The sequence below is a fragment of the Nipponia nippon genome, unplaced genomic scaffold (genome assembly GCF_047370975.1).
Source record: "Nipponia nippon isolate SJK-2023a ecotype South Korea unplaced genomic scaffold, ASM4737097v1 scaffold_2, whole genome shotgun sequence".
Taxonomy (NCBI): domain Eukaryota; kingdom Metazoa; phylum Chordata; class Aves; order Pelecaniformes; family Threskiornithidae; genus Nipponia; species Nipponia nippon.
This window is the reverse complement of record NW_028262336.1, coordinates 23,129,977-23,274,155: the sequence shown is the minus strand read 5'-3', so window position 1 is coordinate 23,274,155 and position 144,179 is coordinate 23,129,977. Positions and strand designations below refer to the sequence as shown.

The 144,179-nt window shown below is 40.0% G+C and overlaps 1 protein-coding gene across 4 annotated transcripts; it reads right to left on the bottom strand.

Moving 5' to 3' along the window:
- Positions 1-31,211: 31,211 nt before the first annotated feature.
- USP25 (ubiquitin specific peptidase 25) lies at positions 31,212-125,838 on the bottom strand. 4 transcript variants are annotated; one of them, XM_087756336.1, is made up of 26 exons: positions 125,684-125,838; positions 103,207-103,284; positions 101,969-102,113; positions 92,412-92,535; positions 86,198-86,360; positions 72,042-72,128; positions 67,120-67,257; positions 66,171-66,247; positions 65,562-65,635; positions 63,907-64,055; positions 59,989-60,116; positions 59,107-59,202; positions 58,650-58,811; positions 56,653-56,861; positions 55,865-55,935; positions 51,935-52,163; positions 50,346-50,543; positions 48,725-48,864; positions 45,859-45,972; positions 43,879-43,974; positions 40,692-40,870; positions 39,800-39,878; positions 37,884-37,963; positions 33,136-33,259; positions 32,257-32,452; positions 31,212-31,811 (listed from the first exon to the last, which is right to left on the bottom strand). In XM_087756336.1, exons 1-26 carry the CDS (start codon positions 125,726-125,728, stop codon positions 31,639-31,641), a joined length of 3,354 nt encoding a protein of 1,117 aa, XP_087612462.1. In that variant the 5' UTR covers positions 125,729-125,838; the 3' UTR covers positions 31,212-31,638. The 4 variants fall into 4 exon arrangements, with proteins under 4 accessions (XP_087612462.1, XP_087612463.1, XP_087612465.1 ...); XM_087756337.1 differs by lacking the exon at positions 125,684-125,838 and adding an exon at positions 105,628-105,646; XM_087756339.1 differs by lacking the exons at positions 43,879-43,974; positions 45,859-45,972.
- Between the last annotated feature and the right edge of the window lie 18,341 nt (positions 125,839-144,179).

Here is a 144,179-nt window from a genome sequence, read left to right as displayed (position 1 = left end):
ATGGGAGTGTTTTATAAGTAGTAAGTGATAAGAAGGAAGAAAAATGATGGCCAAGGGTCATATTACTAGACAGAAGCTCAAGAGACTCAGAGACTGGGCTTCATCAGTCTCTATAAGTGTGATGCAACCAACTTGCTTACACAGGGGTATTGTGAAGAAAAGAATCTCACAGTCTGCCAGATAAAAATTCTACAGAAGCAAAGGACATACGAGCGAACACACAAGGAAAAGAGAAGATTATCAGGAGGTAATGCATTTTTTGTCTATACAGAACACAATAAAATTCCTGCTACCGATTACGGTTTTGATATGAAAGTTGTTCCCACTACAGTGCCAAAATGCATATTTAATGGCAAAGAGATTAATACAAAGACTTTTGAGGCCTAACCAGCATTTCATTCAAAGTCATGCCTTTTATTTCCAAGGGTGGGATTTTTTGGGTTTGTTTTTTTTTTCCTTTGTAACAGTAAGTTTTGGGCAAGGTATAGATAAACGTTCTAAACCAGATCAGCTTCATGAAATAGCGCTATACTTATACTTTAAATACAAGTGACAAAAAACTTTCAAAAAAAGAACAGCAACTCATACTCAAATATGAAAAGTTTCTTTCAAGTTAAAACAATGACACCCAAAGCTGGAAGCCAAACCACAGGTCTTTATATACCAACTGCTAAAATAAGATGAGGGTTATATCCTAGAGTGGTCCTCTACCAATAGGACTCCCAAGCTTAACAAGAATTTTTCCAACAATTCACCGACCATGCTATGGATTTAAACTACACATAAAATCTAGGGAAAACAGAGAAGAGATGCCTTAAACTCTGCCTTGAAAGTCAGTGAGATTCTTCCCACCTCTGCCCAAGATGTCTTAGGTTATTTTTGTTAAATCAACCAGGAGCAGATTTCCCAATATCCAGAACTTAAAATCCTCAGCCTGTATCTTCAAAATTGTTGAATATCCATTTGGTGAGTGAAATACAGAGCAGACAACCACAGGCAGCCTACTGTCACGGGGACACTTAAGGCCTGATTGCTCAGCACCTGAAACTGTGAACTTTTAAACACCTAAACTCCTTGTGTTCAGGTCATGAAAATTTGATCCTTAATTTTTTTTTTTTTGCACTTCACTTTAGTCTGTCTGCAAAACAAACACTACTACTTTGTTTTCTGAAAGAAAGTCTTGTGTAATCAGATTATAAGGGGCTCCAGTTTTGTCTCTTTTCACACATATAGAAACTGAGACAGCAGAACCATAATTCTGACTGGAGTTTTTAAGCACAACTACAGTAAAAATAACCATCCAGTCCTTTCTATATATTACTCTTTCTTAACAGACAGTTACTAGATAGGAAGGAAATTATGTAAAGCATATAATAAAACAGAATGTTTTGACAGTAGAAGTTGATAAATTGTTTCAATCTCAGCACAAAAGATGAACAATTCGAAACTGGTTACAGAATATATGCTATAGACAAAGATGTTCTCCGTACATTTAACTGCCTTTCAGAGGGGAACAAAAGGCTTTCTAAATACGGCTATATATTATTTCAGAAGAAACGTGTGTTAATGACAAACGTTATACCACTTGGCAATTATGACTTGGTGACAAAAAGCCACTCATCAATGACTGTCTACGCTGTTGAGACTAGAAAAAACACAACCTCTGAGCTTGCACAGTGTTACTTGGCCAAAGGGTATACACGAGCAAATACAGACCTCCAGTCTGGTAACACATTTTGGGCTAGTCTGAAATGCTGTGAGGCTTTCAAAGCATTGACTTTACAAGCTGGTTTAGACCATTTTTGTAGCTCTAAATCAAACACTCAAGGTCAATAGGTTCAATTATGAAATCAGTGTGAACTTCAGTATAGATCACAGGACAGAGACTATAATTAGCTATAAGGACATTCAAGGTAAGCATAAAATGGTCCTAACAGCAAATCCATGGTCAACATAAAGCTGACAATGCTTACAGTTTGAAGTGGACAGACTTGCCTATTATTTCTATATAATGCTATTACGTACATATTTGCCACTCTTTCCTGATGTATTATATTTACACATGTGCTATTTTATTTAGAGCATCTGTTTCCTCCTCAAGAGGAGTTAGGAAAGGGAGCTTCTACAGAAATGCAGTTCTAGTTGTAGAACTTGACTAAAGGAAAATTATCCAACCTTTCTAAGCTTTTTTTAAAAACAAAAAAGAAAATCATATGTCAAAAATCATAGTCATATCTTACTTCAAGTATGCAACTACGAAAAAAAATATCATCAGGTGCACCTGTGATTACTGGTTATTTTCTTTTTTTTTTTATTCCTTAAAGCTGTATCTCCTTCTCACAAGTTCACACATGATTCCCATAAAAGCAGTAGATTCATTTTTACTTCATAGTTATAATTCTTTCTTTTGCTCTCCAACAGTAACTTTACTCAAGGAAAAATCATTCAAGATACCCCTTTCAAAACATATTTCCATGACTGAATTTGCATGTTCTGTAATATTCAGAAGTAGAGATCAGCCAAAAATGAATCCTTAATAAGTACACGTAATTCCAAGCAGTGAAACCATCATCAAATCTGGAATTACAAGCAGGCTCTAGAAGAAAGCAGTCTTTCCCAGGTTTTTCTGAACACTCGGATGCACCAGTTTGCAGACCATTCTGATCATCTCGCAGAGGTTCAGCGCCGTCTGGCTCACGAGTGTTATCCAGTGGGACCTTAAGGCATTTTCAATGGGGTTGAAAGTACACGGGAAGCAAACAGATCAGAGAGCACTGTACAGAGAATGTTAAGAGGGTAAATTGCATTCATGTCACAAAGCATTTTCACTTTTTCAAAGAATTTAAGCTGTAGGCATTTTGCTGTCACTAAAATACAAGTTTTTTTCCTGAACTTCAGATCTGAAGAACACAATGTTAAAAAAGCACATTAAAAAACAGTGTCAGCAGCCACTACGATTTTTTTCAAATCTGAGGGAAAGAGGTAGGAGCATCTATTACAGACCACATAAACCATATGAAAAAAACCCATATCACCAAATAGGGAGTTTATTCAATAAAATTCACAGGTACATGCCAAGATAAGTCTTATTTAAATTGCGAGGAGCTGCAGAAGCAAGGCTAGGTTTGATAAATTAAAGCTGGATCTTACTGCTGTGCAGCTTGCGCTAGTCCCTCCTTTCCCCCTTGCCCCTTCAGTCCCTGGACAACAGAATGAACTCATTTTATTTACAGTATAAATTGTCCTCCTACTGAGAAGGACAACATCGCACCTCTCAGCAGAGCAAGTTCAGTACATTATTTATAGTCCAATTTTAATTATTTAATTTTTCATAACCCACTGAGAAAAAAATTAACTAAAAAGACAAGCAACTTAATTGTCCCAATTTTTCCGTTTGCACACTCAGGAGGGAAATTCCCTGGGGTTTACCATCTCAGGAACAAAAAGCTAACGCTACCCCCAAATGGAAAAGCCTGCGTGGAGGCTATCTTAAGAGTATCATGTTGTATTCCTACAAGACACAGACTGCTTCTCAATGCCTTCTGAATTGTTAAGAAAAAAATAAAACTCACTTCACCCAGGTAGCTCTAAAATACATGCACACGCTTTTTAGAGAGAGGACAATCTGTTGTTACAGAGGCAGAGTTCTGAAATCAGCTCTCTTGCAGAGAGCCACCTTTTACGTAACTAAATCAAACCCTCAGTCGATCGTCCACAAAAAGAAACTAAGATCCATTTTCCAATCTCTAGAAGTAGCATTTTCATTTTCTTCCATTTTTGTTTTTATAATAGGCCACAGTGTCTTTTTCTGTGGAAAAGAGGAGTAATACTAACCCTATTTTACTCATAATACAAAAGCTCCAAAATACATCTATTGAAGCTTGCACCAAAACGGTTGTCTTAATCTTTGTGAAACAGTAATTTAAAATAATATGAACTAAAAACTGCTGAGCAACATTTAGGGAGGGAGGAAATGCCAGAGAAGCTTCTAGTAAATGATGCAAGAATCAAACAGTTAACCAGTTTGCCTACGTTTAAACCAGAACAACCTTCCCTTCGTTATATGTCTCTGCTTCAGTTATAGCCCTAGTTTTAAAACTAAATGGAGTATTTTAAATGACACTAAACCACACCTGATTTATGAAACACTGTTTAAACTACATCATCTTGAACAGGCAGGCATTAAAAGATCTAATGGTGACCAGTTCATGTCATTTACATTTTCCCCTCTGAGGGGAACAAAGATTTACAGGACTTCATTTGATGACTAACTTTGAATACAGAAACAAAGCGGCTTAATTACCTTATCCTGAATGAATGAAAAGCAAAAACCTTTCAACACAACAATGCTGGTTGCAAAGGCTTGCAGCATATACAGCAATTACAATTACTAACGACTAATTATCTACTAATTAGACATAAGTAGTATTGCACCCTAACCAATGGCTGTATTGGGATACCACAACATCTCTTATTCTAAATGGTAATTACTGCAAAACATAACATAAGGCTAGATCTACAAACAACATATGAAATTCAGGTCTGTTTGTGAGGGTACAAGGCTTTCTCACCAGAGTTAGGCACTTCAGTACATCATTCAAGACAACACCTTACTGAGGAGGCAAAATTTGAATATTGGCCTGTAACTATTTAGAGCTAGGTAATAGGAAATGCTGAGAATGAAGGAAAAAAAACCCCAAAAAACAGCTCTCCAGTCCTATGCCTCACCTGGACATTAGACATTTTAATCAGAATTTCAAGGAAGTGCCTATATGCACTGTGGATCCAAAGCTGAAAAAAAAATTACATCCACACTTTCTCCTGTCTGAGTCTTTTCCTGTGGCTTGAGACTTTTTGGCTAATTGGTTCTTAAGATAGCTAGTCTCTTATCACATGCTTTTTCATTCTAATGAGTTTGGAAATTTTCATAAACTTTTCGCTAACAACAAGTAACACTTGGAGGAGAGGAGGTTGTGTTTCACAGTAAAGAGAAAGGTGGTTTTGAAAATGCAAGGGAAGTTGTCAGAAGCTTTGGCACGGGTTTACTGTGAAATCAGACATATATCTCAAAATATTTCGTTCTATTACTTATCAGGCATAAATTGAATTCTTCATAGGAACTTAATATTTCTCTATCCGAAAAAAGCACACTGAAGGCAAACATTAGGAAAAGGGCTCAGGCACCTCTGCAGCCTTCCTTCCTACACCATAACACAGCATGGGAATGCTGGCATCACGGAGGTATGGGATGGGAGGAGACACCGTCCAGCCAGGAAGCCTGGAGACAGGAGGCAAAAAAGAAGCATAAGGAAGAACGGCAAATAAGCTTGTTGAATCTTGTATAAAAATTGGAGTACTTGATTAGAAAATGCCAAGTGAAATAATTATTCTAATCGTTGTTGTCCTGAGTGGTTCATATTGTAGGGAACAAAAACCAAAAAAATTTTCTGGTTTCAAAGAAAACTTTTTTGATTTCCATGGCATGAAATCCTGAGCTTTGGTCTATTCTTCTCATAGCAGGAGAGTTATTCTCAGACGAGAGTTCTTCCCAAAGTCTTAGCTGGAGCTACTCAGCCTTCTGAACTCTTCCCTTATCTAGTCTCCCTCATATGAATTGTGAAGAGATCTCTCACCCATATTAACAAATTAATTTTTACTTTGATAGAGTTTTATTTATACTTTCATGGGGTTTTGAAGTAATTCCTTATTTCTTCTACAGAAGGGCAAATCACTTTAAAAATATCCATTTCTTGGCCAAAATTACATTAAAGCACAACCTACTCAACTGTTTCTCACTTAAGTAATGGAAAAATTTACAAGAAAAGGCAGGAGAGAGTGAGATGAAGAAAAATGAGATAAAAGAAAGATGTGAAGAACAGCTTAAAGAAGGGAAACCTACAGTTTTCTAGGGGCACAAGAAAAGAGAGAGAGAGAGTGTGTGTGTGAGTGTGTAAACAGCAGAAACTATACAAGGAAAAGGGAACACAAGAGAGAAAGGAGTAGGCTTGGTTTGCTTTTAAAATACACATTGATTTTTTTTTCCTGGAATGATACTGTAGGCTCACCAGTAACTCTTTCTGATAGGTTTACATGCTGCTCTTTTTTTTTTTTTTTTATTTCAGAACGCAAAACTGTTAAAATGCCAAAGTAGTCCCAATTCAGTCTGATATGCCAAGACCTTGTCAGTAGTCAGTACAGAGAATTTCTCTGTACCATATAAAAATAAATATTTATGTCTTTTTGTACCAAATCTGGTTTATGTAATGCTATAGTTTAACTATTAACATGACTCTGATAGGATTAATGCAACAGCAAGTTTCCTAACTTACAAAATATCCTATATTTTACACTGGGGTTACACAAAAACCCTCTTTTAAAACAGATACTGACAGAGACTAATAGTAGGTGCTGTAACTTAATCTCAGAAGCCCGATGATGTCAAACCTCTTGAGCATCATATACAGTTTATGGTACAGTATTATCACAATCCTTCAATGGAATTACAGTTTTGTAACTAATTTCTCCCTATCAGTTACACTACACAGAAACTGTGAAGTCCAAATACAAAGAGACCATAGGTGTGAGTGATTGCACTTGAGTCTTTTCCCCCAACCATATTTCTGAGCCTGAGAGTGACAAATGGCGCAGCAGTTATAAATGGGCAATAAGGTCAGTGGAACTAAAAGCTGAGAGTTCAAAGAAAACTCACAATTCTTAAGAGTTCAGGAAAAGGCCAGAGACTGATGTTGCAATGCTTAATGATAAATGGCCAGGGTTGTTATACTCCAATTAGAGAGGACAGTTGATTGGCAAATAACCGTGGCAGTGTGAATGCTACAGCCTCAGACCATGCGAATCACCTTACTAGTCTGTAAGTGTTATAGTTTTCCCATATCAGTCTAAAATTTTTCCTTGACAGAAACCTAACAGCCACAAATAAAATAGCCACAAATAAAATAGCCACAAATAAAATAGCCACAAATAAAATAGCCACAAGAGGTTCTGGCAATAAGGAAATTAATCATATGAATTAATAACAAATCAGTCACATCTACACTAGTCCACATGATGACACCAAAGTCTGAGAGGAGAAGGACTTTGTCGTCATGTCTATGAACAAGATTTATCATAGCAGACTGAAGGCCAAATCTACTGACAATTTAGGTACCTAAAGTGGGAAAAATTCAGGAACTAGAATTTAGGCACGGAAGTTCAAAAGGCTGACCCAGGAACAAATCTGCACAGACACCTGTGCAACTCAGACAAGTGGAAGCTGACAGCAACTTTCTTTTGTGGAAAGGGTATAATGTTTAGACCATTTTCTCAGGCACTGAAAAAATCATTTTCTAGACCCCCCTGCTCCTCTCATGGTCCAGGTGAACACCCTGCACACCACAAGCACTTTCCATCCTGCACTAGTATACAATCAGGAGATGAAAACTGATGGTTCTGGAAGGAGTGCTGGCAGGAGGGAACTTGAGGACCTGGCCTTTTGCCATTCCCATGCAGGAAGGAAAGATAAGATGGTTCCTCATTTCAACTCCAATATTACTTCGACTTTTTAGGCAACAATTTAACGTACAAATAGTCACCATGGCAAGGCCTGGAACAAATCTCCTTCCTGCTAGATAAGATCCAGATTCTAGATAAGTTAAGTTGGAGAGATCTCCAGACATCTCTAGAAAATATTTCCTGACAGACTTTCCAAGGTCGCATTTCCAGGGTTTGTTCTGAGCTGGAGGCACCAGATTCCCAGAATCTTCTTATGTCATGATCTTATATGGTTGAATTTGCAGGACCGGGGTCTAAAATTGGATCTCAAAAGTGATAATGTACTGTAATATACAGTAAGATTTGCATTAGGAATTAAATTACATGTATTTTCTAAATCCTCCTCTCCAAAATACACAAACTTAATCTTTGCTTATTGCTTTTTATTGCACCTCTGCAATAACAACCAAAAAATATAGTTCTATGTCACTTATTTTTACATAAAAGTTCGAAGAGTAATGAACTGAAAATAGATATATATTTGCCAGAAGATTCTTAGAGACAGAACACAAGGAAATTTTACATGGAACAGCTATTCACACTACCCGAAAATATTCTCCAGAGAGGTATATCAGTGCCTACAATGAAATTACATAAAAGCAAAATAATTGGCCATCCTCACTTTCATATGATAGACTTACATGATGGATTCAATATCCTAGTAATGTTAAAATGATTCACCTATAAAATGAATGACAAGGCCACAACACGTGAGGGAATTTGCTTAAAGACTAGAGTTGCAACGGAAATAAGAAACACTGTTCACAACATCCAGAACATTGCTTAATGTTATTTTAAATATCACTATTCCATTTCCCCTATCAAATCACTCCTTACCATGGGACTCTCCCCTTGTTCTCAGAACTTTACTAAAAAAATAGTATAAATATTCTTAAGAAAAACATTCCTAAGGCAGGAAATGGGGAAATTAATTCCCCATCTTACTCATATATACAGACTGAACACAGAGCCTTTATGTGCTCATATAACATTTGCTATATGAGCATTCACTCCCTCATTACAAATACTAAATGGGTAGCTATTCAGTTTTTCACTGAAAAGTCACTACCCTTGGTTCATAAAGTTCCTGAACTACAAATTGCTGGAGGTTAGGAAAATATTCTTGGGAAGTATCAGTGTACGCTGATACCTTACACATTCATCCTTAAGCATCCACTACTGACAATTGTCAGAGATGTAACGCTAGGCTACATGGAGTTGTGTTACGGCCCCCCAGGGCCACACTAATAATACTGGGACTGGTCACAGTCCTGGTGTCACAAACACTACACATGCAGTTAACACTGCGTCCTTTATTCTCACATGTCAGAGAATTGTAGTTATTATATCAGTTTTTCCCAATAACAGACATGCTCATCTAAGTGTAAGGGACATGCTTTCATCTAGCTGTACGTTTTGACATCTAACAGTATTTAGAGGTAACTTTTCCAAATGAGCCTTCCCTAGCAAGCAAGCAAGCCTGAGTGGTCTATAAATTCTCTGCAACTTAAAATGCAATTATTGTATTTAATTTTGTTTCAGTCACTGGCTCCCCTTCTGGAGCATGCCTGAACACTCACCTGGGCACTGCACGAGCAAATCTTGTTTAGTCTGATTCTCCCACTGCTTCGCAGCCAGCAGCACGGGCAGGACAGACAGGGAGGCAAGGAGCAAGCGGCAGCAGTTTGCCGAGAGGCCTGGGGTGGGCAGTGAGGGAATAAAGCGAGGAGGAGAAAATGAAGAAAGAGAAGAGAACAAGGCTGAAGTTACATGGATGTCTCCAAACAGATTGATCTAGGACAGGACAGTTGTTCCCATTCGTGAAGAGAATGAAAAACACTGAAATAAGAATCAGTTCACAGAAAGCCACTATTGCACAGTCATCCGTTCCTCAGCTAACCATTTTGTAGCTCATTTAGTGGAGACTACACTTATTTTGTAGATGAGTGTATTTTTAATATACTGTACCCGGGGTATCATTTAACTTGTCCGTAATTCATTGCCTCCTTTTGCACTTCCCTCCTTTCCAGTTCCCTGCCTTGTTATCTACATACCTCCCACAGCACAGCTGGGATCTCACAGCCAGCCTAACGTGCTACACAGCCCTCACTCACTCCTTGCAGGTGATCTGAGCAATGCACGGCATTTAGCAAGTATTCTGCAAGCGGTAGAAGGTAAGGGAGAGGCATGTGGTCATACGCCCATTTGACCCTGTCAATAATACCCACATGGGATTATTACAGACTGCCCTACAAACTAACAGAGAAATGCTACGGAAGATCAAGATTTAAACAACAACAACAAAAGTCACATCAGGACAGAAACCGAGGGCTTTCAAAGTTTGTCATTCATTCATAATTATGGACCCAGATTCACTTCAGGGCTAGCTCTCAGGGCACGCCTCCTAGCCATCTGCGATACAGAAAGGCACGTCTGATTTGGTTGAAGTGGGATTTTACATGGCAGAGAAACCTTGGTGATCAAGTTGTTCCAAAAACGAATGCCTCCCAGCGATTCAGAAAGGGTGTTTCAACCTTGGTCTCCAAGATCCCAAAGCTGTAACTTGATCACCAGCTATTTTGGAAAAAGTACCTCCTGCTGGAGCTATTCCACTTTGTATAAACAGAGCGAGAGACCCTGCCTGGACAGCTGGTGGCTGGGCACACCCTCCGGTCATCCAGGAGAGACAGCAATCTCAGCCTGAACCTTGGCTTCCTGGTAAGAGCTTTCATAATGATGTTACTTGCTATTTGGCAGCAGAACCTTTCTCTTTCTTTCTTCTTCTCTTCCACCCACCCAAAGGGTGGTCAGGAAGATTTCTTATTAATCAGAATTCGATCAGATTTCTTTAACTAGCAAATTCACAGTCAGCTCCATTCATACAAGGCAGACATGGGGCAAATGAAAAGCTGTGCAGGCATCCTGATAACGCCTACCTAGAAGCAGTCTGTCGAAATGAAAACCAGAATTCAGCTTTAGGGAGGTCTGGTTTCTCCCTGACAATTTCAACCTCTGAGACAAAATTAGCAATTTTGAGAGCAAAGATCAACCTCTTTTCCAAGTCTAGATATCAGAAGCTGGCAATTGTTGCAAATCAAACACTGAACTTTGAAGTCCCGCACTTTCATTTACTACAGCAAAAGTCCTTATCACTCATACTTAAACCACAGAGACTTTTCTCCAAAGTGCAGATTGCACTGAAGCTCTCTTGCAAAAGACTCTGAACTTTATCTTCCATTTTGAGAATACTGCTCGGAAAAAAGAAAAAAAAAAAAAATACAATTTGGCACTTCAAAAGAGACATTTGACTTGTCCTTGTCTCAAATGATTGCTCCTTACAGCCCTTGAGCAACAGCAGCTTTGGGATTATTTCAAAGAGAAATGCCTTAACACCGTGTTCATTTGGTATCAGAGAAAGCAGTTAGTCTGAGCTACTCTAATTCCCATTATTATCATCATCTTTGAGATGTACTACTGCTTAGCGAAACATACAGCTTAATTTTCTCACTCTTGTTTTTAAGTTGTGGTACCTAACGTTGCTGATACTTAAGACGCAGAAAAGGTGTTTCAATACATTTCTTTTCATCAAACCTGAAGAAAGTAATAGCTGCAGCCATTTGGGGTAGTAATAGCTGAAAAACATCATTAAGTTCTTAAAGCTTGTGTTAACATGTGGTCTGTTATTCTTAAGAAAACAATCATTATCTTTCATCTCAATGAAATATGTGTGTGTACACACATACATATGGATGTGAATGTACACAGACACAGAACGTGAAGTGACAGCATGTCTAAACGAACACACTTTGGTGTATATATACTTTTGCTCTAAAATAATTTGCCACATTTGAAAGAAAATATAACCAACAAAAAAAAAAAAAGACCCCAAACCTAAACCCAGAATTACCAATATTTTTCTGCATTTCATTTAAAACACTTCATTATCCAGACTGCTTTCTATTAGGTTCACGAATGTGCTCCATCTGATTTAAAACCTTATAGCAAGGTTACCAAGAGGAAGAGAATCAGGTCAGCACGTTAAACTAGATTTTTCTTTTACATCAGCTCACAGGCAAATCTTCAGATTTTCCATGTTATTTACAAGGACGTTTAGAAGGTCTTGTTCTTTCTACCTCAGCGATTTATTCTTCCCATATGCAGATGTGGTAATTCTTTAGAAGCTGGTTAATTATATGTTCTAGCAATGACAGTATGAGCTTAACAGAATAACTTTGATTTACCAACCTTATAAAAAGTCTGTCTTTACCTTTCAGAATCTGATTTTACTACGAGATGTGCTAAATTAGAATAATAATTCTTAAAATAAATTAGCTAAAAAAGTCAGCGTCTGACACCCCAAGATACAGCTGCAAATACAGTAAATGCTTTTACATAAATATTTGACAATTTGTTAAAAAATATTTACAAAAATAATTTGTAATATCAGAAGTAACAAAAGTTCAGCTAATATTAGAAAGGACTTGGTGATAAGAGATGCTTTTAAACAAACACCTACTACTTTTGTCAAATAGACTTTGTGTAGCTGCAGTACACTCCCACACAAAGTGGGATGAAGGATGAGGAAAAACAAAATCTTCATTCAGGTAGATTTTTTTTTAAACTAGTATGTATTCTGCATTCAAAAGAGGACTAGTTTTTTTTCTAAACACTGCTAAACTTAGCCTCAGCTATGAGGATTCAGTATTAGGGTGCAGATGTCAAATTTTGGAGGTGCTTCTATTCAGGTATTTTACACTTGGACTATGTGGACTCTATTCATAACCTTGATTTGACACAAATCACAGAACATCTGGAACCACATGTGTTTTTCTGACTTGCTTCATGCTGTATTTAAGTATTTTAGGGGTCACCAGTCACCTTGGCTGTTCACCGTCAGAGTTGCAGCCTGGCGGCCAGAGCTCTGTCAAGTTCTTTCTCCTGATCAGGAAAGAGCCGAACAGCTTCTGCCTTATCTTTCTGCTCGCAGAAGCCTGCGCTCAGGTACCCGCCTGTTCTTTCTTAGAAGACTGCGTGTAGATCACACAACTCGCCAAGGCACCGAGCCTGCAAACCCACACGTGCTTAAGATGGCACACGTGAGTAGCCTCAAGGAATTCATTCACATCATATAGGTAAATAATGGGACCAGTACACAGTACGTGATATAACACGTTATTACTGCTAGAAAAATCATCAGAACGCACCTCCTGTATCCTGTCTGCCCTTTCCGGTATTCTTCCCCACATCCTCTCTGCTGAAAAAGACTTTGATTCTCTGGGACTATTAAATGTTCGATGTAGTGCTATTCGGTGTGAACCAGATGATTCCCCTCTTGCAGAAAGTTGTAGGTTGTTTGTAAGAAAGTTTTCAATAATTTTTTGTTTTTATATCAAAAATAACTGATAGATCTGGAGTAGTTACCCAGACTTACCCAGTTTATTCTTAGAGGCAATAGTGTTAGGGCTTTAGGTAGTGCATTCAACAGGAGAATTAATTGCTTACAGAAGCTTTTAGAAGAGAAGAATCCCTGTAGAAAGGGTCTGAGTAATATCAGATTTACACGAGATGAAGAGCAAGTGGCAAATGCACCAATGTGTTCTGAAAGATAACGAGGTAAAATCAGAGCCAGCTTCTTCACGAGGCTGTTTCCTAAGAGCGTGCTGTTTCTGTGTGTACGCATTCAACTGGGCCCAGTGAAAAATTCAAAACCTAATCTAAACTATAACAGTGTATGCAATTAAGGAACGTATCCTATAGCAAAGATGCTGATATTTGTTTCCTTAAATGTCAATTAGAAAGTTATAATTTTTTGACATTGGAAAACATCACACCAGTAGTCAGTCATACATATAGTCAGTTTTTATGTATCAGCTTTATCATCAGACTGTTAGTAACCAGAATGCAAGTACTAGGATCCTGCAAAATAATGACAACCAACAAATCCTGCCACTCCTGCTGCTACCCGAACATGCTCAGCAGCTCGCACGACTGTACGCTGACCGTAAAACCAAACGGGAACAGATTCTTCCCTAGGCTGCTTTTGTTTACATTTAGGGAAAAAACTGTTCTTTAGTTACTTGAAGTTACACAGCTCAATAAAAAATATTTAATATTCTTCCTGTAGAACTTGATAGTACATTTATATCAAAGACACCGTTAGCTTGGCTGGAATATCCCTTAGGAAAAGTCTTACCTTATGTGGAGGAGACAAACCCAAGTTTGCAGCTTGAGATTTTTTTTTTCCTTTAAGGATGGATTTCTCTCTTTTCAGTTCAGTACCTGTGTGCTCTCTTCTGACCTAATTTTGTCTGTGATAAATGCCAGAGTTTCAGTGGAGTCACTTGAGCTCCTGTAAGAAAAGAACTGAAGTAAAAAATGAATGCACTCAACATTCCTGCTCTGACAGATCGCTTGTCAGGACACTAAAAGCCTTGCAAGGTTGTAGGTGAGGTAAAGCCTCAGAACTGCCATTCTTTAGACAAAATTGCATTTCAGTTTTCTGCTAATTATTCTGTACTAACATAACGAAGTTAAAGCTCATTCAGACTAAACAGGTCTACAATTTGTACAGGCCTGATACAGGCTGTTTTATAGGATTCATTCCCAGGGGTATTGCATGGCTAGAGGACATTCAAATTAAATTGCAGCCTTGGTTTAGACAGGAGAAAGCCAACAAACGCCTTCTACTGAGAGGCACTGCAAAGCACAGCTGGCCAAAGAAGTTTCTCAGTTTAACTACTTTCTATTCTTTCCCCACCCAAGCACCTTACAGGGAAGGTTTTTCACTTGCTGACAGAGGGTCAGCAAACAGCATGAAAGACTGAACACAGCTGCGTCTGCTCTTGCAGAAGCGGGCAGAAAATGACCACAGAAGGTGCCGGGTGGCCTCCCATCCTAACCCTTCTGGATGGATCCCGAGGTGCGGTGGAGGACCCTCCACCAAAGCCCACGGCACAGAATGAGGCAGGCAGGAAAGCTCAGATGCGCCAGGTAACAGAAACAAGAAAGGCTGTACTGGGCAGGGCCAAGTGCTCTTCCAGACCTGTATCCTGCCGCTGATGCTATCCAGTAACGTAAAATCCTAGGGGAAACACCAAGGCAAGCACATAGTGATTTTTCCTCCCAGCTTCTGACACCCTGCAGCCTTGGGGCTCACTTGAACCAGCAGGTGTTTTTTTCCAGGGCTACCAGCAACATAAGGGCTCGTTGCTCAACCATGCTAAAGCCTTCTCGGATTTATAGGAGTCGTTTAGCTCTACCTCAACAAGAGAGGAGTCTCTCACAGAGCAAACACTTCAGCTGGAGGGGAAAACTGAAGAAAATAGAACAGGTAATCTCATAGCCACACAACACATTTAAAGAAGAAGAGTTGCTTTCTAGAAACCGTCCCAAAGTATGCGACACCTTATAAAAATGTTGGTGGGGGGCCAACAATTAAACAATATGTGGCTACATGATATATGATGTTAAGTCTTTAGATAATCTAATAAAAATATTATTAAAAGATTTTTTTTACAGTAGAAACTGCACTAAATTGTGCCATTTTAATACCACGATCAGGTTCACTGATCCACTGCAAACACTCCAAAGTAGTTTTAACTTACCAGAAAACATGCAACTACATGACTATTCTTCTGAGGTCTCAGTTTGCTGAACAGGCAAACATCGTGTTACTTAGGCGCAAGAAAGGAATGCTCAGTGCCATCTCCTATTAGCAAATAAAAACCCCATAAGATATCTTACCTGAAGCACACAGGAACAAAAGTTGGCTGCTTACGCTGTTAACAAACACTCGTTTCATATGAGATGAGCAAGAAAATGCTTTCATCAGAAGAGCAAGTTATCCTCCATTAGAACAGCTTCATTCTTCCTAGAGTGTTCCCTCAATCCTCTGAAAATACAAAAATAAATTAAAAGATAACCTTTTTTAAGGAATAGGATTATCAGATTTTTGAAGTAATAGTAAAACGCAGTATTGTAGACACGTTAAGGGTACAGTGCTTCCCAAGCCTATATGATAAAATTCCTCAATGTCTTAAAAGATTGACTGAGGCTCTGAAAAGTCAATATTTAATAATACACGTCAAGTCTGACTTTCAGATGCCCAAGTGATCATTTATTAAAAAAAAAAAATAAATCAATATTTAAAACAGTACAGCTACAGCTCTTTTTCACTTCATTATTGCTACAATGATGGGTAAATTCACATGACTACCGCAAAGCAGCGCATACGCATTGCTTCGGTATCATCAAAATTTGCACACCTACATAACAGGAACACATTTGTGAAAGTATTTATAGTTCACATTTTTGTTTTTGAAGGAAAAGTCGATAGCTTTCATATATCCTATTGCTTAAACATTTCTTCATCTCCTAGAAAGTATTTGGATTTTCAAAGAAGGAAATTAAGTGTCGTCCTCCCAATACTAAGGTGTTTACCGTAGTAGTGTCTCTTCTGAAAGCTCACCCCAAATTAAAAATAAAATGTAAAAGGTGTAGACATAGATGTACTAATCATTAGTATTCTCTCTTGCACCATGCTTCTCCATTTTTTTTTCCACAGTACTTAAATACCTAAGCCAAACAAAAGCACCCCGATCATGTAGAACTTCATGGGATACAATCAGCTTTAAAAAAAAAAACCAAAACAAAAAACCCCACAACAACAACAACAAAAAATCCACCAAAGCCAGCATGACTTGGGCACCCCAGATTCTTTTGCAGCAATAAGACTCCACTGCTTCATTCGCTTCTGATGTCAGAATAACAGTATTTATTTTCTAATGTTATTTTCTTAAAATAAATTACACTATTACTTATACAATACGCAGCCAGTATCAGAACACCAGTGATGGAAAACACAGCAGCCATATACTCAAAGCTTCCTGTTGCTGCTGTTACATGTTTTCCTAGTTCTGGCACTCCTTTTATAAACACTTTTTAACTTGTACTTGAATTGTTCTGGCCCTTAAAACTTTTTCTCAAATTGCTGAATAGGATTTTAGAAAAAGCAGTTGGGACTGCAGTAGAGAAAGGAAAAGAAAATCACGTTTTATGTATGTCTAATGCTGCGCTCTGCCTTCCATGATTACAGAGATAACAGGATTTCTAAAGCTGGGATTCGAAACTGCACGTTTCCTCCACTTCAAAATCAAGAAGGGCATTTACCTCTGAGAACTGGAGGAGGAAATTACAGGAGTACATTCAGCACCAGCTTGTAAAGCAAAATATCGACAGAGAGGTGGTTGTTTTTGTTTTAAAAGGAGTACCAGAAGCACTTCGTACCAGAAACTAAGAGGTCTAAAGACAGCTAAGCCTCATCTTCCTTATATGTCAGCACCACAACAGGAGTCCTGGTAAGGCAACGGGCTCAGGGCGCTATCTAGCAATTTCACAGCCCAGCGCCAAAGATTTTTGCAAGGAAGCATCAACTGCGTGAAAACAACTCCTGTGAACCTGCCTGGTTTCTGCGGCACCATCAGTAAGGCAGCAGTGACTCTAGGTTCAGTTTTCTTTCTTCCAAACTTTTCAGGGATCACAGAGATGGAGTTGTCTCAGTGCATTTATGCCACCTACTCCCAAGAGGAGTTTGCACAGCGGGTTGGATCTACTACGACTGAGAGGATGGGAAAGCAGCTAATTCTGACACGAGCGATGACAGCAAACCTTTTTTTCCCCCCCCTCCTTCAGGAGGAAAGAAGTACAACTAAATAAGGACTAAAAGCTGGATCCTAGGACCGGTTGCCACTAGATGGTCATTTCAACAAGGTTGTTTTGCATTGGTATCCAAGTTGCTGCTGCTGTTTATGCAAACAGTGATGCATGGTAGCCATGCAAAAAGCCACGCACAAAACACTTCGGATCTCTGGAATCTTACAGTTCACTCAGGACACAAAGGCTTTAACAGAGAGAAAAAGGTACAAACTAGAAGCTGAAAATGACAGTTTAAGTCCCACTTTTACCTTTAGTATTTACTCCCAAAAAATAGCTTGGCTGAAATTCCATTTAGCACAGAAATAGCTAATCACTGAATAATTCCCTGTGGTGCACGAACTCCAAATAGTTTTAACATCGGCATAATAAAACTGAATTTTAATTGACTTCGACATTACAGTTATTCTAAAATAAGTGTTATTCTGCTTTCACCTATATCATAAATAACATTTTCTTTCATATTACCTATAAAGCGACAGTGTTATTCAAGAGAAGAAACACAGATTAGACTTGGAGTGCAAATATATCAGATATTGAGGGTTAACTAACATTCTGAAAAGTGTGTTCCACTTAGCACTCCAAAACCTGTCTACTTGCATTGGACCTATTATCTCTACAGATTTTTCACAGTTTCTTTACACTTTTTATATGCTTCATTACTTTTGACAGTTATTTTTAAAATTTTTCAAAAACCAAACCAAAACCTTTAAATCATTTTTAAGGTTGCATATTTACAGAGGTCTGAGTAGCTTTGAACAAAAATATTGATTATCAGCTTTCAAGAGGGAACCACCAAGCCCTTGCAAACAAATCTGCTCGCATGGCAACATGCAGCCATCCAGAACTTGTTAAAATGTGAGTCTGAAGGTTTTTTGTCTTTTTCTGAACATACAGTATATTCCATTTTCTCCTTTGTGGAGGAAGAATCAGAATACACACACAAACACACGCATATATATACACACACACACACTTGTGCCAATCCCAGACTACAGCCAGCAACTGTTCTGTCTAATCTATAGGAGGAACAGATGAAGACTGGCTTGATGGTACATAATCAAGACTTGTTTTTAACATATTTTAGGCTTTCCTGAGTGGGAAAGAGGGAGCATTCAACCAGCTTCTCTAGAAGCTCGTGGTTCTAGAAGTAAGATTCAACAGCCAGATCAGAAATGTAGTCCTCAAACACATGGCCTAACCTTATTTTTCTTTTATTTCCGCTCAGCTTCCTTTCCATACACTGGGGAGGACATATCTTTCTCCACTCTGTCTTTTAAAATTAAAAGATGTTCAAGAGAGATATTCACTCTTACTATTAATGATTTTAGTGCACTACCAGCAGAACTCTTCTCCCAGATGGGGTTTCAAGAATATACCCTAACGCAAACCAGAAGGTGATGATGAGACTACACATCTCCAAGTTTTGTGTTCCCCCATCTGCCTCAAGTGAGTGTCAGGTCCAACTGCCGAAGGGCTGCATTTGCTCAGGGATACCTGCTCATAAACCACGACAGACGATACTTCGTTCTCCAAAACTGAAAGCACGTTTCCAAGAAGTGTATAATCAATCTTTCAGAGGAGGAATAGGGCAGGAACCTATTTTTCATACTTTTATAGCCCTTCATTACAACATATCACATTAAGATTTTTTCCGAGTGTGCGTCATTTCAGACCGTACAGGTTACAACTATGTATTCCCAGTGAACGTTTCCATTACAGCATAACCTTTGCTGAATGAACCACACAGGAGACTTACAAGCCTTGATACATGAAGAGGGGATAGTGCTGCACTATGTTAGTTTAATACACTGGACAGTGAATCAGTTCAGAAGTCTCCCAGTGTAGTCTAGAAAGAGCTTAACAACCGCAAACACAGACTATAATGACAAAAAGCAATTTACTGCACTTCCATTCTGCAACAAGGCACGTATATAGCTGGTAACAGTGTAAGGGCAGGTAAAGTACTGCTTGTTCGGAGTTTATAAGAACTGCTCTTTCTATTTTACTTCTCCCACTGCTGTAGGTACTCTATTAAGAAAAATGCTGTGTCTCAGTCTGACATTCCATAGCTACAGGTTGCTCACTCCATGCTGAACCCAGCAAACTTGCTTAAAAAGAACAAAGATCCATGTGATAAAAGAACTCAGTGTTATTACTGCGCGCACTAACTCCATCCCTGACTTTTGGCAAACCTCTCTGAATATTTTGCAATGAGCATGGCATGCAACTGAAGAAAGTGACTGCTACTTCTCAGCAAAGCATTTGGAAGTGGAACTACGGAAAAAGCTCAGCACCAGAAGCATGACATATTTCCTTCTCTTCAGTGCCAGGATTTTGATAGAGCAGGCTGGCAGCTGAGGACTGCTGTCAGCCCTCGAGCTTTCCATTTGCAAAGTGACAGAAGTCCATCGTCACCAGGCTGACAGCCGTATGACGTGCTGCCAGCAACCCGCAGTGTGACACAGCCAGGACGGTAAGGCTGAGCTCTGCCTAGCAGGTAGAGCAACAACTTCGGTCAAGAAAATGAAGGAAAAGAGCAAGCACAGAGCAGCTGCTGTGTTAATGAAATCCATCAAATCGCAGCTCTTTAGCACGGACACTGCAACTGGCCTAATGCTGGCCTCACTTCTCCAGCTCTCACAGAGTGCTATAACTTACCAGCAGTGGAAAAGTATTTATTACGGCAAGAAAGAAAAATGCAATTGATCTTGAGAGTTGAGGTTTTTAAACTTCTTGTTGATGTATGAAAACTGAATATCTGGGAGATTTTGTGCTGTAAATTTGGGTTCTATTTCATAGGGCAAGTTTGAGCAAATAAACATGTATCTTCTTTCCTGCCCATACGACTTCATATACTGCTAGGCTGTTAAGGCAAGAGAAAATTTCAGAAGTCCTAAACCACATGGGATGAGGACAAATACTTGCAGGAAAGCTCTTGTAGATATGCTACAGCAGACCCAAATTCCATCCATCTTCATGATTTTGACCATGAGTATGTCTAAACATCTCAGGTTCACTCCGGCATCTTCATATAGTGCAATTTTGGCCTTACATACATAGGACTGAGTGGCACAGAGGAGCAAACATTGAGCACTACTTAAATTCATCAAGGATGAAAAAGTCTCCAATAGTCCTGGTCCAAAAATTGTAAAAGACTAAATCGTACCTTCCAATATGTCCAGGAAATATTATGCTGCTTTGTAGCTTTTGTCCCCACCACAACTTTGGCCAGTCATTTTCGGTGCTCTGTAACATGCACCTCAGGGTTTTGTGTAGAAGGAACTCCTTACTGTCTGTGGGATGGAGAAATGTTGTAATATGTGTCATGGGAAAGGCAAACACAAAGGCAAGATGGAGACAAAGGACAGAAAAACTCTCACTGGGAAGAGTCTTCTCTCACTGGGAAGAGTCTTCTTCATTCAGCCTCCTGGTAAAACCCCAGCTAGTTTCACTAGCAGCAAGCGATGCAGGAGGTAAGGCAGAAAGCTACTTGGGCACGCACCCAGCCCGACGTCACACGCCGAGCGCCTGCACTCGTGCGCCCGCTGCCAGAGCACCACCTGCCTCGCCTGCGCCCCGGTCGTGGCCGAGCAGGGCCGCAGGCGTCCTCCTGCCCTCCCAGCACCAAGGAGCGACCCGACCCTTGCCTGCCCTCCGCTTGTCAGCCCTGCAAGCGGAACCAACAGCTAGCTGAAAATTAGCTCGGTACATGCTGACATACCGCTCTGGAGGGCCTATTTAAAAGGTTAATAACTTTTAAAATCCAATTAGAGAGTCTAATTACCTAAAGTAATCTTTGGTCTGCCTACTAAATCTCAAACTAGGTGAACGCAATAAAGATTAATTCCTTCTTCGTTTCTGCTTAAGCACCAAATAGGATGCCGGAGACCTCCGCTCACCTCTGTTTTCTGGTAGGCGCTGCACTGACGCCTTCTTTGGAGCAAGTTCAAGTACAGCAGAAAAGCTCAAGCCACAGACATTGCGCACCCGTATCAACAACTGAGGTATCGTGATGCTGATCAAGCAGGTAGGGACACTGCCATACATGCTAGAATAGAGACAAAACTGGCATTTTTGGAGCAGCTAGCGTGGGACATCATTGGGACAAAATTATCTGGTTTGCTAGGAACAGTAGCAGTTAAAACACGGTACCAAAAATTATAGACAGCAATTTTATTTCTTCACTCAAGTATTTCTGTGGACTTTTTCCTTTGTGCCTTAGACCAAGTCAGATCATCTTGTTTTCACTATTGCTTCCTCACATGTACGCATTTCCAAACAGGCACGAAACCTGTTACTTAGTTACTAATCCACTAACTAGTTAGCAAGGAACTGGCTCTAGGCATCCCCTGAAATACTCTTCCATCATTTCATAGACTACTCTTTCTTTTCCCTGATAGGCATCGATAGCAGCCATTAAAAATAACTGACATAACTGTTTTCCTAGAAATTTAAAAAACAAAACAAAACAAACAAAACCTCCAAAAGCTCATGAAAGCTTCCAGCACATGGCTATCCTGAGTCCGTCATTAGCACACAACCTCAAGGTAGAAAGATTAAGTTCACAATACATCAGATTATTTTTAAACATCTAATAAACCCTCCTTGATCCTCTTGCTCGCAGGCACCCCGGGGTCTCAGAAAGCCCCACCAGTTTCCTGGGAACGCTTACTGGGAACTGGTACGTCCTGCCAAAGCCATGGGATTGGGACCAATCAAAAAGTGAATTTCAGGGCAAAAGGACCAGTCACTAAAAACGTCATACTACCAATCGCTGGTCATTTTAAAGATCAGAAAGCTGTTTAGTATGAACGGCAACACTAACTACAGCCATAGAACAAACTACTGAAAGAAGCTGCCTACCCTAACAAAATAGCTCATCACTTCAGACCTTCTGTGGTAAAACCTACACCACGTTTCCAGTCCAAGGAAAGAAAGGAATTGTTCTGGTTCACATGAGGACCATGAGTGTAAAATTATTTTCCCCTGCTGCAGCCAGAGGCAGGTGTGAAGCATCATGAGAAAAAAAAATAACCTGTAATGTGCCCTTCTGCCCAGGCAGAGCAAAGCACAGCCTAAGTGCTGAAACATCAAACGTACTGCAGAACGCCCCTAGCTTTTTAATGACTCAAATAACTTCGGCATCTGCTCCAGAATGAAGCATCGAGGAGGTCTGCATAGGGGGTTTAGGAAATAAAACCCTTTTCTAAAAAGCAAACAAACAAAAAAACCCTTTTTTTTAAAAAAACAAAACAAAACAAAACAAAACACCTTTTTGAAGGTTTCCCTTTACGCATCCCACTCAAAGCGAGAAGTGAGCGGCTGCCACCGGCACGCTCCTCTGCCCCGCCGAGGCTCAGAGAAAAGAGGAACACAGAAGCCAAGGGCAGCCTCTGCCTCCCGGCCCCATCCCGGCCCCATCCCGGCCCCATCCCGGCCCCATCCCGGCCCCATCCCGGCCCCATCCCGGCCCCATCCCGGCCGGGGCGGTGCTGTGGCGGCCGGCAGGCGGCCCCCCGCCCCGCAGCCCGGCCCCGCCGCCCCGAGGCCCCGGCCCCTGGCCGCCTCCGTGTCCGGCTCCGGCAGCTGCAGCCGCCCCCCGGGGCACGGCTCCAGGGCAGCCCCGCGCCTTGCGGTGGCAAGAGCGAGTTTGTCACCCTGTCCTAAGGAGTTAAGCTCCTGGGAAGCTCGCCTCAAAGCGTCGGGAATGGCATCTCCTGCCCGCCCGCCCGCGGCTGGAAACCTTTTGCCCAAGGGCAGAGCGCATGCAGAGGCCTTACAGAACCCGCCCCAAGCACAAGCAGCCCCCTCCAGCTCTTGGTCTGCAGTGTCTCCTCACCCTAAGCCAGACTTTGATACTTTCGGTAAATCTATATAGACAGAAGAAATTTAAAGTATTTCAGAATCCTTTTCCCCCGGAGATTAAAACCCCGCAGCCTTCCCAGATAAGCAGCTGTCTCCATCGCCACAGAAAGCGTTCGTCTTTTTAACGGAGCGCGGCAGTGATACACTTCGGGCCTTCGTGAACCCTGTTCCCTCAGACCATACGTCATCGGAGACTCTGAAGTGCTCACTTACACCATTAGGCTCTCTGGAAAACATAAAAAGTATGACGAGCGTAAAAGCAAACCAAACCCAGTCCAGGCAAAACCCACAGGCAGTGTAAAATCTGCAATATCAAAGCATGGTCAATAATACATATGTTTTATACGCTTAAAGAAGAAAGGCTGTCCAAATTAATGCATTCATTTAAAATGATTTCCTATGTAGGTCAGCTGAAAAGCTCAAGAGGAAAGTTAATAAAAAAAAAAAATACGTATAGACTGTCACTGAGCACTCCAGTGAAAACTTGCAGATTCCTAGTTTAGGGAGATGGGACATAGAAGATAAGAAATAGAAACTTTAAAAATATTGTAATACAGTAGGTAAGACCTTGGTCAAAATTGAACAAATTGGAAACTTCAAGTATGTTAACCGTATTCCTCACTGTTAGGCTGTCGCCATCTGAGGTTTTTCAGAAGACAAAGGTTTCGGTTTCAGCACATCTGCGTTCATTTGCAGTCTGTCTGATGCCTTTTGAACCCGAGTGTTTTTCTTTCTCTGCTGTAGGAGGCCTACTACTAATGCTGAAACTTGTAACTCGGGGACTTGACACGAGAAGTAGCTTCCCATACAGCAACCTGATGATCTCCTTCACGACCCTTCTGCACATGCTGTTGGGACATTTGCTATTACATGAAAACTATTTCACAGCAGCACACTGCGCTGGTGTCAAAGTCTAGTGCCAAGTCTAACTGCACCAAGCGGCCCAGGGAGCTCCGGCGTGACCTACGGGGAGAGACCGCAGCCCACCAGAGGAGCTACCCCATTACAGTCTTGTGGCTCTGAACACTGCCCAAAATGGCTGCCAGACCAAACCGTTTATGTTTCATTCCAAAGAAGTTTTTGCAGAATTATGACATACAGGTTTCTCGTTACTGGGAACTCCTTTCCAGGGAAAACATTACTAGTGAAGGGAGGGGGAAGAGTCAGGTCCTGCAAAGATCTCTTCATGAGCGAGCTGAAATATAAGCAATAACTGATGAAATCTGAGAATTCTGTAAAATTTGAAGGAAGGATATACATTGCCATGAGTCAGTCAGTCAATTATAGTGTAGCCGAGATTACTCAGTGAGCTGGATTCAGTTGAGCACAGGTTTAAGATAGGATCCTCTGCTTCACAATTTAGGAAGCAAGAACATCACTTATCCAACAGGTCTAGTACCTTAGAAAGGAGAGGCTTGGAAGGGACTTAAAAATAAGTAAAAATGAGCTTGCAGGTGTGACACTCAACAGGAGAGTAGCAAAGCAGGCAGTCGGCCAACGAAGCAGGCTGCTGGTGGACAGGCTTGCCAGCTCTGCGCCCGCTCCGCCAACCCACGAGCCTGGAGTCGCAGTCCTGTTGGTGACCAGGGGAAGGAGAGGAACGGCCGGTGCAGGGACAGTGACTCCGATGGAAAAGAGGGGGCCTCTCTCAACTGTTGCCATCCTTCCCACTTCCAGGAACGGCACGCCTGGCTCCCTAGGGCCCCTGTCCAAAATGCACCCATTTCTCTTTCACAGCAGAAGGGAGCCCTGTACTCTGCCTGTCATGGCCAAATCCAGCTTTGCCTACGTTGCTGAGAAGCACTGAGTCTCCTCTGGGCAAAGAGTCAGGGGTCGAGCAAATGCAAGATGAGGGAACACAGCAGCCTTCACTCTCCTGCTCTGCAGAAATCCTGAAGGAGTATCTCTGTCCGTTCATACCTCTGAGTGTTTCTCCAGTTGATAACACCTCTCCTTTATTTTCTGATCTTGCCTGGGATTAAACCCCACAATACTTTCACTCTGGAAAGAGGTGTTAGACTACGGTACTTAGAAGCCCTCAACATTTACTTATAGTCCAGCACTTCCCTTTAGATATTCTTTGTACAGCACCCTTTTATAGAAGGCTTGTCAATAGCATTTGTAACACTTAGCACACGACTTAAAACCGAATTATTCAATCTTAATCGCAGAAATAATGTATGAAACAGATTAGTTTAAAACTAGCTGTATTATGAGCCTCTCTTAGCCAGAGCTAACCATTATTTGGTAGTTACCTCAGGCCTCTTGTAACCCTTTTTGCCAAACAACTGATTTTGCCCTAAAAAAAAAAAAGAGGAACATTATAGTCTGCCCTGAGTCCACTATTTAGATTCAGAAGTGTTTTGACTAGTGGTGAGGGGGACTTAGCCAGTTAATAGGACAGAGATAACTGAGGATAAGTGCAAAGTTTCACAGCTTCACTGAACTTCTGATAGAAAATAGCCATCTGAACTCATCAGACTTTCTTGCTTATCACCAAGAATTGACATTACGCATTTACAACACAAACCTCCTTAAAGCAAACATGTAGAAAGCAAAATACCCATAAAATTACTACAGAGCAGATAACAATCCATCAGAAATGCTTTTGAGTCAGTTTTTTCAGCTGTTTGCCTCCTCCAAGAACAAAGATATGAGAACAAACATGCCGTCCATGCAGGTGCCCTCCCTAAGGGATTATGGCCAGTTTTAACACTTGCCAGATTTTACCTAGTGACTTCTATTTTCTTAGAAAAGATACTCAGCTTTCCTAATCTTGTGGGGCACTGTGTCAAGGGAGAAATTATTTTACTTTTTTACTAATTAGAAAACATCATTATGGCTCTTCTCTGTCAACTACAACCAGCAGGTAATTAACTTTCCATTTCAGTTAAACAATTTCACAGAGCACAAAGCACTACAAAATCCAAGAAGGCCAGATAACACAGAGATGTCACCATCTTCAAGTGGAAAAAGACAAGAATGATGGCAAACAAAATCAGTACTGTTTTACTTGCCCAGTACAAGGCATGTGAATAAGAGGATTAAACTGGACCAAGAAAAAGGGGAAGGGGAGTCAATTCTTAACACGCAGCAAGTATAAATCTCTGTATGCAACGTATATTGAGGACTCCATCCTACAGATAGATACTGAAGTGAGAAATTGTCTGTTCAAGCACCTTGCAACAACCACAGAACTGAAATCACCATCAGCTGAGAGTGGAACAAGCGTCTGTGCCAAACACAATGAGAGGTCTTCATCTCACGTTTGAAGGTATTGGAGGTAACAAATTTTCCTTCAGACATTCAAATGGAAATTGTAGGTATTCCAAAACAGAACGTACTTTTTCAAAACAGACTGTCAGCATGGAAGGGAGGAGATAAGAAGTCTTTTGAGCATCCAAACTCAACTTGGACTTCTCAGAACAATATTATATCCCTCAAGGAATGGGGGTTTTATTTGATTTTGTGGGAAGGGGTATTTTGGTTGCTTTGTTGGTTTTTTTTGTTTGTATGTTTTTTAAAGAATCTGCTTCATGAGATGCAAAACTTAAAAGAATCTTTCCAAACAAAACAGCTTCATAAACAGATTACAAGAATGTATTACCTTGAGCTATTAAGCTACAAGATTTTCAGTTCCATAGATCAAGGTTTCTCTGAAAAGCCTAACTCTCCAACCTCTTCCCTAAGAAAGCATAAGTTTTGTTTTTTTTTTCCAAACAGCATTACTTAACACTGACTTTTTTTGCTTAAAACTTACTTGAAAAAATGGTTTTTTCCTAATCCATATAAAAGTTTACTATGTTTATGTAGTAATTGCCTCCACCTTATGATTCTGTATTATCTATAATAAAAAAGCAACCCCTCTCCAAACTCCCACAGATTTTCCAAGCCCTTAGTCCGCAGTTCAATTAAAAGTTTCACTGTTACAGATTAAGGTCACAGACAAAACACAAGTTTTGTTTCTTGAAGGAAATCTACAGGAATTATTGCTCTCTCTGTGTTGCCTTCATGTCCGTGAAACACAAATGGGTTCAGAGAACTTTAACAAGGATAAAGAAGAAGATACAGTCCCAAAAAGTGATAGGAAATAGCTGGATACAGAACACAGATGTGGGCAGGGACTGCACAGATACCAACTTAAACCAGCACAGCAAGACATAGCTGCTTTTTGCCAAAATTTATTTGACTGCAGTTTTAATAATCCAAGACAAAGCATGAGGATCGAGGTAAACTGAAGTGAAGATTATTCAACATCAGGACCAGCCTCTACAGCCTTCATAAACCTGGAGAGATAGTGCTGAGATACAGTACACACTTCTGAAGTGCTTAGTTCAGAGAGTGCTCGGTTAAGTCAGTCTCCAACAAATTACTCTTTTTTTTTTTTTTTTTTTAATGTGCCAAGAGACCATACAGAAAAAAAATCTTCAGCTTGAACTAACTCTCCATACCTTTCCTACTTCAGGCTCTCAAACGCTGAGTTGCCCGACAGCACGTGTGTATACGGTGTTGTTTGGCCCACAGATCCTGCACAGGCATACACGCCAGAGCGGTTCCAAGAAAAGCACTCAGGAGCCTGTAGAGGTGAACACTGAAGCCCACGCTAATCAGATGGAAGCAGAACAACCCTGAGTCCGTATCGCAAGCTCTAGCCAGTAGCAAAGGCACGGTGATTAGACCAGCTGATGGTGAAGCAAAAGCTAAACAAACTAGAAAGCCTAGAAAGTGGATACTCAAGTGACTTAAACAGGGAACAACAGGGCAAGGGGGAAATAATAAAACGAGTGAATGAAAGAACCATGGAGCCCAAACCTTTATTTGAGAGGTACTTCAATTAAGATATGAAGGGAGAGACGAAGGATGACCATATCCTTAACAATCACAATGAATCTACCCAGTGAACGCCATTCTGAAAATAAGCCTTTCTCACTATACATTTCCCAGCCTCTGAGAAGGGGATTTGGGCCGATTCTAACCACCAGAAAGCAAGTCAAGCTGTTCTTTCAAAGTGCTGCCTCAAGAAGCAGTTTCTGAGAAGTGCGAGTCTCTTCCTGCTACTTACAGCGAAGATCTGAAATTCATGGCGAAGAAAAATTTGTAGCCAAGTCCCAAGATTTTAAGGGCATGACAATAAACTTGGAGCACACGTGTGTACAATAGCGATGGCCGGAGCTATAAGAAACACAGGTGTCTGCAAAAGTTTTGTGGCTTCACTCCCATAAGGATCAAAACTGAAATAGAAGAGCTGAACCAAGCAGGAATGTTCTGCTGATGGAAACTCAACTAGGGGAATACCAGTACTGTTAGTTTGCGTACAAAGAAAGATGTTCCTTAGGAATTAAGAGTGTTTTCAGTTAATAGCTTATCCATCAAGCCTGTGCTTTCAAAAGCTCTTCGAGGACACAATAAGCAAAGAAAAACTGGATATCAATCACATGAAAAATAATTCTGTTTCACTTGAAAGAATCACTCCCCTTTTGAATTCTACCTACTGCATTTAGCTAAAAGACCTCTTCGGATAAGAGCTTTTCTGTATCTGTATTAATATCCTCTCCAGAAGCAACCACTTTCCTCTCAACGCCATGACTGATACCCATTTTTCTTGCATCCTTCTAGACACAAAACCTGAATATATTTTTTTAAAAATTAATGTACGTATTTATGTTGGAAAATGCTGCATAGACAAGGTGATTTATTATACACTTAGAGCAGTGCATCTTTCCATCAGCATTCTTAACTTGTATTTATATAAGGCCTCCCATAGACATTTGGACTCACTGGATTTTGAGAAAAGGAAATGGCACAAAATGAAGAATATAAACAACCACCATTGTCTCTCTTTATGGACCTTTACGTTTGTTGGACAGTATCAGACTGTGTCCTGTGTGCTACTGTTTATGTCGGGTACTTAACACAGACTGCAGTGCCTTCAGGGTCCTCCACGGTATGAAGCAACATCTGGAAAAAAAAAACCCTTGCATTTAATGCATGGTGCAGGTGATTTAGTAAATGAATTTGGGTTAAATTCCCTTAATCTTTTTGTGTACTATAAACTGAAAAAAGCCTGATAAAAATCTCACAATTCCCATATTGAACAGAAATATCTACTTACATAATTCAGTCACAGATTATTAGGTAGCCAGGTGAACTGTATGCTTTACTACCTTACACAGTTACTTGTATAGGTTTTGTGCTAGGCACCGTGAATCCAAGCTATCAGCTATCTTATTGCACTGAAAAAAGCAAGGTTTTTAAGACAAAATAATACCTTAATGATTTAACTGAAGGTTTAAATTTGTATAAGATATTTAAAAGATATTAAAATAGTAAAATACGTATATATTTATTTCTGCTCTACTAGAGAGACCTTCTCAAGTCAACTCAAAAATTAAAGTCATTGCAAATGCATACGTATTTATCTTCAGTACTACAAACTACAATGAATTATTTTCACATTTTAAGAAACTGAAAAAAAATTAAACAAAAAGAACAAATAATTTCATCCTTGCTTGCTTCCTTTTAATTTAAGTATCTTAGATATTTTCCCAAGTGAAATGCTATTGTTCTGTTTTACCTTCAAAAGAGCGCCTTTTCCCCTGTGTTTGTCATGGAAGATTACAGAGATGATGATGTTAACTGGCTCCTGCAGGGTTAGAGGGGAACTTTCCTTAAAAGTTTTCAAACATTCGAATTCAAAACCTGTTAGCAAAGAAATAAAATTGCTCTTTTGCTTTCAGTTGTTTTTACCATCATTGAAAAAGGCAAACGAGACGTCTAATCTGTTCAAAACCTTGTCTAAAAAAAACCCCACAGTGCTAAGTAAGCATATTCTTGAGTTTCAGATCAAAGTGCAACAGATGCAAAATGTGAAATCTTTTAAAATGCATCTTCACCCTTTTCATAATATGCATATTTTTCCTTGAAAGGTGATAGTTCACACATCAATAGTTTCAGACTAAAAAAAGGCTCCTGAGTAGTACTGCACTTGTAAGAGTTCAATATTCTTTTTCTAAAAAATGTTGATAAAATAAATGGATGGTTTTACAAAGTATGAAGCACTCCAGAATTGAAAACAGAAGAGGAAGTCATCCCTAAAAAGATTTTGAATTGAAGGCCACACTCTATTCACTTTATATTGTGAGCTGGTACGTGGTCTGAACTTAATTGCTCCTTCCACTCTCTGTGTTCTTTTATTAGTAGATATTCAAATAAACACCACTTGAAAGCCTGTAATGGAAAGTTGAGTGCCGCTCCAATAAAAACATACAAACAAATATTCACATATTTTACTGTTCTAAACAAAAAGTTCTCTATAAAGAGTAGGAATCAAAATAGTGTCAGGTAACAGGATTACCTAAGGACGCATTAAATTTCTTTTTCCACAAAATAATGATGTTTCTTCATTAAAACCAGACAGTATTTCAGTTCTACAAAATAAGCCCTATAGATATTTTCTTTCAACAGAAATTTAATTAGGACAGATAAAAGATTTCTGAGATATTTTGTTGCAACAATAGCAACCCATTTCAAGTAAGGAATTGACGTAAGGTTTTATTTCTGGTCACTTACATGACTAAAATACCAATTTAAAAAAATGGATTAATTCTTAACCTTCACAAATTCCACTTTTTTTTTTTTAAAAAAAAACCTTTATTTTCTCTACTTAAATCAATTTCTAGAAATTTTGCTCAGAGGATGTAATATATCTCTACTGAAAATACTTTCAATTTTTTTTTTTTTCTATTTTTTTTCTAAGAATAGAAGGAAGGTGCCATTATTGTTTTGCTTCAGAAGCCAGTCCCTACTATCAGAAAAGACTTGGCATGGCCACACACACAAAAGTGTTCAGGTGCAGTATCATACAGATCAGTAAAGAACATACAAAAAAGCCATAGTGTATAATACTGTGACAGTTTTTCCAATATATTCACATACAGTAATCTCCGACTACCTGTAACTAAACTGGCCTTAAATCCTGAAGAACCTTGTCTATAAAATTGAGTAACCCATCAATATACTGTACCTCTTCTAAAAATACCCGTATTTTACACTAATATACAAGGTATCTGCTTGCAAACACAGAAGTAGCCATAAATAAAACTTTATTCTTTCATTTCATTTACAAGCTACCAAGTACCATGTATTTACACAGCACTGGACACTTAAAGTAGTTGCAGTCACAAAATGATCCAGACAGCTGTTGATAAAGTAAAGGATCTTAAGATAAAAGCAAAGTAATACTGTAACAGATAAGTGGCAAAAAAGCAGTTTTGCCATAATGATCAGACTTGCATGTTGCATCAATTCTGGTTGAAACGACTGAGCGCCATGCGATTCTCAGCTTTAATTGTTTGCAGTCTGGCTAAAGTTTGTACAGTCATTTCTCTTTTGCAGTTATTAAAATAAAAAAGTTAAAAACTATAGCAGCAACAAGCAAACCCTGTGACAGGAAGGCAAGGTTTAAGAACTAAAAAAGTTTATACAATGTGCTTAGGAAGGCTGCAGAATTTATCTTCCATCGGCTGGAGTTCGACTGAGTGACAACATGATTCGGGCGTATCTTTCACACAGTTCATGTGTGGAGTAGGAGGGTAACTTTGGCGGGTCATTGAAACCTTTAATCTCTGTAGAACAATCTAGCAGTTTTGGCAGGAAATCTGTCAGCTTTTCTTGCAAGTTAGCTGCAAATAGAACAAGAAAAACAAACATAAGCATTTACGTCTGCATATGGAATTCTCCTTTTTCTGCCCAACATTGACTTTTTTTTATTGGTAGGTGGGAAGAGGAGGAATTTCACTTGGAATAATCCACTTTCTTCAGGTCTGCCAGCAATAACTGGGACACACCAACTGCTAGTAAGATGTTAGTATAAATGCCCCGTCAGATGGTCCAACAACACAAGCGTTTTTCCATTCAAAAAGCATGTTTCCTTTAAGGCCTTATACCCCAGTGCAATATATGGGAAAACTGTTTATTTAAACGTGTATGGGATTATTCAAAAGTCAGGGTAGCTCAAAATACACTACCAAGGCACAAAAGATATAGGATCAATTCAAGACATTGAAGACATCACGTTTACAAAAAGGGTGCACAAGGGCCTTTTACCTTAATGAATAAATGACTTACGTTCCATTTCTTGTCCAAGATAAGAACACCAACGGTTTCTCATATCTTCCACAGCAACAATATCTTTTTCTTCCATTTCATCCACCAGTAGTAATGGCAAACACGGGACAATAAGCTCATTCATGATGATCAGGCCATTATTTACTTCCTGATCATCTCCTGATTCAAACAGTGCTGCAGCATGTTCATTTAGTTTCTTCATAAACCACCACAAAAAAGGAAAGCCTTTAAGTATACAGCATTTCACATTCTGCCACACATCAGTTTGTTTGTTTTAAAGCACAGTCTTCCTACAAAGCTACCTGGTAATTCGCATTAATCACAGTTGCGCTTTAACGTTTACAGCAATGATGCATTTACTCTATTAAACCACTTGATCTTGTGCTATTCCTCAAGCCGCTTCATTTGACACTTGCCAACTCAACCTTTGCAGCTGTTCTTTCTAAGACTGAGGTCCTATCACCTGCTTTTGTTTTCTCACTATTGCCAAAAGTGACATAATCAAGGAAAAAAACCCCTTGTTTCCTGCTGATGCCTTTTCCAATATTTGTCTCCCTGTCAAACTGTGGCAACGGGGTGAGTCTGCTCACCCACACTGTCAACTGTTGATGCTACCTAGCCCAGACATGATGGCAGTGAGCACGCTATTTACAATCATAAAGACGATGATTGATTATTCCAAAAAAATGGGAATAACGTTTTCCTTCTTACTTTTGCTTTTCTTCCTTACACAAGTCTAAGTATTAACTTGTTAACGACAGGGGGTTTTGATTAGTTTTGGTTTTGTTTTACATGATGGCAACACTTTTCTACTAATTAATTTTGTTAAAGCTATGCAGCAAATTCCACTTTTTGAAACATACTTCACCCTTCACTTACTAGCAAACATTCTCGTCTGTAGTGAGATATCAGCTCTTCATCATGCCCTCTGTATGGCCCTTTGGACAAGAGTTCTTTGTTATTCTGGTAAGCATAGATAAGGTAGAGCAAGGCTTCCATATAGCTGAAGTAAAGAAACAAAAATATTAGATGCAACATCCAGGTACCACCTGTTTAAAGCTAACTACTGTGCTCTTCAGAGGATAGGTAACTTCACTTGCTTGTCTGACTGTAAATCCACCCCTCCCAACAATCTCTTCATAATGTTTTTTTTACCACACAATTTCATCTTTCACACACATTTGAACAATTTATTTTATTATCGGGTTAGGTCACTTGCACATGAAGGCTGATCCAAAGCTCACTGAAACCAATGGATATCATTTCACTCCCTTCAAAAATAGCTTTGGATTAGCCTTGAATATGCACGGAAACTTAGTTTTTTCTGCGTGCATTAACGTTGCATTAGGTTTGATCTTCTGTTGCCACATGTATCTTGATAGCATTCTACACCTTAGCAAATAAGAGTTAAAGCTGTCACCTTATTTCTAGGAAATAAACTGTGAATTTTTGGCCTCACTAACTATAAATTCTTCCAAACTATTGAAGTATAAAGCGACGGAAGAAGCCACAACAGCACTTCAAAAGCTAAGTGCTGCTGGACTGTTGATATTTCTGTCTTTAATCTAAATGCAGAAGATAAATACAAGCCTAATTGGTAAAGGACAAGTACCAGGCCATGTAAGAACCTAACAGTTAATGATCAGAGATACCTTCATGCACAGATTAACAATCTCCCTCACACTGCTGCATACCATTTCCAGCAAACACCTTAAATTGTTACTTCTCTGACTTACAGAAAGCCAGTTATGACAGACAGCCACTGAAAGCAGTTCTAGCTACCCTAAAACCAAGCAGTTAAAAATCTCATTTTTATTCAAACTAAAAAAATCTAGGAAGAGAAATTTCCTAACGGAGTGGTTAGAGGAACAGTACATTGTGCACTCACTCCCTCCTAGTGAGACCAGGAGGTCATAATTAAGGTTTAAACTGCCCAAACCAAACCACCAAACTATTAAAAATGGCTAAAAATCAGTAGACAAACTCAAGACTTACAGTAATGCCTCCCAATAAGGCAAGATAAAAAGGGAAAAGGCTACCTGAAATAGCAATGGTTCCTTAAAGCTTTACCTTCTAATATCCTTGTTTAGAAGAACAAGATGAAGCCCAACATCATAATTTCACGATCTACTGTGAAGTTATTTCTTCCACCATGAGATCTGCTCATAGTTCCTTGAAAGTCTAAATATTGTTTAAGTAATTAATATATTACAAGTACAGTCGCTGTTCTCCACCTTTTTGTCCTCAAAATACAAAGCTATGCTTTCATTAAAAGAAGAAATCCTATTACCCTCTCCTCAAGTCCATTTCTCCTGCCCATGAAAACTCTTCACGCCACTGATCACCAACACAACTGACCAGACAGCAGAAAACTTAATGTAGGAGGAAAAGCAAGATGATAATTGTAAGGAACTAGAATTGCAGGATATAAAGCCAGAGGAGCAGGACCTTCTCTTCCTTTCCGTTCTTGGTTCAGTTATTTGTGAAACTGCAGGTTGAAACTACAGTGTCAACAACTCAGCTGATCCAAATTAAAAACTTGCTGCTGGTAGCAACCTTATTTCCCAGTCCCTCTCCTCCTGCTCCTTCCCCAGTTGTGTGACCTTTCCCTGAAACAACCGTAGTGCCATCTAACAGCAAGGTAAGTTATTTTAAATCATCATTACTGTACATCCAAGCTCTGAGTCCTTATATATCTTGAGAGTGAGGAATACAATTACAGGGTAAATTAGCAAACAGATTCTGCCTTTTCACACTTGAAGTGCATATAACATCCAGCCTATGAAGCCTAAGCCTAAAATCACTGAAGCTGCTCACAAAATTATGTTGCTCACTGGGTCTAGGCTTTGGAAAAGATGGAGAAAGCACAGGCTGGCTAAATTTTAGCACTGCTTTGAAAAAGGCATTTCAGTCAAAACTGAAATCTGTATTGGCTTTCTGAGAAACTTAAAAGGCAACTGCTAAGGTCTATGGTTTGTTCACTTTTCAGTTACTACCACAAGAGTGAGCTGCAGGTAAAACTCCTGCCAAGGTTCGCTGGCTGGCTGCGTTCATCTCGCATATAGCAGGTTCCTACTCTATCGTACAGTCAGAGAAGATACACCTGAAAGACGCTTTAATTCTCCACCTGCAGTGAAAACAGGGCCTTTTCAACCACCGTAAGGGATCACGAGTGAACACTGAAAGCAGGCATGACTTCCCAGTGCTCAGCATAAGGTGATTTTCAGTAGTACTAAGAAACTGTTGTTTCCCTTGTGCCTTCAAATGCAGTCTTGCATATTCTGCACTCCAGCATCAGGGCCTACAGAAGTAAGCTACATAGAGGACCGAAAGATACAGCAAACTACTGCTTTAATGTTGATTTTGTGTTTGTTCAACACAGCACAGTTATTTAAGGAAATCAGACTACCTGGATAAAGGCCAATTTTTGGCTCCATCTGGAGACTGAGTGCTGCTAGGTACGAAATAGTATTATTAAACTAAGAAAAGTTGGTCAACTGAGGGAGATGGGTTTCTGAAAAAAACCAAAACAGTCCTGCTGATCAAGGTCGTATTTCAATTATGGAAGTCTATGTTTTCATAAATATTTTTGAAGTTACATTTTTATGATTTCAGGGTTAAGAAGGGAATTGGAAGAGTTCATCAATTTAGTCTCCTTTTCAGAATACGGATGGTAGTACTGCCCTCTAGAGTGTACAAGATGTGATCCTCAGTAAAGATCTCAGTCCTTTGGGAACCTGTAGCTGAAACATAGGTGCCTAATTGCAATAGATGCCTTTAGAGCATGTCAATGGATACCCAGATCCTTGCCCATCCTCTAAGCATGCTTAACCCTAGTCTTACTGTCTTTGTATTAAATAACTCTTGAAGCATTTATGAAATTGCATTTGTTGCCAAAGGGAATGAATGCTACACTTGTTTGGACATTAGATGAGTCTGATAATATCGTGTTTTTTTACTTGTGACCAATATCAGAGTCTAAGACTGGTCATTATAGGCTTGTTTTCAAAATTACAAAGATGTTTGGTAATAAATGCCTCACCCTAATTTTGCAAATTAATGTAAACAATGGAAAACTATACCAAAAATGCTGTTCAGCACAGAGCAGAAACCTGTGCTTCCCTCCTTCCCCCTGGCGGGAATCAGAATATATTATGGTAAGAAGTAGATTAGTGCAAACACTGGTATTTTTACAGTCGAAGGTGCCATCCTGGAGTCCCAGTGCCAAGGAACTTGAAGATATTCAGTTCCTGCCCGCATGCTTAGAGCATGCATGAAGTCCGGGGATAACAAGGAGGGTTCCTATATACCACACCGATGCCTGTGACATTTTTGCCTCCTTAAGGGATCAAGCAATACCAGAGTGTTTATTTTATTTTTCAAATAAGCCTGGCAATCTTCTGACGAACCTTTGTACATAAGCTGTTCAAGACTGACAAAATAGCATATTGCAATTTAGGTTATTAATGAATGTACTATTTATTACACACTAGCAACCAGAAGACAAAGCAGGACTATGGGGTCATTGTTTTAGCCACTATACAAAGATGCAGCTTGTCACAAAGACAAGGCAGTGTCTTTTCCAATCAATTTTCTTGTTTTGTTTGGGGCCTTTCTTGTTTGGGAGCATACAAGACAAGAAAGAGAAATATGAAGCAATTTACCACACAACATACATACAAGAAATTCTGGTTCTCACTATAATTCCCCTACCTACTGTGTTATACAGGAAAATTAGGGATTGACTGCAGAATTGTTTTCACAGTCAAAAATTTTTATCATGTGCTAGCTCAATTTTCCCACAACAGATGTCAGTCACTGGATATTTTGCAGCTAATCATTTTGTGCCTTTGGCTGGGCATGGGAGGAAAAGGCAGTTTTGAACAATTCTGTTTCAAAGACTCTTCTGCAGAATGCTTTGAGGCCATTTATACTGTAATCGCTATCCCTGTTGTGTGTAGCAGATCAGAGTATAAGTTTTAGCTGTAGTGCATTAAGTACATAAATGGCACCAATTTTACATAGCCACAATTCCTGACTTGGTTGGAAAAGGGAATGAATCACCATTGTCTCATGGAGCTAAGAAGAATCAGCTACAACTATGATAGTTATGCATGATAGTTTTCCTCAAATGTGTTCTTTTTTCCTGACCTTTAAAGCCCATCACAGGTGGAATTTTGGCTCAGACAAATGCAGAAGGCAAAATTGCTTCTGTGGGAAGACCCAATAAAAAGATGGATAAGATGGGGACTTGACTAATTGTGATCGCTGATGAAAGCAGATAAATGTATGCGCACATGTGGTGCCAGAGAAGAAAGATTTTTATGTCTGATGTATACCCAGAGCACTTGGATTAGGAGAGAGGGAGGAATACAGGTGCACGTGGAAGGTGCTCTGAAAAGAGTACATGGCTTGATAAGGCAAGAAGAAATGGAGATTAAGAATAGGAAGCTGTGGGAAACTTTGAGGTAAATGCAAGACTAAAGAGATTAATGGACTGAATAAATGCTTAAATAAAATGAAGAACACATTAAACAACTCTTAATTTTAAAAATAGCTTTACTTATCAACATTACATTTTGCCTTCAAATTGCTCTACCACATTTGAGTTCTATACTACCACTTACCTCTTTTTTTGGAAAAACTCCAATCCTACCATGAGAAACATGGTTGTTTCCCTGAAATTTCTATAGTCTTGATGCCATCTCTGCATATAAGAAAGGGTATATAGAATTTCATCCACAAACATGAAATACAATTTTTTTTTTAACCACACACTTAGTGCTGAACACTCACAGTAAGTGCTAAGGACTCCTAGTCAGCTTGCATGTGGGAGAAGTCTACCTGCATCCCCCCCTCCCTCAATAAAAAGATAATTCTTAAATACCTAAAATATTTCTAAATTAGATTATTTTTACAGAATGCATTACCATTTGAAAGGAACACAAAGCATCTTTGGAGAAACACAGTCAGAATTATATGAGATCCCCTTTTTCTTCTCAAGAAGAGTTGAGAGGCTAACAGCCTTTTTTTCTTCCCTATATTACACTCAGTTATTTACTCAGAAAGTGTTAGAAAGCTTTTTCATAAGCTTAATATTAAGCTTAACTTTCAATATAAGAATGACAGAGAAAAAGCCTGAAAACATTACATGGGAAGTGACAAAAAAACCCAAATGCAATTCAGACTGTGGAGATATTTATACCAGAGCAAAACATTTATCTTACTGCATCGCCATTTATACAAAGTGACTAGTGGTACAGTTTACAGGTAAATAAGTGAGAAAGGCGATTTTACTGCAGTTGGTTAGTAGCCAACTTTCAATTGCTTAATAAATATAAAATAGGGGACAGCATACCATAACACATAGCCACTTACAGATTCAATACAAAGAGCATGAGAAAGGGTCCATGAAGTGCCAACTCGCTACACAGGACAAATACTGATCAAATCTTTGGAGAAACCAACAACTATCTGCCTCAGGAGCTAAAAGAGTGGCACGCATCCGTAGGGGAATAGAAGACACCCCACTCCCTCACTCTTAAAGCTAAGCCCAGAATTGTTTATTCTACCTGTGCAATGCCATTCAGAAAATAAGATATTGAGCCTTGCACAGCCTAAAAAAAATGCAACAGAAATCCCACTATGAGAGTTGTTTCCCCTCACAGGCCAGGGACAGGACACTTATGTAGTAGGCATCTACTCTAGGTCCTACACATGGTAATGAGAACGGACAAGTAAATGTTTTTCATTTGGTTTGTTGAGGGGAAGATTACTCCCGTACTCCTCCTGGACAAGCTGTTTGGACCTACAGGCATAACAATGAGGTTTAAGTGGTACACTGGAATCCGCCTAGGACATAAATATCCCCTGTTAAGAGGCCGTAATGAACAGTATTACGCAGAGTTGAAACTGATGTTGTAAAACCAGCTACAAACTTAGCTTTAAATATGAGATGAATTATTTTGGCAAATATTAGTCATGATTATTTAATGTCTGAGATTTGCTCTTCTTTCCAAGTTTTTCTAAACAGTGCAGGAGGAAAAAGTAAATGCAAACTGGTTATGTATGGTCTCAGCAAACAAAAGAATCTGGTGCTCCTAAGAAAATGGGAACGGCTGCAGAGACAGCTGGAGGAAGAGCACAAATGCGACTGCGCCTGTGACCCAGTTCTCAAGATGTGTAATGCTGGGCTTGGACCACTCTCACTCCTTCACTGCTAGCTGTTTCTGACTAGAGAAAGCCAGTTGGCTCATATGGTGATAAATTATGAAATACTGTTAGTGACGTCAAGACACGTTAAGGAGTAAGGACAGACTAAAACTTGACATGTATTTATGGCTCAAGTCATTGGAATAACTACTATGTGGAAAAACTAGCTTTAGATCACCTGGTAAGAGCAGCATTCCTACAAATAAATGGTCTTTCAATAACCAGCTTTAAATTCTTAGTGGAAGACAAGAAGAAATTTGTGAAGATAAAATTGAGCTTACTGATAACTATTTCATGTTACAGTTTAATTTAAAGCATAAAAAATACTGACCTCGTATTCCTCCATGTTTACTTCATCTGGCTTTATCATTTCAAGTTTAGCTTGAGCAACCTTCATTATGTTACGGCACCTTACAAAAAGCAACAAGAAATCATGGAAGATTACTGGAAATTCGCAAAGAATATTATCCATACAAAGACAGCAGTCTCAAACAGTATAAGCTACAGCCTTATGCAAAACAATATGAAAACACTGTGGAAAATGTGCTTTTTATTATGCATGGTATAATCAGCAGCAGAGGGCATTCTTTAGAAGTACATGTGATGGAGGTCTGTGCTATTTAAGAATTACTTCTTGTTTTATTTTGCAAAATTGCCACATTGCTCAGTCTTTCTTTTTAATTTAAAGTTCAGATGGCTTGAAACTCCTTGATATTTACTTTGCAAAGGTAACATTAGAGGATTATTCACTATGCAGAAATCAGACTAATGTTCTCTACCTTTCAATTCATTTCTTTAAAGTAAGTAAGTATATGGAATTTCGAGTAGAAAAGAGACCTTGTCTTACATCCAAGTAAATTACCCATATAGCCTGCAAGGCTTTGCTGTCTACTGCTGGCTTTCAGGACAGTGAAGAATGCAAACCACACAGCCTTACACAGTGTTTTTAAAGAAGGTACAGAAATCTATGTGCAAAATTATGAGCAACACTTGAGTATTTCTCCTTATTTCATAAGGGTAGAAACGCAACTTATTTACTCTTTTTCGAGAGATTTTTATAAAGATTATATTTTTTACAAAATATACTTGCAAGCCAAAAGATAACACCAAACAAACATGCTAGCCTTCCCTCTATTACGTGCACTATCTGAAGACGAAGGGGCGTCGCCACCCATCAGAGAACATTCGTAAGCACAAGAAATGAGACATGCAGATCTTATTACCTTTCATCAAAGCTAAGATTGTGATCTCCGAACTGTTCCAGTAATGTTCTCTCAATTATCTTCTTTGGTGCCTGGTTTTGGATGAAGTAAACAATTGCATGACGCAAACGGTAATCACATTCAGGGGGTGGATCTTCCTGGGCTAATTTTAGCAGACGCGTGTATTCCAATTTAATTGCCTAAATAATTTTAAAAATATACATTATTCTTTCTGGCTTTTAACTCTTAAACATCACAGACACTAACAGGATACTTCACGTCCCATGGCTTTTTGCCTACAAAAATAATTTTTTAAGGATTCTATACTCCACCCTTCTAACAAGTCTGAACTATGTTTAAAAAAAAAAAAAAACAACAACAACAAAACCACCAAAAAAACCAGACAAATGGTAATAGTTGTTCCTGTCTCTCCCCAGCTAAGCCTGCCAAAACCCCAGGTAGACCTTTATTTCAAAAGCAGTCCCAATCCTGTGCTACGTCTCCCTGAGAGAAGGTTTATCCAATGCCTAGAGAGGACTCTTTAAGCATTTACAGTCCAAAGCAGTATAAGATTTCAGACACTTGACTTAAAAGAATCTTCTAAAGTCTCATAAGGTAAAAAAGGTACCCTTAATACATGGTTAAAATGCAAATACATGAATTAAAAATTCTACAGGAAGTTTAACAAACATGTATGATTTTGGAAACACTAAGTGAGAATGAAAAATGTCTTTCAACAAAAATCAAAATTGCAGGATTTCTGAAGAAAATAATAGTTCAATATGAATAGTATTAATCCCCTGTAGGGCAGGATGGAGTCCTCACTGAATATTTTAGAGGTCATCAGAAGCATTAACTTTTCCAGCTTTGCCAGCACATTAGATTTTAATGAACATCATCTGTTATGTTCATTAGATTTTATTCTCTGAAACTATACAGCATGAAGAAGAGGAACAACAAGAAAAATAATTAGAAAAATGGTGACAAATGTTAATATGTTCCATAATTTATCTCTCAAAACAGGGAGGTGATCAGATGGTTTGCTAACAATAAATGTCAACTCAAAACAAATAACACAGTAGTTTCACACATTAGCAAAGTTTCAATACAACATATGCACAAAATAGAGCTCCAAAGCAGCAGAAATGTGTTCAATATTTCATATTCCGTTATGTTGAAATACCTGGCAGTAGCAGGTAACTTCCTGATGTTTAACTATCACAAATTTGGGCTCCCATTCTCTACTTATACACATTTTGCTTCAGGACTAAACACGTGGGTAGGATACTATTCATACAGGCTTAAACACAGAGCATGTGGAGAGCTTTAAAACTTAAGAGAACGTTCTGCATCAATATTTTTAAATACTAACCATATGCATTATCATTAAAAAGGAAGTTTGGGAGAACCGATTATAAATATCAAAAGCCCCAGAGTTTCTATTATCTTACATCAGAAGAAGTTCTACCATTACAAAACCCACATGGATAACTACACAATTAAACCCTGTTTATTGGGGTAGGCCAGAAACAAAAAGCAATTGCTGTCAGACATTTAATTTTTCAGATAATTACTTAGAAAGTAGGAAAAAATGCAACGCACAACCTATTTTTTTTTATATATGTATTTAAACAAAATAAAATGGTATACGACAGATTCAGAAATCCTATGTACAATGAAAAAATAACACTATTTCTTTACACAGACTACAGGAAAAAGGGACACTAGAAAAAAAGTATTATGTGCTTTCATTTTGTCACTAAGAATGTTATATAAAGATCTTAAGGCAAACATTCTGCAAGGAACTATCTATTAAGTTTAAAGAAGGAAGACTGCAAAAGGTCATTGATCAAGAAATACCTTAATGTGTTTGTATTAGTCACGTCTCAAGCCTGAGATCTAAAGGGGGAGTGAAACCTTGGCAGTAACAATGACCCACATCAAATGGGTTTTACCTGGGTTACACTAAACCAAACACATCATAGGAAAAAAAACCCCACAATTTTCTGTAAACCCTCGTTTTATTAAAAAAAAAAACCAAAACACACATGAAGAAACCCAGAGTATAACAGTATTAAAAAACATCGTAGAAACTTTTACAATAAGTTTATGGAGTAACATGAGATTTCATCTGATAACAAAACCCATTTCATTAAACAGCAGCTATGGCAGGTGCCTCTCCATTCCCTGAGGGCAGGCATGGTTAACAGAGACAGCCCTGCAAACAAGTGTTGGGATCACAACACTTCTCTAACTATCCATTGCAAACCCACCCCCCCCCGCCAACCAGACAAACAAGCAAACCCATGAGATTTCAATTTCCTTACCAAGGGGTTAGAGAATTTTTTTTGGGGGGGTGGGGGTGGTGTGTGTGTTTGTTTTTTGTTTGTTTGGGGTTTATTATTTCTTTTGGTTTTTACAATCTCTTCTAGTACAACTACGCCATAACAATTAAGAGGAAAACAGACTGCTACTCAGTGACAAGCAAGAAACTTCTTCCCCCCTACAAATCACATTTGAGAGGATTTTACATCATGTCAAAGTAATTGCTTTTCTAATACCATGAACATTCAAAAGATCATGAGCTAAAAATTCTCAGAAGTTTGTGTATTTAAGAAGACTAACACATTTTTAAATCTGGTATCATTGTGAAGAGTAACAGCCACAAAAAATCCTAATGTCTAATTCCCAGTAATAAAACACTGCATAAATAAATAGTATTGACACCCATGCAGTTACGCAAAAGGCAGTAATTTAGATTTACTAAAAATCTTTTAAGAAGTACAAAACAAGAACATCTCTTTGAAATAAACAACAAATGACTAAACACTGATGTCCCTGGGTGAAAAAAAAAAACCTTATGTCCCAAACAGTCTAGCGAAGGCATGGGTTTTGTTACTAACAGGGGGAAAAAAAATACATATTCTTATTGATTACACATCTAGGCTTCATGTTACTTACTCCTATTATTAGAAAGGTAAAATGCAGAAAGGTATATAAACTACTAATATCAAGGCAGCGTTACTGCTGAATCAACAGGGAAACAGCTGTCTGCTTTTCAAGGCAGAAATATCTAAATGGAGGACTGATATCATAGAAGAGTATGTATAAACACTGGAACAGTCTTAATATGCATCAAAGGGTGAAGGGAGAAGGCATATCTAACAAGAAAAGTCAGAGGAGAAAAAGTTGAAAATGTTAGTTGTACCTTAAAGAACCCTGCTTCTGGCCCACACCTGTCATAAACATTCCTGGCTTTACCTATAGCCATGATAATACCTTGCATGTTCGGGGTCAGCATGACCTGCCACAAGGGATTTAAGGTAAAAGTTTTGAATGATTAATATTTTAATGACCAAATTCAATATGCTCTTAGTCTCATGCAAGATAAAAAGCAACTTAACGCATGCATACATTGAAATGGCACATTTCAATACAGATCTGGTGTGCTTATTCTGCGAATCAGTCATGGTATGTGTATATATTTTTACTGTAACAACATATGATTAAAGGAAGCTTACAAAAAAAATTGAAGAACTGTGTCAAATACAATTTAAAAGTTATATGGTCAAAACTTCCCAGGAAAGGAACATGCATTGTTCAGCATTAGTATCCATCAGAAACTGCATACTGAATGAGTGCTATCCATGACCACCAAAGGATTAAAAAAAAAAAAAAAAAAAAAAGAGATGTTTCAAGTAGAAAAATCACCCAATCACACTTTATATATACTATACTAAAAACATAGTAAACTACAGTGCCTGTATTTTATGCGTATTTCAACATCAAAATAAGGGATACATTGCTGCAAATGCAATTGGTCCCTGAAGCATTTGCAGACAAATTCTTAAAAACCAAACCCAAAACATTTAACAAACACAAAGCCAAACATAAAACACACATCTCGCAGCTATTCACATCAGTTATATACAAACAATTTGATACAGCTAGGTTACTCACTTTGTTATCTGTGAGCAAAGAAAAAACACTCCCTCTCTCCCTGCCCAAAGTACAGCTGGCACAGAAACTGGCACAGCAACAAAAGATGAAGAACCCTAAGCTCTCCGGAAGAGTTTCCCACGCATAAGAACAACAAAAAAGTGAATATACTTAAAAAAGGAACAGGGAAATCAGGAAGAAAGTTATCATCCTCTAGAAAGACAATGGCATGGGGACAATAGCAGAAAAGAAAAAGAAAAAACCCCAAAAAAGCAGGTCATTAGGTGAGGCTAAATCCTCGTGTCTTTAAAGGTGGAGACTACACATCTGTGAGGAGCCAAACTCATTGTGACAATATCAATTAAATCATTTTATTCCCCATCCCATACTCCCAGTTACAACTGATCACAATTACAGGGCAGAATGACCTGAAATACCCATATTTGCCTAGGGAAGCAAAAGCTCCCATAGCCCAACACCACCACGTGCTCAGACACCCGAGAACACGGGCTGCACCAACGCTGTCCCCAACCACAACAAACTTGGAGTAAGCAGTGTCAAGGCAGGACTGTTTGATGACCTGGCAGCGTTGCTTTCTGCTGCTAAAAATAGGGCAGCAGAAAATAACGTCTCTCAGGATAAGATGGGCCTCTCACCTGTTCCTCAAGTAGTACCAGGTACATGCACCACCCTGGGTCTGAATTGGGAAAAAATTCCCTTTTTTTTTTTTTTTTTTCCCCTTAAGCTTTGGAAGAGGCCGGTCTACCAGCTAGATCAGTTTCAGGTTATTTCCATGGATAATCTAATCCTTGAAGTCTGAAAAGCTTAACCTTGGCAAATAAGAGATCGGACTTGAACATTAGCTTTACTGGACTGACAAGAAAGCACAAACATTAAGAACGTCACTCACTAGCCTGTCACTTTTTAAATAATGTAATAGTCCGCAGTCTATCACCAGCATTTCAAAGGCTATCTGGCCTAACACAAACATTCAACTTCCACAGCTAAAAAGACGAATATACCTCCAGTGTAAAAGGTACCATGCAAAGCGTGCCCAATTAGAATAGCTAGTGCTTTCCTTTCATATTTCATTACAAATTAAGACATTGTTAAGGTTACAAATCGCTAAGCATTTAGTTTTGCAGAAATCTGTTAGGTGTCATGATGTGCAAACATGCCAAAAATTCTCATCAGGCAGCACAAGAAAGCACCGAGGAGGAGCGGTGCACACAATTGCAATCAAATGTACCTCATCGTCATAACCCCCCTCCTCTGACTCAATCACAAAAGTCCCTACATCAGGAATCGCCACCTCTACCACTCGCTGGTTAGGAGCTGGTTGAGCTGGGGCATTATCAGAGCTCTGCAGAAGAAAATCATTATCAGTATGTGTGGGGGGAAATAATCATCAAAAGAAAAAAAAAGATAAAATTAGAGACACGCAAACTGACAGGCTGATCAAGTAAAATTATGTGCACTGCTGAAGTTCTGAAAAAAATTATAAATATCACTTATAATATCTAATTACTTACAGTTTCTTAATTGTTTAAGCAGTACATTTTAAAATTAAGCCATGATTATTAAAAACATTTCATTTGTCCTTTATTCACTAATTACATCTCTACAGGTTAGTATCCAGTATTGCAACTCTAACATCCATTACAAATTTAAGGCAGTTGTTAAAGGATGAGTCTGTGAACCACCACTTCTTTTCATATATTTAGTAATTTTTTTGTGGAATGTAACTGAAGTATCTGATGAATTCATACTAATGGATGGCAACAAGCCAAAGGCTAACATTTCCTGATGCTCTGGGAAAAAAAAATACAAAAAAGCCTCTAGCAATTAAGATATATTTGAAAAAAATATTTAAAGGTGCATTACATTCAACAGATTTACTTTTTTAGAAAAGTAATTCGACAAAATCAGGGGAAGAGTACGTCAGTCGCTGAAATTCTTGCTGTGTTAAAGTAAGTTTTAAACAACAACAGAGGCAAAGCTCAGCTCCTACGGTCTGTCATTGTATAATAGCCAGTTTACAACATTTGCAGAACTTAAACCTTGACTCTAATCTAAGCAGTCACAGAGTGCCATACTACTTATTCTGCAACTATTACAATAGTCTCATTTTTTAACAAAGATTCCAGAAACACGTATAGGATCTATCTACACCCAGCACCGTATAAATATAGAGGAAGACTGTGCAGAGGGTAGGGAAAAAAAAAAGACAAAAGGGGAGAAAATGGACATAAATGATCATGTGGTGACTAACCTACAGTCCTGTTTGTTACATGTTCTGATGTTGGCTTTCCTTCTTTTAAAATGGACAAACAAAAAGTGGAGGAAAGGAACATATGCCTGCATGTCAGAATGCATATGGAAGCAGAATAATGAAAAAGCATGCTGATACACTGAGAAGGAAGCACAATTCTGCCTAAGTTAAATTTGGGTATACAGAGAGCAGCTTTTAAACATTAAGAGAGTACCTTCAGATTAGCTAGAAATTGGCTTTAGATTCTAACAGCTGAAATACATTTGTTTCTAAATAAAAGAGCTTGCATGGTTTGGGGGTTTGTTGTTTTTATTTTTAAAGAGCCATCCACCTTGTTGCAGAATAATGCAGAGGAAATATTGGAAAAGACAACCGGCATCTGCCTCATTAAGCCTATCATGTTGTTCCCCATGTGGTTCCTCAACCACATCTTGTAAAGTCCTAAGGCTGATCACTGTGTAAAATGTCATTAGCCTAAAGTAAAACACTTGATCCATGGAATCAAGTCCAAGATTTTTCCACATCCCACCGGCATGGAATCCCACAGACCCTAGAATGAGGACAGCATCAAGCAAGACATTTTATCATGGGTCTGGTAGCTTCATAGCTACCCCTTCAGCTGGGGGTAACTCATATTAAACAGGCTCCCCCTAAGCTGTTCTGTATTCTGAGAACTCAAGGAAGTCAGATATGCAGTAGCCTAAAGCATTAGCGGTAGAGCATCTTTTCGTCAAGGGTTAGATTAGTTTCCCTGTTGGCTTTGATTGCAGTTTAGCAGAGAAAGCCTGCTTCTCTGCCCTCCTGACACCACAGGAGAGAGGGATGGAAAACACGTCGGGTGTAAGAATCAACGATTTCTCACGTCATTTTCAGAGGCTCACACTTTCCTCTTGGCCCCAAAGATATCTGGGGCTAGGGTGCTTTTGTTTAATGAGGATTCATACCTGAACTTAGGAAGCACGCTTGAAATTTTGCGCAGATCTAAATTGTTCGTATCTCTAGTGGTTATTAGGGGTGCCTAAGGAAGCTATTCTATACATTTCGTATGTTTTATCCTTACGGATACAGTTCCGAGACAGATGCATGTATTGCTTTAAAGGCACTTGCTTTTGTGACAAATACATTGGTCATTTATCTATATACTTACAGGGAAGCAAAAAAAATTTTCTGGAAGGAAAAAAGCCTGTTAAATATTAGTTTCATTAATAACTCATGAAGTAGTCAATTTGCAATTCCTCTTAGTATTTGTAGTATGAAGTGAAAACAGAATCACCCAACACTAATTCTTATAACCATTTTAAGATAATATATGCATCTGATGAACCACAAAAAAAATAATTTTCACCAAGTTGTGAATTTGCATTAAAGCTACAGAATACTGTTGAAAAACCCCTTATTTTTGAACGTTACTTTAATTTCCATAGGTCTTTCAAGGGAACTAAATTATAATCTTATATTTCTCAGATAAAAACCTGAATGTTTAAATCAGTATTTTTCAAGTCTTTTACATGGAATGTCAATGTTTACTCCTCAAAAATAAATGGAGCCATGTACCATTTTGAAGAGATGGTGGGCACAAACATGATTGTCATTTGAAAAATATGCTGTACGTTCCACAAGTACTTTAATTGCATAGAGGACATCTATCTTAGTATTTTTCTTCTACTACACCCGTTACTGCAGTACACACTTTCTGGATGGACTTCAGTGTTGGACAGTCCCTGAAGAAATAGTAATTTTCAGTTCAAAGTTTCCACACACACACCCTTTTATCAGCTATTGTATCGTTTCCACTTGCAAAATAAAAGCAAAAGAAGTATTTCAAGCTTCAAAATATCCTCACCGTATCCATTATAGCTTCTGGACCTCTATCTTCTTGTTCAGCTAAAGCTTTATTGATTGCTTGTACAGAATCTTCTTTTAAGTGCTTTGAAAGATCAGTTCTTGATGGCTGTTCTAAATATTCTGGTTCTCCTGCTTGAACTTAGTGACAGAAATAAAATAACAGTTTTGTGTGTTAACATAAGCATGAATTCTGAATCGATTACTTTTATTTGGATCACTGTCTCATAGATAAGGTAACCTACACAGAAAATGCAGGGTAGGTCACACCACTCACAAGCACAAGTTTACACCAGTCTGTGTCTCAGGTCATTTTGAACACTTTCATATAAATGGACCCATGATTTCATAACAGGGACAACAGACCTGTCCTGTCTATAGACCCATTAAGGCTCTCGAGTGAGGGGTGTTCATCAGTCCTACAGGGGACGACTGAGAACAAAGATGAGATTCTGCTGGGACTTTCTGCGGCATACAGACCCAATATATAGAATGACCTACAGCCGCTTGAGTGCCAGATGTATTTTTACTTTGCAAAATAATCAACACATTATATTGTTCTACCTTAAGGGAAATCTCAAAGTCTTCCCACTTGAGGGCAATAAAATTGATTAGCATAGTGTCTTATATTCCTTACATGATGAAAGCAAATTTTAGCAGATAAAACATTCATTTAGTATGTTCCATAACTAACAAAAGAACTAAAACCAGTCTCAAAAGTATATGTGGAGTCAAAACATAGAAGATAAAGTCACTCTCTACAGGGTTTGCAAAATGTCATTAAATCACTGCACTTTTTATGTTCAGTTTGTAGTCATACAGTTCTGAGAATATACACTCAGTCTTAATGACTCAAATATAACAATGAGAACATCTGGACAGCAGTCTCACTACACAAATCCATCATGTCATCTTTCGCATAATGTGCATACAGCCTTCTGCAATGGAGCAAAAAGGTGGATGTAACCTAAAACCTTACAGGTTTTTCTGTGTCAAAGCAGGCGTATGTTTTTTAGTCAGATTGCCAGTGGTCTTTATTAACTAGGTTCCTAACAGCATCAGCCTCACTGTTGCTGTTCACAGCCTTTTCCAGTTTTAACACCCTCATTTTTACATAATAATTTCTTAGAGTGGGCCTTACTATCGTTAACTCTATTCAATACATCACACCAAATAAATTATTCTTCTCTTCACATCTAAATTTTGTCCTAATTTAAAATAAGAAGGTAGGTCGTCTACTCAATCACTCAGAATTGAAGACTATACATCACTTATGGATTAATAAATTCTCAAAGCAGACTGGTGAGACCTGTTAATAATTACCTACCTTAAAAGGCCAAAGTTCCTATGGGAAAAAGAATTAATTTAGTAAAAGCTAAGCACAACTGGGAGGGAAAAGGCGGAAGAACTAACAAATAATGTTTTTTCTTTAAATAAAAAATAAAATGCAGAAAAACCCCGACAGACTAAACTTCAAGTGCAGTTACCTTGGCCAAGTAAATAGTTATAATTTAAGATTACACAAATTAACTTTTTTGCCTTTCTTAAGCTGCAAAACAATATATACAAAACCCAGTGATTTTTGGTTCTACTGCTTTTACAAACAGGCACAAGAAGCTAACCTGGAGCAGGTGAGGGTGCTGGTGCCCTGGGTATCTGAGATAACAACTTCTCCTGCTGTGCTTTCTGAGCAAGTTCTGCATCCCATTCTTCGAGTTCTTTTTCAAAACGTTTATTGTCTTCCTTGACGTAATCCCTTAGATCAGAAGGCAGCGTGTCCATTCCAACAAGGATCTGTCCCGTTTCTTTGTTAAACTCCTCTGCAGTAACATGAAATATAAATTTCAGAGAAAGAAAGAATAGGGGAAAAGAAAGTATGTTCAACAAGTTTCCTCAAGTGAATTACTGGAAACATACAGTACACCACCAAAACCCCACAAGTATATTACTTTTAACTGGTTTTATTATCTGTCAGGCACTCGTCTGCTACTGAGATGCATGGCTACTGCTCTTGTGATCTTTGAGTTCTACATTCTTGGGCACCATCAGGTCATTGCCATTTTGAAAGATGAGCCTTTTGGGCCATGAGCACCCTAAGATTGTGAACATTCAGAAAAAAAAAGTCACAGAAAAACCCACCATAGCTTGATTACATTACTGCCACATGGAGTTGGACACAACTCAACTTCCCAGCAGAAAAGGAGAAGGAGAATGGGCCTACGGGGATTTGGGAAGTCAACTGATAAGAACACCAGCTACATGAAGTAACCTTCCTTTTTGCTTCGAGAATGGTCTCTGCAAGAGTATCCCAGATGCTGGGGGATCAGTCAGCGGTAACTGTCCCCCAGCAAGCAGGCCTCAGACTTAGAGTGGCACAGCCACCCTACAAGGGCCCATAAACCCTGCGGCTGCAAGTCCACTACTAATCTGGCAATCGAGAAATGTCAAGGTTAATATCGGTTCTCATTTAAAAACTAAACAAATGCACAGTCTAGCTTTCCACCCTATGAAAAGACAGGAACATGAAAATTATCCACCACCTGTTATTGAATCTCTGGCCATTTTCACAGTCAGCTCCCTAGCCACCACTATCAGGCCCCACAAAACTCATGCTAAGGGATCTTTGCCCTCCTCCAAACACTTCCATACATGCCTTATAGTTACATACTAATACATGACCCAAAAAAAGATTTCCCAATCCATGTATTAGTTTGGTTTAATGTGTCGTTGGTAGGGCTAAGTTATTCACATTTCAATATACTGCATAAAGCTTCAAGTTTCCATGCTCCAGTAAAGTTCAGAGTTCTGAAGCTTATGAAAGAGCAGCTACACGAGGATTTTAATGTCAGGAAGGTAAATTTCTGTATTTTCATATTTCTGTTCTAATCTTCAGCGAGATGACATCTCCAAAATTCTGAACATGTGATCACCTGGCTAAAATGTTTAAAAACTAGCTTAGTTTACAAATAAACTTAATTTATTTTGCTCTCTTAATAATGCTGAAACACTGGCATTATCTTTATTAATCTAAAAGTTGACGAGCAATTGTTCCACCCACAAAAACAATCTGACTGTCAGTTACGAGCATAAATAGAGCTTTCAATAATTATTAAAACCATTTCAAAAATCTGGAAATCTATCTGAAAGAAGCTCGCTTTATCAATGTATTCAGCTATTCTATATCATGCAGAAAACATATCCATAATATTACCTTGTATCAAGTATTGTTCCTTATCATTGATATACATTAAACAATATGCACTGGCATTCCTGTAACCACCGAAAGAGTCCCGTTCCAACTCTTCCCAAGTTGACTTTGTCACAGAAATATCATTGTATTTCATCCATCTGTTCTGGTGATGGTCATAAATATATGCCCAGTAGTGTCCTGCATTAGCTTGACCTTCATGAACTAGCACAGCATGCAACCTATAAGGAACCTTAAAAAAAAAAAAAAAAACAACAAACAAAAAACAGAAACTACAAAATGTCAAACTCTCCTTGCCAGCATTTAGTTCCTACTGCCTACTAGCAATAATAGCTACATTAAATAAAATTCAACAAAAAAGTTACACAGGATCAAAACACGACAAAGAGGAAAAATAAAAAGGTAAAACTAGCAACCCATTAAGCAAAAGGACTTTGAACTATTTTACTTACCACTACTAGTAAAGAGATGTTAAAAACATTAGTGAGTCTATAGCATAAATGTCTACTGTGCTGCCTTTACTGCCAGGCATCCTCTTTTCTTAATTCCTTAATATTCCTGCTTTCCTTGTATTGACAAATACCATTAAATATGTCAGCCTTGAACGTCTACGGTTTGCTCCAGTTCTCACCTGGTAAACTTGTCCTGAAGTTTGGAAAGGCATATGCAAATTCAAGGTAATAAACTCTGTGCTTTCTACGTGCCAGTAAGAGAGTTTATTTAAAGGAATATCTGGGACTTGAATACTTCCATTACCCAGAGGTAAAATTCTTACAGTAGAATGGGAATACAACTGTTTGCCGCTATTTTAAACTTATCAGTAAAAACATTGCTAAGAGAAGGATGGAACACATGAAGAGGTCCTCTCCTCCTCCTGAGGCAGAGAAGGAAGATACCAGTTTCTAGAATCAATGCAAAAAGCATCCCAGGTTACATGTGTTCATCGACAAGGAAGAAGAACAGGAAACTTAGTTTCTACATAAGTAGTTGGAAAGCTGAAGGAGAAAGCAGAATGAACGAGTGCTTCCTTCCTCACAAGTCTTTTAAAAGCATCTTAGTGATCGGTTCATTTTAACCTGCTGAAACAGCACATGCAACACAAAAGGGAAAACTGATCTTCCCTGCTATGCACAGTATGCCTGAATGACAGCAGCTTGGCTAGGATGAAAAAAAATGAAGCCATCTTTTACTGGTGTCACAGTCTGGACTGAAGATAAATTGTCTATTTAAACATAAGGTGTACTAAATATTTGTTGCAAGTATCATTTGAGCACCACAATAGTTAGTAACCATAAATACATATGAAACTATTACTTGAGGAACTCCTTGAAGTTATTTTTAACCTGGTCATTCTCTTCCAGGCTATATGCAAGTACTGGCGATTTTGCAACCCCCCCTTGAACTGTAAAGCTGGCTGACTGCACAGCAGCTGGAATCCAACAGACTGTCATCCCAGAGACCAAACCGCACTGTAAATCTCCCAAACACAAGAAGTATACACAGAAGAAATCCTAGCAAGTCCTTAAATCTGAATGCTCTGGGGTTTTTAACATCTGTTATCAAAACAGTGTGAAAGCCTTCCTAAAATTATTGCAAGCCCATGCATACGCACATGAAAAGATATGCAGATCCTGATTAAAAAAAAAGTGAAGTCTCTTTAGACTTCGACAATAAAATTTCCTCACCTTAAAATAGGGCATTAAAACCCCAGGTGAGTTTAAATCATTTTACTTAAAACCATGCTAACTGGGTCAGCTTGAGGGCGCCTACCCTTTGCGCCAGCTCTGCAGGACCGGCTGTGGGTCGTCCATGCTGAGCTTCCAGGACGGTTCCCCAGAGGTCTGTGGCTGGGGACAGGCAAGTTCAATGCCAACAAGCATCTCTTGCGATAAGCCATTATATCCACAGCAATTAACGGTACAGGGCAACACAACAAGTAAATAGTTGGCATTAAGCTTCTTAGCTTACACGTGCTACTCATGGAACAGAAATGGAGCTTTACCACTCTTGTCACATGTAGCTACAGAACAGATCTATCAAAGCTGGTATGTCAAAGATGAATTCCCACAGGAAAAACTGGTGTGTCTCATTTCCTCACAGCAAGTTCACAGAAGGAAGGAAATACTCCCATAAGCAGCTGATAAAAATCTATTCATTCGGGACATGACAAAATAAGAATTTCGGGAATATATTTCATATGACAATTTGACAAGGGTTTTATGGACAACTGTAGTTTCCTTAGAATCAAAAGGGGACACAAGGAGAAGATTAAGAGCTTCTTAAATAGTTCATACAAACACTAGGAAGTATCCTGCAAATACAATACATTTTCCTTAAAAAGTCTAGTTTTATGTGCCTGGACCTTATCGACTCACAAGAGAAAAGCTTTCAGCCCTGCCACTGTATCATTCAGGGGAAAAGATCGATACTGTGAATCTGCTCCCAGAGAATGGGGCAATACTCAGCTATCCACTCGCCCAGATGCAGAGCCAGGCAGGGGGAAAGTCGACAGCTATATGCACCTGCCTCCTTCCTACTGTGCCATAACACCCACAGGACAAAACCAGCTGAGCTGCAGAAGGGCAGCCTTTGCTTCCAGCCTGTGATTTCAGATGCGTTCAGTACCTACTTGCTCCCTTTCAATCACTTAACACACACCACTACTTTCAGGCATGGCACAGGAACTCCCTCTACAAATCTATATACCGTTTTCATCCTCCTCCATTTCTGGAATTCTGTTTCAAAACAAAACCAAAAAAATCTAGTCTACATTACATAAATCTGCACTAGGACAAAGCGTTTTACTAAGTAATCTCCTTTTTCCATTGTAATGATTGCTGACTAATATATTTGCCACCCAGAGGTATTTCCTCTTATAACACCTAAGCCAACACAGGTAGGCTATTTGGATGCGAGATCACCAAATTACTTAATTTTACTGTTAGATGACATGTAGCCTGTAGCCTTCCTGTTAGAACACAAGCATTAAAGAAAAAAAAAAAAAAAATGCTTGCCAGTAGCAAGCTTAAAGAAAGCCATCTAGGCAAGTCTGTCTGAAATCCTTAACATCAGAGCTCAGCTGCCAGGAACTCTTACAAGCCATGTACAAAATGAAAACGTACCTCAAGGAAAACTGTAAGCTGAACAGATCTTACTTGGAAGGAAAATAGTTCTTTTTACTAACAGAAAGTAACAGAGGAAGAAATCCTTAACCTTAAAACCTGTCAAAGTGAGCAAACACGAGCATGTGAACATAAGAAATACCAGAGGAGCCACGACTCCGTAGTAAAGCATTCTAAAAATGCTGTTCAGATTACACAGCATGAGAATCTCCCTAAAAGGCAACTTAGTCTAATAGTCAAGTGTGACTGGTACTAAATCTAGACAGAGTTTTAAAAAAAAACAAAAAACCAAAACAACACCGCCACCCCTCCACTAGCATTATTAACTGCAAATTAAAATCAGGAGCCTTGAATTCCCAACTATTAGCATGGAAGTCGCAATACACAATGGCAATAAGCATCAAGTATAAAAATAATAGTTTTTCGCGTCTAATGCTTCACCATCTTAAAGCCATAAGATAACCTAGCAATATGGTCAAATTGGGGTGATAAAATTTTGTTGTGTTATACAAAAGCTGAAGTTCTGCATTCAAGTCAAAAAAGTGGATCAGATACAGAACATATTTGGGCTTTTCATCACAAAGTTGCTTAAACTTAAGTATGTCACCTGTAAAATATTGTAATGCTGTCTTTCATCTGACTGTGCATAATAGAAAGGTTTGCAAAACCCATTAAGATTTTTCCAATGAAATTTCTCGAACCACTATATATAATTGTTGTATACTTGCTCTATTTTCAAGTATCTAAGAACTTTTATTAAAGTGAAAAAAAGTATCTATTTTGAATTATCTCATGCAGCAGTTGTACTTACTTGGACCATTGTTTTGTCAGAGTACATCAGTTCAATTGTCCGATGTATTCTAGATATACTTTCTTGTAAATCTAAAAGAAAAATAAAGAAAGAAGGTCTCTTCCATGAGGCTGCATAATTACACATGGCTACATCTTTCTTTCATCTCATTAAAAGCCAAACAAGGGTATGTTTCACATTTGGTGCATCTGTTTATCTACCTACATGCCAAACACTAAACCTTCTCGGATGATAAAGTGGAGAGAGTGATTCATTATACACTGCTGCTTGTTTCCTAGAGCTCAGCCAAGCCCACCCCTGCTGGAACAACTACTTCCCTTGTTTCCCACAGAGCAACAGAATAGACCATAAGCTCCACCGACTCCAAAAAGCCTCTGCTCAGAAATTTGCTGCATTTTCCTTTATGGAAGGGGTCACTTTACCATAAACTCCCCTGCAGAGCACCAAGTCACAGCATGGGCCCAGCCACTGTCACACTGACAGCTGAGACACGTCTGCAGAGATGTTATTCGGCATGGATCCCACCTCTGTTTCACTCTACTCCCCTCAACGCTACACACAGAAACCGGTGTGGAAACACCTGTGTACGCTTCACTCAATGCCCAGTTTGCATCTTCAGTTTACATACCTCCAGTCTATACGATCTCTGACTTCCCTTCCTATGTGCTAGAGATAAGTTTGGAAGTATGAAACAAGCAACTCGGCACACACAGGGACATTAAGGCCATTTCCCCCAGTTCCACAAATCCTTTCCAATGGTAAATGCATTCTCCAGCTTGTGGCATTACCTCTAGTGTCGTTCTCTACTTCAGTCCTCCAGCGATGTAAACAGCCTTCTAGGACAGACAGCTCTTCCTCAGTGATGTGCCTTGGTGCCGGATGCATTGGCAGATCAGGAGGAATTCGTGATTGCGTGAATGGTTTATGTATTACTGATCTTTGTACAGGAGATGTGCTTGGAACATCTGAAGATGAAGGCCCCTGTTGCTCTATTGTGCTGCATTCATTCAGAACATGAAATACAAAAATTGAATCATCATGTATACAAACTAAAAGCTACATCATAAAAATAAGCTTTTCATCTGAAAACAAATTTTAAAGGTAATAATTTCCTACAGTGCAATCCTACAGCATCAATATGGAATTACTACATAACTTCTGAAAACTTTGTGGTGTATTACATTTTAGCACAATAACAATTCTGGTTGCCATTACCAACGATAAAGGAATTGGATTGGTCAAGCCACAGTTTGCTTTACTTGAAATGCTACTCAACACATTCAGATAACGTCATACAAGTAATCACTGTGGTTTGAAACGTTTACTGCCAAACTGCAGAGAGAAAAATTGCAGCAGCTTGTCTTATGGCCCATTGACCATAAAATCCAGTAAATACAAGTTCTGTGTTCAATAATTTCTTCATGTCTTATGTCTAGCAGACTTTCTTTTTCCAGTCGCCTACCTACAACTTAACTGAACAACAACAGTTAAAGGACCTCTGATATTTATGGCACACTGGAAAATTTAGCACCAAGCCATCTAAACTTGTTCCAAATAAGTCTTGCAACTCAAACAGCAAAGTTGCCAACTTATGAGAATTCTACAAGAGCAGCAAAATATTAAAAATGAAAATCTGTTACAGATTTTTCTCCTCCCATGAAGACCACCTATATATAATCCTGCACATAAAGGAATCTGAAGTTCTAGCCAGCCACTGTTTTTTTAACTTTGTGTGGCATCATGATACAACCTGAGGAACTTGGATTCTTCAGAAGTTTAGAAAGTTCTGAGAACATTAAGAGCTGACAATGTCATTCCACATAACATGCTGTTGTGTTTTTACAGATTGACAGAAAAGTCATAATACTTACATTTTTACAGAACAAACTTCCTACACAGGACTTTGTTCAAAGTATACTACTTCTGATATTGCATTTCAAGCAAACAGTAGTATCTTAAAAGTTTGCCTTCTCTTATCAATCATGATGATTTCTATTGGCTTTATATCAGCAAGATGTCTGAAATCTTTTGAAGGACTTTTAGACTCATTTACTTAACTTCTCTGAAGTTAACCATCTTGACTGGACCAGAACCTAGAACCCTACTTTCCAATTGCAATATAAAAAGCTCTGTTATAAGCTGTTAGTGTCTACCTAGCCAAACCTTATCCTAAGTTATACCCTACTTTATTAACTGTTACTAATAGTTACTACTAGCTTCAATAATGAGAACATCAGGGAGGTCCAATAATGTTGTTACTTTGGCTAGTCTATATTTAAAAAGTCAGACTGTTAGGTTCCTGACAATCTCAGTCAGAAATGTAAGCAGCAAAGCAGCAAAGGAACTTAACTCCCAGGCAAAAATTAACAGATAAAGCAGACACAAGAAACCTTGAAGCTCCACAGAACATACATGCTGCCCAAATTCAGATTCTTAAAACACACTTGGGAAGCAGTGGCCTCATCAGATACTGTGTCTATTTGGAGTTGTAAGTGGAATTCTGCTTGGTTTGAAAATGGTTAATTCTCCACCTAAAGACATTTCTAGAAGTGCATGAGAGAAACCCAGATTATTAACATTTTGGTTTATTTATTTAAGTCTGTCATGCTGAAAAATAGTTCCAGGAAGAGAGTAGAAACCTTATGCTATACCCCTCCGGAGATGCCTAGTTGTATTAACCCAGTGAACGAAGAAGCTAAACTTCCTCCCCTCTCTCTCAGCAGGTGGGTTTGCACTGAGGGCATGACCGGCCTCTCACCTTGGGAGAGCAGGAGGCAGCTCTTACCTGGGCGATGTCTGAGCTGGCAGCGTGCCGCTGGCAGGGGCACTAGCACCCAGGTCATCGACGGGAGATGTGCATACCGGCTTGCTGGAGGCAAACTCCAAGGCATACTGCAGGACATCTACCAAGGGGAATCGTTTAGGACCAGAACCATAGCTTAAATATCTGTTAACCATAAAACATATTAATGCCATGACTCACATATACAAAAAAAAAAAAAAAAAAGAAGGATTTTTTTCTGGCTGACTGCAATTAAGTAAAGCAAGCCTTTCCTACCACGTTTCATGCTCTAGAACTACCGTGCTTATACACAGTTTCCAAGGAAAACGGTAAAAGAAAAGAGATATAGCAGGGAAATTTAGAGCAAATAACTACATGCAAAGTGCATAGTTGAAAGGAGTTATTCTATGTAGCCCATAATATTACTTGCATTTACACTGGGAACAGTTATCTATAGTACCGTTCTAATCTCTGCTGTAAAACTGTGAGGTACTCTTTGAGTCTCTTGATTTCATCCCGTTTAATTCTTGTTATTTCTCTGTTTTTGTGCATATACCTGTAAAACATGAAAGTCAGAGATGTCAGCCCACAGCACTCCAACACTGAAACCGAGGTCTGTACCCATCAGCCATGCTGCTTAATACTAGGAAAAACTAATCCTCTTTAGAGCCTTGTTTTACCTACAATACATTAAGCAGTAAAACAGAACTGAAGAAAATGGTAACCCCATTAAGCCCCCCCTTCCACAGCTTTCAGAAGATGCTTTATACCCAGTGTCAAAAGCTCTGTTCGTACCACGGATGCGTCTTGTAAATGAATAGGAACACATACTAGAAAGCTTCTAAATTAAGTGGTTTAAGTAGCAACCACACAGCAATACTCCTGTTTCGTTGTTTAGGCTCACAAACAACATTCAGCATCTAACTGAAAGCCAGGTATTTCACCTCTACATGTAAGAAGCATGCACTGATGTTCAGAATCATCTTCAATCCATGCAGCCTATGTGGAATACCATGAAATATATGACTACTCATCTGCATTCCCAAATGGATTCATAAACAGTGTGATTTTTCAGAGTATTTTGCTTGTGTACACAACTACCTAGCAATAAATTAAAGACTGAAGTGTAAGCAGGTTTTGGCACAGAGTAGCAGTAGGTCTTAAATTGTTATCTATGTGTATTTTCTGAAATACATGAAACCTATGAAAATTATAACTTGTCCAGCTAGAAGAGAAATTTACTGTGATTTAAACGAGTGTAAGGCGCACCAGGAACCTTACCAAACTCGTGAGGTTTAATTCATATTCATACTAGGACTTTGTTGATAATATTATACTGTACCTGTCCAGATACAAAATTGGAGGAAATTCTAATTTGTTGTGTATCTTCTCTGGTCTCCCCAAAGCCTGATTAAACTCAAATCTTGATAGCTCAAAAGTTAAGACAGGAGGAAGCTCAGTGAACCAGTGCTGAACAAAAGAAAAACAGAAAACCCCACAATGAATGCCTTCCAATAGCAGAACTTTAGAAATAATGTTACAATACCTGCAGACTGACACAGCTATGGGAGAGACTGGTTTTAGAGGGTGGATCAGCATAAGCTTTCCGAAGTTCCCATCTTTCGCCTTCACTGCGAACACAGACCATTCGTCACCCATGCTGCATCAGAGCTTTGCAACTCCTCTATCGCTATCTGCGTCAAAGCAGAGCAGGCAGGAAGGCGTCTTCCTTTCACACTTCTCTCGCTCGTACTAACAGCGGCCTACGCTTGAACCTACCTGCCTTGCCAACTGGCCTGTTCTCCTTTAACTCTCGAAGGCCACTGAAAGAGTTGTTTAGACTGTATCAAGTGCTCTTCCCGCTAGTTGCCTCAGACCCAAGTTTCTGACCCTTTCATTCACCTGATATCACTCAAAGTCTCTAATGACCTCCTCTGAAGCAGCACCAGCGAGTACTTTGGGCTGCGTCAGACAAGCTTTCTCAGCGCTGTAAAACTGATACTTTTCCTTGAAATCTCCTCCGTACTAACAGCCTCTCCTGAAGTTTCTGCTCATGTCTCTGATCACTGCTAATCCGTCTATGGACCAACCCATGTTATCATCACCTTATCTTAGCTTGCTTTGTGTATTCAGTAGTGGTCTATCCTTAGTCCTCATTTTTTTTTTCCTTACATACTTCACTTCTCAACTACATGACAAATTCAGCTCCAATTCCAGCATCAGAGTCCCTTTTTGTCTCCCCACTCTGCAACATAAAAAACACAGTCTATCCATTTAATATGTATTGGGTGTCTAACCATCAACTCAAGCTTCCCTGATTGCAGCGGACACTGTTGTCACACATTTCTGATGTCAATGCCCACAGCCTGGACGTGGCATTTGACTCGGGGCTCGCTTCAAGTTCTCCTACCCAGCCAAATGTCTTGAAAAGGTCTTTTCACACAATACCTCCAGGACAGCCTTGTCTTCCTGTGCTCACGGCTAAAATTTGGGTCTAGGTTCTCATCACTCCACATCTCAGTGCCATGTTTCCTCTCTTCTCGCCTTGCCCGGCCTTAGCACACGTAGCCTTGTCACACTAACATTTCCAGGATGTTGCTGAATCTTCCCAGTTCATTGCCTTCAGCATCACTCCTCACATCTGTTTACATGCAAAATAAGCTGCCTTCCCTTTTCTTGCCTATGTCAGCCTCCACTAACCACCTTTTCAGTTTTAAAGGAGACAATCATGACTTCTCTCTTGCAGCAACTTCACACAGCAGTAGACTTCAATGCTAAAGTCAGCAAAGCCACACCACAACTCTTCCCCCTAAAAACCTTTTATTGCAAGGCCTCCAAACCACTTAATGATGGCTAGGCTGCTGATGTGCTGAAGTTCATCAGCCATGATGCTGACAAACGTTATTTTCCCCACACTTCTAACTCCAGGTACGTGCATTGACCTCCATCTTCTCTTGAATTTGGATTTAAGTTCCTTGGGACAGGGAATGTTTCTTTTTTCTGTTTGTATGTTAGCTTGGTTGCTGACTCCATGGCTGAGGCTTTTAGGCATCGTGATAACAATAATTAATAATAATAAACAAGCTAAATACCCCATTAGAAGCAATAGTGGGAACAAGGAAGAAAAAAATCAGAATGTTATTTTCAGGATAAAACGGATCTTTCAACACATGCAACTATCACATTAATATTATTCTCTTTAAGCTTTGATATCTACCAGCTCAGACGAATGCCACTTGAAGTCTTTGTTCAGCAGAGACAGATTTCGTTAAAACTACAAGAAATTCAGCTTCCTTCAGTGCTTCCAAACCTTACAATGCACTGTGATAACTTTGACGCATGATGTTTAAGCAACTACTAACAGCAGCAACCACTATAAATAAGTTACTTCAGTTCAGGGAAATATAACCAATTTACTTGGGCACGGTAATAAGCCAGTGATGTTTTTCTAGTTAGGACTTAACACGTTACCTTTCTCGTTTTGCCACTGTTGTCAATCTGTCATATGACTCCTTCATTTCCATCTCCACATCCTAAGAGGCCAAGCTGATTAAAACCCTGACAGTTTCACAGAACTCAAAGCTTAACACTCTAGCGCCGTACATGACTATCCTTCTGTTCCCCATAGCTTCCTGACATCACAGGTTAAAAAAACCCCCAAAAACAAAACAAAAAAAACCCTCAAGTCTGACAAGTCAAGCATTTATAACTGAACTGACATTTTATGCATGAATGCACATGGGTTTTAACTGCAAGACAACCTTCAGTTCATAAGATGAACAATAGTGCTCTTGTAGCAGGTACGTACAAGATTTTACTTTGCATAAAGAAATTGAACTTTGGGTTGCACAAAGATACTTATGAGATTTTTTTTTTTTCTTCCAGTTATATTTCAGGAAACATGCTCGTTGTAGGAAGTCATTTCTACAAATAAAAAAACTTGAAACATCCTGTGAAAGAACACATCCAGTAAGATGCGTAAATACATTTGATAATGCTTGTTAACATCTGATTTGGTTGATCAATATTTGATCAACAATAGCTGACTAGAAAAAGGGACTGCAAAAGGGATGCTATAAAACTTTTGTTGATAGCACAAAATCAGAAATACAACTTCAGACTGGACAATTTCAGTGTGAATCACTAGGCTTAGTAATTAAACCCTGTGTGTATGTCGATATGATTAAAGGGAGCAAAATTTCATTACTGCAAAAGATTGACATCAAGGAAGAAACTATACCTGAACATTTTACTTAAGTAGAAGAAACCTCCTAAGATTTCACATGTTTAAAATAACTGTGATAAAACACGAACATCTGTGTAAAGAGAAAGTAGCTCAGCCTTTACAGGCAACGGGGATTCCCATATTTCCACATCAATAACCCACAGGTTAGTACAGAGAGCTCTGCCAGAGAAAAATGCTGGGCATATACATGCATGCCAGCAATAAGAGGGGACGTTTCAGAGCACGCCCTCTTGGTTCTACAGCCACCATTGGTCCAACTACCTCTTTTCCCTAACCTCTCCCTTCTGCACAAGAAATCTCATTCATCACTTCATCCCAACACCATACACTGCATACCCCACTTTTTAGTGGAGCTCCATCTGAATCCCTCCACCCATGCCTCCAGCATGCTCTGACATTTGTCAGCCTCCTGCTCTAGCAAGAGCTCTCCTGGGAGGAGCAGCAGCCCACGGAGCAAGCATTGGCTGTCCACCACCACAAGCAAAGAGGAGGAGAATTGCCCACCGTAGGGGGCAAAGAGGAGGATGCTGGGAAATGTCAGTAAAAAGGGGAGAGGGGAAGAAGGCTAGGGTGCTGAGGAACGACAACAGAGAGGCACAGAGGAATAGCAACAATGCTCTAAAGCAATGGTCAAACGCACAGCTTGCACATGCTGTTTACAGCATAGCACAGGGCTGCAAGTCAGTCAGAGCAGTGGTCAGCTACCATAGGACATCAAACCCATGACCTCCCTGGAGATCAAATATCAGCAACAGGTGGGAACCAACCTGTGCCAAATCTCTGTAAGCACCTAATTGTGCCAGCTTTTAATAAGTATGAACTTCGTATCTTATGAAAAATACGAAAAGGTGATACTCCGGATACTCCAAAAGAGATACCAACCCCAAACTAACAAGCCAATTATGCCAGACATCAGAACCTGCACAGCATAAAAACCAACCATGAACCCTAATGAAAAATAAAGAGCACTACAACACCACCCCCGAGAGAAGCCCACAGGAGCACTTAACTCACCTCCTGACCAGACTTTGCAGAATTTTCTGAATGCAGAGATTCAATTTCCCCTTCAATCATTGCAGCTTCTAGGCACTCATGCAGATCTTTAAAGCCATTAACTTGGAGTGGATACTGGCCAAACATTTCTGTGTTTTCAAATTTTTTACCTTCACATAAGAAATTAAACAGGTAAGGTTTTAGGAACAAACATTTATCTTTTAAAAAAACCTAGCAATCCTAGGTCATCTGACCTACACTACTGCACAATACCCACATTTTCTTATTGAACAATTCAATTGTATGTATGAAAACAAGTTAATCAAAAAAGTCACTTGAATGTAATACTGAAAATTACGGCATTTTCCTCTTCAGCCCATTTTTTATATTGCTTTTGCAACTATTAGTAATAAGCAAAACTCAAAATGGCTTGGCACCACAGATGTATGGGAGGTTTTATACATATTAATCAAAGTCCTCCTCCTGCAAATAACAGCTTAGTAATACAATCCTACATTGTATCAGCAAAGTCAGTGGAATTGCTGGTATGAAACAGCCCTTTGTATAAGTACATTTTGCAAAAATAAACCACAAAAGAGAACATTCATGATTTCTGTCCTGAAAACAAAATCATAATTTGGTAACAGTGTATAAGGATGTAAGCTCAAACATGAGGAGAAATATGGGTGAGAAGCGATTTCAATCTACAATTTCAATTTATTTCATCCTAAAGTCAGTAACAAGTCTTACATCCACCCGTTTCTTTTCATTGGTTTGGTTTTTACATCTCCTGAGTTAAGATGAGAATGTGAGGGATGAAAGTACCCGAATGCAAAGGAGCAAGCATGCTAGCTAGTAGCAAGGAATCTGCAGAATGATTTTGAAATCTGACAACAAATCATTAGATACATTTCCAGACCGAGGAACAACCTGGAAGCCATTTTAAAGATAATAGCTGCTTCATTAAAATGCATCTCAGGAGTCATTCACTCTCGGGATGGGAGATGGAATCACCAACATTAAAAATACTTTCACAACTGCTGGCCTCCTGGAAATAGAGCGCTCTGCAATTCTGCAGAATTACTAACTATATGCAGATAAGATAAAGGGAAGCTTGTGGTACAGTCTCTTCCTCCTCAGTACTCTCTCCAACACTGCCCTTGAGCAGGTTTCTACTGACTTGTTTTCAACGAACTGTACTTTTAAGAGCGTAGAGTTACCCATACCAGAAATTCTGCAGAAGAAAATGCACAATTGATTAAAATTAATTGAAATTTTAAATTGCATTAAATGAAGCAGAGAGAGCGTGAGAGACTAGCTCAATGAAATACAGTAAGCTGCCTTCCATATACCATTAGTAAGTGGCAAAAGTGCCCTGATGATAATTTCTTGCAAGCATTTTTGCTCAACATCTCACCCTAACTTCTACTGCACTTAAGTACATACGCTCGACTCCTGAAAGTTACCAGAACAGTCTTTCTGGGCCACTGCAGCTCACTACATTTACCTTCAGTCTCATTCTCAGGAAAACCCTTTTGTCACAGACCGAATGCATATTTTCCAAGTGTACTTCTGCAGAAGTAGCTAAAATGCCACAACTGCATCGTTCACCTGTGTACTTAGACAAGCACTGAACAGAAACGAGCACAGAAGTCCAAGTAAATTCACATGCATACCTTCAAGTACACCTACTGCTAGAAATCGTCCGTAGAACAACTCCACCATTGGGTTCTTTGGTTTCTCTCCATCCCTGAAAACAGAAAGCGTGTTAGTGCAAAAAAAAAAAGAAAAAATCAAACACAAAGCTACAAACTTCTATAAAACTATGAGCAGAATATTCTGAATTCAATATGGAAATGCTGCCTATTTTACTCAGTTACTGTTCATTAAGTTTTGTACTTGCCTCTAATGACAATAACAATGATTCACATATTTGCGATGATAAGTATATTCTGAAAAATAAGTTTCAGAAGTGCTTCATTCTAGGAAAATTTATGTAAATCAGATTCTATTCGTGAGTGATTAAACTGTATGAAACCCTTGTAAAAAACTATTTCCTGCAACACTCTAGAAACAATTATGTATTCAAAAGACATTATGTCTTTTATATACGATGAGTATTTACTTCTGAGAAGTATGATGAACATTTTGATGAGAAAAAGCAAACCAAACAACCAAAAATCCACTTCTCACTGTATGGCTGAAAAAGATCCAACTCGGTTGGATACAGAGCTGAGGGGGGAAAAAAAAAAAAAAAAAACCAACAAAAAAAACCACAAACTTACCTCTCTTCTTCAGCTTTAATTTGGAAGGCATCTTCTAGCCAATCTAATAATTTGTGTGTAAATTCACTAACATCTTGCTGTTGAAAAATATAAAATGAACAGTATGTCTTCACATATGTAACAGAACACAATGAAGTGTCACCTTACAAGATCAGTACAGCAGTACTTCCCCCCCCAAGAGCTCCAAAAATCACACTATGTTTAAGACTATGCCATGATTTCTTTTTTTATGGGTGGCTCTTAGAGCACAGTAAGGCTCTGGTGTTCCTCAGCCATTACACTGTCCTGTGATCCTTATTACTTGGGCTCAGCTTTCATACCATGCTAGTCCAAAGGCATCTTATGAATTCCATTGTTCAAACCCTTTGGTATCTAACAAGTGACTAATACTACTCTCATCAAGCACTAAATTCAGCATGTTGTAATTAAACACCTTATCCACATAACCTCATGTGGGAAAAATAAAGCACCTGAAGAAACAAAGCATTTCTCAGACAAGCAAAATATACCCACTGTGATTTAGGCAAGTATCCTGAATATGAATGTTAGGACCCTCCAAACCAATATCTACACAGACAAATAGTATACTGGGGCTGTAGCAGCCCTGGATGTACTGTTAGATCAGAAGAATAAAGCTCTTTCAAAAACCACAGACTTAGAAGCTAAGCTAAACCCTAAAAGCAAGAATGGGGAGCTATTAGCTAGTTTCTAAAATAATAGGAAGAAAGGGTACTGAATAAAATAGTCATGCTGTCCAGAACTATTTTTTTTTTAAATAAAAGTGACTAGAGATCACATAATATTAGAGAAAAACCTCAAAGACTGTGATAATTAGAAGTTTCTTTTCTGTGGATATTTTGAATTTTTGTTGTCCATTTTAAGTATTTCCTATTGCCAGATGACCATATGAAAACATGCATAAGCTTGAATAAAAATACACAGAAATCACCTGTTGGGAATCATTTGATTTAAAAGCATCTTTAAGGATTTCAACCGCTCTTGATGGGTCAACATATTTTCTCTTCGAACCAACTAGGAGTGCAAACAGGTACCTCAATTCACGCATGAAAGGCAGATTCCTATGTTCCTGTATTTGAAGAAGAATTAAAAATATTTAACAAAGTGGTAACAAAAATCTGTTTTACAGAAGTATTAAACATATTCAACAAGGTGGTAAACTTCTGTTTTACAGAAGTGTTACCCAATGAACTAAGTGTATATCCAGCCAATCATCATAATAATATATAAGCTTACTTGTAGTACTACCAAGGTAGTGTTGCATGCCTTTTACTTGTCAGTTTTTACAAAATAATGTAGTTCTCTGGGAAGAGTTACATTTCAGAAACTGAAAGCTCCCTAAAACCACATCTAGATGCACCTGTTTGACTTGAAATGGGGCTGAACGGACAAGTGGACAAGCTGCATTGCATTTAAGACAGAATTGTTGTTCCCGAGACTTAAAAAGCCTTAAGTAATGCACTGCAACAACATGCACTGGTTTTATCGAAATTAGTATTCCTCTATACCTCTAGCAGAATTTCTTGTGAGCCTACACACTGCCTAGTACCTTTTTAAGCATATATTTTACTGAAGACTAAATTTATAAAGTGTACACAAGTCATTATTACTTCTCTTGACAGAATTAAGAGAAATAGCCTGCTCTCCTTTCTACCTATTTTTTTTACGTATAGTTCATGGGGAATATGGAGTTCTTTTTCTGGTTTCCAGGAGAGAAGCAGAAGAAATACTTTCTGCCTGTATAATGAAAAGCGAGGAAACTGAAACACAAATCCATCATACCATAGATTAAACCACAGGTTACAAATGCTGTGGAGATTGGATGTCACTCATACTCCTGAGTGGATAGCTGACAAATACTTGTGAAATTAAAACCCATGTAATATCCACTTGTGTTTAGAACAAAGCATCATTCGAAGGCAGCACAGATGTCAGATGCTGGTCAAACTGGAACTACTTGATGACAAACTATTTCACATGCTCATCAAACAGCAGACTTGTTTAGGCACTCCTATGTCAATCCAGTATGTATAAAGCTTTTTGTACATAAAGTCTCTTATTTCAGCTTTAAAAACTGTGTGTGGTGAACTGGAGTATGTTCTGCATAATACCTAAAAAAGACTTCTAGTCACACAAATTCCCAAGTTTTACTTGCTCTTCTAGTAAACCTTGCAAAACACCAGCCACTTATAAACGACATTCACAAAAAAGGCTGAAGACTTCATCAAGTGCCATCCTAATTCAGCATTACATCATCATAATTTAAGAATAAAATCAGTTTCCCATTTACATATTTAAAGGACAACAAGAAGGAAACAAATTGCAGAAGTGATTTTTCTTCTTACTATTTTCATAAAGTGATCTATTAAAAAATGAACAGAATTTGAAGTTTAGATACAGATATGTTCTACCAACATGCTTCAATACCAGTGATAATTCATATGCATAATACAGATGATTGACCACGGAACAGATCTCACCTTCCTTTTGTTAAATCTGAAGTACATAGGCAGTGAGTACTATTGCATTACTTATCCAAATTTATACTACTAATCTGGCTGAGTTTTAAGCATATTTGTAGCTTTAGATTGAACAACTAGCTACTGATGTCAGTAGGATTACTCAGAACACATATCTCTGTAAAGCCTATAAAAGTTCTCTCAAACTAGAAAAATCCTTGTTTTTTTTTTTTTTTAAGAAAGCTCAATTTAATGCATTAGGGATGATCCTTGACCAGATTATGTGGGCATTACCACAAGAAATAGTGATTCTCATTAAACAAAGCCCAAAATCTTCAAAAGGATGTGAGCCAGTCCCCAAGACAAGGTATACAGTTCCACAAAGGACTTGCACATTAAAACAAAAGAGCTAAAGTAATCACAGCATAGCATACAGCTCTCAATTTTAAAGCATACTGTAGGGGTGACAACACAAAGAGATTAAAATCAATTTTAAAATAAAAACTGTCCGGAAAGTTCATAACCTAAAACATTCTCTATTTTATCATCTATCCTGGCTGCATAAATAATTTCTTAATACACTGATGCTGGAAAAATCTATGATTAAGAAATGCTTCTAAAGCAATCTATGTGTTTAATACATAGCAAACATTCATTATTGTCAATCAGTATACCAGGACACTGGCATAACAATAATGTTGAAACAGGGGGAAGGATGGGCTAACCTGCAGCACAGTAACCCACTTCTGATAACAAAACGTTTCCTGAAGATATCGTTGAGGCCAAACATGGAGCTGGCCTCACTGCGTACAGTAAAAAATACCTGTTCATGACAGCAAGAGGCAAGAGAACTGGGAGAGCAAAGAGGCTACAGTAACTACAGAGAACCACCTTTGTTCTACAGAGGCAAGGCGAGGAACACGCCAAGGAAGAAAAATTAATTTCAAATGAAAAAGAACAAAACCAGATGGGAGATTTTAAGCATATGCCCAAGTTTACAATCCAGAAAAACAAAGTCCAATTAGCTAAAGCAAACAGGGTGGGTTGTTTTTTGTTTTGGGATTTTTTGTTTTGAAGTCAAAATTTATACCAATGACTTCTGGATTAAAAATTTTACATGCCAAATTATTAATAGCATTTGGATTCAATATATTAATAGGAAAGAACAAAAACGCCCCACTATGCAAGATCCCCTGATGTACAATCGCATGCTTTAATTCTAAATAAGAGATAGTCATGACCCTAGCATTAAACTCTACTTTCCACCAACTGCAAGTAAACCAAAGTCTTGAAAATCTGGCATTATTAAAACTTGGTCCTTATTAGCAAGGAAATTTGATCCTAGGGAATGTCAGTCACATACAGTACTTAATACTAGGTTAAAAATAAAAACCAAAACAAAACTAACTTGAGATAGTTTTAAAACAAGTAAGCAGATGGAAGTAAATTCCAGGGCTTTTTTTTTGTGAACTGGTAGCTTATATTAAAACTTTAAAACAATTTGCCTCCACTTGCCTTCACCTTATAAAGAAATAAAAGCACCGTATTTGGGGGCACGCATGCTTATTTCTTCTATTTGTCTAAGTTCCAAATAGCGAAGCGATCTCTTTTCCTAAATTCTCCCAAAAACATATTTCAACACTAAGCCAATCCTTTTTCAGCTGTAGATAAGACAGACGAGTACATCAATTAATAATGTTGTTTCATTCTGGAATTTAAGTTAACAAAGGAGAGGATACAAACTATTGCCAGAGATTCTTACTAGCAGGCTTGCAGAAGGCAAGGTTTCTGCACAAATCCAGATATTTGCCTGGCGTCACACCATTTCACACAGCCTTAATATTGTCTGTCATGGTCAGTATTTCTAAGAAATAGCACTTTGGAATTGCTAAAGGCATTCGGCTGCTAGTGTCAATGCTTGGGCAAGATGATTTTCAAAGACAACAGCTTTCTATTATCTATTTCATACCACCTCCTAGATGCCAACTGCTTTTTACATCCTGAAAAATGAAGGTAAAGAAGTCTGAGTACTGGAGGATATTTCTAAAACAAATTATATGATGAATAATGAAATACCAGGCAGAAAGTCAATCTAAAAAAAAAAAAAAATCAAAAAATAAATATTTCAGCACAACTCTTTAGTAAAGCATGACTTTATCCTGTCTGTCTTACTAAAATACACTGTCCCATCACCCTCTTGTGACATGTTCCCAATACTACCCATGTTGTATTTGCACACCATCTCATGACCTAATGCAAACATTTTTTAAAAACAAAACAAAAAGCAACCACCAAATAAGTGACAACTTGCTCTTTGAATGGGGCAGGGAAGAAATTATACAGTTCTGACTGAACATGCAACTTCCTTTTATGGTACACACCTAGAGGTTTAGAAAATGGACACTATCTTCTCTGTTTTCTTTTGCTTTTTTAATTGCAGCTCTTACTTTTGCTAGTGAACATTCCAGTCAAGCCTGAAGTACCAAACAACTAAGAACAGGCCAACAACACACTCCCTTTTTAAAATCTGAAAGAAAGGGGTAAAAGGCAATAGTCTGATTTCTGGATATGCAAAAATTCACTGCTCTGTAAACCCTTGCTAAAAAGTCAGGGCATCGAGTGCCTTCATGCAGCCACTTCCCATTTCTTCTTTTCTATTTCATAACATAGAAACCAAGGTGCCCCCATGTCTCTCTTCTCAGAGGGCATCCATGAAGGAAGAAAAATTGGCCTGTTTTGTCCCTCAGTCCACGATCGTTCCCCCTCGCTAGTCTGAGGTCACAAGACACCTGAGCCAAGGCTCCCCCTCCCCAATCCCATAAGAGTACCAGAATAAACATGGGAAAATTTATGCTTACAATCACCTCATGAAAAGCCAGAAGAGACAAGCTAATAACCAAAAGCTTAATCTCAGGTCATGAGTTACAAGTAATTAACGTCTCCGAAAAACCAATGAAATGGTCAGGCCAACACTAACAATGCTGCTGGCAAAGTTGCACAGATCAAAAACGTGCAAGTAACCAAAAAGCACACCCATAGCTGCACAACATGAGGGGTCTAGAATAAAATATGTTTGTTAAGACAAGCTCCATTCACATTAGAAATGCTCACCCACTAGCAGCAGCGCTGCTACAGCTGTATCAGCAAAGCCCTTCCACTGAACCTGCTCTAAGCAGCAGTACACCCAGCAAACTCTGCCTCTCTCTACACCCTGCCCTGTACTCTACTCTGAAGCTAACGTATTTTATGTAAGATCCGTAATAGGAAGCTCAGAGAAATGTTAATTGGCACCTATAAAACCCGTGCTAATTTGAGCTAAAGAACAGTGCAAAATTCAATTACAAGCGAGAAATGCCCTTATCAGCCACTAGGGGAAGTTAGCTTCTAATTTTACCTTTTGGTTTCGGGGCAAGTCTTGAGCATTTGCAGGAGGATTGAAATTCAAAACTAGTCTTCGAAACTCCAGTAGGTTAAATAATGACTGAAAAAAAAAATAATTAAACGTTAAAGCATTTCTGTAAACAATACAAAATTCTTCCAAATGTGCCTTAGTGAATTAAATGAAATGTCAAACATAGGAAATGCTAAAATTTCATTTCAGAAGCTGTATTATTTCACTTAACTTTACTAAACATATTTTCAACAGAAGACAATTATTTTTGCAAAGGAAACAGCTTAATCAAAAAAAACTTCTTTACAGTTAATCACAGAAATGGAACAATAATTTTAGATGATAAATTACTTTTTGCAACAAGAATTTCATTAATTGTATAGCTGTCAGTTTTCAGATCAAAACTAAAGCCTGTTTAGCCATGTAAAATTCATCTTGTAGCCCCCCTATCATCTACCTCCTCAGTGCAGAGAGAGTACATCTTTGTACATGCAACTTAAATCCACTTGCAATTACCTGTTTTGCATTCTGCCCACTCCTCCCATTATTATAGGATCTGAATACTGTACCTTAGAGTAAGGAAACTGGGTTACACATTTTTGCGGGTAAGGAACTGATAACATTCTCATTTTACGGACAATAAGACATGGAAACAGGTGTCTACAGGCACACCAGCAACGAACCCCACAGTGTAATACAGAGGCTGGAGCCAAGAAGGTACCAGAACAAGATGATTCCAGGTTGCAAAAATAAAAGTCCAAAGCAGTGGCTGAGAACTGAAGTCCTGAGCACTTGTGTAACTGCATCGTTGCTTTTCTGTACAGGCAGAAAGCACTTTAACTAAAGTTCACTTCATTACCACAAACTAGCATTTTAATGAAGAAAGGGTAGCAGAAAAGGTCTAAAGTATTTTAAACACGTTCATCAGAGAAGCACAGGAAATATTTGCCCTCCCATTCATCCCCTTTAGTTTTACAATCTATAATTAACTGCTCCCTGCCCCCCCTCTCCGCCCCTGCTCACATATTGCTATTTATTTTGGAAAGGCAGAGCTTGCCTAATCCAACAAAAGACTTTGATCCCACAACTTGTCCTACACAGGTGAAGACTTAAGTCACAGACCACAGCAGGTTTAATAGGATTTCAACCCTACAGTGCCAAGAAAGTGAAACCCAAATTGTGAGGAGGCACTGCATTTATTCTAATAATTTAGAACATGTTAGAAGGGAAAAAAAAAAAAAAAAATCATGTTTGTGAAAAGTTGCAACGTTCCCAACTCTCCTTATGAAAGAGCCTGTACCAAGTCTAACCTCCTCCCATACCCCACAGTATACATCTCCAGCAAAATGAAAACGCTAAAGTTGTCTTTCCTAACATTTTTAGGTTTAAAAAAAAAAAAAATAAAAATCAATAACACTGACCAAAAAAGACTTTTCTGACCTTGCTAAATCAACACAGACAATTGAGTAGTCAAGCTTTGTTTTTTGTTTTGCTGTTCAAAATACAGATTCCTCTTTTACCCTTCCTTGCAGAGAATGGAGATTAAAACAGAGTCCTTTGTTTACTTACTCAAAGCATAGAAAATGTTAATATTTAATTCAAGTGTCATTCTAGAAGTTCATACTAATTGAAGTTATGTCTCATGATGTAACAGCATTCCACTGGTGTGCTCTTCATCAAGCAAAGCAGAGCAATGTCTTATGCACAAAATAAACCAGCTGCTGAAATACAATGTCCAAAGACTGACTTCTCTCCATGACTAATCCAAGTGCCATTGAAGTGCCAAGCAGCTGAGCTGGCCAATTTCATAATACACACACACAAATTAAGTACAGAAAACTGTACTAAAGTTTAGAATTTTTGCCTGGCATTCAATCCACAAGTTTTTCAAAAACTATATTTCTTTAACCCAGAACTCTAAACTGTGAACATGCAACTCCATGCTTCACTAAGCTGAACGAACCTATTTCTGCAAGCTGCTGAGAATAATTAAGAGGATTGCCTGATATGGTCTCTTCTTGTTTGGCTTTGTTCTACTCAAAATGTCTTATGCAAGGGATTTAATTATTAAACTTTTCTCCAAAAAGGCTTACACTGCGAGTGGTTGTACTGACATGCAGCAGAACGCTCACAGTTAATCTACTGCCAACACCACTAATGCTAACAGGACAGTGTCATGTTGTAGCTCTTTTATACTGAGCTAAATCAACGTCAGGAAACTTCATTAAAAAAAGATAATTTCCCAGTGTAAGTGTAAACAGGTATACAGTAAGTGTGCCTGAGACCAACCAATTTTTGTGCCTGAAGTACCTCAAGGATGAGCCTATGGTTCTTCCCGAGGTAAGGAGATATAAATGAGCTCACCTAAGCCCTCACTGCAGCAGAGACCTCCCACAGCCAACCGCCCCAGTGCTTCAGAAAGGGGCTAGGCAGAACAATTCCCAGTTTGCTGAACCATCTGTTGACGAGGCTTCCTACACCCAGGGTAGGCAATGCCATAGAGCAGAAGCCGTTCTTCTGCAGCCACCAAGAGAGACACAGCAGAGCCTGTCCCTGGCCCAAGTGCCACCCGATGGCCCCTGGCCAAAGCACTGGCCTTCCACACACATTGCGTGGGACAGCATTTCATCTCTCACCCACTTGGCTTCAGCTACAGAAAGGTGTCAGGAGCCCCAGTGCAAGAAAACAGGCTGGATCTAAAAGGTGGATACTCCTTATCTACTGGCCTTCATCAAATATGCTTAAAATTTACAGACGTAAAGTATGCAAAACTTATGCATGCAAGAAAAATTCTCTGAAAGGTAGGGTTATGGTTTTTTTTGAACAACAAAAAAAATCCAGCACCAGTTTAGGGTGTTCAAACTAACCGTGCTGAATGACAACAGACATACTGTGGCTTTCCCCTGCTATAGGTGGTGATGATGCAGACATATTTTCTGTCATGCCAGAAAGAGCTAGGTAGAGTTGTAGCTTCCAGATTGTAAGATGTTAAGAACATTCACTTGTCTAAGTAATGTCTACCCTCATTATACAGAGTCCAAACACAGTTTCAGAATATAAGCTGCCTTTGTTTCACCTAAAACACCCTGCCTATCCCTTTTTCCCCCCTTGATGTCTAGGATTATCAAATATAAGGACCTTGGCAGAACTTAGGTTGCTTGAGTAAAGAATTAATTCTTAACATTCAAGAACTGTGATGCTACATTAATACTGCAAGAATAGAAATTAGTCAGCATATTAAATCCATAAAAGCTTGGCATGCAACACAGATCATTAAGAGCTGCCAGCAGAGTCCTAAAATAGTAAAGGTACTGACATCAACAATACTTGGAGATTAGGAAAACAGTACTCGCGCGTCTAGATAAAAGATGACCTATCAAGTGCCTGCACAGAGCTTTAGACAGGCTCTCTCTGATGGATTCTTTGCAAGTTCTGTAAGCACAGGGCACTAAACCCAGCTGTCTCAGTAGCAGATGTACAAAAAACTTTTGTTTTCTTTGACTAGCAATTTTGTATTTGTTTCCACTGTTGAGAACAAAAAAAAGCAAAAAATTCTGTGCAAGAAATGGGGAATTTTTAATATTGATCACCTTTCTACACATTTACACGAAAACCGTAATTTCATAATACTATGAAGATTGCCATCTTTCCATTCCATTCGTAAAGATTAAGGTTGGAAGAAAGGACAGACATTCAAATTGATCTGTGAAACGCATACTAAAGCGATTCAGGCTACTAATTCTAAACCAGTCAGCAAAATGCCAAAAACATTCTCATTTGGCAGAAAAATCATCTAGCATGCTTAAGCAGAATGAATACATTTGACTGGTGGTGTAATGACTGCAGAAAACCTAAACTTCTCATAAGGTGATAAGTAAGAAAAAAAAAATTAAGGTTAGCAAACAAAATAGGACCTACCTACTGGCAGACAGCTGGAACACCACCAGCATATTGTGAACTGCGTCATCATTCAGGTTTCTCTTAGAGCAGCCCAAGAAAAAGTTGTGCAATTTCTATTCTTGTGGCAGGCCAGTTTGTAGGTTCCCTTTTACCAAAGTGAAGGGGATTAATACCAGGCAACGATGCCACAACTACCGTAGGGGTACGTAACGATACCTGTGTGTCAGCAGCAAATATTGGCTAGGAATTTGTCCAAGTTAGTGCCAAGGCTTGAGATTTAATAGGAGAAAAATACAAAGACTAACTCGAATTTTGGCAAAGAAAATTTAGGAAGGACTTAATTTGGCTAGTAACCAAAACCACTAAGTATATCTTACTAGTACAGCTTGAAAAGCAGCTCTTCTGCAGGGGGAAAGAAAAGTATGCATTCCTACAGAGCTCCTAAGCGAATTGCTTCAGGTACTAGCGTTTAGCTAAAACATGACTGTTAATAAGTTGAAAGCTTATATATGCATTAATACCTTGCAACACCCATTTGCCTCATTTAGTCATCTGGGGCCTTTTATACATTTCCAATTTTACGTTTATTCAGATTCTAAAGCCACAAAGCAGAGACCATATCTACCTTCATTTTGTATAGCAAGCAGAGAACAATCTTAATGAATACAATTATTATTGTTCTAAAAATAAAAAGCAAAAATAGAGCTCTGCCTATGTCATTAAGTATATTACTTGGAATACTTTGCCTCTGCCAACATGACAAATTAGACTTATGTTCTCACTTCACTTTATAAACAATTTTGGTGGTTTACTGTATACCGAGCTAGTTTTAGTGGCATAGATCAGCCATTATTAGGGTTAACTTTTCATTCAGGCCAATAATCTAAACCAAAGAAAACATAGAACGCTATGGAATGTATGCTCCCACCTGCACACATTACCATATGTTCCTTCCAATAACATCAACAACTTTAAATTTACTAGTTATCAATACCTAAAGAGCTAAGGGTTCAAAATAAAAAGTACTCCTGAATACTGCACTTAGGCTTATTAGTGACTTAACACTCCTGCATGCCTCAGATTGAATATTAGTGTCCAGCAAAGATCCATACTGCAAAAACATAAGCAACTTCACTGGCAACTAAGTCTACTTCTCTCTAACTTTCAAGTCTTTTGGACTCTATACCACTAATTTGGGAGAATCACTTCTCCCTCCTCTTTAAGGCCTTCCCCACTTTTTGTATTTATTGATCTATTTTACCTTTTGGTTCACATTCTTGAACCTACTTTTCTCACAACGAAGTCCACAAAGTGGCTGTTTGTTGCCACGGCACTGGCCACTCTGCTCCTGCGCCACGCTCCTTTCCACCCAGCACCTCCTTGTAACTCATGCTGGGGCTGCCTCCTACTCCACTTGTGCATGTCTTATTCAGGTAAGTGGTAAATCCTGTTTTCAGACTAGAGACTCATGACGGGCATCAAATGTGGTCATCAGGCCTCTATTTGAGCCTATGCATGCATTGCATAGCAGTAGAAGTCAGCAAGCATAAATACAACAAGAATTCTTCCTATAATGCTTAAACTAAAAGGAAACTGACTGCTATACATATATAAAAATAAGTTTAAACACATTTTGCTTACAATGTAGAAAATAATTATTGTAACAAGACTAAAGAGAATTTTAAATACATTTTCTTTTAAGCTCATAGTAGCCCTGTGTATTTTCTGCTACCTTTTAGAGAAAAAAAATAGAAAAAAAACCAACCACCTTAAGAAAATGAGGAAGTCACCCAAAACATATTCCTGATATTGCTTCGTTCCATACACTGAGAATTTGACACAGTCAAAAGCCTTCCTGAAAATTCCTGCATTCTTTAGAGAACTGCATGTAAGGAAGAGGGAAGGGGAGAGAAGAAAACAGCTTCAAAACTGGGACTTGAAGAGGTTCCTGTTCAAACTTAGTTGTGAAAGTATTGGAAGAGGAGTTTTTTGTTTCAGAGAGGGAGAGAGAAAACTCATACAGACAGATATGACACTATCTCATGGCTGAACTTCAGCAGAACACCCCACATGTACAGTGGTAGCGGTCAGAAAAACATTTCGCATTTTCAAAGTCACAGAGAGATTTAATCCCAGATCTTAAAAGCTTTAGAAAGTATCTCAAAAAGGACATTTTTATTTATAAACAGCATTTTATTCATCAGCAGCATTCCAAACTGCTGAAAACCAAGGTATAAAATGCAGTTTAAGCTGTCATGTTTTGCTTTTCCAAAAGGCTGAGGTGTAACATAGGAGAAGATGGAAAACAGCTTTCATACTGTTTGATCCAGAAAGTCAAACTAACTTAAGACATCTAGCAGACTTGGGTTAAGTCAACATTTTAAACAAGCAGCTCACCATGGTATTACCAGCCTGCATTTAGAAAACATTTACTTGTTTATAGCAACAAACTCAGAACATTACTGCAATTCAGAAGACAGATAAGTATGATATGAGATGTGTCCAGAAGAATTCACTTTATACTTGTGTCTTGGCACATACTAAAAAATGGCATTCAACCACTCCTCTATTACATGTTCAAAGCAAGAAAAAAAAAAATAATCTGTTAGGACGTAAAATAACAGCCAACATTTCCTTACATGGTTACAGTTTTCAACTTCTTGCCTAAATGCACAGCAGCATGAAATAAGTTTGTGGTATAACTTCAAACGCCACACCTAAACAATGCAATGGCTTTATGCCCTTCTAAACCTAGGACCTGCACATATGATCACAACCCAACACTTATTCTGTATCCTTTATTTTAATTAAATAAACAACAATTTATGAGTCAAAGCTAAAGCCATCATCTGTTAAAGCTTTCCAACCCTTCAAAACAGAAATTTTGCAATATTATATAAACTAAATATAAGGTAAGAGTTTGAAAAAAATCACACAAGCAACCCGAGGGAACTGGAGACCAGAGAGAACAAAAAGCATGGAAAGGAATATCCTGTCAGCAAATATCATAGGATGACTGCCCTTGGAAGTGACAGGTCGATCTTTACTCAACAGGGGAACAGAGGGAGTGATGGAGGGAGGGAAAGCAAGAAACTACATTTCCAACATCATTATTCCTCTGCCCATGAAGCTCTACAGAACAGTTTATATCATATTCCACCCCCCAGGCTGTTCAACAGAGAAAATAGTGGAAAGAAAATATTCCGTCAATGACCATTTTAATTCAAATGGGGATTGTGCACTGAATGTTCTCCAGCATGCAGCCTTCCATTACACGCCCAGGGAAGCAAGGGAGTCACGTACAATGTACACATACGCAGCTCTTATTATATAATTACTAGGCTTTTTGGTATTAATGCACTACCACATCATCCACCACAAGCCTTTCCATTCAACATGACAAACAGGACGAACAATGCAGAAGTTAGATACTTCTGGTAAGCTGCTTCAAAGATGGTAGGAACAATAGCCGAGCCACCAACTGGGAAGAAAATACTTGCTTGATTCTCACCCATCAAGCTGTCTTGCTTCTTCCCAGAACTAAAAGCTTATGATCAAATGAGATCCTAACCCCAAATATATTGACATCAAGAAAGCAAGAAGGCTGCTCCTAAACACAATGTGAGAGTAAAATGCCAAAAGTGGTGTTAGGGACCCTGAAAATAAAGAGCAGCCATGGAGATTTATGCTTTTAAGACGGTAGCTTGTTAATTCTTTGCTCTGCAAGCTATGTGCTTTCGGGGAAGGAAAAAACCAAAATAAGAAATGTCTCATTTTTGAATGACTAACCAGACTCTGACAGACTCCCAGAGAAAAGAGTGTGGAGATGCCAAACCCCAGCTGTCCTGTTGGGATAACTCATTTGGTAAAGGGAGGAGCTACAATCTGGACAGGCCCTTGGGAAGTCATGAGACCCAGGAAAATGCTGCACCTTGTACTTCAGGAATGGGACTTGGGGAGAGGAGAAATAGAGCGGCATTTACAGTACAATTTGCATGTGATTCCCCACACACTTTCTTCCTTCCATCAGAAATCTGTCTTAGTGCACTGAGTGGACGATATTCACTGAACAACCAACTGCTCGGTATTTCCCAGGACACCTTTTTCAAGGGGCAAGTACTGCCAGGACATTACTTCTCGCACATGACTGAAACCCTACGTGGAACTCCAAAAGATAAAGTTAGTCTTGTGCAATGTCTTAAAGCAAAACACCTGGGAGACAACTTGCAGAGGCAGCAAGCCAACAGACATGATTCCAATAGTGCATTCGTGTTCTGCAAGTTACCTGCCTTCTACGTCCTGCAAACACTTAACTTGTGCTCAGCGTGACACAAAGGAGCCACTTCACAGGCTCAATAAATGTGTTATTTATAAGCCATTTTCAGACTAAACCCTTAAAACCAAGGAAAATTCTGGTTACTTTTTTACAAGGAAGCCACTGAACTCTACTGCAAAAAAGTAAAAACATGCACTAGTACATTGGTGTTTTGTTTCTGAAAAGAACTTGATATCTTAAGTTCTATTTCAAGAGCAGATACATGCAGTTACAATAATGAGAATTAAAAAAAAACCCAACAACATACAAACAGCCTTCTAGAAATATTCTAAAGCCTCAAGATTTAGGTATCCTTCTATAAAAGTTAATCTAACTAAACAGTAGCAAAAGCATGTATGGGTGAACTCCTGTCAAAAATGTATGTTTATTATAAGTTCAAGAGGAGGTGGGAAAATCGTTGAGGGACTTGATGCCATTTCTTGGCAGGTAAGGAAGAAGAAGTGAACATGCTTTAATACAGTTTCATTTTGACATATTTTCTTTGGGACTCCTTTAAATTCAAATTATTATCAACTCAAAAGTCTTCAACAGCAGGACAGATTTTTAGAAGTTACACTTTGGAAAAAAAAAAATTACTGTTCATTCTAATGATGCTGAATGTAACTGTTGAAAGCAAAACTTTGTTTTGGAGCTATCTGAAGAGACACTCCCCTCTTCCCCTACAGAAGATGACGACTTCTACATATGTATTTCTCCAATGCAAAAATAAATACAGATTAAAAGGCAGTATTTCTAGCAATGTTTGAATTTTGTTAGGGTTTGCTGTCATTCGCTGCAAATGTATTTTAAGGAATTTCAGTCTCTTAATGTAAATACAATCAAATAATCAGTGGTTTGTTAAGTCAGCAAATTGGTGGCTATAAAAACCAACATATATTGTGTAAGGAAACCGTCAAAATGTCAAAAGCTTTTTTTCTTCCTTAACAAGCACCCCTTAAACAGAAGCAAAAAGATTTTTCTTTCTTTGCAATTTAGTTTTAGATTATATTACACAATATATCATTGTGACTGACAGTAGTTAACATTTAGATATTGTTGACCTGTGTGATGTGTCAGGTTTCAAGAGACTCCTAAAGAAAGCTTGAAAATACTTCTACATAGTCAATGCAACCCAAGGAGTCAATCTGCCCTGTGGATAAATAAATACGGTATTAGCTAATGCTCTAAATTAACATGCATTAAATTTCCTGGGATGGTTGTTTGAAACATAAGTCTTCCTGGCTGGCAGACAATACTAATAACCTATATTTTCAACCAACTGAAGTTACAAATCTTTCAATGGTTTACTTGAATTACATTCTATAGACCTAAATACAGAAGTTTAATGATCTTTTAGGATCAAACCATGATAATTCCAAATGCCACAGATTTTCACATAATATGGGTGATGACCATAAGAACTAACTAGTCCTCTTTATAATCCGTTTTCAAGGTATAAAGTTGCACACCGGGTATAAATAACATGAGATCATAGGTCCAGCATAGGTTTTTACATTCCCTAGCTTCTGTTCTTATCTCTGTGGTTAATGAATTAAAATTCAGGTTTCCTTGAAAACATTTATTTAAACATTTGCAGTTTCCTATGTATAAATATTTCTTTTACAGAAATGCATATACACATAAAATCAGTCATCTTGCGATTCGGGACTACTATGGAATGTAGAATCTGAGTACACAACAGAGAAGGTAAAACTCCAAGTCATATTAGCTCCACAAAGAGCTTTATGGAATAAAATGTTTCTTTATATTAGCACCAAGATAATGTTTTTCTGCTATTGGAAAAAGAGTTATGCACATGAAGGAATAAGGAAAGGAGGAGAGATGAACAAGGAAAACAAAAAGATCTCAGGAAAACAGAAAATTCAAACACTTCGATAGATTACTAGATGCTGAAAGGGAAGAGGCCTAAGAACATGAAAACTTCGGTGGGAAGGGAGGTGGTAGAACAAATAAAGAAGTCTTTCCATTTTATTATCTACAGCATTACCTAAGTATTACCTGCATGTAAGTAAATCCTGCCCATAAAAAAAACCAAACCCAACACCAAACAAAAAAAAAAAACCTCCACCCAACACCAAGAAGTCAAAAAGAACATGGATAACAGCAACTCAATTTATGTAGTCTACTGGGATTTCAGAGTAATTTCTGGAGTTGTCATTCCATAAAAGCTTTTAACTAAGCAGTGATGAGGTAAGATGGAAGGCCCAGGCACAGACAAATAAGCAAAACAAAAAAAAGAAGGCAGAAGCAAACCACCTGTGCCAGCCTGAAGCAAGGTTATGGCAAATTCATGAAGTCTGTGCTGGTAAGCAAAATTCAGAAGTGATCTAGGACAGAGTGCAAGTGGCAAGATGACCAAGTTTGCTCCGTACAGAGATATGCAATGTAGTAAAAACAAGAGCTGGCAAAGATGAACTGATAGAAGGATCATACAGGACTGAGCAACTACATAATAAGAAAGCTAAATTCAACACTGGTAAGTGTACAGTGAGGTACGCGGTGGAAAGGAACCTTAAAATTTATAGAAAATGATGGGCACCAAGCTAACTAGTATTACTCAAAACTTTAGATTTATGACACATAGTTCCATTAAATTATCAGTTCAATGCATGAAGTAGTTAAAAGTAGAATAAAATAATTAAGAAAGGAAGACAGAATGAAACAGAAAATATTACTATAGAATCATAGGGTAATTCAGCTCAGAAGGGACTGATGGAAGTCTCTTGTCAAACCTCCTGCTCAAAGCAGGTCACCTGTGAGATCAGACCAGGCTGCTCAGGGCTTTTTCCAGGCATGTCTTAAAAGCTTTCAAGGTTCAACAGAGCCTGCACAGCTTCTCTGGGCAACCTCCACTGCCTGCCTGTCCTCATGGGGAAAAAATGCTTCTTATATCCAGGCTGAATCGCCCTTAACTCAACTTACTCCCATTGCCTTTCATCCTCGCAATATGCACTGCTGTGAAAAGCCTGGCTCCATCTTCTCAAAGGTCAGCTAATGCAGACCATCCCATAGCTTCCCAGGTTGACTTTTTGGCCTGTCTGCAGTTAATCAGAAACCTCTTTGATTCTCCATGACCTTTCAAAGACTGATAGAGAGTGGCCTTGCTAAGACTTCCCCCCCATTCTCTCAGCACCACTGGATGCAGCTCAGGGGGTCCTGTGGACTTATATGGGTGAAGTTTCCTCAAGTAATCTCTGACTCAATCCTTAACCACTGGTCAGAGTTCCTCTCCCCCAACTAAGCCCAGTGGTCTGGGAGACCTCATCGGTGAAGACTGAGGCACAGCAAGGCACCGAGTACCTCAGCCTTATTTAAGCCTGCTATCACTAAATCACCTGCTCTATTCAGCAACAGAACAGCATTCTCCTTGATCAGGCTTTTATGACTAGCATAGCATCAAAACCTCTTCTTGTCACCCTAGACATGCCTTGGGGCATCAGCTCTGGGCTAGCTTTCACTTTCCTAACACCATCCCTTCATGCCTGAGCAACATTTCCAAACTCCTCAGTAGCCCATCTCTGCTTCAAGATCCTGCACACTGCCTGTTTGCATTGGAGCTTGGCCATGAGTTCCCTGAGCGGCAGAATGGACTCTTCTTGCAATCAGAGGATGCTGCCAGCTTTCCTGAGCTCCTCTGCCCTTCAGAGCTGCCTCCTATGGGATCCCAGATACCAACTTCCTGAAGAAGCCAAAGGTTGCTCTCCTGAACTCTAGGGTCTGTACCCTGTTATTCCTTCCTCACTCCCATCAAGATTTTGAACTCCACTATTTCATGGTCACTGCAGTCAAGACTACCCACGTTACTACATCTCCAACCATTTCTTCCATTTTAGGGAACAGCAGATCCCCTAGTTGGCCCAAAAGTATTTGTATCAAGAAGTTGTCCTTGATACTCTCCAGAAATCTGGTTTGCTTGTGTCCTGGTGTGTTGGACTTCCAGCATGTGTCAGGATGTTTATTAAAGTTTCCCTTGGGAACCATAGACCATTATCCAGAGACTTCCTTGGCTTTAGAAAAAGCTTCGTCCACATCCTTATCCTGAGGAGGGTGGTCTGTAACAGGGTGGTACCTTTACCAGCTTCTCCTCTGATCCTGACCCACAAACTCTCATCTTAAACTGTTATCTTGTCCCACACAAGTACCACATACATTTGAGCTGCTCCTTCACAAGGAACACCCTTCCTTGTCATCCCTACTTGTCTTTCCTGAAGAGCCTGTATCTGTCCATCGTACCACCTCATAAATTCATAGCCCAATCACACCTTGAGACCTTTCCTGGTCCCCCAACTAAAATGCTACTAGAGCTAGAAAAGATCTGGAGAACAGCAACAAGGGAGACCAGAGGTTAGAACACATTCTGTATAAGCAACAACTCAGCAGTCAGCTTGGAGAGAGGGAAAAAAAGAAAAAGAAAAGAGAAACCACTGATCTGTTGAAAGAGAGTATGACAGCAGTCCATAGAACTGTAATGGCAATCAATTTTTAACTGTATTGTCCACCAGGAGACATGGAGGCCACCAGACAAAGCTAGTGGGAGCCAGGTTCAAAAACCAAACAAAACCAAGGTGGTTTTTCATACAACAGGGAGCACAACTATGGAATTCCTACCCAAAGGACCCTATGGGTGCAAGAAGTTTGCAACATTCAAGGGACACAAGTATACAAAAGAGAGGTCCACTGGGGATTACCAACTGAACAAACTGCAAAGGATCAAGAAAGTCCCTCAAGATGAAAGCAGTTGGAGACTTGGGAGTGTTTTAACAGAGCAGTATCACTTTATACTCCTCTGTAAGCATCCATTTGCAGAAATTGCTAGGCAGAACATTGATCTAAATGGACTCAGCCTGAAGTACAACAGCCATCACTATGAAAGTAACAATATTAGTTTATCTAAAGTGCTTCAGCCTGACAGGAATTTGTTAAAAACTGGTACTAAATATTTTATTTGCTTCCTCTCAAAATATCAGACTATGAAAAGTTACAATATGCTGAATTTGCTTCTTGTAGACTAAAAATAATTTTTCCCTCTGTTGTATTCCAGCTTCACCCACAGTTTTCTGTGGGTTTGGATGCTTATGAATATATCTACAGATTATTTACAGAAACATATACAGATTTAGCAATCACTTCTAAAAAAACATCTCTTAAAAGATGGATTCATAAAGTTTATGTATAATGAATTATTGATATTAGAACATTAGATTTCACTAGACAAGTTGCAGTATCTGTACTCATTTCCCTACTGACCTTATCTTTAAAAAAAAGGTAGCTTTTAATTCAGCTACATATACACAAAAACAGACTAAGAGCACACCTATTGGCTGCATTAGGTAAAACAACCCAAAACAGACACAATTGTATCCATATCAGACCTTCACTTTCCTCCTTCTCAAGTTTCCTTCTCTATCAGTTATTCCTTCTTTTATCCTACTCAGCTATCTATTTCCTCGTAGCTATTCCAGTAAGCACTCCATGATTGAGGGTGTCTCATTTCCTCTACCTACCTCCATTGTCAGCCACCCCCTTTCAGTCATTTGCATGCATTGCTTTTAATATAAAAAGTCTGTTCCTCATCTGTAATCCAGTTTTCACATGTTCTTAGGCATCCACAATTGTTATTGATGTCAGCAGGAGCTGCAGACACCCAGGATATTCAGAGACTCAACTCCTTGTCTTCAACAACTTTTTAATAAGAAACATTTTGAAACTTCACTTAGTTATGCTACGGTACTTTCTACACTTCAGACTTATGGATGAACACGTTAAGAGATGCAATAAATAAGTAATGCTCAAAACCACCTCATGCAGTGCCCCAAACTTCCCAGGAAAACAGATATCTTAAGTTATCCACTTAAAATAAGGTAACTCACCTCACATTAAATACAATGAAGAGTATACACAGCAAATCGAGTAGGGTGCTTACCTGAATGACAGCACTAAACCAGCACGTGTTGCCAACATTCTTTAATCCTACTGGACAGTTGTCTTGCCGCTTTCGATCATAAGGGTTTGGAGAGTCACTCCATACCTCTGGATGTGTCCTCTTTAAACTTGCTTTATTTTCTGCAATACTGGCTTCTAGAACTCTTTGGGAACAGAAGGGAGGGAAAAATGTGAGAAAAAAAAAAGACATAGTACACCACCTTCAGTTACTAATACAGACATCTTAATTACATCATAACTTATTGCTGCTGAACTTGCTTTTAAATTTATATGCAATAATATGTCTTCAAAATTAAGATGCTATTTTACTTTTAGATATGTTACAGTAATTCTATTACCTTTTGGAAAATGGTATCAGTGAGTGATTGAATCCCTGCGAGAGCTCCAGATACAAGAGCCATATCTGCAAGTCATCAATTATTTAAGAACCAGATTCAAATAGGATGGACAAAAAGAAATTTTAGGCAGCACTATTAGTGTAGTGCTTTCATCTACAAATGCGTTTATTGGTATGCAAAGCACAAAGTCACCAATATTTATCTTACTGACGGGAAACCAAAGTTAGCTAGGCAACTTTCAAAAATGGAAGACACTTTTTTAGTTTCCATTTTTGCAACTTATGCAACTGTATTTTTGCTTTACTTAGCAAGTAATTACTTTACGAGCCATGGAAAGACATCTCCCCGCAATTTTTCAAATGCCAGCCAGCGAGTTAATTGTATGTTTCAATGACCACACTCTTTGCAGGAAACTGTTCCTACATGATTTATGCTGAATGTCCATATTTCACAAGACAGTAAGATCTGATGTGTGTTACGCTCTCAAACTCAAGCTTCACTCAACACAGTATTTCTGTATCAGCACATATCCTTAGCCTGGTGACAAAGAACACCTTAAAGGTAATTTGCAGTAGCCACGTATTCTAAATAGAAAGATGGAGATGGATACATTCAGGTCATATAACAACAGCTCTAACTAATAAGCAGAGTTGCCTGGCATGTGCACTATTGACACAGCTACTATCCCCAACCATCTAGTCCAAGTATCCTACAAAAGGCTGAGCTCCTATGGAAGTACTACGTTTGCTAAGCAGAGGATTTCCAGAGCTGCATGACAAGCATCGAAGTAGCCTGTGCAGCCTGAAGGGTTGCCCCCTTTGGTTCTAGACTCACTAAATATCAAAGAAAGGCAGGTCCAGGCTGGTCTGTAAATGGAGTTACTAAAGGACAAAGTTTGAACACCTTAGAAAAAACAAAGCGGGACACACACACACACACACTCCACATGATGTAGACCCTCAGTTTCCTAACTGTACATTTTTGTTTCAAGCTATGCTCTTGTCAAAGTAAGAAAAGGTGTCTTACAAGATATACAAGAACTATTAAACACTATATGAATTTACTATAGGTAACTGCTTTGGGGGACATACTAATTTGTTATTGCTACTTATTTTGAACAAAAAAAAAAAATAGAAGCATTCAGAATTTGGGAGCGCATTTGGTATAAATACCACTTTTGTATCAATACATCTCAGGAAGAACCTAAAACTTGTCATTTCTTAAGGATTAATCAATTTCTGATATTTAGTTTTTGACATAACCTCGTAAGCAGCACATCTTTTTTTCAAAGGACACTGAAAGGACACGTATATAATCCTCTAAGACCTTCTACTCTGACATCTCTTCAAACAATGCATAGGGATGGAACCTGATTCTTCAGTGGTAGAAGACTCTTACACTAGCAATGATAATGTTATCTCCTAAGCAAACCCCAAAATGTAAAGAAACAAATTCATTTCCCTTCTCACTGATACAATCCTTCCAAAGTGTTAAATGACCAGTGTATCTCTGCTTCGAGAGTAAGAGTTATTTATGGGGACATTAAAAATTAATTGAAAACAAATGTCATACATATTTCAAATAATTTCTCATTCAGGTAGAATTACCTAAACTCTTCTTTAAACTAAATTGAAGGGATCTTTAAAACTGACGGGAAAACTGACAGACCAGAATAAATTTAGAATGATGTTGTAACAGGACTACAATACCTACTCCATACCACTTTTGTTTTAGGGAAACAATCAAACTTCCCCGCCAGCTCAAGAATATTTCAAGATATTTCAAGATTCAAGTCCAGAAAAATGTATATTCTCAAACTGAAGTAGTTCCTTGACCCCAAGGGTATTACCACTGATCAACTTAATTACCTACTAAAATTTCTTCCTTGCATTTGTTTTTGTATTTCTTTAGCAGGTGAGGGATTTCCTCATCTCTAGCTCCACGTCAAATCTGTTTCCAACAAAGTATTTGATTCTCAAGGCTTCATGATATTTTTCCTTATTTTACTCATAACATTATCTGTCCTCAGAGAGCACATGCAATAGCTGCACACCCTACGTGCCAAATTCATTTTCAGCCATAATGATAGCTGTGATGCAAACCAAAATAAAAGTGAGCACAGTAAACAGGAACCTAATGATCAGCTCAAAAGCTACATAAATAAATGTATTTACCAGCATAGTCAGTACACATCGTATGCTATAATGTTCACTACATTATATTCATACAGTCCTGATTTGGGAGACTACCTTTACAAAGCATCTTACTTGCACATCGCTCTCAACAAAATGAGCATCTTTCCGGAAAGTTAGCACAAAAATTTAGCAATTACACAGCCGAAACACCCTCTTTTCAACCCTCGGAGACCACAGCAGCAGTCGCTAGCAGCAGAGCCATAAGCTACGTGCAGGGTATGGCATGTCTCTAGCCTCACGGGACCAAAGGCTTCCCCACCTCCAAGTGTTGGAATCTTGTTTGGAGGGAAACTCTGGAGTGAGGGTCAGTTAATGCCAGGCTTGGCATGGGACTTGAACACAGTATTTTATTTCTCTCCATAACAAGCTGGGCACAGCCAAGCAGCTTTGCAGAGCTGCTTGCACGGGGCTAGCTAGACAATGCAATAAGCCCCTGGCAAAGCGACTCCACAGCATGAAAGTTCAACCAAACCATTTTGAGGAAGCCCACTAAAACACGCTGCAGAAAAGCCCGCTCCAGCAGGCTATTCAGCTAAAAGAACAAGGAAAGGTCTTTATACTGTGACTGTCTTACAGCTAGACATCCAGGAATATCCCCAACCCTACATCCCTCCCCAGTTTCACCTTTGATCTATGCACACAATGCTTAACCACGGTGCAGAGCCTTCAGCAGTTTCAATGACAATGTTACAAAAAAAAAAAAAAAAAATGCCTAGGGGTTGTGCAGATCCTTATGCACTTACAGTATGGGCTCTCATTTTAATATGACTACTACCCTAGGCACAACACAGGCCAACTAATTTCTCCTTTCAGTCATATCTTACTAGCTTCCCCAGTGAAGCCCTATCTGGCTAGCCTCATTCTCCTTCAGTCCATGAAAAGTAATATGAACAGGAGAAACTTCTTCATATTAGGACATACACTGATCATGCACATTTCCCTGGGAAATTTAAAGAGGGAATAGTAAAAAAAAAAAAAAAAAAAAAAACCAACAACAAAAAACAAAAAACCCAACTTTAAACATGCCACGTACAAAATGTTCAGCTTGGACACTTGGACATTTCAGCTGCACTCCTCTCAACACCTACATAGTAATCAGATCTGTCCTCATGAAGTAGCACAAGGCAATTACATTCAGGAAGACAAATTCTACGTGCATTACAACATTAATTACACAAGTCAAGAAATTCCATTAATGCTCCCTTGGAAACCTTAACAAAAATCAGTGCAAATTAGGTTCCAAACCACTATGAATACCTTTGAAAAAAAAAAAAAAAATCTTCCACACTAAAGACTATTTAAGTATGCACACATCCTACATTATTAAAAGTGAAAGATTTCCATAGTTTAATTTCCTTATTATTGACTTCCTATTTGATTTCTGCTTCTTATTTAACCTAGAAAAAAGAAAAGTAAATGGCTGCAGCATGACTTGTTTACAACCACAGTGTTCTACTTTTTGTTTTGAGAAGTCCTGCACAGATACTGTGCTTTCTATTGGAATGCCAACATTCTTCTGTGGGGTGTTAACTACAAAGTGATTTTTTTTTTTTTTAATTTAAAAAAAAAAAAAGGCCAAACAAAACAAACCAGTCTGAAGTCCTGTCCTTAAGGAAACTGATGGAACAGTTCAGATCAAGAATTCAAGCATTCTGAACTTCTTGTATGGGTACAACTCTGACATAATTTGCTACCAACCCAGCGTGTATCTTGGTATGCAACTGAGTTGATCTAATACCCCAATGCTGCCAAAACCCCCAAGATTCTCACTCTTCTCTGCATCCATTCACAAGCAAAGTCCCATTTCCCCTTCTTGTGCCGTGATACACTCTGGATCTTTTAGTTAATATTTTTGTATGGCTTTGGGAGATGAATTCATGCAACAAATGTTCCAGAGAATACTACAGCAAGTACAGAAGATGTTTTCGATGTGCAGGCCATATCCCCCTTGGTAGCAACAAGCTCTTAATTTGCTATTGTGCACAATTTTGCCATCAAATACACATCTCTGTTTCATCAGAAGACCAACATTTTTTTTCTCTGTATATAACTGAACAGATTGTCTACATGTCTCTGTACATACAAGAAAAAAAGGCATGCTTTGTTATTTTCTGCAACCAGAAAAAAATACACCATAATTTAAGTAGAACATATTTATAATACTTAGTTATGGGCTAAGCAGATAAGACCAAAAAGGCCTTTTTACTCTGAGAGGTGAAAAAAAAAGTCTACACAAAAAAAAACTATAGAATTGAGACTCCCAAGGAGTGAGCACAGCAGAAGCAGTCAAAGCCTGGGGAAGGAAAAAAAAGGGGAAAAAGATTTCCATATCCAGAAATAGGTCCATCTTTCTGAGTGTCTGCCTAAATCACAACTCTCTAATTATGACATTTGTGTCCTTCAAAAAGGAACATGCAAGAGCTGAACTTCTGAATCAGAGCTGGACAGAACTTCCACTATAATCTTGTATACATGCACATACTGAGCTCTTAGAAAAAAATCAACCCCTTAAAATCTTCTTCAAATTAATGAGAATATAAATCCCTCTCATCCCACTTTTCTCTCCTAAAATATGTTATCTTAAACTCATATAACAAGATGGTTTTTATCACAAATAGGAGCAGTGAGGGAAGGGTATGTTTATTCTCACAATTAGTACATTTATTTTTCAAAAGGAAAAAGAAGATGGCTGTGGATAAAGTAAGTCTCCATATTCTCAGAGTTGGACTTTTCTGATAAGCTATTTAGTCTGTCAAATACAGTGAACTGAGGAAAAGCATTATTGTGGTGAATCTCCTCCATCTAAATAAATTTTTTATAAAATTAATCTTTTACAGGGAGGCAGTACTTAACCTTCTAACACAAGGATCAAATCATTGCCCTGTTCCCCTAGGACAAGGCCAGCCACGGATGAAAAAACCCAACAACCCTCCCACACAACCCTACACCCAGGCTTAGTTCAAGTTCCAAATATTTCATAATAATATCTATATTTACATATAAATACACACTGTACAAAAAGTTATTGTAAAATCTGATCAAAAGTTAACTTACAGACTCTTATCATGCCCAAGTTGAGAAAGTTAAGTTCATAAAACTTTAAACCAAAGAAATTAACTTCACACAAAGCTTACAAATACTATTTGTTAAATAGGTTAATAACATACTTTATCAGCTAAAATACAGCAGCTGCTCTTAGTATACTCAAGTCATAGCATTACTACCCCCTCCCTCAGTCTCAGCCTTAGCCCAGAGGCAAGAAAATGTTATTGTAAAATGAACACTGCAAAAAACAGGACAAATCATTTTTTACCTTCTTAATTATATTTTGTTTTCATTGCTTTTTACCTGGTACAGAAGAGAAACTTTTAGTTTTAGATCCTATTTAAATGCGACCGTATATCCTCTATCTCCATCCACTTCCTCAATATTTAGACAAATACATCAACATAAAACATACTATTAAATCCTAGCCCACACATAATAGACTATTTTCCAGTGTAGAACATACAATACATTAAAGCAACATCCTGAAGCCAGGCATATCAGTAGCACAAGTGAAAGTAAACAAGTTATTCTTTGTTAAATTAAAAGTTAAAAAAAGCAATACAGGCCAATCTCCAACTCTTTAATTTCTGCTTTATATAAGTTGTTCGTTTACCTGCTAATGGCTTGTTCCTCATCTGTTATTCCAGTCTCCCTGAATGCCCTGTTTGATTCCTCCAAACTCAAGGCAATTGCCCTCTGAAGATCATCTTTATCATCTCCAGTGAGATCAATCACATCTGAAAAGCAAAACTATCTTTCTCAAAATTAAAAGTGAAACAGAATGAAAGGCAAGTCTTACTGTAGAGGAGAGAGAGCCCACGTGGATTGCTGAGCACCATTCCAGTCCATCCCTCCTGTGCCCTACGCTCTTCCAACCTCTAACTCTGCTAACGGCTCCCTTCCACCTCCAAGCCAGATAAAAACCTCAGCAGCTTGCTCTTCCTAAGATATGACGGGCAATAGTCTTCCTTCCTCCTAATGATCTTAAGTTTCACAAAGCTATGGGACAAATTGAGGAATCCATGGTTTCTGAAAGCCCTCTTAAAGCAATACACTCGAATGTATTACTTCAGCCACCCTAATCAGTTGGTTCCAGGGAACACATGGTGAAGACAACCCTCTCTTAAAAAGGATACCTTAACCAAGCATAGTTGTTTTTCCCTCCTCATGGAGGAACGCGTGTGGAGTTTTCCCAGTACAGCCCCAAATTCTACAAGTATTTCTGCGCACTGGTGAGCCAAATACTTTCACACAGTTTCATAACATGTGGGAGAGTTCCTTACTTAACTTAATTCTTTTCTATCCTGTCTGTGCATTCCTTTTCTGAACATATTTAAATCCAGTTTCTGTCTACTGGAAGTATCCCATCTCAACAGAAGAATTAAGCAAACAAATACTGAAGTCAAAACAAGGATCCATACTTGGGCATGCGGGGAATGCTGGATAGGCTACTGACTGGGTAATGAAGATGAAAACAACCCTACTTCTGCCTTCCTCTCCAGCTCCCATTATTTAAAGAATCAGATACTAACATCCCCCGTAAACTTCCCCGTTTCTTGAGGGCAGCAACAGCACTCTGCCTCCTGAGTAAGGAGGGATTTCACTATCCACATCACACCACAACACCAATCATTCCCCCGGCGGGCACAGCCATGCTTTCAGAGTGGCCAGGGCCAACGGTCCATCAACTGCACAAGACCTTCAGAAAAGCCAAGGTCATTGGTTATCATGATTTCAAGGACCAAAAAAATCTCATTTTGCAATTCAGCCAGACAGAAAGGGAAAAGTGCAAAAGAGACTTTTATGTGCAATATTAGACAGACGTGCACACAGAGCATTGGCTGGTTTCAGTCTCCCTCCTCCAAGGCCAAAGTTTACCCAAATTTCTATGAAAGGGACTACTCTCCAGCCTGGAGTTTGGACATTAGAAGCTAAAAGACTCTGGGAAAAAGATACAGATTTGAAACTGATGATTGCTCACAAAGAGAGATGAGCAGCTTGTCTGCATTTCTCCTTCCAGAGGCCAGCTCAATTACTCACACCCAAAGAGCTTCTCCATCTAGCTTCTGACTTTTCTCCTGGATGGGCTGACTCACTGTAGAGACAGCTTCCCCTACTTCCCTGGGCTTACTTGTCTGTGACATTTCTCATTGGATTGAAATAAAACACTGAACTTCTGACACAAAAATCATTGCCGTAGCTGTGTATGAACAGAAAATGGGATGACTTGTCCTCACAGAAAGCTGGAACTGAAGAGAAGTTGTAAAAGAAGCTTTTCTGTTAACACCAGCATCTTCAAAAACTAGTTTTCAACTTAGCCCTTTTCCCCCCCAAGTAAAGATGGCTGAATTTCTATTTTATTTAGTGAGCCTTTAAAGGAAGCACTCTTATCTGCAAAGTAAACTGGGCAATTGGGCATGACCTGGAAGTATGGAAAAAAGCTGTGACCAGAAAAGCAGCACTTCCTAATTTTATTCTTATGTCTTTTATAGTCAGCTCAGATCTTCCAGCATATCAGAAGGATACTTCAACTGAGATGCCCGAAATTCTCCTTCAGAAGCACTAAAGCAATTGCAAGAACCACCAGCAGAAGTCTCACCCAGAGGGGTTTCGATATATGAGCTGCCATGTTGAGAACAATGTAATTTGGGCTAAAATAGTACCTCAGCCTGGGTCACACGCAGACATGGCTCTGTTCTACGCCTGAGAGCAGGAGAAAGGCTAGAAAGGTCGACAGCGATGAGAGGATCCCATGACCACACATACTACCTACTACGCTCTAAAACGTGGTGCTTATGTTGTATTTTCCACCCATTTCCAGGTAGCACAAGCACCTCATCTCGGCTGGAGGCGAGCTGTTCTTCTGAAAGTAGTAATAGTGGTCACAGCTGAAGAGAGAGTAAGCCTCAATCCAGCAGCCACACATGCTGGTGGAGAAGTATGGGATTACTCCCATCACTTACTTACAGAGGGGAATATTCCTTTAGGTAGTCTCTAGTCAGGCAAGACTGATGAAATTCTTATACAACAATAAAGAAGAAAGTTAGATTAAGAAGTAAGCTCTTTTATATGGGGAGTATTTTCCAGAAAAGAACTCATAAACTAGCTGAAAATTATGTGGTTAACAAAAGCTCCCACTGTCATTAAAAAAAAAAAAAAACAAAACCCACACAACAAAAAAAAACAACTGTCAAGGTCAACTCCAACTCACACTTTCATTAAATTATTCAACTTCTTTGCACCTCCCTAGCTCCTTAATCTTTATGAATCTATACCACCACCCTATGTGTTCAGAAGTTTATTACCATTCATATTACTAGTGACTACATCACTTTAATATTAAAACCCCAAATCCTTGACTTCCACTTGCTTTCAGAAAGCGGATCAACACAACAGCTTCCTTTGGCATGCAAGGGTTTTGGAGCAGAGACAATACACAATTCTCTTTAGAAATGTTGTTTTCATGTATACATTGCTCCCAATCTGCATGAAAAAAAAACAATATAGTGAAGACCTGCTGCCAGGTACTACCGCCACATGCAAGTGGTGCAATCAATTTATGTCACGGAGGGTTTACCTAGCATAACTTATGGCAGAAAAATACACTTCTGGATATCAGCTGATCCATGGTAACCTACTCCATGCAAGCTTTTAGTTTGTAGCAAATGTAAAACAAAAATGTTTAGGAGATTTAAGCTAATGTATTTTAGCTCATGTTTGCTGTACTTGGAGCATGTCCAAGGTCTTTTTCAGCATCTCAGCTGACACAGCAACTCATTAAGCTGCAACAGCTCACGTATGACTTGAATCTTAAGTCATAGAATTATAAAGAGGAGATCTCAATAGAAGTCATAACAGAAGGGGAACAGTCTGAGGCTAAACTCCTTTTAAAAAAGAAAAAAAAAATATATATATATTTATCAGCTTGCCTGCATAGTTTGCATTCCTGTCAGCTGGTTATAGATTATACAAATGTACATGTACTACCTGAAATTCATGCAGATTTTTGTTTTGTTTTAAGAACTCTTCATGTTTTGTAAATTCTTACACGGTGATTTCTTTTTTCTTTTAGTGAAAAGATGTCCAATTTTCAAGCAGTTGTTCTACAAGTATGATCACTTTGCCTTCTCTCACAATCATTAAAAAATTCAACATAAACCTAGTTTTAAAATACTTATTTCACTTCAATGTTATAGTGTTAATGCAAATCTATGACTGTTTATTTTATAGCAATTAGTAGTGGAATTAATTCATGACACTGATCTACTGAAATTTCCTATCTGACCCACTGATTTCTTTGTTCAAGGTCTGAGTTTGAAGGAAAAAAAAAAAAAAGAAAAAACCTGACTTTACCCAAAGTATTTACCAGACACACATGAGTTTCCTGTGAGAGGGGGAAGGATGCATTTCATAAAAATATTAAGAATAATGCCACTTCTCCAAATTTATAGTTACCTGACTTTAATTTACATATGCCGATTTTGTAATACTCATTTAAGCCACAGAATGCTTTAGTTCTCACCGACTCATCCTCATAAAGGTACTTCTTATTGTATATCACATAGCCTCAGAAAATGCAAACATTTTTAATTAAGCCATGGCTACTAAATAAACAAAAAATTTACTTCTGAAAAAATTCTTTATGAACGAAGAAACTGCTCATCAAAACAGCCTGGCTTAGTGCATTCATGACATTTATTCAACTAAAATTAACATGCAGAATTATTCAACTGTCTTACTAAGAAATGTATTTTTGGTTTACAACGTTGTTATATAATAATGTGTGCTTCTGGTACATAAGATCCAGAGAGTTTGACATCATTTGTAATTCCACAAAGTGATTTTCAGTTGTATATTGAAATTTGTGATAAATATACTAGTGTATATGTAGTAAATGCACACACCAGATCTATCTATCTATCCCCATATGTCTTCTTTCTTTTCTAAAAAAAACTTCTTATCAATCTGTTTACTTAGGAAGGTTCTGTCATCATTTAAATAAATGGTTCTTACTTGGTAATTGCCTAGGTCATTGAAATAATTACTGTGTTATTGACTTGTTACTTATACCAAGAGGAGGCAGAGAATAGGAACTTCAAACCTAAGTAGGCTGGGAAACTCAGCATGAGGGACAGATCTGAAGTAGCAACTGAACCCAGGGACAGGCAATAAACCACCACAGTGATGCAAGTGCTGGCACACGGAGAGGAAAATGAAGGGGCAGGCCTGATGGGTTCAATGGACAGGTGCCAAGTATGGAAATCCAACAGCAAGACTCCAATTTCAACGTGCCAGCGATATAAAAAGAAAAAAAAAGAAAGAAAAATTGAAGTAGAGACTACATCAGTTTTGTTTATTACAAGCAGAGCTAAGCAAGATCCTATATTCTACAGTCTATTCTGTGATGTTAAACGTCATGATGGTCTTGGGTTCCTACATGAAGATTTAAAGGAATTTAATTGGCTGTATATGCCAATTTTGGTTAAAACTGCATGGGGAAAGATTACACAGCATCCCAGCAGCTGCTTAGCCAACCCAAACAGCTCTACTAATGAAGAAGCTAGCAAATATTAGCCACCACTATCGTACAGGAACTTCCTCATCTCAGCTGCATTTACACAGTCCTAGGATGATAACACCTTAAACTGACTATCCTCACACTGATAGGGCTGGGAAGGAAAGAGGAAGTCATGGAACAAAAGCACAGTGAATCTGGAAGATGAAAGGAGGACCTCAACGTACAAGACTCCTGACAGTTTAAAGCAGGGACCCTGGCATACCAAGCTGGAGACACTCCCAGGAACCTGGATGGAGATGACACAAATAATCCCTGAAATAGAAGGAAGTGTCATGAAGACACATAGCAATATCCAAAGTAGGTAAGGTGACAGAAGAAACTAGTGTCAAATTCTACTCACAGAAGCAATAAAATGCACAGCTATAGAATGAGAACTGCCTAGGACTTGTCCCAAGATGGATCTAGGAGCTACAGCTGATTCATGTTCAACCTGCAATTCACATCATCACAGCGTTGAAGAAAATATGAAGTGCTACACTGAGGTATGCTGTTAGAGTACTACATGGACATCTATGGAGATTCATCCATTTTTCTTAAGAAGTCAGCTAAAGTCTTGGTTATTGTTTAGAGTGCTACAGTTCACGAAAAAGGCAGAACAATTAGAGAAGGTCCAGAAGAGAGGGAAAAAAAAAAAAATGACAATAGGTATAGGAAATGCATCCAAAGACTTGGAAAGAATTTGGGCTGTTTAGTTTAGATCTGAGAAAACTCTGAGGGGACATTATGATCCACTGTCTTCAAGCATGCAACACTTCATGTAAGACAAAAGGAATGAAGTGTACTATAATCCCCACAGGGGATAGCACAAAGAATAAAAGACTTAACCTGAAGCAAGAGGGATTTAGGCAAGAAATTAGGAGTCTAAAAGTAAGGACAGTGAAGCACCGAAACAAATTACTCTATAAACTTTTCAGATTTTCTAGAATGGAAGGGTTTTTAAGACAAACGTTATATAAACATCACTTAGGGATGTTTCAGGTGCAGTTAAGTCTACCTCATTGAAAAGGGTTGATTGAATGACTTTTGAAACCTATGCAAAGGCACAAACTCTAGGAACAGGAAGATATAAAAGCGAGGTCCCGAGAGGCAATGAAGTCTACAACCCTCAAGTTGGTGTGTGTGGTATTTTATAGTTACATTGTACTATGTCTTTATAAAAGGGCTTGAAATCTTTTGTCTTGGCTGTGGAATGTGCAATTGCAAAGCCTAATAATTCAGTTCTTGTGAAAAAGAATTCTGAGTTTTCAAAAGAAGGGAGGGAGAGAATTTGTCTTGACAGCTATTTCATTTGAAGACAATACATCTTCTCTTCATTCTGCTGCTTCCTTTAACCCTGGATTCTGCAAGTTTCTCAAATAATGAGAAGGAAACGGATAAATGCTTAGCAATGCAATAGTTCTGTTTTGCAGCCATAGATGAAAATACACTGAATTACTGCAAATGGAAAAAAAAAGTTTCTAGAGAAATCAATAAAGGGAAAATATTGGAAAGTACTACTAAACAACTTCTTTTATTTTGCTTTAAGTGCAGTGCCTAGGATTTATGCTACTAAGCAGAACATTAAAGTGATCTTAGATTAAAAGGAGTTCAGTTGTACATTGCAACCCTAATACTTAAGCACTTCCTGCTCACTAACAGATTGCAGGAAGGAAAACAAAAAAAACCTTTGCAAAGGGATCAGATAAAGCATGCATCACTCTTGATGTGAAAAAGCTACACTTGCAGGTGCTTGCACATACCATTTTGAACAGGCAAAAAGGCAAGCATCATGAATAACACTGTGTAAGTCAGGCTTTGCTTTTAAAGATGGAGTAAGTTTTAAAGATGGAGTAAGTTTTATGCAAAATCATTAATATTTTTGCAGCTGCTGAAATGTTGCCTTTGCTAATAAGAGAAACGAGGTTTCCTTATACCTCCTAACATACAGCATGCAACTCTCAAACAGCTGAATGACCACTGTCACGTTTGGAAGAGCCAGTGCACGATCCAGGCTAACCGCTGACTGTTAAGGTATGACTTCCTATTATATACATTTTTATTTTACCCCTTAACTAAGTAACCATTTCAAAGAAATGTAGTCAGTCAAGCTCACGGAATACAGGTGATATACCTTTATGCAAAGCGTACATTCAAAAGCCTTTGTAAGTGGCTGGAGGTTTTCTGCAGCATAGAAGACACTTGTGATATTTATCTGTAACTCCCTCTCATCCCCAGTTTGGATGACTTGACTTGGTGGGACCGCGAAGCTCAGTGACTCATAACATCGTAAGTTCCAAATGCACAGAGGTAGTTAAGCAGTAAGGAACAGTAAGGGTGAGTTATAATTACCTTCATGTAATTACACCTATGTGGGATAGTACAAGGGAGTCAAATTTGAAAGGCAAGATACTGTCAGCAACTCAGCACAGTTACAGAGAAGTGCTAATAGCATTCTTTGCAGAAAGGAGTGTTGATGGTTGGAGCTATCATAGCCGAATATGTTTTCCATTTATGCCCACCCTAGGTCATCCAGTGTCTTTCACCACACTCCCTTACATGACAGTACTTACCAATGCAGGGCCCTGAACCTTGTCCATTTTAAGTGTACTGCATTTTTTAAATTCATAATCAAAATAATTACAGACAAGCAGATCCCAACAGAAAGAACTGTAAGGTTCTGCAAGAAGCTTTCACTAGACCTCTACAGGTGTGGGGGGGGCAGGGCTCTATGATCAGAGATTGGTTTAGACTTTTGTTCTGCTGTAGGTGTTTAGTTCACGTCCTTTAACATGAAGAAAAGGTGGCCAAGACGCCTTTATCTCTTAACACGTTTTCAGTCTAACTAAAACAAAGGCTGGCAAAGGGGTCTCATCTTTGTTGCCAGCGAGAACCTGACCAGACACTAAAGATGTTAAAAAGAAAAAAAAAGTCCACCTGCTTTTTCCACAGCAGTTGGCACTTCTTGATTACTGACTTGCAGTGCTATATAGCTGTAAGGAATCCAGGTCTGCCTTCAGCCCTCCAGAAAAGAGAAGAGAATCCTGAAATTAAGCTTGGAATGTGCAATTCAAGACTTACTCTTTTTAGCCTGACCATCAGTCATGGGTAATGTAGACTCTGCAGGCTTGACTCTTCCCTCTCACATCCCCTCTCACCTCATATCTTCAATAAGGTTGCATAGCACAGTGACAGCAAAACTAAACACTTTATTAATGGGATTGCTAATAAATCTAATTAAACACAGACTGCAAGAGAATCCAGCTTACTATTCCACTGCCATAGTAGTACTTTCTTCAGTACTGAAGACCACGACAACAGTGGTAAGTTTGTTCACAATAGTCTCTGTTTCCTAAATGTCAGTTTTCTGACATTGAAAATTACATACATGTGGGGCTTTGTGTGTGTTTTGTTTCCAAAGGAGCGAAAAGAAAAAAAAAAAACAAACACAAAAAGAAACAAACCACCCCCCACAACTTAGTGGGGTTACAATGCAACTACCAATAATGCACTCAGGGCATTTTATACAGGGTTGCTAGTAATACCAAGCATTAAAATGCAGTTTTCAGACCTGAGATGCTGAGAATAAACTCATCTCTAATTTATAAAAAAAGTTTTTTAACAAAAAAAAAGTTTACGTCAAGGTGCCAGAGACAAAAAGAGAATTGTACAACTGACAAGGAGATCTAACTAAACTTCTTTACAATTGTGCAGTAGCCACCCCAATATTAGTGAAACAAAGGGGAAAAAATCCTACTGTGGGTGAAGCTAAATAATTCTACTCATTTAATAAAAGCTACATAGATGTACTACATATATGGTCAAAGGATCAAGATATATTTAAAATCTTTGTTTAGAATGTTGGAATGTAAATACAGTTATCAAGAAACTCAGCTTTTACAGAAATCAATCCCACTACAAAACTTCCTTTGACCTTTTCTTTCATGTTATTTCCCATATTTAGTTGCGGAACACATTTAACGTTTAACACATTTAACACATTTCCCCCCACCCCACCCCCCCAAAAAATAACTACCCAAAGCAAAGGAACAGAACCTGCAAGGCTCAGAGCAGTACAGGTTGTGGGACCTCCTGCATCAACTAAATAAAGTTGTTTAAAATTAAGTATATTAAATGTTAATTTCACATATAAAATACCTACTCTTTTACTACAAAATCCACACCTCACCTCTCACTTCTCCCTTTAGGCAAGTCATCCCCGTCAGGGAGAAGCTACTCTTATGCATATTAAGCTTTAGCATATTAAGACAGACATTCACAGACTCTTCTCCAATTTTATTTTACTTTGACAAAGAGTACCCAGCTTTTGCCTTTAATTATTTACTGCATGACCCCAAAATAAATCCTGGGGTGGGGAGGGAAGATTGAAAACCCGGTTATTCACCCTCTGATCAGTACCATACATACATGTAAAGGTAATACTTTAGGATAGCTCAAATAAAAAAAAAAAAAATACACTGAAATAAGGAAAGAAAGAATACATAATAATCTAAAAATTGTTAAGTAAGAATTATCAGCAGATTAACAGTCATCTCACAGGCAAGTTTTTGTTTCCTTGCCTTTAAACTAAACTTACGAAACAAAAAAATACCTACTGGTGTCTGCCTGGCTGCCCACGCTGATGTATCTGTCATTTCCAGGCAGGGCTGTTTGATAGTAAGTTGCCTCCTCTAGCTGGGGAACCTTGGCAGTCTTCGCAGTGAGGAAAGCCACAGCCAACTCCAGATTACCATTGCTGTCCTTTAAGCATCAACAAAACAAGAAGTGAGAGTCTCCTCACCCTTTTTTAATTTTTCTTAACAGCAAAGGACAACAATACAAGCAACTTATAAGATCAATGACACATTGTATTTTCAGGTGAAATATCGATTAAAAAAGAATGTTTCCAAATTTGACATATTCTGCATACTTCACTATTTTTTAACCAAAATAAAGATAAAACATCTTATAAAAGTTTACTTTGGCACAATTCCACTTATTTCAGAAAAAAATTAAAGGTCTTGTAGTGTAGGTCAACCCCTCCACAAGCATAATCAGCCCACTCTTACAGACTTCAACAGCAGTCAGCTGAATTCTTCTGAAAATCTACAATTTAATTTTTAAAGCCAGAAACACTGGCTTTTGAGGGGCAGTTTTGCATATGATTTATGCTGAATGTGAAGCAACAAATATATATATATAATTTAAATTCACTAAATCCTCATTTACCATGTATAAATGGCTAAAAAGCTCTGCTTGAGGGAGACAAGGCATTTTTTTTTTCTTAATATTATTTTATTTATACATAAATTTGGGGAAACAGAATGCAGAGAGACCTGCCATTCTTCACTTGCATCAGAGAGCTCTTCTGTGCTGTGGAAGAATTTCCAATGGTTGAAAAAACAGTGAAATAGCAGCAAATTAGCAACGGGTGGCAAGTTCAAGGGGAGTTCTTCATTCTACATACTAAGCAGGACCTGTCCATAATAGAAAACTTAACTACATCTTGACAAGAAAACAACATTTAACTCATCAGGAGCTGATCAGCTGTAGTAGCACCAAGGTATCTGAAAACACTTTAGCCAAAGGTTAAAGGCAAGTCATACCATTCCTGCCTTTTCATTTTTGAACACCAGATTAATTTTTATGTCAGTACCAAAACAGATCAAGATTCATTCTAAAGTGAACAAGCCATCATTATTAGCTTTTTTCCCTGAAATAAACCTAAAAAGTATTCAAGCTGGGAAGAGATGGGAAGGAAGGGAAGACGAGAGTAAGAAAGGGTGGGGTTTATGGCTTTCACAGGCAGTTAAGATGCACACATTCAGCTACAAGTCAGAAACATCCATCTTACCTTCAGTGCCTGTTGTAGTACCTGGATGTCATTGATACCAGTGATCTCCCTCAGCTGATTTAAAAATGTTTGCTGGTGCTAAAAACAAGAACAGATAATCAAAATAAGATAAGAGCCAAGTAACAGCAAAACCTATTACTTACAAGAGTATGCTTCTCTACAAACATTGAAAGTATCTCCATATAAGCTTTATGCACCACAAAGGGGTAGAGCCTTTGTTATTCAAGTTTGTCTCAGTTTCTGCAACTTGGGCACTTTTAACTCCCAAATGTAATGTTTTTGCGTGGTTGGTTTGGGTGGGTTTTTTTTTTTAAAAAAACAAAAAAATTGATGATGGGTGAGCTTATGCAACATGGGTTTAAAGGAGCCTATATAAAGCCACAATCGGCCCTCCTAAACAAATAACACTCCATAGCTTGGTCTTCAAAGGCAGCAGGGGAAAACAGTTGACTGAACCCCCATCAAAACCAATTTCTTCAACTCCCAATTATTCTCAGTCCCACTATTTCCTTAATATACACAATTCCCAGCCATTCCAGCTTCGAAACTAAGAAATTAATCCTTACTGATCATTTAGATGTTTTAAGAGAAGTAGCATGAAAATATCCACACACAAGAGTTTCTCAAGACTAAAGCAAAACCTTAGGAATCTGCCTTAACCACCTTCCTAGACCAGTTGAATCCAACTCTCCCAAATCACAACATCAGTCAGCATCTATGAGTTTCAAGTAACACTTGGACACAGAAAAGAATAAGAGGTTCTGGGTCTCAAATATTCAATTCATATGAATTTTCAGGTTGTTTTTTTTGGGGGGGGGAGGTTGTTTTGTTTTGTTTTTTGAAATAAAAATCTGGTCCCACTCCTGTTAAGAGCCAACAGATGACTCCCTCTGCTCATGCTCAGATATCACATCACAGAAGCAAAAAGCAGGCACTAGGCTGGAACAATCCTTGAACTCCAGTTAACCATTAAAACCATGAAAACACAGAGGACTGATCATTGTTCCATGCTAACAAATTCCATTCTTCCTTTGGCAGATGGGAAAAGGAGAAAAGCTTGGGGGTATTTGCAAGTGGTTTTTCTTTTTTATTGTTTGCCTACCACATCCTGAACTCAAAACAGTAATTTCATCTATAAAAGACAAGATTTTGTAAAGTATACGGGTTTGTTTGCTAGACAAATTTCCTATCGGTGACAAATAAATGCTCTCATGTTACTCGCCAAATTCAATTAAAAACCCCAACTATAATTGTCTTGCGGCTACTTCTAAAATACTTTTCTTGAAAATGAATTATTTGGAATCAAATATTCAAATACCCTTATTCTCTCCTTATCACAGCTTTGTACAGAAGAGGAAATTAAGAGCTGCGAGAACGCTGAACTCCCCAGTGTGAAATTAACCTGGCAGGCACTACTTCATGCCCTAATAAGTTGAAATACAAGGCGTAGAGTTCAGGATGTTTATGAATTACATACACAATCTTCCCTTCATTTATGATCCTAAGGGACACTGCTAACAATCCAATTTGCCTTTTTTTTTTTTCCTTTTCTTTTTAAAAACCCTGCTACTGGCACAAGAAAAGTGAAGTGATGCAGGAAATCAAACTCCCACTCTCTCCCCATCCCTCACCCCCTCATTTGTTTACTCTGCGCATTTCATAGCGCTGTACAAAGGCAGGACTTGTTTGCCCTATAAAGTTGCTTTCCTGCCCCTGGGTCTGGCAAGAAGTAAAGAAAAGAAATAGAGTATTTGGGAAAAGTAATTACAACAGCATTAAAATTGGCAGGAGCAATTCAAGGGCAGCGCACAGCAGCAAAATGGATTTCTTTCTGTATTTGCTACCAATGTGATGGTTAATAAAATGGAAAATAGTTTCACTATAAATTATAACAAGTTATAACAGATTTCTGTATCTTCCACAATATATACAACACTTGGAAAGGCTGACTGAAGGATATTCACTGTTCACAGAGACCAGGAAAAGACAGAAGAGACATAGTTTACCAACAAACAATCTCTTAGCAGTTCAAAATATTGGCTGTTAATTTATGAGCACAGCTGCAACTTATAAACCTAGACATCTGTAGTTTATACCCAGATTTCAGTATTCCGGTGTAAAGCTGTCATTCGAGGCCCCCCTCCCAAGGACATACACATTTAACAGATCAGAACCAGAGCCAGAGGTCATCCTTTCTCATCAAGAGATTATTTAAGTATCTAAATATACTTTTTAAAAGGCCAAGAGTTGAAGGCACTCAGCTCCAAAATTTCTAACTGGTAAGTAAGTGAACAACACAGGGAATCCATAAGAATCCTAGTTACAAGTGACAGAAATTAAGAGGAAAACTAACAGTTATCCTGAATACCTCAAATGGATCTAAACTGTTTTGGGGCCACAAACACCTGATTTAGACATTACCGGCTTTTCAGGTAAGTGTGGATGAGCTGCCATTAATCTCTAATTGAGTTCTTTCAAATCACACAGAAGTTAAAGAATGTCAGTACACTTCCCTTCCTAGAAAGAGGAGGAAAAAGATAAAAAATAAAGCAGAAAAAACAGAGTACAATTTCAGTTGTTTCAACCTGATCAAAGTATTCTCTTAATACCTGCTAATAGACTAACAGGTCTTCAGAAACAATTCTGAAACTGCATATGGCAGCTAAAGACTCCTTAACGTGGCATTACGCTGGTGGCCTTCCCTTTCATGCATTCACCCCTCTCCCCTCATCCTCTCAAACCCGACACAACCACACCATCTTTACTGTGTACAAATCTTTCTTGCAACTGCATCTTTAACTCTACCATTATTCTCCTTTACTATTGAATTGACAATATGTTATCACTCGTGGAACTGTATTAATAGAGGTAATTATATTTCTTTTCATTACCAATGACAATGCAGGCAGTTACTACCAAACCCTTTCCTCAATCATTTATCAGAGGTCTAGATCAAATTTTATTTTTGTTTTTCTTCTCACTTAAGAAGTTTACAAAACACAATTGTACTCATATTCAGAGAGCCGAGATTACTTCATCCTTGATGTGGCTTTAATTTAGTGCATCTGCACTAGACTGCCAAAGTCAAAACGGGTGAAGCTTATTTGTTTTGAATTCTATTCCTTTAGTACATGCTATTGTGGCATATAGGAGGATTTTATAAAAAGATTTTATTTTACTGTTACCCATGACTGAAGTTTGGAGATAATTTCTCATGCAACTGCTAAACAATCAAGTCTCTTCTGTATCGTAACTGGTATTTACTAGAACTCTTAGGAGAGACTTGTACACACAAAGTGAGCCACCGTCCTTACTCCTATTAATGCCCCGCTTGATTACATCTACCCTAGAAGCTTTACTCTTCTTGGAGCTCGGGCTATCTTGAGTTGAAGTGACTGTAGCATATAGACCCTCAAATGCCCACGAACACTAATGTAGCTATTCTAAACAATAACGATCACAACTCACTCAAAGGCTTACTAAAAAAAAAACCAAACCAAAACAAAAGAGCTCATGCTACACTAAAGCAAAACTAAAAATGAAGAAGGCGGCCTACAAGTATTTACAAATGTCTGAAGCATCTACACTAATACACGTTAATTAAATCAAGTCAGTGACGGAGATTCAGAACACAACTAGCAGTCTTAACATAAACAAGTTGTTTCCTTTTTTCAACACAGCTCTTCCCTGATTCCCTATTTTTTTCCAACCTTGCATTAGTAGAGGTTCACATTCTGAATTATAACTCACTGCACTTCAATTTAATAAGCAACCTCTCTCTTCAAATGCAGGTTCAAAGAGATTATTCCAACAGAACGAGGTGCAACTACTCGTGCAAAGGAACCCACTTCAGTGCTTTCGGAGTTTATGTGCCTGTACCCACTTGTTTGCCATCCTTTCCTCAAACTTACATGACAGATTCCATAGTTTATCTATAGTACAGATCCTCCAGTTTAGTGAGTCAATACTCCATGTGCATCTGCAGTGTACATGCACCACCAAATGTGTTACGTTATACGTGCACACACACATATATTAAAAACCACATATACGCATATAATCCTCATAGCTTGAATTGCATTTGACTCAACTCTAAAAAGGCTCCAGGACTTGGTCTACGACACCAGGCTCTGCTGCTGTAAGTTACAGGGCAACCCAAATCCCTGGCCAGGCGAAGGAGATGGCCTGCTGATGCTCGAGCTGCCCTGAGACCCAGCTGCTCACACCCCTCAGTCCCACCACATCACACAGCAATCGGTTCCCCAGGGCTTTCAGGCATGAGCTATTCCCAGCCTTCCCCCTTCCTCTGACTCCCCGAGGTATGCAGTATGTATCTCCAGGCTTTCAGCTTTTGGAAGATTTGAACTAACAGGAAATTCTCCCATTTTCCTGGATGGAAGCCAAATTTGTATATTAGGAATGCATGTCCTTATTTCCAATTCTTTCCTTTTTCAGCCATCCCTCCCTTCCTCTCAGGAAATGCCCAATTAAGATTATCTGGTTTATAACCTCACACAATGGCATATTCAGTAGCTCTGCCAGCACTAGTGAAGCAGAAAAGGATCTACACTATTATCTGCTTAGGGAGATACTGTACCCAAATTAGTTCCACAACAGTACTGTAAACTCTGATAACTTATCAAAATCGGAGCAAAAGGCTAAATTACACAAATGCTTTTTTGGACAAGGTGAATCTCATAAAGCTGACTAATTCTGAATTATACTGCAGATAATTTTGGGGGAAAAATTAGCCACCTTTTGATCTGTTTATTTTCTCATCTCTGTAGCTTCTGAAGAAGTTCATGTAAGCTTTGGCTTTATTCATGGCAACATCCAAATATTTGTATTTGCAACACAAGCGCTTTCAAACTTCGAAGATAAAACAACCCTCTTCAGTTTCCAAGGACAGAAAAAGTATGTTTAGTAATAAATGAGATGGTCCAACCATTACCAGGAGAAAACAGGGCCTACTGCCTCACTACGCAGTTCATTTGAGTAGTACATAATGAAAATTAACTGTGGGAATCCCTTCCTTCAAGGGATGAATACTTGTATCACAGACAAAAAAAAAAAAAAAAAAAAAAAGGAGAAAATGCAAATGCTGAGAACAGCATCTTGACTCAGTCCCTCCATGCAAAACCTGTTTACTTTCTGGTGCAACAGTGATTTACGAGAGTTATTTGTTGGAGGAAAACACAAATGACATTGCACAAATATTTTATATTAAAGATAGTTCTAATGTAACGTGAGCTGCAGCGGACCTGCTAATGGTACGTCTGCAGACAAGCAGCTAATAAGCCAGTTTCCTTGTATGATGTTGCTGTAACGAGAAGAACACAGAGATTAGAGGAATGTAATCCTCTTATAACACAGCTGTTTCTTCTACAAACAAGTAAACAAAAAATAGTTAATGTACAAAGGACGAGCATACTAGAGACCCTCAATTACTACTGTGAATATCATTTTCTGCCACATTAATCATATCTCCCAGGAACAATTAAAAGGCCCACATACACTACTGAGCATTATGGCTTCCAGCAACACAGACACATTGACCATCTTCTAAATAAGCTGTTGGTCAACTTCCAAATAGGCAAATAAAAACTAACTCCTTCCATGAAGATACTAAGTTGAAACACAGGGAAAACACACCGTCAACTCCAGAAGGCTTTGTTGCATGGCTTTACTCTTACCATCTCTGTCATCAAGATTTTTCTGTGCGTGTGTGCGGAATAAACATACATATATAAATATGTAGATTAAAAAGTGGGGATAGGTATACATATATTTTTTTAAAAGCAGTAGTTCGCTAGTGCAAAGACCAAGTTAAATCTCTTGCACTGGCTTTAAGGTGTTCATTCTTACAGTACCTCCTAAAGCATGGTGGACTTAGGTTCCTGTGCTGGTTTTGGCTGGGGTAGAGTTAATTTTCTTCACAGAAGCTAGTATGGGGCTATGTTTTGGGTTTGTGCTGGAAACAGCCTTGATAATACAGGGATGTTTTCATTACTGCTGAGCAGTGCTTACACAGAACCAAGGCCTTTTCTGCTGCTCACCTCACCCCACCAGGGAGTAGGCTGAGGGTGCACAAGAAGCTGGGAGGGGACACAGCCGGGACAGCTGACCCCAACTGACCAAAGGGATATCCCATGCCGTATGACGTCATGCTCAGCAATAAAAAGCTGGGGGAAGAAGAAGGAAGGGGGCGACATTTGGAATGATGGCGTTTGTCTTCCCAAGTAAGCGTTACATGTGATGGAGCCCTGCTTTCCTGGAGATGGCTGAACACCTGCCTGCCGATGGGAAGCAGTGAATGAATTCCTTGTTTTGCTTTGCTTGTGTGCACTGCTTTTGCTTTCCCTATTAAATTGTCTTTATCACAACCCATGAGTTTTCTCACTTTTACTCTCCCAATCTCTTCCCCCATCCCAACCAGGGGAGAGTGACCGAGCAGCTGGGTGGTGCTTAGTCATTGACTGGGGTTAAACCACGACAGTTCCCTTGCCTGGTTATCTAACTGGGTTTCCTTTTGTTCAGTCATGAAGAGAGAAACCTCTTACATGACATTGTATCCTCTAAGAAAGTAGGTAAAAATATATTTTTATACACACACAAAGGCAAAATGCGTCTTAGCTTTGGCTTGGACAAAAATCACCTGTGGAGAGCAAAAGGGCGTGCACAGAGACTGCAGATTTTCAGTCTGGGACTGCTCTGCGCATACTACCAAAACCCGCCGATTACAGCAGCACCTTGTGCAAAGTGGATAATTCCCCACTGGCAACCGGACTGAGAGCAAACTTACTTCAAGGAAGCAAAAGGGCACGCTCTATGGCAGTAACTTTCAGCCAGCCACAGCTTGGACCAAATAAAAGTTTAACGGGGAAGAGGCTTGAGTGCATGACTTACATGCATACAGTCCTCCCTGAAAAATTAAAGGCAGGCTCCTACTTAATCAGTGTTACATAACTTATGTTCATCATAAGGTGCCACTCGGAATACTCTCACCACATTTCTACGGTTTCCATGAACAATAACAAAGCTGTACTACTTCAACTGAAAAAGCTTTAACAAGTAACTTTTCAATGTATTTCAAGATCTGATACTAAGGATTCCACACAACACGAGAGCATGCATTCACGTAAATACTCACCATGCTGAGCCTCATATACGTGGCCCAAAAAGTCTCATTTACTCTCAACATATAACACTTAAATTTATTTTAATTCAAGTTAATATTTAACCTTTTTGAAATGAAATTTTAAAGAGAGGCTTGAGGAGTTTGGTATATATTTACTGACACTAAATGTAAGGCAAACCCACCTCAGAGAGTTATACACATTTACAAAAAAAAGCAGAAGTTAAATGTGAGCCAAATCATCACCTACGTGGGGAGTACTCTTGCAATGGGCAGGAAACCCTGTCAGTTCACAGGGGGAAAGCCTGAGACTTTCCAAACTATTCCACCCGTAGGCAGGAGAAGTGGCTTCACGGCCTTTCTTCCACATTCACATGGACAGCACAGGGAAGGAATGAGACCCTAAAGCCAAATTTCTTACACAGCTCAGGGGGGAGAAGTGAAAAGCAAGGAGGAAGCATCACCTTATTACTATATAGGTCTTCCTAGGCAAATTTTGGGGTGCTAAAGAATTGGTGTAATAATACAGCTGGAAGGGGCCCCACTGACTACATACATACGATAACATGGAGAGCATTCAGAAAGCAACAGAAACATGCTTCCTTGAACAGCTTTAGTGGATTTTGTCTTATTTCTCCTCAGGCCACAGAAGTACTGAAACTCAGCCCTGGACTCCAGCTCCCTACCCCTGCAGGTCTATTGCCTGGATTACAACCAGTCATGCTCAGTTTACATTATCAAGAGATTCAGTTTTCCCCAGTGAAAAAGAAATAAAACAAACCCAACAACAATACAGAAGAAAACAGTGGCTGAAGGCAATATGAATAGTGATTATAAAGACAAAACAGAGTGAATGCTAGGAAGGAAGCAAAGCCATTTAAACTAGCTCAGAAGAACATGATAATAAATGGTGTGATCTACCACAACAGAAGCGTGAACTGGCTCTAAAATCTTGTCATTTCCAAAGCAACATGGTTTAAAACCAATCCTCCAAACCAAAAGAGGAACAAACAACAGAAATGTAACTAAAGTTCTGTCTTAAAATCAGTCCATGAACTGATTTATGAATGTTGCTGCTTGAATGAAGAAGCATGTGAAGAATTGCTTAGTTCTGCATTTCTAGCTCTTACTGATAACTATTCCTAAACAAGCTTCAGTGACAGACTTATCATCAAGAAAGGATAGCAGCCTTAGTACTTACTGAAAACATAAAAGGTGTCAGACACGTAAAATTATTGAGAGTTTTGAGGTCTGTGTGTTTTAAACCACCACCGTGATTTCTCACACCCTGCTCAGCACAACAGAGAGCTTCCCAGTGAAACAATGTCAAGCTAGGTCTTTATCTCTTGTCATTACTGTGATAATAGCAGATTGACAACAGCTCTAAAAATTAAAGTAATGTAAACCAGTGAGATCTTTAGTCTCATTTAACTAGATGCAAGTTAAACTTCAAGTTGTATTCACTGGAACGGCCACGGGAAAGCTTGCTTCACAAAGATCACTTTTGAGTCTTACACACTCCAATAACTGTGACGGCAATCACCAAAATATCCCTACTCTGATCCAAATCTGATGGGCGATTAGAGTTATTGGTGGCAGCAAGGTGTCTTTCAAAGCACCAGCACACGTTATCTGTAAACTACGTATAAAATTCAGAAGGATTCCTCCGCAAGCCCACCCGTGGACAACAGCCGGGCAGTGCCACGTCCCAGTGGCACGCTCCAGCCTCGGTTCACATCCCAGTCCCACCTCAACGTGTTTGGACCCCAGCATCAAGAAAGCTGCCAACAGCGTGCACAGGCCACAGCAAATTAAAACCAGTGGGCTCAGTGATAGGTGGTGTTATACAGATAGAAAGGAGGAGGCTGGAAGATGACAGAAATACAGCTAACTGTGCATATATATAAAAAATAAACACACACATATACACACATATTTTCCAATCACGCCTAGCTACTTTCTGTCGTAGAAGTTTCTTAATTTTTTTCTTCTGTTCATAGACATTTACCATCATACCTAAACATTAAGTTTTACAGTGTCTGCCCAAGTAGTATCACCAAGACACAAGCTTTCTCCTCACAGGAAAGAGTGTTGCCCAGGGTATCGTAATTTTACTGTAGCAGCTATTAAAAACGTCCTTTTGGATGTCTTTTGAACAGTTAATGAAATCTTGTCTTTCTAAGGTCAAAAACAATGTTGCAAAGATCCACATTTTAACTTCCCACTTTAAGATATTTTCCTTTGCATCCCAATCACAGTTTAACCCATCACACCAAACACAAGCTGTTGCGGCTCACGTCTCAGGCTCTTCACGGGCCTTTTGCCACCTATTTATTATTATCTCTCACTGAAAGGCTAAGGCCTACCTCTCAGCTCAAGAGGTCAGTCTTGCTAGCCTGTTCAAGTGTTTAGCTTTATGTTTTTTTTCCAAACAGCCATCAAGATAATCTCACCCTGCTCTGCACAATAAGGAAGAGCTCCCAAGAAAACGTCGTCAAGCTAGTCCCTTCGTTCTCCTCGCTCTGCCGTTACGATAATGAGGACAACAACTCTAGGAACAAACAAATCTAGAAGCTACAAATGGCCTCAGATCGGTGGGATCCCAGTCTCTGCAATACTTGCAAACAACGAAGTTTAAAGGGACTGTCAGACCACAAGCTGCTTCTGACAAGTCAGCTGTCCTTCCCTGGTTTTAGCTCCTGCCCACGTCACCCAGCCTAAGCTGGAGTTGCCAGACGCCACCTGCTCTGGCCACGAGCCGCTCCTCCCTTGGAGCCAGCACTGCCAGTTACCTCAATCTCCAGCAAGCCAGCCCAGGCTCTCAATAAACCATCAGAAAGCCGCTCTTTGCTTTTAATTAATTTCCTGCTGACTTCGTGAGAGCCAGGGGTGGGACAAGGGAGAGGACAAGACCAAGGCTGCGCCTATTTCCACTTCATTAAACCTGTGGAGCAGCAGCCTTATGAGAATGAATTGTTTCTCTGCCTTTATTTTAATCTTATTTTTATCCAGTGAGAGAAACCGAGGGGGAAAGAGGCCTCTTGCAGTCCTCGTCCTACTTAGGCACTATTGCAGAAAACTTACTCCAACAACAGTTGAATATAAAATTCATACAGCAACAGCACACTTGCAGGGATCCGATGCTCCTGGTGTGCCTCGGTGGTCAAAGCTGCACACCATGCAAGTGAACGCACACACCCGGGTCCACTCCTGCGCAGGCTGAAACCGCGTATGCTCTTCTCTGCTCCCTGGTTTAGGTGTTCACATCCAGAAAGATCTCATTGACTGCAACTGTTAATTGCACAAGTATCAAACATCCCGCCTCACCTCAAACAACTCTGCTACGGGCCATAGGCAAGTGATACCAGGGAAGATTTCACAAACAGTTTTTGCACACAAAATTCAGAATAGTACAGTGTGGAAATCCTAAATAAAAGTTAAATTGAACTTTTTAAGACAGGTCTCTATTACAAAGAGTCTACAGTATTCAATAGCAGGGACACATTTGGGCAAGAAGCTCAGCTGTCTGGTTTGAATATAAAGCAAAAAAGCTTAACAGAAAGCCTCTCAATAAAGGCTTTTCCATTTAGTCCGATTAAAAAAAAAAAAATTACTAGCCTGATTTCCTAAAGAAACAGGCCTTGTGATCACGGAGGGTGCACGTACCCAGGCACGCCTGCCCTCCTGTCTCTCGAGCGACAGCCCCGGCAGCCCGAGGCCACCTCCAGCAGCTCAGCCCGAGCCCGGGGCTCCCCGACACCCCCGGCAGCACCCCCTGCCTCTGGGGAGCCCAGGGGCTGCAGCCGGCATGCAGCTCCTGATGCCTGGCACTGCCTGGCACTGCCTGCCACTCCCCGCTTCCCGGGCCAACAGAGGTTAGGTGAGACAACGCGGGGGGCTGGGGAAGAAGAGCGGAGGGGAGCACCCCCACCCCACTGCAGTGAGGTCTTCCAGAGCTGAACTCATCCTGCAGCCTCAATGGATCCCCCCCACCCCAACTTTTAATCCGAGGTGCATTACAAGACGAAATTCCGCCAGAAAAGTCAGGCACCATTATCTGCAGCGCTCAGTAAAATTATATGATAATTTATCCTGCCCCCTACTAATCATTTAAAAAGAAATCCTGTGAAGAGACACACATTGTTAGCTTGAGGGAAAAACAAATAAATAACTAAACAAACTCTGCAGAATAACAGGACTACGGATAACATTAAGTCATCTAAAATCCGGGGCGATATGTAACCGATTTCCTGCAAGGTGCCGGGTTTCTGACAGCAGTCCCAGTTCTCCAGCGAGACAGCCCCTGCCGCGTCGGGCACCAGGAGCGCGCTGCGGCCCTGCAGAAGGGCCGCCACAGCTCCCAGCACGGCCGGCCGCTGGCGGCCAGCGAGCGCCTTCCGCTTCCATTAGGCAATAACCTCAACGGGTGCAGGTGGCATTAGAATTAAAATGAGCCTACAACACAACAGGCACGCTACAGTATTTAAAGATGCACTGAGATTTGTACCGAGGATCAGCATATAATTTTACTACCTCACAATTAAAGAAACAGTAAATTCAGCAGTGCACTCCACAGAGGGCAACTGAAATTTTCTAGGCCGTTTTCTTTCAAGGAGAAAGAAAAAAAAGCAATCTTTGGGGTTTTTGTTTGGGTTTTTTTTGTTTTGGTTTTTTTTGTTTGTTTTTTTTTTTTAAATGGACTTTGAATCACCTGATTTTGAAACCCACGTTTGTCTCAGCTCCCACAGAAAACTGAACATGTTATATTCTAATACATGAGGACGTGGTCTCAAGAAACTCATGACAGCTTTGGTTTATAACAGCTGTTTGTTATAATTTAGCCCTATCAGTCTCCCCTGTCTTAGTGGTGCTGTGGCAATATCATCAATGGTGACTTTCTGCCATCCTTCATCACCACATACCTAGCTGAAACTTCACAGGCTGACTCGAGTAAAAGGAGTATGAGAGACTCCTCTAAAAAGTTCATTTTTGACAAATAATTTGAAACATAAAAAAATTAAAATTCTGTGCTGCCTCCCTTGCAGCAGCATTATGCCAACACATTCCCCATCAAACAACAGAGATAATAAACTCCATTAGCAAAATTTTCAACCTTTTTCTCCTCAGTAAGGTCACAAAGCAAGAGCGTCTTGGGCATCTTTGCTGGGGATAGCAGGCAGCTGCAAACTCCTTCCCTGGTCTGTAACAGCACAGCAGAGTCTGTGCACTGCACGCACCCCCCCACGCAGCGCTAGGAAGTGGGTGGCACATTTACCACTCCTCTTTAAATCAGCCCCAGAAAAAGCTTCAAGGCAATGTGCCAAGTTAGCAAGAGCTGGTACTGGTGATGATGGGGAAGTCTGTCCATCTTTACCAGCAATAAATGCAGAAGTTACCCAGTAGACCAGCAGACTGTATCCCAAAAAAGCAGCCCAGTCAGCTTCAGGCAAGGGGACAATTATGGTCCAGCCAGGGTTGTCACAAGAGGTGTTCTGTGGCTTTCAGCACCGCATCCCATAAAACACACGCAAGACTAGAGGGAACTTTTAAAAGTTGCCGGTAAGATGTTGGTTATTTTTTAATTTCCAAACAAGTAAAGGAATACAGAAAGAAAGAGAAGACTTAATTCTAGTACGCTATTAGAAAGAAGTTAGAAACTTACGTGTCCGAATCAAAAAACTTGCCAATTGCTACCACCAAATAATTAAAATGTTCCAATGTAAGGAAAAAAAAAAAAAAAAAAAAGGTAGTGGGAAAGCCTCTGAATGAAAGGAGGTGAGAAATTACATGAGAGATACAAGCAGAATTTAAAGAAAAGAAGCTGACAAACGGGAAGATAGGTAATACCAAGGGAAACGCAACTCTTGCAACTCTGCAACAAGCTGTCCAAAAGCTATTTAGCTTTTTTTTAAAAACAAACAAAAAACCCCACAAAAACATATTTACAATCTTAAAAACTTTCTCTTATATATTTTCCCATTATTCTGTACCAAAACAAAGCAAAAGTTAAAAGTCTGCAAAATATAGAAATGCTTTCTCAGTCGTAACAAGATTTCTAGGATACGATGAAATACACAGTATTCAAGTCCTCTAACCAGGCCATTTATAACTATGCACTTTGGAAAGTGTTAAAAAAGTACATTTCTAACAGCTGTGATCCCAGGAGAAATTTATTTTTCAAAGCAGCTAACTTCCAGAGGAATAAAGTGAAACTGAACACAAAAGGAAAGTGGAGCAGCAGCCTGTTCTCGCTATCTCCTCCTCTTCTGAAAAGGATGAAGAATGCCACGTGCCTGTGCATACCCAGCCTTTTCCAGCTGCTTACTTTAAAGCACTCTCAAAGCATACACCTGAATGTAAATTAATACTATTTTCAACTTCCACATAGCACTTTTTTTTTTTTCTGGCTTAATCCCAGTAAAAGCACAGCTAAATTCAACTTCTCAAGATGATTTTTTTTTTTAATTGGAATTTTATTGAAATTCAGAAAGAGTAATTTTTGGTTTGAGAATAAAAATAGAAATTTTCAGCCCAGGTATCTGACTTTTCTTGAAGTCATACAGCTATGAGAAGAACAGCTATCACAGAAACCATGCGTGAACTCAAGCCTAGCATTTACTATTCACCAAAAGTAATAGATGGCATTAAATACAGCTACACAATTCACAATCCAAAACTTCTACGTCTCGGACTCAGCCCCTCACGTCAAGTGAACATTTTGTTTTAATTAAAGAGAGCCCTCTGGATTATGGGGTACTACACGAGTGAAATGATGACACGTCAACTGATAGGAAGGAGCCACAGAGGCATATAATGCCATTTTATCACGTGCATTAGTTACGTTGGTCTAGACAGAATTCGTAGGAAGATACAAAGGTCAAATAAATTTAAATAGCTATGGATCATGCCTTGAAAACATTAACGCCTCTCCGAAAAGCTTTTACTAAATACATTATTCTGTCTACATGTGCTTACTGTAAAGCTTAAAAATATGCTTTCAGCTGATGGCTAAAAAAAAGCTTTAGTCAAGGATATTATAAGCACAATCTGCATTTGCGTGACACCTAAACTCTGATAAGCTTGACTGTTGCCAATTAGTTGATAACAGAAACATTTTAAAAGAAATGTTGTGCAGGGTATAATTTTTTTCAGCAAGAATCAACCAGTTAAAATAATTCAGAAACCTACTATAAACAAAAGCATCAAGTCAAAGCTGTGCATCTCAGAATAAAAACCATTACAATTTGCATACCAATATTTCTACTGCCTTAAAAGAAGTTGTTGTTTACATACACAAATCTGTGTCAGGCGATGTTTCCAAAGTTAATCTAGTTGCACTCCAGCCTTCAAGCTGTTCCACATCGCATGTTCTTTGGATTCCACCTCTCCAACATCCTTACTTTGGAGAGCTACATTAAAACTGTGGACACTCAGTGTTGCCACCTCTCACAACAGTGCTCCTTCTGTTAAAGTCCCATCATCAGGAAACATCAGGTTTCAGGAAAACTCTCACACTGATGTCTTTCAACATGCTCCTGAATTTCACCCATTATGGCAAAGAAAAGCATAAGTATGTAGCTAATGACATTTTCAAAAGAAGGAAGACTATGAAACCTAACCGAAAAAATCATCGGTGCCTTCTTAAATTGCAAGAGCCTACGTCTAGATAGATTAAATATTTTCATTGTGATTTTCAAATGCTTGGAACTAGTGATGTTACTAAATACATGGAAAACCAGTCCATAATTAAATAGAGAAGAACTCACAAAGCCTGCCACAGACGTCTGATGTTAACACAGTGTCCTGCTCACGACATTTTGTGTCAATCTGTCCTTTACACCATCTTAGGACCCAATTCTTCCCTCACAGCACTTCACGGGAATCTCAATATTGACTCAAAACGTTAAGCTTAACATCTCATTCCTGTTAAAGCCTAAAACCACAGCTTCTGCACCACGTTCACCAGGAAAACTACTACGTAGTTCAGAAGGTTAAAACCACCCCTCTGCCAGAAGATGCGGCCGTGCAGCTGTCAGCAGAAGGCAGCACACCACCTCTGCCAGCCCAGATCCACAGACCAGCGTACTCGCCTCGAATATCCAGGCAGGGAGGTGCAACCCGCTGCAGCAAAGAGGCAGACTTACATTCCCTGTATTCGCTTCTGAAGACCGGGATGGTAACACAGAGCAGAAAGATGGTAGGGACAGGATTACTCAGAAAGAAGGTTCATGAAAACGTTCCGTTAACGGTCTGTAGAGTCCTTAGTGTACTGCAAGTTTTGAAGTGCTAAAGAAATCTAGTGATAAAGAGGTCTAAAGCCTGCAACACAGAGTGGAAATTTTAATGCTGTAAGAAAGCAACGTCTTAGACGGTGACTGTACTCAACCACGGCACGCACGACAGATGCTCTCCCTTCTACCTGCAAGTTTGGCTGAGGTGTGTTGGCACAATACAGCTTATGACAACATTTATATTCAGCACAGCATTAATGTAAGGTAACACTAAAAATCTGACACAGGCTGTTCAGAATACATTGTTGCCAAGTTAAAAGTTGTAAGCATTCACAAAAAAGACCAAGAGATGCCATTTGCCAACCTGATGCAGGAAAGGGGGAAAAGTATTTCCTTTTACTTGGCATAAAGCCTGAGTTTGTACCATTACTCAAGGCATGCCCCCGCTGTCCTGTTCAGCAGTAAAGCACCTCACCACCTCATCTTTAATTCAGCCTCACAGCTTTAGATTGTCACCATGTTTTCTCTCTTTAAAAAAAAAAAATTAAAGAACACTTAAAAATATTAATTTTATTTAAATAATAAAAGAGACAAAGAATTTGTCAGAAAAGTTTCAACTCTACATAGTTTTGCATGCAACCAACTATTGTGATTCACAGTACTAGCTTTTTCCTATTAATTATACTTGAGCACCCATTAACCAGAACCCTGCACACATCACAGTCCCAAAGGAGTTACCACCCCACCTACTGCGCGCTTCGCTCTCTGGCAGAAGTCGCATTATTACATTAGTTTCACTGAACTTGGTTAAACTAACATTCACTCGAGTCAAATATTTTCTACTCTTGGCAGATACTGACTTCTTTAACAACACCCCAACTGATGAAGTGTAATCGGCTAACAGAAGCAGTCTTTATTTCCTAGCGGGGAAAAAAAGACTGAAGTCTACCCTGAATTCAGTTGTCACAACAGCCTCTCCTACATTACTCACCTAATACTCTGGCTTGCTGTTTGCATCGTGATGCTACTGATGCTACGCCGCTACCCGGGGCAGAAGTCAACAGCCCCCCGGTGAGAAGCTGCATCCTCACAAATTACAGGTGTCTACCAGCTGACTAAAGACCATCACATTGGGAACTTAGTCACTGGGTTTTGAGAGGGAAATTTAACACTTCCATTAGAAACAAAACAAAACAAAAAAAAAAAACACACCACAAAAAACCAAAACAAAACCAAACACCAAAAACCCCAACAGACACACAAGCCTGTGTTGTGACTCAGTGCAACCTTCCCGGCCCTCACATAAGCACACTGGTTATCACAAGAGAACTAGAAAGCGAAAGCGCTCAGGATTCTTTCGTTTCCCAGAAAAGCTGCTCCCACACACGTGGCTTTCCTACTCAGTGAAAGTAGAAAAGATTTTTCCTGTCTCAGTCCAGCTCCTGGCAACACACACACACACGCACACCCCACCCCCACCCCGAATTTTAGGAGCTCTATTCCATAATAAGTACAAGAAGTCAATAACAAAAAAAAAAAAACAACACCAAACAAAAAACCACCACACCAAAGTAAGTGAAGATGCTGCTCTGAAGCTTTTTGTGTACTTTTTATGCTAAGGAATATCACATTTGGCTCTTAGCTTTTGCCAAATGACCAGCTAGGAATTGCGAATCAGCATCTTCACTACAGAAAGCAAAGAGCAGTAAGACATAGAGGAACCCTGGAAGCACCCCTGGGCACCTGGACAACCCCCCTATCGCTGGCACTGCCAGCCATGGCTGTAAGGGGGTGACTGACACAGCACCCCAAACAATTCCTGGTACAGGTGACGCGTGTGGGTTAAACACCTCCCAGCTCGTCCTGCAAAGATGTCAGCCCAGCCTGAAAAGGCAGCCTCCAAGTCGGCTGGGGCATCAGGTCGGCCACTGCACCGGTCCCCAGTGTCCGGTGCGTCCCTCAACCCAACCACTCACATCACTGAAGTTACGGAGCCAGCTTCTCGCGGACTGAACAGTCAGACTGTTGACACTTGGGTGGGTTCTTCAGCCAGGAATAAAAGAAGATATAGCCAAAACCAGAATGGAAATTATATCTTTCATTCATCTGTAGTTAGGTAAGTCCATGAGCACCAACTAAATTCACAGGATTAAAGAGATGCTGCTTCCTGCCTTAACATAACGTTCAGGCATAAGAGTGCAAGAAAAGCAACTGCTCAATTATCCTCCCACTTATCTTTGCAAAGCACTTTTAAAAATGTGAAATATTTTTCTATTTTGAGACATGGGTAATTTGCTTTTTGACCTTTTCATAGAAGCTGATGAGTTTTGTCATCTTTTGTAGCTGCTGCTCCTAGTAGTTGTAGATACAGGTTATCCTAAGAATATATTTTTTTAGGAAGTTCTAAAGATATTTAAAAATAATATTACAAAAGGTTAATAGGAAAATGTATAAACCTTAGATTTTCATATTCTGAAGCAGTATTTTTCTTTCAAGGTGTGGACCAAAAGATATCATTTTGGACAGACACTAACGGTAGTACTATGGTTGTAAACTCCTGCTACCACAATCAAAATCATTACTGAACTTCTGTGAAAGGTTTTCTAGAATGCAACAGGTTTTAAACCGCAATTAAAGGTTCCAGAAAGGTGCAGATTCATAGCATATTATACCAATAAAAAAATTCCAAGATTCAGCAGGATTGCACAGCTACCAAAAAAAAAAAAAAACCTAACCACACACACATACACCCCCCCACACACCAAAGCCCATCAGAACATTCACAAAACTGAAAGGCATTCAGTACATCAGTCTGACAAGAGCTTTAAAAATTAGTTTGAATCACTGACCTTTGCACCTTGCTCCAGCTTCCAGAAAATACAAACAGGAGTCTACGTGGAAAGCGTAACGACATGCAATATGAATTTTTTAAATGAACTTTTTTAAAAAAAAAATAAGTAACAAGATGTGTGTATCTAAAAGTGTGACTGTATAGCACTTCAAATAATTCTTGCCAAGTATTTAGTAGTTGGTACAAACACTTTCAGTAAACCAGTCTGGTTATTCTGCTCGTCCTCACCAAAAGAGGTAATAAAGCCTTACCAGCAGTAGCAGGCATAACCCCCCATATTCAAGCCCACCACACGAGCAGCCCGCCTGCCATGCAGTCCAAACACATATGTAACCCACCCCCATGACGCGACCCGGGGTGCATTTCTGCAGGAGCCTGCAGCCTCTCGGATCTACCAGGCAAATTGTCAGTCAGGCAACCCTGAACTCAATGGATCAAAACACAAAGACTCTAAAGGTTGTATTCTTGGAAGGTTGCCACCTAACAAGATGGGGGGGGGGGGAAGCGCACAACTCCCAAAATACTTCCCGTATGTACTAAGTCCTGAGTGGACATTCCATGCGATCCCCTCCTGCCATTCAGGACTGCATCAATTGTTGGAGACATACGACTATCATCTTCTGTATGAACCACCGCAGTATTAAGTAGTTAGTGGCTACTGCTTTCAGGTAAGAAAAGCAGTCAGTACCATATTATTAGCTAAAATCTTTCAGTAATGTGTACATCAAACACATGGGATGAGCAGAGCAGAAGTACACACGTGCAAGTACAATTTTCTCCTTACTACCTCGAAAAAGAGCAAAGGAGAAGTAAGTAGTACTAGACCTTGCTTAACACCATGCATTATTTCAAGTAAATATCCTTAAAAGGTTTGTGCTTAAAAAAAAAAAAAAACAAAAACAAAAAAAACAGGCTGAGCTGACACACCTAACTTTATTCTACTATTCCTGTGATTACACTGCCAATATGCTGCTGAATCACATGTCCTAAATAACAGTGGGCGTGGGAAACCAAAGGACAGATAAACCAGACTTTAAATCCACATATCAACCAACACTCAGTCTCTCTCCAGAAGCAGAAGAACTCGATAATACACATTGCTGAGAGGCCAGCTAAATATCACCCTTTAAAATCCAGTTTCTTCAATCTGTTGTTCCGAGATGACCATCACAATAACTATTAGAGCTGACACACTGCTGAAATATGCATGACCTCTCCACATCATTTTTCTCCCAATTACTAGAAGAGTCACCATTCACCCACCCCCATCGCTGAACCCGCTGTGTGAAGGACACTGGCTGAGGGAAGGGTGCGTGCAGCACAAAGGGCAGCCTGGGATGGTCTTCCTCCGGACGGAAAAAAGTCGACGTACACGTGCACCAGCACACACGGCCCCCACAGCCGCGGTGCGGGACTGCCTGCAGTACGGGGAATCCTGCAATACACATGCCTTAGTTCTTCAGCAGCAAAATGCATGACAACAAGTATTTTACTGGACAGAAATACAGACAGGGCAAAACCAGAAGCTACTTTTTTTTTTTTTTAAGCTTCCCAGGCCATTTACCTTTATTCACATGCTTCAGTCTCAATATGAAGATTACAGATAACCAACAGGCACCTAACGACATTAGAGAAGCACACAAGAGCTGTGAGCAACAAGAGCAACATGATTAATTATTTGCTTCAGGAGATAAATTAAAAGTTTTAACTAGGAGTCAAGATGACCAGTAAACATGAAAGAAAAAATGTCTTTTGACGCGATCCAGATGCTTTAAGTACACAGTAAACTAAAGATAGCTTCAGTGGGAAACGGGCTGTTTGTACTTAGTGCATTTATTAATACAAACCTACATCTCCAAGTGCTGCCGAAGTTTGACACACACTTCCTGCGTGACAGTAAGAAAACATCGGATGAACAATGTTGGGAACCACAGTTCTGAATAAGGTATGCTGATGACTCAGGCATCTCTTGGAAATCAAATATATTTCTGCTTGTATGTGGTTTCTTCGCACTAACAGAAAACAATCATGACAAACTTGGAGGCCTTCAGAACAAACTCTCGTTATTCACGGAGCATGGGATTTTCTTCTTTTGAGGGAAGGCGATGAGTTAGTGGTATGGTAACCTCTCCACCTTTCAACAATGCATCAGCCCACTGTACCTTCACAATTTTTCTTCTTACATGCAAATAACCTGAACAATGTTAAAGTTTGCCATCCAATTAGCTATTCCTTAGTCTCACTAAGCAATGAGATACTCACTTTGGAGTGAAATAATATTTTTTTCAAAATATTCTCAAGATTGGCCTTCCTCCCCCCCAACATGCAATTAGGGATAAAGTAGGTAACAAGGAGTTTCAGATGATATAATAATCAGATGATTCAACAGAAATAAAAAAGAAAATCTCTGCCATGAAAAAAGCCTGTTATTTTATACGGTTTCTCTAGATACTTAGTTATCATCATCCATAGATGCTGATTACAGCTTTACAATTATTGCTAAAGTCATTTTTACTGCAGTATGGATTACCAGGTGATCTACCACAATCAATCTCCAGCCACCCTTTAAGCTTATCCTTGATTTGTAACTAAAGTAACACCGAACTACTGACCTGCAAGCCCTAGTTTAGCTGAAAATTGTAACTTTTCGTCTTCCGTATTTTTGACAGAAAGGGCAAGCAGGCAGCTCTGACCAGTGTCTACCAGGTATTATGTAACAAAGTATCCACTACAATAATTAAAGGATATTTAAGTAAACAGACAACAACAGGTTTTGTAAAACCTTGCTCACATAAGTTGTCAGGTGCACAGCAGCAACAAATGAAGTTGTTAAACACAGAAGACACACGCACATAGCATGGGGCCTGGCAGCAAAAAACTCTGCTACGTTAGCCTGCTAGCACACCTCGATTTAAAACACCACCGACTGAGGAACGAAGAGACAAAATTAGTCTGCTCAGCCCTTGCCTTCCTGCTGAAGCGGCCAAAATCAGTGGTAACTATTCCAACTATGACAGCAGTCTTTGGCGAGGCATGCCTCTTCCTCCAAATGAGCTGCTTGAGTGTAAGTTGTACCACTTCAACCAATTACACCTTAATCACCGCATTCTCACTGTCCACTCTTATGACTGGAGCCATTAAACTTCCACGCTGACTATACCAAGGCAAATACACCTTTATCCTCTTACAAAAGCATCATGTGCCATAAAAAAAAAAAAAAAAAAAAAAAAACCCAACACCCAACAACAGGGAAGAGGAGGCAGGCACATCGCTAATCAGAACAGTTACCTTTAAAAAATAAGAAATAATTTTAAAAAGCACTGCGATTTAATTTTAGGTCCCAGTTCAGTTCACTTCAAGCTAAGACGGGCTTTAGAAGGTGTCCATTTTTTCTGACAAGGAAACATTTTCCAGCAACTCCTGGTGCGCAGGAAAAGATTCATAAACGCTTAACCCCATTTCACGGTGCGGGTAAATACGAGTCCCTAAACCCAGCTCTTCCCTGCTCCAGCCGGAGCGCGTCACGGCGAGCCCGGTGCCACCGCCTGGAAATCGCCTTCACCTTCAGCAGGCGCGGCGGCCGCCGCGGCAGGCTCGGGCCGTGCCGGTGCAGCATCTCCCCGCCGGCCCCCGGCCCGCACGCTGCTCCCCGGCCCGCTGCTCCGCCCGGCAGCTCCGCAAGCGCAACAGGCCCGCCCGGGGCCGCGGCGCCGTCCCAGCCCGGGGCTGCCCGCGGGCCGGCCCGGCGAGCGGCGGGTCTCCCGCCCCGGAGCCGCGGGGCGCTGGGGGAAGGACCCGGCCCGCAGCGGGGCTGACCCGGGGCCCGGCGGCCCCCCGCTGCCCGGCCGCGCCCCAGCGCGGCGCCCGGCCCCGCCGCGCCCCCCCTCCCCGGCGGCTTCGCGGTCGCCCCGGTCCCAGCCCGGGGCTGCAGCGGCGGGGGCAGGGAGCGGCCGCGGCGCGGGGAAAGCCGGCCCCCCGCGGCCGAGGGGAGCTTCCCACGGGCCCGGGAGGCGGCGGCGGGGGCCGGGCAGGCTGCGCCCCCGTTGCGGGGAGGGAAAAGTTGCCGGCGGGGCGGGGGCCGGGCGCGGGGGCAGCCGCCGGAGCCGCGCAGGGAGGGGGCCGCCCCGGCAGGGGTGCGGGCCGGGCCCGGCGGAGGCCGGCGGGCAGGGACGCGGCGAGGGGCGCGCAGCCGGCCCCGAGGCCGGGCCCTGGCGCAGCGGGCGGGCCCCCGCAGGGCGGCGGGCCGGGCCGGTGTCTCACCTTGGCGGCGCCGCCGGGCTGCAGCACGTTCTGCTCCACCGTCATGGCCCCCGCGCGGCTCCCGGCTGCGCCCCGGGCTCGGCGGGCGGCGGCAGCGCCGTGCGGCAGCGGCTGGGCCGGGCCCGGGCTGGGCGAGCGGAGCAGGAGGAGGCGGCGGAGGAGGAGGGGCGGGAGGGGGAGCCCGAGTCAGCGCCAGGCGGGCGGGCCGCCGAGGCGGGCGGCCGCCATGGGGCAGCGCGGATCCGCTCAGGCCCCGCTGTCACTCCCAGCGCGGCCGCCCCCGCCGCCGCCCAGCGCGCCCGGAGCGCCGAGCGCGCCGCCGGCCCCGCCCTCGGCCCCGCTCCGCTCGGCTCGGCTGCGGCTCCCCGGCGGCGGCGCCGCCCCACGCACCTGCCCCGGGCGGAGCTCCCCCCGCGGCTGCCCCCGGCCCCTCGCTGGCCGCCGCTGCCCTGCCCCGTCCCCGCGGTATTTACACCGGCCGCCTCCATCTTGGCGGCGGCGCCCGCCCCCGCGGGCCTGGCCTCGGCCCCAGCCAAGCTCCCGGGCCGCTCCGCCGGGAAGGGCCCCGCGTCCTCCGCCGGGCGCAGGCTTCCCTCCGCCCCTCGCCGGGGCAGCCCCACCGCGCTGCCTCCCGAGGGACAGCGAAGTCTCCCCCGCTGGGCAGCGGCCGCCCGGGGCAGCCGCGGTCGGGCCACGGCGGCGGCGACACCGAGAGCAGCCCGCGGCCGCCGGGGAGCGGCAGCCCGCCCCGGGGCTGCGAGGGGCGGACGCAGGCGTCTCCCGGGGCGCGGGAGCCGAGGGCGGCCTGCCTGCAGCCAGCCCCGCCTGACGGCCGCCAGCGCACCCCGGCTCCAACACCCCGGCGCCTTCCCGGGGTTTGGCAGGACGTGTCTGACCAGTTCCAGCCCCGGCCGCTCGTACCGACAGCACACCTCAGCACCAAACGGCGCCCAAAGTTGCAGTCTCCCCCTCCCTGCTCGGGGTGAGCTGCGAGGTGGGTCGCAGTCAGCGTTCACATTAAACGGGAACGACTTTAACCACTTCACTGCTGATTAAAATACGGGGAGGGTTTCAGGTCCCGGCAACCCGCAGTGAGTTTTTGGGATAAACGGGATGAGGAAAGAGGTTGTCCCTCTGTCGCTCCGCTCTGTGGAGTCAAGGCGAGGGAGGGAGAGGACTGGGCTCTGGGCATCAGCACAAGCAGGGGAAAGCCCGCCCTGGGAAGTCCCGGGGGTACTGGGCCGTCCAAAATGCCTTCGAACAGAAGCCGGTGAAGGGCAGCAGAGGAACCCACCCCGCGTTTTGGATGCCTGCGCAATAAGCGGTAGCTGCACCCCGGTTAGGCTTCTCAAGCTTCTGGAGCTTGGTCTGCAGGAAAAGCTGAGGAGAGCAGCACGCTGCCGAGAGCCCCAAGTACCTAACAACCATGAGCTGGGAGCCTAATGCAACGCAATGAGTTGTGGCTACTGCCCGTCCGTCACACACAGCCTTAGCATTTACGACTCCGTAATTCAATTCCCCCCCTCTCCCCACAGCAGAGTATGAATGTTTTTAAAGCTGAGACGATCGGGTAATAACATCACTGCAAGATCTGGGACTTCAAGTAAAACACCACTTTTTGCACAGGTCGTGACAAGCTGCAAACCCTGCCGTGTTTCACTGTAGCTTCTGCGCAGGAGATGTTGCAATGTGATCAATATTTGCTCTTCTAAGGTTTCTTGCTCGTTGATTGTATCAGTTTTAATGTTTTTGCCTTTTATGCTGCAATATACAAGGCGATTTTTAAAATTAGTGTTCCCTAAGAATTTATCGTGCAAAAGACAAGAAACTATGCAGATAATATAATGAGATCAGAAATGCCTTGCAAATCGCTTTTCTGGGGATAAGAGCAGAAATGATCCCTGCTCAGACTGATGGCTACAGGTAAGAAAGATACCAGTAGTAGTTCGGGGCTTTTTTAAGACAAGTTTTCTGTTGCACTGCTGTGCCGGGGTGCTAGACCAATGGCTTTGTCCTTCTCTTCCAACATACAGGCATGCTTTTTCTCATCCAGTTTTACACCTTCTTCTACACCCTTCATTTTTCACGAACGCTGCACTGTTTGTGTTCAGATAATTTTCATCAAAGCTATTTATTGTTTATATCTGAAAATATTTGCTTCGATGCAGCGGTTTTTTTTAAAAATAGATTTGTCTTGCAATAATTTTGTCAAGTCTTTTCTCTGTTTCATTTAACTCAATGGAAGAGCTTCCCTGACAGAGAGAATGTGTTGAAAAAGAAAGCGTTGGAAAGAAATTTTACTTTTTGTCCAATTCGCCTGAAATCAGGATAGGATAACAAAGTATCATCTCCCATTAAATTCCTTCCCTTCTTCACCCCCCTCTTCCCAACAAAACTCCCACTTTTAAGGGCTCCTCCCCTGCCTCCCTTTCTTTAAAATAAAAAAAGGCTGAGCAATCCACTCCCAAGACAGGGATTTATCATTGAAACACTGACATAATCTGAGCCATACCCATGCAAATGAGGATTCTGTCGTACATATGGTGTTGCTGGAAACCAGACAGAACGGGGTTTCATGTTCCATCTGTAGCACAAGCTCTGTATGGACTACATGGAGCACAAGACTGGAATTCATACCTCGTCAGAAAACACTAACCATCTTGTTAGGCCCACAAGTTAGAAAGAGCTCACGACTTTTTATGATATTAGTATTCCCTAGTGTCTATAATATATTAAGGAACTGTCGTTTCAGAAGAAATTACAAAACCAGATTGCTTGGTTTCACCCCTCCTTCTTTTTCTGCCTTCAGATCCCATTGACAGAGGCACAGATGAATTTTGTGTGAACCTAGCAGAGAATTCGGCATGATAACTCAAAGTCCAAAAGCTGCACCGATACAGCACAAAAAGAACCACAGAGGAGACTCGCTTTCTTCATTTATGTAATATCATCTCATCTCCTATCTGTAAAGTATTGTTTCTGAGACATGCCACTTTAACAAAGAGCCCACAGTCTTACATTTCTGAGCTCCTGTTGCTAGCCTGCAGTGATCATTTAGCTGTCACACTCCCAGAGCTGCAAGCGTTTTCTTGCTAGTGTTATTGATGCTACTAGTGTGCAGAAAGAGAGGTGATCACATTTGCTTATGAGTCTCATGAGCTGAAATTTATTTCTCTTTTTTTAGCCCTTCCTGTTGCTTATATCGTTGGTTACAAGTTGGGCAATGTACCTTAATGTACCTTTAATATCTCAAATAGTATAAGGCGTAGCTATACATATTTTCCCGGAAGTTTATCATATTTTCACTTACTTGCTCCTTGCCTTTTAACAATATTACAGGGTTGCCTTGTTAAACATTTGGCAACGCATTGCACAACCTCTGCCTCCAGCTGCTTGGTCCCCTCGGCCAGGCTACCCCGCTTTGCGTGTCCCCCTCACCAGCAGTGCTGGAGAAGACATCCACCTGAAATACAACCACAGCCTCCCCTCCCCCTTAAACCAGCTGTTTTTTTCTGCTAGATCAGTTCCCCAAAATGGTTCACTGACTGGCTGTACGAACAGCTGTGCTGGCCCAAAAGAGCGGGTGACACAAGCTCAGCGATGATACCCGTTGAGCTTCGTTTCACCTATTTCTGAAATCAGTAACTGATCACTCCTTTCTGATCTGCAGACCGCCTGTTGGATGCAAACCGTGATCCTGCTCACCGGGCTCCTTGTCTTCCCATTTTTGTAAAGAGCAAACAAAACGCCAGCCAACCACAAAACACTTTAGCACATGTTTTATTGTATATAAAGATCATGTACAACAAGAAATAGCTCATTATTTCCCTCCGTTTTCAATAGGCTTGTTTTTGTCTTTAATTAAGTTCATCATTTATTTAGGGCTTTAATTATATTGTGGCTGCATTGGTTACAGCTGGGGAAGTACAAGTCAGGACTTCTTGGTTTTCTTTTCCCAAATGTGTAACCTGCTATATTGGCCATGAGAAAGCACTGCCATAAAAAGTGCTGTAAGCGCTACAAACGCACAGCTTCTGTAATTAACCCTAGAGAAGAGTTTCACTGGATTCGCATTTCCAAAACCCATTTTGGAGCACTTGCACTTAGGCCTTTTTGCTTTGCAGTAACCAGTTCAGCCACCTGAAACAAAACCGCTGCTGCTCAAGAAGCTTTTTAAGCGCGACACCTTTTAAATCATAATTTGACAATTACTCTCTGTGTCACTGGTAACCCTTCAAACAGCACTTCTGTGCTTGCAAAATCTTATGTTGGTTATTCCCCAAGGGAATCAAACCAAAAATTAACCAAAGTTGTAACTCAGCAAAGAGGGCGATCATTAACTGAAAGCCCTTTTTGAAAATCTAAAAGTAAAACTAAAATGACATGAATGTAGTTTTTGTTACTGCACAAAATACAGCTACGTATTCCATGGTTTATGTATCTTAAATTAAAGGTCCCTCACCTTCCAGTTGCCTCCTGACAGTAGATGCCTATTCATATACCTTCCAAAAGTCAGATGCTACATTCAAAATAAAAAAATCTGAGATTTAAAGTACTGAGTCCATGTAACTGCAGCTGAATTCCACAGAAATTACGGATTCTTAGAGAACCTGGTTCAAGTGCCTTACATTTAACCTTAGCCATCTTCACATTTTATTTACTTTCTTGACCGCACTTGCGCATTGATCATGTATTTCACCCGGCTTTCCTGAGAGGCAATAAGGTTTTTTCCTATGTGGCTGAAGGTAATTTAGAGCTCAGCAATGAATACTAGTCCTTCCAATAGGCATTACCCACCATTTATCAAGCAGTAGAAAGTTTCAGAACTTTTCCCCAAAATGCTTCTTTGTCATTGAAAAAGTAACTCATTTAAAGGAGCATGTTTCACAACAAACTACTGTATCCAAGGAATTTCCTTTTAGGTAAAATAATAACTAAACACACGCACACCCATTTTAAACTTCACCTAATGATTCTTTCCAATGTTTATTTTGAAACATTTAAAATTTTTAGCATCACAAGTGTGTAACACACAGATATTCAAGGTCTAAACAACTTATTTTGGATTACAAAGTAATTAAGCCAGTTCTGCAGAATTTTTTTTTTTTCATTTTTACTTTGAATATATTTTTTTCAAATGGCAGAGTTTCCTACAAAGTAAAAAGTCAAGTTCATGTCTTCCCCTCATCTTCTCAGTCATTTCTTGCTTTCTGTTCAAGCTAATGCTCACTGACCATGATGACAGCCTATCACGCCTCCGGGAGAAGTTTCCCATACATGCAGTCATGTACATACATGCACTCTCGCTTAATTAAATAATGACAGACAATTGGTTCGTTAGCCAATGACCTTACACCTTATGGTCTATGTGGACAAACAAGGTTGCTCTCCATCAGGATCCTGTAATCCACAGATAAAACCAGAAGGCAAAGCTGATGGGACTAGTACAAAATCCACATTTTTCGCTTCTGTCATTTTTTGATGCCTGTCTAGTCACCCATAATCTGCTACTCAAAGGCAGAGAAATGAAAGGACCCAGACCACTGAAGTGCATTATTTCACGTAGGTTTCAGGTATTCAGTCCTTAGGGTAATATCAAAACACCTCAGCTAGTCAACTAAGCTCCCTGCCCTAGGTATGGAAGGGACTTGGATGCTGCAAGCTGGGATCTACAACATCCAGCAACCTCCGACCTGCTAAATTGCTGAAAGAGGCACGTGCCTAACATCCTACCCCTACTATGGACTGGGAAGCTACTTCTGAACGGGTGGGAAGCTGCCTTAGATAAGGATTCATGTTTCACAACCAAAGCTCAATGATTCTTGCTCACGTCCAGCCATGCCACTTCCTTATCGCAGCATGGTCTACAGCCTCGTTTTCTGGCTGCTCCTCTGGAATGAGGGGAATGTCGACACCAAACCCCTGACAGCGTAGGAGGACACGGCACCCAAATCTTCCATCTCCTGGGAGAGTACTCTCAACATGAGGAGATTAAATACGGAACAAACATCATTACCGCCTCCCTCGCTGGCTGTATTTTTAAATGTAAGCACCCAAGGCTGCTGCGTGTCATGTTGATTCACTCCCGTCAGCGCGCTCAAAGCATAGCTATCAAGTGGTCTCAGGGAAGATGAACGGGGGAACACCACCGCTTCCCTTTTAGGCAACGTTTCTAGGCACTCAGCCCTGGCAGGGGGGAGGCACACATGCAGAAAGACAGCTCCCCCAGCACTTCGGAAACTTTACTGATAAAAATTTGTTTGTCTAAAAATTTAGGTGGGACTTTGCTTTTTTTCTGTTTTGCTTTTAGATCTGTATTTTCAGCCAACCCAGCTGTAGACGGGTAGCTTTCTATTGAACACGGTGGGCATTAGCACAAGATTCGTTGTATTCAGCCCTTAGAAACATTAAGGAAAGATCAGACAGTCCCTCACAAATGACCGTGGCCTCCATGGCAGGACTTGATCACAGCTTTTTTTTCCAAGTAAAAAAAAAAAGAGCACAAAACAGACCTTTAGGATTTTAATAGGATCTTGTAGGATTTTTATAGCGTAAAGTTTTTGTGCCCTCAGCCCAGAGTTTTTTTTTAAATTAATAATTCTCAGTCTGGATCACACAAAACTACTTAGTAGTAATTTCTTCAAAATGAACTGCATGCTTGCTTACTTTATATTGTCTGAGAGGTTTTCTCTCTCTTATATCCAGTTATGGGACCATGTGTCCTTCATTTTCTTGAATAAATGTCAGTTTGTTTTGTATCTTATTACTGACCGTAAGAAATGATATGTAAAAATTCAAATAGATGTGAAACATTACTGACATATGTGCATGGTCAGACTCATGCCATCTTGTATTTTTCACCTGTATATAGAAAATAATTCTTTCTAAAATATTTTTTGGCAGAAAATAATCTGTTCTCCATGTTATTTCAATGACCCATGGCGTTTGACCACATTTACTGGCTGCAACAATAGCAGTCTTGTAAGTCAGAAGGCATCTGAGAAAACAAAAATGTATTTGTTTTCTTTTCTTGTCATGGTTTTAACCAACAAGCCTGCTTCACTTAAATCCTACAGAACGCTGACAGTCGTCGACCATTTCATATCTCTGCCATATTTGACTTGTCTTATCTAAGCCCAGTGTTCATCTGGGTGATTAAAAAGTTAACATTTTAATAATTAATATTGGGGAGGTTACCTACCAGAAAGAAAGAAAAAGAAAGTTTTTAATCAATATAAAATGTCCCTTTAAAAACCTCCTTATTGCTATTAACCCACTCAGAGAAGCATTTTAGGTAGTGTGTGGCTGTTGTCAGTGGGCGCTCTAGACACAGCTGTAGGAAAACCTCCCAATAAATATGTGACTATACTCTCTGTGTATTCACATGAAGGACAATATTGGGCTCCAAGAGTACAGCTGGCACCACAAAATCTGTCACTTTATATATTCTGAGATTTCCAGTCCCGCTTGTGCTGAGACGACCAACTGAAAGCAAAGTCATTTAATATGTGCAACATTAAAAGCTGATCTTGCCAGCAGACTTCACTATGACTCTTCCTCATCACGTTTGGTATATAAAAATGAAACCCACCTAATAGTAAAGTCAGCTTAGTGACCTTCAGTACTACAGTATCAGGCACAGCAGACGCAAAGCCTTTAAATGTTAAAACACGGACAGCTGGGGTGAAACATAAGACTTAAAGGGTGACACATTAGATAAACGGGAGGCTGATGAGATGAGATGAGACGGGGTCATAAATTGCGTTAGTCATACTGTTTGACAAATGATCTCCAGTGGCACTTGCTTCTCGGTGGGGGCTTTTGTTGATGATCTTTAGTATGGCATTGGTAAAACTTTATTCAACTTGTTACGCTATTGCACATTTGGTACATGTTACCAAGGAAAACCACTCTCGGGGCAAGCTTTGCTGGCATGAAACTCAACATCTGTGCAGAAAGGGGGGACTACTGCGCTAGCCAGGGCTCCTTGCTGCACAGTCAAAGCAGTGGTTAATTTGGGGAGGGGAGGGAGAGTCCGTGACTTAAAATGGAGACAGGACTGAGGTGCCGACGTCAGACAACGCTTTTGGGGAACTCGGGTGCAGCGGTCTCCTCAGAAGCGTCGTGTACCAGCTGACAGCCAGAGCCGCTCCGAACGGCAGTTCACGGACGTTTTATTGAGGCATGCCACACATGCGTATACTTTGCAATGTAAAACAAGCTCAGCGTAATATTCCAGAGAATCAGTGAAGCAAGAAAAACTCCAAAGGCAAAAACCTAAGGGAAGTATTTATCATAAAAATGGACAAAATGAAGACAATAAAATAATTCATCACATGAACAGGATGGAGACTGATTATCTAAGCATGAAGGCAGAGACAGATAAGGTTTTTTAAGAGTAGCTGGTCAGCATTACAGGTAGGTGAGGTCTCATACACTTAGTTTAGTGGCCCATCTAGAAAATGGGGGCAGAGCTATTAATTCTGAGGGCTCACTCTATTTTTGTTAACCAAGGCTGGGAGGTGGTACAGCTAAACAGTACTAAGGGATGGCAAAATGTTAACTGCAGAAGGACATACTCAGTAGCAAAGAGGGACTGTGGGGGAAAAAACCCCACCGTATGAGGGCAAGCAGCCCTCTGCACCAGGCTAGGTGACTGGCATGGAAGTTCTGCAGCATGCAGCCTGGGAGGTGGCCGCCGCACGGTGTCTCCACCACTCTCTGAGCCTTTGCAAACACACACTTTCATGGCATGTCAAAGAGAAGTCACAGCGCTCTACTGGAAAGATGAGTTCCACGCACGTGGCGACAGAGCAAGACAAACAGGGCAAGGGATGCAGAATTCCCCATCCCACCAAATGTACAACTGTAATAAGGTGAGAAGTTCAGGTAAACACATCTTATACGGTGTGGATTTTTTTGTTTGTTTGTTTGTTTTCTTTCATATATATGGTAAAAGAGAAGTCAAATTGTTTTCTATTCTAGGGGACTCTGGTCTCCTAGAGAAGACACATGGATCAATGAAATACACAAATTAAACATCTTTGTGTAAGGTTCAGTGATTCAAAGGGTGTATCTATTAATTCACGCAATGGCATGTTTGGATCTTCACTAGGGGAATTCAATGGAAGGAAAACGTTGGCTCTAGGGTTGATATTTAAAAACCAGGTTTTATGGACTGTAGAGTCAAGTTTGGCACAAGCAGTCATGGATTTGAGGACTCATCTGGAAAGGTCCTAGATGAAGGCATCTGTTTTCTCAGAATCAATGTTGCTGCTTCTGATCCATTCAAATTTTCTTCTTAAAGCCTGCTATGCTTTTTAGAGTGACCTAAACTTAGATTCATGAATGATATGACTCTATCAACAGGCACATGCCTAAGACTTTCACAGATGACTCTGAGAATTACTAAAGGCCAACTGAGACTCTTACCTTTCAAACTCACTACTCCCCCTTCTCTGTAGCGGAGCTTGGACCCACAGCTCATCACGCAGCCTGCTCCACGGCACAGCAGAGCCTGCAGGGTAGTTGCCTGCCTCTGACAAGAGCTAGTACTCATTTCCTTCCCAGCTGCTTACAATTGCAAATCTTTCAAAACTTAAGTGTCTTCCTTTTCCTCGCCCTGCCAGACAGACACCCTTATGACAAAGCAGGAAAAGACAAACTAAGGAAGTAGGTGGTATCAACCCATCTATTATTACTGCTTAGGAAGTTGCAACACCTTCTAGTTCTGACACAGCTATTACTGCGGCAGCGTCAACACATCAGATACCCCTTTCATGGACTCTCTGGAAGCTTTCAAAATGCGGGCAGTTAGAAGGCGGCTCATTGCACCAACTAGGTCAGGGAGCTTCGAGTTTGCGACCTGTAAACACGTATCCTCCTCCCCTTCCACAAGGCAGTTGCGCTCTCAGCCACAGTGCTGTAACTTCAGCCGTGCTCTCCGGAGAGGCTGCATGAAGAACGCACGTCACGGCACAGGAGCAGACAGCAGATGCTAACTGCTGTGGCTGGAAGTGCCCCATTTCCTCTGGGTCTGCCGCGAAGCGCTGCAGCCCAATGCCACAAGACCAGTTCTACAAATCGGGAAACATAGAAAAGTGTGTAATTGGGAGAAAACCAGAAGTATCAGAATTGTTGCTAGTACAAAACTTACTGCTTGGGTCTGAGTTTGAAGTGAGAAATTAACAAACTCTAGCTATAAACCAGTTTTGGTAACATCTGAGCCATCTAACTTTGGATTTCTTACCTTGCCGTGAGGAAAGCTGCAGCAGAGCTGCTGTCATGTTGCCACATACGGTGCTCATACTGGCAGTAATTCTACCTTCTCCTATAATGCCACTTTACCGTTTTGACACTGAATAGTAGAAAGAATACAGTTACTAGTAAAAAATGAGAGAACCACTCCCAACATTAAGGAATTCATTTTACTAGGACAGATTAACTTGTAATTGAAGACTCAAGCTATTGCAGGATGGTGGCAATAGTTTGCTTGAAAAGACTCTTTTCTGAATGTGTGCATATGTTATGTTGCCATTTAGGTGGCGCCACTCCTTGCATAAAATTTGCTTTGCATAATTACAGGCACTTTTTGCAAAATATTTATTTGTAATCTTCAGTGCTTGCATACCACATATTTTTTCTTTCAAGTCTGAATGTTTGTAATAGCCTTCTGTTGTAGTTATTTAAATGGAGCTAAGGATTGATTTCTGCAATGCCATGGAAAAAAGTCTTTGGATACTCATGACAGAAATGACTGGTGGTTTAAGACACTATTTCTTCTGCTTCTAGGCCCTCCACAATTGGTTACCGCTTGTTTGCTAGGGGAAAACATCCCCGCAGCAAAGCAGCTGGCTGGGGCTGTGCGTACATGCCTCAGATGCAAAGTACAGCAATTTCCTTTGAAGTGCTGACGAAAGCTGGTTTGTGCTACGACAGCAGACTGCGTGGAGACACGTGCAGGTGCTCCACCCTGCCAGGCCAGCTGTGGCAGGGACGGGACAGACAGCTGGAGGGGTCGTGCCTTGAAAAACCTCAGCGCAATTTGCCAGGCTGTCTCTGTCCTCGTCCCTGGACTGAAACAGTGGGTAAATTGCTTTGTTCAAGCAATAAACGCAAGTCTTATGTATAACAGGGTACTTGCATGATGGATGAAGTAAACCTGTGATTTCTCCCATTTCCAAGCAGAAGACTTCAGTGGGAATATTCTGGAGCATTTAGTTCACACCACCTTCAGCTTTTGTGGCCTTCTGCTGAGTCCAAGGTAGAGGTGAAACCTTTCTATGGTTACTGCAGACAGCCAAGAGCAAAAGGAGGCCTCTGAGTTTTGTGGTTCTGTGCCAGAGCCACCAGCCGAGATCATTAAAGATGGTGGGCATGTTTACACAGCACAGAGAGGCCTGGGAACCGCAGGCAGCATCACGGCCTCAGGACAGCACGGTGCCGATCTGCGCGCTGGTGAGCGTGCGTGCCAAGAGCGGGCCGTACCACACCACGCGAGCTAGGCTGATGGTGACTCTCTGCAAACTGCTCATGGCAAGACTTTCATGTTCAGATCCAGACTTCGCAGGCACTTCTCTCTCCCTTTTCATTAGATGCCAAAAATCTTTATCATTTTCTCCATGTTTTATTCCCCATTTCCTTCTTCCCCGTGCACTGTTTCTTCCCATTTTCTGAGTATTTCTAAAACTCAGTTTCACAAAAGCTCATTTTTCACACGTGCCAGGTTGTAAAATATAGGAGCCAATTGTTGGTCACTCTCACAGATGTAAAGATAAATCTAAAATTGAAGTAAAAATGTTGAATGGCTGAGGTTTTTTTCGTGCACAGACAAATCTCATTGTAAAACTATAAAGAAGAATTGTCCTGCTGTCCTTCCTAGATACATAGTTTAATTAATACTGGATATATTTAGTTTTCAGAGTGCCTCTCCCACACACAAAAGCCAAGGTAAAATAGGAATATTCAGTTGCTATATAATGGGAGGATATTTATAAAAAACAAAGCTACATTCAACAAAGCATTGTTCATTTAGATGGATGAGTTGAGAGATGTAATTAAGTCTAACTTTAATGTGAACTTGTACCCGTATGATTAAGAACCCATACAAATAGCCAAATTAGATTTTTAACTTGACTGTGCAGAGTTTGCAACCTGATTGTTCTGGTAGACATCACAGGCCCGGTTTTACTAGTCTGTGAGCTGTACAAGTCCTTGGCTCGCAACAGCTTTGCATGGTGTAGAAGGGAGGTGGTATCTGTATTCTTTTATATGACTAAGTTACTCTGTCATGAACCTAGCGTACACAAATTAAGATGAAGGACAAGATTCTTCATTCCACCCACGACAAGGAGTAACTCATTTGAACAGAGAAATATTTCAGACATAGCTTGAAGAGCATCTTGAACTAGCACATCCACATTCATTTGGTGACAAACACTCCTCTAAGGTCTACACACTCCTACATGGTCTCCTACGTAGGAGAAATCTAGCTAATTAATCTGGCAGACTGGATTTCTCCTTCAGCTTACAAAGTAATGGGGAATGCATGGATGTGACACAAAAAATTTGCTTCTACAGGAAATAGATGAAAATCCCTGGAGAAAAAAGAAATCTGGCCACTAGATGGTTGTTCTATTCGGTGGTTGTTATAGTCAAAGCATGGTGCAACTAGTCCTTTTTTATTTCATGTTTCAATTTCCCATATAGAAAGAAGAGCTAATGAATGGGCTCTGCTTCCTTGACACTTTGTCACCACCAACATTGTCTCCATTTACGAAGATGTTCTTTAAAATAATGCAATTTCCCAGCTTTCTTCCGCCATGACCGTCCAGCTCCCAGCGAGACCTATGGCATGGCACTCTGCGGTGACATGAGAGATGTGGTAACTGCTCATCTGACATGTTTTTTTTGTTTCAAAGGTAATACCCAATTTAAAATATACAGAGGTCAACTTGAACTCACAAGTTGTCAGCAGCCAGTAAATGAACAGCAACCTACGCTTCAGGTAATTGAGAGTCTTAGGCTTTGCAAAAGCGTAATTAATCTGAGACCACTAATATGTACAGCTTGGGAAAATATCTTCAGCCAGCTTTCACAGAAGGGCACAACGAGCTTCAGTTACAGAGGCACCTTTCCGAGGAACATGTGGAATAGGGTTTCCACATTAGGTTCAAGCCATCCCCACTACAGTAAGCAGGTGGCTTGGGAGATTTTAATCCACTTGCATTTGTGAGTTGACATTCAAGAATTTTCTCTCTCTTTAAAACCATCAACCAAAAGTATTTCCAGATTTAGGAAATTTTCACTAAATAGACCTGGCCAGGAACTGGATTTTCCATTTCACAGGAAACCTCATGCTGGCAATTTTTTTTCCCATTTCAACCTACAAAATTCTATTTTTCTGTAGTTGCAATACATTTCATACAGAGTTCAAATTTCTTTGAATTGTTTTAACTAAAACAATTCACACTTCACAATCTTCTAAAAATGGTCAAAATGTTCTTTCCTGGACTTTTTTCTTAGTGCTTTATCAGTTTTCCTTTTCCTCTGATTTACATCAACTTAGCATATTTTTCAAAGCATTTCATTTTTGACAGAAATAATCCTGCATTAACAAAAAGAATCTCTGAACAAGCTACACTAAAGACCCCATCTACTGTATTTGGCATACACCTTTCTATTTCTTTCCCTAGGTTTACAGTTCCTAGACAGCCTTATGTGCACCCAGAAGAGGAGCATAAAAATGGTGGCAGTCATTCTGGATGGCCTTAATTCAAGGCCTTTTTTTATGGCTTCAGTGGTTATTTCTTTAAAAATATTCTTGGTAATATTGCCCTAGTACCTATTTATATCTGAATGAAAAATGCCAGGAAAAAAAATGCCCAGCTGTGCTCGAGTAAATGTTAAAATCCATAGCAGTTTAGAGAGCCACTGCAGGGCAGTGAACCACTGAAAGGAATCACTAAGTGAAGAAGCCTCTTCCCCTTCCTTCAAGTCTTTTCCCTATTCAAGGAGCTTTTTAAAGCTCTCATTACAAAACAGAAATATTGAAGGTCTTCTGCACGTGCTAAGCCAAATGTACTATAAGAGCTACTCTTGGATACAGGCACACCTCTGATTAGCACTGTAAACTTCAAACCCTTTTTATGTCAGCCTGTATGTTAGCGCATTACGTTCCACCTCTGCGAGGAGGGTGGCAGTGAAGTTCTTGAGGCAGCAAATTTCTTAATTGACAAACTAAATTAATGAGATGAGTTGAACCAAGGAGCTCTAAAACGATCACCAATTTACACATACTCACTGTTCCTTAAAAGGACTAGTTATTTGACTTGTGACTTGTATTTTACCTTGAGGAGTGGCAGATCATTTTTTGACTTGGTCCAGGGACTAAACCATCAGAATACACTGGAAATCTCTCAATTTACCAGGCTCAGTTAAAAAAGGTTCACGTACAGCATTTATGTAGTGTTTTGACAGACTTTATTTTCTGCTTAAGTGATTCAGTTTCCCCTGGATACATATGGCCCTCTCTTTTTTATGCAGAACTGCAATTGCACAGAAAGAAGATGAGGTCATCAACCAAGTTGCGATAAATTCTTTAACAAGTCATTTCAAATAGCCTTAAATAAACGAAATGTTCTGTAAGTAAAATCAGATTCTCACCTACTTTAAACATTAGGCTGCCAGGCTAAATGAGAAAAAAACATGGTATCTCTTAATAAAAAGCAACACCGATAACAGCAAACAAAATAGCATAGCCATTATACTCAGAAGAGCCAGTAGCCTTCAGACTTTTGCACCCACCAAAGTTTCAGATTCAGGGAAGTTTTTTATGTCTTAATCGCTGTAGGGGAGCTGAGCAATTTTATCAGATGAGAAGGGTGAATACTAAAGAATCTGGCAACAAATTTCAAGATGCAGATGCTTAGAGCATTCTGTTTGAGTAAAAGTTTAATACTAACTAAATAAGAGGATATAGCAGTGCAAAAGAGGAGAGCAAGTTACAGGACTTCTTAACAGAGACTGTCCAGCACAAAGACACAGGAGGTCAGTGCCCACCTAGAGGACTGTCTGAAGTAAATCAGTCAGTGAAATGAAAGTCTAAGTCACTTTTTGTCTAAAGTAAATCAGTACGTTATCTCTGAAGTCTGTCAGTGACCTCTCTGAAGTCCAGTTTTGGGTAGATCCGCAACTGTGAAGCGGGAAAGACAATCCCAGATATGGGTGAAGGTGGACCCACAACTTCAAACACCTGAACGACTCCAGTCTCATAGATACAACCGAAGAGGCTCCTCACGGGCAGCCTGTGAGACAGCTGTGGGGAGGTCAGAGAGCCTGCAGTACTCACGCCTGCTCCTGAGACCACTCTTCAAATGCAAAGGCACAGTCAGCACTTTCTGAATACGGATGTTGTCACCCACAACTGGCAACCACAAGTGGAACAAAGCATTAGTCAGAACTTAATGTCTTATAATTTGCCTGGCATAAGCATGAGCAAGACGACCTTTCCCCAAAATGCCAGATACATCATCTACAATATTTTTTTTGGGGGAAAAAAAAAAAAAAGCCAGGTATGACAGAGAACCTGTAAGGGAAGAAAACGGACAGACACACAAGATGGTCCTAACTCGCCACCTTTTTTGCAGCAGTTCTGGAGGAGACAGGGCATGACAGCAGGTGAAAACTGGTACCTCCCTCTGCATCCGTGCATGGCACCCCGTCAGAAGAGCCCCACACCTGCAAGCAAGCCTCCAGCACTGAAAAACTGGGACCACCAATGCAAGTCCACCCCTCACATACTGCCAAGGGTATCCAAGACAGTTTTCTTGTCTCTCTCACAAGCCTCCTCTGAAGGGTAGCACGGAATATCTGAGTTAGACTTCTGGTCAGGAATCCCCTACAAGATCCTCTTTCTCTCTGTAACTACAGAGGGAGTCCTTGGAAATTAAGGTCTTAATTTGGTTGACCAAAATTAGTCACCTAAAGCTAGGAAATGTGAAGTCCTTATCCTTTCCTCAAGGTATTTCCTTTGGGCAAAGCAGACAAATTTTTAAGGTTTTAAAAAATGTCTCCTGATAAATCAGTGTTTGAGATTCAGCCAAATACCTTTACATAATTTCCAAAAACATTGAGCAACAAAAACTTCTGTTAATAGGAATGAAAGATACAAGCAACCCAGAATCCCCAGGCTGAATACAACCTCCGGTCACTTCTGGAGTCTGGTGACACTGTATCTCTTGCAGTGAACATTTTTCTCTGCTGATGTTAATAAAACACTTAAAGAAAATTATTCATGCTATTCTTTATTATTGGGATTATATCCCCATTCTATGCGGGTGCAAGAAAAGGATATCATCTCTGTTTAGGAGAGGTAATAAGTCAAAGTTTACTAAAAAAAAAAAATCAGAACTATCGTTGTAAGCCAGTTTTTTAATACTATCATGGCTCTACTGTATTACACTCCACAGAGGCTATCGTGAGACAGTTGAAAGCAGCTTTGTTTATTGTTAACCAATGAACTTAGCAGGGGGAGGGATTCCTGTCACAAGGCAAGATATAAGGAAGGAAAAATAACAGTGTATTTCTGTTGTCTTTATTCTGTAATATTCTGTATAATCCAAGTAGCTGATGATGCTACTTTTTGGCAGTAGAACAAGGAGCTATTGTAATTAGAAGAAGCTAGACAATTTTCATATGAAACAGAGAATACGTTACAGCTTTCTGAGATACTACAGCAAGATTCAAGGTTGTAACAGAAGACTATGGAGAAAGCCCATACAAATGAAACAAGGAAGAACGGAACTGGAGACGCTGATAATGTCTTCAGCACGGGCAAAGTCAGCCAATGACACTCACTAGTCCCACACATTGTCCTCTGAAGCTGGCGGTGATGTTACGACTCAGAGCCACCACAGGACAAGATCTGAGATCAGCCACGTCTAATCCTGCCATCTGTATAAACTCCCCTGGGAGCGAAGGGCAACGGCAAGGCTGGGCCTTCACTGCCTTATATATAACAACTTTTTTAATTAACACTTTACACAGCAAAAAGGTGGTCACCTGAAAAACATGACTTTCTTGCTCAAATATGGCATATAGAGAAATCAATGGGATATATTTATTTCCCAGCAGTCAGACGTTGCAGATACATCTTCTCTCTTTTGTCATTTTCTCTTCTGTCCTCTCCCAAAATGAATGCATTTGCAAAATTACAACGGGAGACAGGGCAGAGAACATCAATTGACAGGTTCCTCTGTAACCATGGTGTTAAAATTGAGAAAGACACTATTTACGTTTGTATACTTTTTGCTTAAAGATACAGCTTAGCATAGGATAATATATCAAATGCAAGAGTTTTTAAATTCTTTTACAAATGCATTCTCCTTGTTTTTTAAATTGTGGAGTTATGTCAAGGTTTCTTAAGAAGGGTGTACATCACTTGTGCTCCAGAAACGGTATCTAGCCAGCTAGATATTGCTACAGAGTGACAAGAGAGAGACTTCTGCAGGAGCACTAGTCATTTTAGTCCAGAGCACCAAGCTCTTTACTAGGAACAGTGAGAGATTATCTGTCTAGTTTGCAGCACTGAAACCAGGTGCCTGGAACTGTCTGTAGTTAGTAACTGCCTTCAGGATAGAAAGGGAAATTGCAGGTTCTGGCTTCACACAATTCAGCCTGGGCAATTCATCCCCAGATAGCTCAGGTTCATCTTTAAAGCGGTGAATAGACTAGAAATTTATGGCCCAAATGCTCTGAGTTTTTTCAGCAACATAACATCATACCCATTCAGTATTTATGAAAAAAAAAAAAAAAAAATCAACCCCCCTGAAACCTAGCATCCTAACTGCTAATTATCTTCCTGTATATTTAGCTTTATCGTTAACAACCTAGAAACCCAAATTCCCACCTCGGAATGCAAAAGACCCACAACCAAGCAAGACTGCGATCCAGGCTGTTAAGCAAGATACGGTAGCCTCTCCGCGGGAATCTCTGCTCCCCGCGCTGGGCTACGCACTGCCCTCGGTTACACGGCACTGAGCCCATCGGCGCCCACGCATCCTGCGCTTGCAGGCGACACCAAGCATGGCTCCTGCCAGAGCCCACCTGGCACGCAGCTCTAGGAAGAGACTTAGCAGCATGTTTCCAAGGGCTTGCGCTGATGGACGCCCCTCGCCAGGATCACGACTGCGGCGTTACAGTCAGCACAGGCAGCACCTGCCAGGTCCAAGACTGGGGAGCAGGTCAGAGACCTAAGCCAACATCTCCAATAAACAGAATACAGACCTATGGACTTCAATAAACACGTTGAAGGAATAAGATATGAATTTCCCAGTAAATCTGAGGTTTTAAAAGTAATTTCTCTGCTACTGCAATGCACCTATAGAAAAAATTCTGCAGAGAGTACAGCAGACATTTCAAATTGCCACAAGAGTTTCTTAAACAGCAATTTGATTTTGTTACTTATTTTGACAAATATAATTAATAGGTATAATTA

Excerpts from the sequence above, each read along its gene's own strand:
- USP25 (XM_087756336.1), bottom strand. The coding sequence starts at position 125,728 with ATGACGGTGGAGCAGAACGTGCTGCAGCCCGGCGGCGCCGCCAAG. Across the intron at positions 72,129-86,197 it reads GGTTTAGTGCTGTCATTCAG|TCATTATTTAACCTACTGGA; the intron begins GTAAGCACCCTA and ends TTTTTTTTTCAG. Across the intron at positions 66,248-67,119 it reads AATCAAATGATTCCCAACAG|CAAGATGTTAGTGAATTTAC; the intron begins GTGATTTCTGTG and ends ATTTTTCAACAG.